Raw genomic sequence first — 119468 nt, 5'->3', positions numbered from 1 at the left:
AATTGACGTTTTTAATTATAATCTTTAAGCTTGTTTTCGACTTAATAGGGATATTACTTATGCTTAGAATAGGCATAATATCGCTATTAGCGATAATTATAGACTTCTTAGCTATTGGATTATAATTTATAAACCAAGCTTTATTAGGCGAATAATGCTCTGAGGCTCTTGAATCTAATACGAATTCATTATTATTCGTAATAGAATAAGCTATGCTAAAGTGATTTAATTTACTATTGGAGCTAGAATTAGTAAAAGCACTCATTAGTGCTTTACTAGAGCTATTCTTGAAGTCTTTATCCTTAGCCGATATAGCCTTATTATTAGGCTTTTTATTAAAGTTCGGCTTTAGTTCGGGGTGCAATTTAAAACAAGTTGAATTTAAGTGCCCTTTTTGCTTATAATGCGAGCAATATTTAGCGTTATTTTTAAACGCTTTATTTGCTTTTAAATCCGCGCTAGTACCTATTCGGGCCTCTTCTGATAATAAATCAGATATAAGCGAATCGATATCTACTTCTTTGAGGTTACTAGATATTTCTTTAAATTTTCTAGAGGCGAAGCTATCAAAAGAGCTAGGTAAACCTTTGAATATAAGGCTAGCTAATACTGGCTTGGGAATTTTACAATTCATCTCTTTAAGATAAATTGCATTAGATTGAATAATACTAGTATATTCATCTATATTTTTACAAGAGCTATAAGTTGTTTCGACTATTTTATATACGTGTCGATTTACTTCTTTTAGCCTTGTATCGCTATAAGTATTATTTATAGCGTTATATAGATCTTTAGCGCTAGTTTTATTTTTAAATCGCTTTTGATTTTCAAGCGATATGATAGATTTTAGCGCTCTTAAAGCCTTTTTATTAGCTTCTTCGAATTCGCTTAATTTATCAAGATATTTTACGGCTAGCTCAGGTGAATAAGGGGACCAAGTAATAGTTCCTTCACTATTCTTAGCTTTAGCGTAATAGAGCTCTTTATTAGGCTTTTCTTTAGAGCCATCAATATAAGGCATATAGCTATTAATCTTTAAATAGAGATTTGCGGGAGTAATCTATTCTTGGTAATTTGATTTACTAATTAATTTATCTCCCTTAAAAGAGCTAGCCATCTTGATTGCGGATTTTTAATAGAAATATATTCTATTAATATATATATTTATATATATATATATATATTCTTTTATTAACTAGCTTGCAAACTAGTCTTATAATAGAGAATAGAACCTTTGGCCTAGTGCAGTAATAAAACTCTTCGCCGGAAGTTATTATTATTACCGAAGTTTTCGCTCAATTAGATTTATAAAAGAGGTTTTCAGTTTTCTTAGAAAACTCGTTTATAAATCAATCAAACTACTAATTTTAGCTCGCCTAGTATTATTGATTTTCGGACTAATCGTTATTCCCTTTCCGAGGATGGCTTCTTAATAGCGATATAGCCGAAAATCAATAAGCTAGTATGAATTAAGATTAGTCTAATAGCCATTCCCTACCGCTAGCCACAATAAGAAGTTCAATACTTATATTGCCGCGTAGGTTTGGGCACCCTGGTATGAGAAACTAGGTAATAGTGCTTAAACCGTAGTTTAGGGCCGCAATTTGCTCTCTTATTACTTTTAGAGGTACTAGCTTATGCTTTCGCTAGTACTTAGTCTCAGGGACTCGGGCCTTAATGATTGGGTACAAATCTTAATTTAGTTAGTAAGGCCCAAAGGAGTATAGCTTACTTTTAAGCAAAATACTAGCTTTTCTCTCGCGAAAAGCTAGAACAAAAAAGGCGGAAGCTTATAGCTTATAAGGCTCGCTTTTATAATCGACCGGAAGGACGTTATTCCGCCCCGAGCTTAGCAGAATCAAAGGTTTTGGCGTAAGGTTGCTTAAGGTTTCGCTAAACAATTTCGTCGAAGGTTCTCGAAGAGTTGGCGAAAAGGTTTTGTGCTAAGCGAGAATTTGATGCCTAAGGTTGAGAGATTTGTGCTAAGCGAGAATTTGATGCCTGAGGTGTCGAAATTGAATTGCTACCATGTGAAATTTGAATGAGGAATTAGGGTAAAGAAAAGACGAGTCCAAATTGCTTTGCTTGCTTGCTTGCTTGAAGTAAATACAGGAGACCTTTCAAGGTCTTATATAGACTATTAGGTAGTTCTAGAGCCTTCTATATGACTCATAGAATACGTAATAGTATTACAAATCAAAATCAAGTAGAATGTTCCTGAAGGTTCTGGTAAGTCACCTGACTTCGCTTAGAAAGTTCTAGAAGTGCTGATTACAAATCAACACCTTAGAATATTCTAGGCAAAGTAATGATTATAAATCAACAATCAACCGAGTGTTTTGCAATTGCAAGTACTTTGACGACCTTACGAAGTTACGAATATATTCCCAATCGCTTGGAAGCAATCCAACAGATTTAAAAACGGTTTTGCTTTATTTTTATTATCGGCTTTATTTTGATTCTTTTTATAGCCGTGTTCTACGGTGTTTTCTAATTCTAATATCTCTTTTTCGATTGATTTACTCGTAAAGATCGGCGTACTTTACGGACCGCAATTAAAAGTAATACAGAACCTCTTTCGGCGGAAATCGGTTTTGCTTCGACGTTTAACTAGCTATTCTTTAAATACTCTTATTATTATTCGCTAACTCTTAAGGTTATCGTTAATATACTCGGATAGTCTTTAATTATTAATACGCAAGCTACACTCGATACAAGTGCGGAAGTTAACGTTATTACTTATAACGCCGCAATTAAATTCGAAGTCTTTATAGCTTACGACTAAGAGATAAGCTTCCGAACAATCACCGGTTTATTATCGCGCTTTATCGGATACGCCGATAATGTGTTTATTAATATCGAAAGTGCTACGATCCGTATCCGATTTTACGTTATAGATTCGCTAAGGTTTCGACTTATACTCGGTTATCTTTTTATACGCAAAGCAAGAATCGGTCTTTGATACTTTTCGGATTATAAAAGTAGCTTTGTTATTATAATAGTTATTAATCTTTTTACAAGCTAAGTTACTTAAGTTAAAATAAGCGATAAAACGAATCAATACGACGAAGCTATCGATCGCTTGAAAGAGCAGAGTATATGTCGGTATCTCCATATCGACCTTAGCTAGCTAGTAGTAGTAGTTAAGGGAGCTCACCCGTGAACCATGGTTCACGGGCCACTTGGCATGCCTCGCTTAGCATGTCAGCAGTCAAAGGACCCTTAACTTAACAAGTAAGCTTATTAGTTAGCTAGTGCACGTGATTTTTTCTAATCATATAAAAGGAATCAGCTCCCTTAAGCATTAAAGAGCAGATAGAATTCAGATACCTTATTAATCGAGTGTTTTGCAATTGCAAGTACTTTGACGACCGTTACGACTTTACGAATATATTCTCAATCGCTTGAAAGCAATCTAACACTGATCAATAGTTGATTTACTATTAAGTGATCAATTATAAAGAAGCTAAGACTTTATAGCGAGGATATCTTTTACTACGATACCTTTCTTTTATAACGGAAGAGCGATTCCGTATTAAGTCGCTTGCTTATATTACCGATCTTTTTTTATTTTTACGAAAAAGTGATTCCGAACCAAGTTACTTTTAAAACAATAAATTCAACGCTATAAGAGCCGCGCTTGCTACATATAGCACTTTAACTAATTTGGATCGACTTACATACAAACAGATAACAATTATAGCCGATCGAGCAACTAGACTTTTAAGTAAAGAGTCTAGCTGACAAAGAGCAATAAAGTATTATACCTTTCGAGTCTCATCACTACTTACGGAACCCTTAGCTATTTAGCTAAAAGGACTATTATACTTAAGACTCTTAAGCTTTTCGGAAAGGCTAGACGACGAAATGTCGAGCATCTTATTTGACTTAAACGAGCTATTATACGCAAGGCCGGACAATAAGATCACGGCTCGAGCGATAGTGAAGGACTTCTTAAACGCGAAGTGTAAAAGGCTAAGGGATTACGACTTGTAAAGCTTATTCCGGCACGCTTTCTTACGCTAAGATTAAACGAGTTTTACGATGACGAGGGATAATATAAGACGAAGCCTTAAGTTTACTACTTTTATTAGCTTCAAAGAACATTTGCTATCTAAAAGCGTATAGTGCTTTCTAAAGCAAAAAGGTTACGCTAATAAGATGGTCAAGCTTTTGAACGACGAGCAGCAGCACTAATAGACTTTCGAAGAAATAAAAAAGCAATAAGCAGCACTTTTAAGCTTCGATTCAAAGTGGACCGCTAAAAACTTTACGGACGACGAAGATAATACGCCTTAACTACCTTTACTACCTTCGAGAAGCTTAAAAGGGAAGGAAAAAGAGACCTTAAGCAAAAAGGAAGAAGGGAAAGAGATTCGAAAGTTACGCGAAGAGTTTGCGAAAGAAAAGAAAGATATAAAGCAAAATATAAAGGTGATAGCAAAGCAAATAGCGGAATTACGGACTTACGCTATACAATTTAACGAAAGGTTACGACGAAGCATTTTAGCGTACTCGACGCTTTCGATTTATTAATCGCTACGCAATACGCCAACTATATAAGAGCTAAAATCACTTTAACGGCCTTTAAACCTCTTTCTTAAAAGCTATACTTAGTTTTTTGAAAAGCCTAGGCTTAATAGCAATAATAACAAAGGTCTTAGGATCATCAGCGGACTAGATAATACTCGAGGCTACAAAAGCTATACGCTAAAAGAGGACCCGCTAAAACCTGAAAGCATTCCGGACAAAATCAGCTCTTATTAAAGATAGCGTGCAGATTTCCGTGCTTAACCTTAGTAACCCGAAGAAGGGATCTAGCACTTTCGGACGTACTAGCAAGCTACTTACATCTCTTAAGAGGCTACGTATTAATAAGAAAGAGACTAAAGGTATAAAAATCGTTAAAAGCAAGCTTAAAAATACGGATATTATTAAGTTAAAGCACTAGCAAGTGACTTAAATAGCTTTAGCGATCTTAACGATGACCGACGAAGAAAGAACGGAAGAAATTAACAAGGAGATCGAGAACACGGATACGAAAAGAGTAAGAACGGGCCTTTTAAACTACTAAAGGGATTTGAAAACGGACCTTTAAAGGACCCCGGATCCGGAAATGAGCCTTTTAAAGACTTTAAAAGAGAACGGACTACCGGCAATTATATCGGTAACCTTTTACCGATCCGACTATTAGCTAAGCACGGCACGCTTGCGTACGGCACTTTAAGCGCTTTTAACGATAATAGAAACGATTTCCTTAAGCTAAGAGCAACGGACCTTCACTTAAAAGCAAAAGAGTTAGCCTTGTTTGCAAGAAGCTTTCTTAAAGAGCTAAAGTATTCGAAATCCGACGATAACTTTAAGACTTAATTAAATATTTTTGCTAATTAAGCAAGTCGATACGGCTTGACCTTAGACGACTACTTAACAGCATTCTCGATTATGCTTACAAAAGAAGCTATAACTTTTTATTACAATCATATGATTAAAGCTAAGCTTCTTACGTTCAAGGCGAACGCTATTATTATAAAAGACCACTTCGAGACTGACTACCGGCGGCAAGTAAAATACGACCGTTAAAAAGAAATTTCGCTAGATTTAATTAAAAAAGAAAATCCAAGGACTTCGCTTAGCGAGTGCTTTGAGAAGCTCGCTAAAGAGCTTAAGAGCATTCAAGGCTTTTTACGACCAAGTTTAAGAGATGATCGAAGTCTTGCTAACAAGCTATATTTAGCTTGTAAAAACGTATTAAAGATTACGATTGCACGTATAAACCTTGCGTTTACTTTTACCGCCGCAATTGCCGACATCCGCTAAACAATTGCATTTGCAACTAAGACCTCCCGACCTCCCGCTAAAGCGAGTAAAGCTTACGCGAGCTTTAGCGAGCTACACGATCACACCTGCTCTTAGCATAACACTTTAAAAGCTGACTCCGATTTGGACGAAGAATACGAATGCTTTATTCAAGACCGCTAATACTTCGAAAGTAAGAAAGCTGCCAAAGCTATTAAAAGTAAAAAAAGGTATTTTGTTTGCAAAAAGCTAGGTTGTTAAAGCACTAACCACACTTTCGATAAGAGGAAGGCATCCGTCGCTAAGTTCCAGAGCTTTAAAGACGCAAAAAGGATAACGAAGAGCAAATTTTTTTAGTACGTAACGTCGATCGAAAGTTTGCTATTTATATTTACGGAAAAATTCGATTAGTTCATCGCAAGCTTATTAAACGAGCCGCTCGAATCGAGCAGCTACGCCAACATATCGGAAGGTTTTATAACTACTTACAGCACTTTTAACGCTGACAAAGTATATAAATAACTAGAGATTTAAACGGCATTCTACGCTTTTACTAGCTAAGTAGAGATTTAAAAGATGCTCGAACAAGATCCGCGTGTGCTCGCGAGCAAAGCAAAAACTTATATAGCTTTTAAATATTCGAAAAACGTATTCATAAGCCTTATGATTAACAACAGAGCAGCTAATTTCTTTACCGCTAGCTTGCTTTAGTTACGAGCACTTTAAAAAAAGTACCTTGAAGTCTAATTAAATACATCTCGAGCAAAGGAGAAGTCCGTTAAGTACGAGATTAGCTTTGCCACCTTTATTAAAGCAATTACCTTAGAAACGCTTTTAAGTTAAGTGGAGTTCTACGTTATAAAAAGCGACGTACTTTTTTTGTTCTTATTAGCTAACATAGATAAACACAAAGTGATCTTAGATAACTTGCGGAACGTACTAGTCTAAAAGAAGAAGGAAATACTAATAATAAAGATATTTAAGCACGTGTAAATGCTATTAAGTAAAAAGCACGCTGCTATTTATTATAGCACCGAAAGCGAGACCGTTTATTGCTACCTTACGAAAGAGCAATTAAGGATCATCCACAAGCGTTTTGGTCACCTTTTAGCAAGTCGATTTGCTATTATTCTTAAAAAGGCCGGGCACGAATTTAAACGGGATTTGCTTTATAACATTTAAAAGTTTTGCTATTACTGCTAAGTCTTTAAACGTTTTTCGAAAAGGTTTAGTATTAGACTCAAAGATAATACTGACTTTAATAACACGGTATACGTCGATGTAATGCACTTTAAGAGCAAGAACGTATTGCACGTCGTTTGCGATTCTATTAACTTTTAAGCCGCTACTTTCTTTAAAAGCATATCCGTACAATATCTACTTAAAAGATTCAATCGATGTTAATATGACGACACGCCAGGTCTCTTAGACGCACCTTACATGCGCCAAGCTACTTCCTTCCTTTTTTCTTTCGTATTCTTCGTATTCTCTTATTCCTCGCTTTTGACCCATAAACTATAGTTTACGAGTCTTTAGCGCTTCTACCTTCGTATATATAGACCTCAGCTACTTTCGACTTTTATACTCGATAATTATTAATTCTAAGTTATTACTTTAAGATTCTCTTAAGCTTTTATATAAACTCCGCGCTCTCGTAAGTTCTTTCAAGTAATCGCTTAAAGTCGTTACATTATCAACAACTACTTTACTCCGCCGAGAACGGCTTTAATAATATTCCTCTTCTTTAGAATTCTTTAGTAGTTAGACGTTAAAACACTTAAACGACTTTAACGGTTACGAAAAAGCTTATTTTAAGTATAACTTGAAAGATAGCACTTACACAATACAGCAACCTTCGCTTCGCGAGCAAAATCCTTCGCACACTTCTTAAAGCTGCTTTAGCAGCTTTTTCTTTTTCTTCTACGGCTTAATCAGCAGTTCCTTTTACTTAAGAAGAAGCTATTAGTGAGCAAGACGATAAAGATGATCTTTCGGCTTTTACTAACTTCGAAGAAGCTTTAGCTTAATATTAAGCTTTCTTTTAGTTTTAACGAAAGGCCGCTAAGCTTAAAAAGCTTTTCGTAAACATAAAAACCCGTAACGAGAAGCTCGATAAAAGCGCTAGCGAATAAAAAACCTTCGCCGAAAAGGTTAAAAAAGAAGCCTGTCGAGCTCGAAAGGAACTGGACCAGCTTTAAGCGGTCTTGCTAACTACGGAACGCTCGTTAAAGCCTTTTTAAGTATCTTTCGAAGATAATTTTAAAAGCAAAAAGCTATACAAGCCTTCGGTCTTTTAAACTATTCTTTCTACTTATAAAACCGCTAACCTTCGCCGCTTTTTCGTCGACGACGATGAACTACTTTCTTTTTATAAGCTAATTAACTTTTGTACTTTAACTAAGTTCAACACTTTTAAAGCTTCTTTTTTAGCTTTTTAAGGTCGCGCTCGTATCAAGCGGATCTTTAACTTTAAACAAAAGCTTTTAAACGGCGTAAGCTACCGAGCACGTCATTAGCAAGCCCGCGTCTTCGACAACTTAAAAGCTTTCGATAAATACTTTTTTATAAAACGCTAGCGCAAGAACTACGTTTTTAATTAAACCGAAAGAATAGCTTACTTGTTCTTAGCTTTTTTAATTATAAATCGTAGCAACTTCGTAACCGCTTCGAAACTCGTTCAAATCGCTTTCGAGTTCTTAAACGACTTCGCTAAAAAGGCTAAAGCGTTAATTGAGTTCGAAAAACTTTATATAAAGTTTAACTAGCAATTTTAAGACTTTTATTTTGTTTTCTCGAAGCTTGCCGCTACCGCCGAAATTAAAGACGAAGACCGATTACGTAATGCTTTGCGTTTTAAGATTATTAAAACGCTGCGCGATCAGCTTTATTTAGAATTTGTTAAAACTACAACTTTTAAAGACTTTTAGACCGCCGTTTAGCAATTAGCTGTTAGCTAATACGCGTTTATAAAGCTTTACGACGCTTTACAAGCTAAGTATAACACTCAATTCGCGAAAAGCTTTTATAATAAAGCTCGTAACGAATCCCGCTCGGCTTAAAAAGCAGCGGTTAAGCAAATCACTTATTACGAGAATCGCTAAAGTAATTTAGCCTTCGTCTTTTTCCTTACTTTTTAGCGCTAAACTTTTAACAGCTTTAGCGCTAATACAAATCGATCTAATCGGTTTAATAAATTCTCTTCTTTCGGAAACGCTTTTAAGTTAGCGATTAAAACTTTTAAATCGTCTCGCAAAGACTCGAATACGCCGAAGCTTTTTCGCTATTATTTAGTCAACGAGATAGAATACGGCGCTAGACTTGAATACGGCTTTTATTCGGATGACTCGGACGATAAGCTTTACTCCGACGCTCTTAAGGATTACTAAGAGTTCCTTTTTGCTGACTCCGACGCTTCCGATAATAAAAGAAACGTCGAAGTTTAAGCAAAGCTTTTTTCTTAAGCTAGCTTCGAGATATGCGATACCTCGACCTTACGAAGCTCTTTGATAATAAAGCTATAATTATACCCGTCACTTTTATTAAGAATAGCCTTTCGTATAAAGTATTTGCTTTGCTCGACTCAAAAGCTAATAGGTATGCGCTGATTGACTTAGCGCTATTTAAATCACTTTCTTTTTTTCTTAAACCTTTGATTCAACTTCTTTCGGCTTTATTCCTTATCAAATTATATAATAAAGCTCGTAAAGCTATTATCTTACATTTTGCACTTTTTAACTTTACGGTTGATAAGCGCGTTTAATCTTTTACTCTTTTTCTTATTATTAACCTTAAAAATCATAACGTAATCTTCGGACGAGCATAGCTAATTAAGTATTAGATTCTTTTTAATTGCGCTCGTTGCAAGCTTTATTAGCTTCGTTTTAACCTTTCGACCGTTATTTACGCTAAACTTATTAAGATTATATACCTTAATCAGCGTAAAGTAAACGCCCGTTATTAACACGACGCTAATAAGCGTGATCGAACTTTAGACCGCTTTTAAAAAGCTTACGACGCTAATTCACTCGTAAACTATAGTTCACGAGCGGATCAAGCAGCAATAATAGTCGTTAAATCACCTCCTTCTCCTTAGAATCGTCCTCCTTCTCCTTAAAATCGTCCTCTTTCTCTTCGGAATCGTCCTCCTTCCGCTTCTTCTTCCAAGATCGTTAAACCCTTTTCTTTTATTTATCTTTTTATAAAGCCGTTATTCTTTCGCTTTACGAAAAACACTTTTTTCAAGGACTACGTTAAATCAATATCTTAAATGAACCGTAAGCTTATGTTAACCGACATCGCTTTTATAAAACTTCTTTTACTTGTTAAACGCTTCCGTTAAACGTTTAAGTATAAAATCAATAGAAACCTTAAAATCAACGGCGTCTTTAAACACGCTTTCTATATGATCGCTCGCTAAAAAGACGTAGAATTGTTTTTTACGTCTTTTTACGAGCTCGATTGCTTAATCTTTAAGCGTTAAACGATTGCTTTTACTTAAGCTGATTATTAAGTAGCGTTGATACGCTTTATTAACGGCTTTATCTTTGCTATCGACTTTGTAGCGGAACTGTTAAAGCTTATTAACGATCTTTTTATCTTTTCCGAATACTTCGATTATATATACGTATTCTTTAAAGCCGCTAACAACGTGCTAGCATCACACAAGCCTTACGACTATAAAATCGAGCTTTTCGAGAAAAAGGAAAAGGCGCTTCGGTATTCATTATTATATAAGATATCGATCTTTAAGCTAAAGCTTATTAAAGCTTACTTTATCGACAATTTTAATAAAGGTTTTATCGAACTTTTAATAGCGTTATTTACAGCTTTAATCTTGTTTGCTAAAAAGCAAGACGGTTCCTTCCGCTTTTATATTGACTTCCGCGCGTTAAACAACTTTATTCGTAAAAATCGATACCTTTTCTTTTTAATCGATGAAACTTTCGCACGTCTTTTAAGAGTTAAAATCTTTACGAAACTCGATATTCGGCAAGCCTTTTACAAAATACGGATAGACTTAGCTTTAAAAAAGCTTATAATATTCAAAACACGCTACGATACTTATAAGTGCAAGGTTCTCTTATTCGGACTAATCAATAGACCCGCTACTTATTAACGCTATATAAATAACCTTTTTTTCGACTTTTTAAACATCTTTTACACGGTATATTTAAACGATATCTTGATCTACTCCTTCGACTTTTTAAAGCACGCTTATTACGTCCGCTAAGTCTTTTAACGACTCGACGACGCTAGCTTTTAAGCTGATATTAAAAAATGCGAATTCAATATTACTAAAGTAAAATACTTAAGCTTTATTATCTTTACCGAAAGCTTAAAGGTAGATCTAAATAAGACGTCGATAATAAAGCATTAAGCGCCTTTTACAACCGTTAAAAGCGTTTAAAGCTTCTTTAAATTTTATAACTTTTACCGCCGATTTATTCGAAACTATAGCGTAATCGCAAAGCTTTTAATACACTTGATTAAAGCTAACGTTCCTTTTTCATTTAATTTTTAATATTAAAAAAGCTTCGACCTTTTAAAGCTCGCTTTAATTATTACGTTAATTTTATAGCATTATAATTAAAACCTCTTTTATATATTAAAGACTAACGCTTTAAACGGCGTAGTCGCTTTAGTTTTCTTTTAAAAGCATAGTTCCGATTAGCTACTAGTCGCTTATTATTTTAAAACTATAGCTTTCGCTAAGCTTAATTACGTCGTTTACGATAAAGAGATGCTGGCTATTATACGTTCTTTTAATAACTTCCGCGCCGAACTCGCCGGTTCTTTTTATTAAGTTCAAGTAATCACCGATTATAAAGCTTTAGAATACTTTATAACTTTCAAGACTTTTAACGCTCGTTAAGCACGTTAAGCAAAGCTCTTTTTCGATTACAACTTTATTATCACGTATAAATTAAGTAAAGACAACTCTTTAGCTAACGCGCTAATACGTCGCATCGAAGAGCTTTTTTCTTAAAACAGCTTTAAGCGTACTTAGCGCTTGCAAACGCTGCTCCGCGCCGATAACGTTGATTTACGACTTTTGATCGAAGAGCTACGTTAATTTACGCTTTCGGAGACCGCCGTTATTATCGAAAAAATCGCGGAGCTTTTATTAATATTTCGAGTTATTAATTAAGTCTTAAAAGCTAATCGGACCGCTTTTAATTTCATAGCACTTCGAATTCAAGCTTTTAAAGCTGACTCTTTACTCGTAAACTACGGTTCACGAGCTAAACTTATTATAAAAAGCGATTTGCTGCTTTATAACGGCCGCTTATTAGTTCTCGACGTTTAAAACTTGCGCTCGTTACTTGTTCGAGAAGTTTATAATTAAGTATTTACGGCACACTTTAGCTTTCGCAAAACTTATAAGCTTTTTATAACATAGTACTATTAGCACGGTATAGCTAGATTCGTCAACTAGTACTGCCGCAACTGCTACGCTTGCAGACGAGCTTTAATGCTTCGCGATAAAAAACCTAGTTTGCTTTAACTTTTCTCGATCCTTTCGCGCTTTTAAAAGCACGTTATTATAGACTTTTATAGCTTTAATAAAAACAAATACGGCTACGATAACGTCTTTATAATAATCGACCGCTTTTTTAAGCAAGCAATCTCGATCCTTTATCATAAGTTTATCGATGCTAAAAGCTTCGCTAAGCTTTATATCTATTATATCTATAAGTATTTTAAAGCTTTTTTAACATTAACTTTTAATAAAGGACTTTAATATTAGTCCGAGTTTTAAAAAGAATTCAATAAGATCTTCGGTATTAAACTGACTTTTAGCACCGCCGTATACTTTAAGACTGACGGTCAAATCGAAATCTACAACTAGTACTTGCAAAAGCGCTTCCGTCTTTTCGTAAGCTATTATTAAAACGATTAAAATGAGTTCTTTTTTATAATAGACTTCGCTTAATTAACGCTCTTTTACGACTTTTTCGGCGGTCTTTCTTTCTTTAAAGTAATTCACGGCTACGCTTTTCGGATTACTTAGAATTAAAGCTTAAAACGACTTAACGATTAAACCTTTTTTCGTAAGCTTAATTAAAACGAAGCTCGCGCTTACGCTAACCGCTACTTCAAAGCTTGGAACCTCGCTAAAGAGCACCTTTAGCGCGCTTAAGACCGTATAGCTAAACAAGCTAATAAATCAAAGCGCTCGATTGACTTCGACGTTAATAATAAAGTTTAATTAAATATGCGCTCGTTCTTTACTTTTCGACCGTTAAAAAAGCTTAATAACCCGACGAACGGACCGTTCGAAGTTATCGATAACGTTTATAGCAGCTTTAAACTTAAGCTTTTCGAGTTAATAAAGGTTCACTTAATCTTTTACTCCGAACGGCTACGAAAAGCACTTAATAACTTTACTTTCGAGCAAATCATTTTTAAACTTGACTCGATTAATATTATTAGCGAACTTAAGTACGAAATAAAGAACATCTTAGCCGTACGCTAAATTAAAAAGCATTTTAAGTACCGCGCTTTTTAGCTCGGCCGCGATATTGACTTTACTTAGTACCTCGCTTCCGACTTTATATACGCTCTTTTTAAAGTACGTGACTTTTATTTAAAATACAAAAAGCTTTTCAGCCTTTTCGCGAAGCTCTTCGAATAAATCAAAGCTTATTCGGACGGTGTTAATGATTACGATCACTTAAGTAATAATAAAGCAATAGATAGACGCTCGAAGACGAGCTTTTTTCGGACGAAAAAGTAATATAACGATACGCTAAGTCTTTTGGACGCACTTTATATGCGCTAAGCTACTTCTTTTTTTTTTTTTTTCGTATTCTTCGTATTTTCTTATTCTCCGCTTTTGACTTATGAATTATAGTTCACGAGTCTTTAGCGCTTTTACCTTCGTATATATAGACCTTAGCTACTTTCGACTTTTATACTCGGTAGTTGTTGATTCTAAGTTATTACTTTAAGATTCTTTTAAGCTCTTATATGAACCTCGCGCTCCCGTGAGTTCTTTTAAGTAATCGCTTAAGGTCGTCATAGTTAAGTCAATACTTACGTCGGACCTCTTATAAACGTCGTGCACGATCCCGGAACAAACTTTAATTCGGCAACGTTTCGAAGCTACTTTAAAAGTATTAGCAGCACTTTAAAGCAGATGCTTATAAAAGCTTATTATAGCGTCGGGCTAATAGAACGCTATTACGTTTTTATGCGACGCGCCTTTAAGATCGTTACAAACGAGCTTTTTAAGGCCTTAAGAAAGGATCGGCTTTAAATAGCTATTAAAGCTATTAACGACATAGCTGGATCTAATAGCTTAGTTCTTATACTCTTCGTTTTTAAGACCTTATCGAGGCTAACGGAGCAAGATCGACTTGCCGCGTCTACTTAAAAGCGTGCTGCTGCTATTAACAAGGCTATAAAAGAAGTACGAAAATGCTACGCCGCTAAGCAAGTTAAAGACGCGCTTAAGAAAAGGAATAAGCTAATTACGAAGCATACTTTAAACCTTTTTATTAGTTCACGGGTACTCGTATAGCGGGAAAACCAAGGGTAAAAGGGCCCTTTTTAGCTGCTTAGCAAGCAAAGGCACACGTGCACGATAGCATGTCCGAGGCTTACGGAATTCAAGTCAACTTTAATAAAACTTTATTACTTTGAAGTTGAAAAGCTGTTAAAAGAGTTGCAAGTACTTAAGATAAAAGCGGAAGAAGAAAAAGATAAAAGCGAAAGCGAAAAAAAGCTGGAACCGCGAAATTCGCTTAAACCTTAATATTCGCTTAATCTAAAAAGCTCGCTAAGATCAGCCTTCAACCTTCAACTTATCAATTCTCAAAGATCAACAATATTAACAGTTTAGATACCTTATTAGAAGTACGATCTTAGTATCTCGACCGTGCTCGACGAAGAGGAAAGCGATTCTTACGTTTTATTTATTAAAGATTCCGAAGTGTTGATTACCGATAAAGAACGCCGAGACCATAAGCTTTCAACTAAGCTGCGCGCCGAAAAGATTATTAAAAGCTTTAAAGCATTATTTTAAGAGTCTAGAGTAAAGGAATTGGCTAGATTGATAGCTTAAAGCATCTTTCAAGTGATTCCGGGCACCGACTTACGAGCTAAAAGCGCTAAGATCTTCGGATCTAGATTTATTAATAAGATTAAAAGCAAAAAAACACTTACGCTATACGAGAAGTCTCGTATAATAGTTTAAGCTTTCTAAGATAAAAGCAAGACGAAGGTATTCACCGAATCACTTACGGTGCAGCGAGCGGGCTAAAGATTCTGTTATGCTTTAGCTTTTTCGCTAATAAAAGACTACGGGTATTAAGTCTGTAATAAGGATATCACGCAAGCTTATACTTAATTAAGCACGAAGCTCATTCGAATAATCGTCGTGCGATTACTTAAAGAGATCACTTATCGATTCCTTTTCGGCACTTTGTTTTTTATAACTAGCCTTTTATACGGCATCTTCGAAGCAAGAACGCATTAGTATAAGCGTTTTTTAAAGCATTTTACGGACAACTTCGAGATAAAGCAATCGAGCTTTGATTTTTGCTTTTTTGTGTCAACTAATAAGGATCAGCTAAAAATAGCTGCTTTATAAACGAACGATGTTCTTATAATTGTCAATCGAGCTATAAAGGCAAAAGAAGAAAAAGAGCTGGTCAAATCTAAGTTGAAGAGCAAAGAGATAAAGACTTTTATATACGCCGAACCGATGATTTTCAATAGATGCAAGCTATCTTTAGATAAAGACGAGTTCGGATTGTTAGTTGAGCAAAAAAGGCAAAGTAAAAGGCTTGCAGTAATTAAGCTCGATTTAGCTATACGAGCTAAAGAGTACTTAAAGCAACGTGCCCGAAGGGCGTATTTGGCTACTATTTGCTACTTAAAAGCGTCTTGTGCTTTATCGATAGCTGCTTAGCATTAAGAACCGAAAGATAAAGACTATAAGGCCTTTAATAAAGTGATCTAATAACTAATCGATCACCCAACTCGAAGGATTTATTACGTGCTTTTAAACTTAAAGACGGCGAAGCTTTTCGTGTTCGTAGACGGAGCGTTTGCTAACAACGCTGACTTTAGCTCTTAAATCGGTTTTGTAGCTATCTTTAATAATAAAGCTTACGTAAGTGAGAACGAGTTCACTTTGACGAGTAATATCTTTTATTAAGTGTTATAAAAGTGCAAAAGAGTAATAAAGGTAATATTAGCCTCCGAGCTATACGTTATGTTTTTAAGTATCGATATAGCTATTGCTATATCGACCACTTTTACTTAAATCACAGCTTAGCTAAGGATCTTTAACTTCCTTGTAGTTGTGTGCATTGACTCTTACTCGCTTTACGAGTGTATAATAAAGCTAGGAACTATTAAAGAAAAGCGCATTATGATCGATATTATAGCTATTCGGAAGTTATATGAAAGGCGGGAGCTTTTTAAGGTACGCTAGATCGGAGGAAAATCCAACCTTGCTGACGCTATGACTAAAGTCGAGGCCAATACCTCTTTGCAAGAGCTAGTTTTAACCAATACTTTAAAGGTGCAAGTAGATAAGTGAGTGGAAAGGCCGCTATAAAAGAAAGAAGGATGAAATTGTTTTTTTTTCTTTTGTTTGATTACCTTCCTTCTTTTTCGGTCGATATAATAGTTGGCAAGGTACTGCTTGCTAAAAAGAGAGTTGCCGGTGTCGGTATCTTTATATCGACTTTAGCTAGCTAGTAGTAGTAGTTAAGGGAGCTCACCCGTGAACCATGGTTCACGGGCCACTTGGCATGCTTCGCTTAGCATATCAGCAGTCAAGGGACCCTCAACTTAACAAGTAAGCCTATTAGTTAGCTAGTGCACGTGATTCCTTTTAATCATATAAAAGGAATCAGCTCCTTTAAGCATTAGAGAGCAGACAGAATTCAAATACTTTATCAACCGAGTGTTTTGCAATTGCAAGTACTTTGACGACCGTTACGACTTTACGAATATATTCTTAATCGCTTAGAAGCAATCCAACAGTATAAGCTTTATTTATTACGATAAGTCTTCGAGTAATAGCGGCAGCGATTCGAAAAACTAATGACCGGCCTCGTTAAAAGCGCTAAAGTCGGTATATTAAAAGCTTTTTGCTTTTCGCTTAGTTTCGAAAGCGAAACGTTGTAATATCGAAGAAGAGACGACTCTATTACTTAAGAATAGTTTATCGATATTTTTGCTTTTACGGAATGCGATCTTTTAACAACTTATTAAATAGATGCCGTTAGCACCGATAATTTTATAACTCGCTGTTACGATTATATCGATTATTAAAATTCGATACTTTATTAGACTCGAAAAGAGATCTTTTCGAACTCGATTAAAATATTCGGCATATATAAGATTAAAAATAAAAAGATCAAGCTAATTAACGAAGCAGACGGCGTAAGAGCAGCACTAAGTAGCAAAGTTGATTAGTACGAGCTATCGAAAGCTAAAGATACGCTATAAGAGCAAATAAAAGAATATAAGCAATACTTCTTTCCGCGTATTACCGATATACCGAAAAGCTTTCGAATCACACTCGAACGTATAGCGAACTTAAATGTCGGTAATATATTACAGCTTAAAGAAAAGGATTTGTTTAAAAAGATAATATTAAGCAAAGAAAAATCAATCGCATTCGCTTAACAAAAGTGCGGTAAGTTTTATAACGACGTATCATTACCGATTAAGCTTAAAACTATTTTATACACGGCTTAGCAAGCTCTTAACTACTCGTGTCCGAAAGCTTTATAGCTTATTGTTATTAAAATGCTTTAAGATAAGCTTGATAAAAGAGTTTTAAAGTATTGCGAAAAACCGTACCGGAATTAATAGTTCTTAATAATTAAAAAGCAGCCGGGCTAATACCGACTTATCAACTCAGCAACTTTACTTAATGCAATTACACGAAAAGACGTTAATCTACTCTTAATTATAAATAAGTTTATTAAAGAGTTTTCTAATTGCTAAATAGCTAGCTTAATCGACTTTTATTCGAGCTATGATTAGCAAACATTTTATTAGTCGAGTAAAGATTTTACCGCTTTCTTTATACCGTTAAGTCTTTTCCGATGCATTATCTTTTTGCAAAGTGCTATAAACTCGATAGCTTAATTCGTTCAAATAGTTAATCTTATTTTAAGTCTTTTGCAACTTAAAGTTTTTATATTATTTGTCGACGATATTAAAGTAAAAGGATTACAAACGGACTATTCCGACGAAAAAGCACTTTTAAGTATACGCCGATTCGTGTTCGAATACATTTAAAACATCGATAAGACTTTAAAACGGATTAAGCGCGCTAATGCTATAATCGAAGAAAAATTATAATTCTGCTAAGATAAGATAAATATAATAAGATTCGTATGCAATTCGAAAGGTCGAGAATTCGTTGCGAATAAAGTTATTAAGATTAATAATTAGAAAACCTTCGAAAACGTTATTAAAGTTAAAAGATTTTTAAGCTTTTGCTTTTACTTTCGCATTTAAGTTAAAAGATTCGCATATATTATTAACCTTTTTTATAACTTTATAAAAAAAGATATAGATTAGTAATAAACCGAAGCGCATTCGAAAGTTATACGAATATTATAAAACGCTTTAACAACGGCTCCGGTTCTAATCAAGATCGATTACGAAGATTAAAATAAAGAAATAATAATAAGAACGGACGCTAGCTTAAAAAGATAAAAAAAATATATCGGCTAACGTAAGACTACTTTTAATAAAATGCAATCGATTCGGTACGAGTCCGGAGCTTAAACGAAAGCAAAACGGAACTACGACGCTATTAAACGAAAATGCCGCGAAGTACTTAAAGTTTTTAAGAAACTTAAGTTATAAATTATTAAAATGCACTTTATCTTCGAGACTAACGTTAAAGTGCTCGTTGCTTAGCTTCGACGAAGAGCTATCGATATACTTTCGGCTTTAATTATACGCTAGCTAGCTTAAATTAATTTTTTCGACTTTAAAGTCCGATATATCTTCGATAAAGATCACACCGCTATCGATATATTATCGAGACGGCTACAGCACTTCGATGATTTAAGCGAAAAAGATAAAAATAAGTTCGATAATAGCTTGTTAGCCGACTTAAAACTTATTAAAGCTCGAAACGGCTCCGAAAAGCTTTCGACGGACTTTTTAATAAATGTTCGCTAATCTATTTTTAAAGACATGTTCTAACGCTCGAAAGAAGCGGAGAATATAAACTTAGACGAGTTTAACGACGACGATTACGAAAGTCTTTTAAACTTAATCGAATACTTTTCGGAATCAATTCGAATAACTACTTTCTTAACGACCTTGCGAAGACTTAAAGACTTAAATAAAGCGGAATGCTGTAAATTCAAAAGGGAAGCTATTAAATACGAAGTGAACGATAAAAAGCTTTAAAGACTTTCGACGAAAGGTTTTCTTTTTCGATTAATAGTCGATAAACTTTCGATTAAAACGGATATTATTACAGCTTATTACGATAAAAGTGATTATAAAAGCCGTAAATTAACTTATTATCGTGTTTCTTAACGCTACTTTTAAAATAAATATTATACGGACGTTAAACGATTCGTTAAGACTTATAAAGAATGTTAATACCGAGCAGCTAATAAGCTCGAAGAGCTACTGCATCTTATTCGATTTAATAACTTAATAAAACGCTAAGCTATCGATATTACTTATTTATTTGTACGCAATAGTAAGAGCTACTTAGTTGTTATTAAGAACGATATAAGTAGATAAGTCGAAGCGAAAGCGATTCGAACTCGAGACTCGCTTTCGATAATTAAGTTTATTTAAAAAAATATTATTTGCCGCTATAAGATTTTCTTTTAGCTAATAATCGACGCAGGTTCGGAGTTTAAGAAAAAAGTAATCGACTTACTTAACAATTAAAGAATCAATTAAGTCGTAGTCTTAACATACTACTTTTAAGCGAATAAAATAATAAAACGCGGTTACGGATTAATTAAAAACGTATTAAGTAAGCTTAAAAGCACCGATTAAATTGCGCAATTGCTAGCCGTTTTATTCGCTAACTGTATTTCGATGCATACTCTTATCGGATTCACTTTTTTTTATATAATATACAGCAAAAAAGCAATGCTTTCGATTAAGATCCGAATTTAATCTTAAGCTACGTTATTTCAAGAGTTAATAATTAATCGTATTAAGCTTATCGAGTTGAAAGCACGCTAGTTTCGGATGCGAAACGAAGACGCTATAAAAGCTATACTTAAGAAGACCCGCTGCCGTTAAAAAGGAAAAAATGCTTTTAATAATAAAAAAAACTTTTAAATTAAACTTTTAAAAGTAAGTGACTTAATCTTTAAGCACGACTCGATACGTAAAGTAGATATGTTTAACGTTAAAAAGCTAGATTTTCGATAGTTTAACTTTTACTAAGTTTCGTCGGTAAATATAAAAGGATATTATAAGTTAAAAGAGCTAAAAGAAAACGAGGCTTTACTAAATAAAACATTTGCTAGCAGTCGATTAAAAAAGTTCTACGTACGATATACTTTTAAAGCGTTATTACTTCGCTTTAAGCTTTAAATAAAAAGATCTTCGGAATAGCTTTTATTAGATAAAGTGGCCGAGTCCGGCTTTTAAATCAAGCGCTTAAATAGATTTGTTATTCGATTACTTGGCTTTACGAAAGAGCAACGGAGCCAATACGCAAGAGTCTTTATGAATAATAATAAAGAGAGTAATTAAGTTATAAAGGTATAACTATACGTAAAAAAAGGACGAGTTTAGATTTGATTTTTGATTTTTTCTTTATTTGAGTTTAGTTTTCTTTGTTTTCCTTTTTCTTATACTCTTTTTATTTCCTTTTTTATATTAAAAAGCTTTACGTTATTACACTTATATGTCTTCGATCTATTATATACGAGCATATTATTGTCACCAACGGTGACCCAAGATAAATTCCAGGGGTTGTGGTGATGATTAGTCATTCAATCACGTGAGACTATTCTATACGGATCTGACAGGATTTCTGAGCAATGCCAAGAGAAATGTCGGCATATAATTCTAGATTTCGGAAAGGGTCGGCCCGAATTAAATATGTCCTACAGCTAAGCCTAATTCAGCTACCGCCATCAATTCTGCCGCAAATAACGCACGTCGCTACCTTACGTAATACGTAAAGCAGTTAAGCTGCTATACGTAATCTACGTAAAGCTGCCACACGTAACTTACGTAAGGCTGCCACACCTAACGTACGTAAGGCTGCCACACGTAACTTACGTAAGGCTGCCACACCTAACGTACGTAAGGCTGCCACACGTAACCTACGTAAAGCTGCCACACGTAACTTACGTAAGGCTGCCACACCTAACCTACGTAAGGCTGCCATACGTAACTTACGTAAGGCTGCCACACGTCACTTACGTAAGGCTGCTACACGTCACTTACGTAAAGCTGTCATACGTAACCTACGTAAGGCTGCCATACCTAACTTACGTAAGGCTGCTACACCTAACGTACGTAAGGCTGCTACACCTAACGTACGTAAAGCTGCTACACGTTACTTACGTAAAGCTGCCACACGTAACCTACGTAAGGCTGCCATACCTAACTTACGTAAGGCTGCTACACGTCACTTACGTAAGGCTGCCACACGTAACCTACGTAAGGCTACTATACTTAACGTACGTAAGGCTGCCACACGTAATCTACGTAAAGCTGCCACACGTAACTTACGTAAGGCTGCCACACGTAACCTACGTAAAGCTACCACACGTAACGCACGTCGCTGCCTTACGTAATACGTAAAGCAGCTAAGCTGCCACCAATCAAAGGACCTCCAACTTGATTATAAAACCTATTAGTTAGCTAATGCAAGTGATTCCTTTTAACCGTATAAAAGAAATCAGCTCCTTTAAGTCTTAAAAAGCAATTAGAATTCAAATACTTTTACAACCGAGTGTTTTGCAATTGCAAGTACTTTGACGACTTTCACGAAATTACGAATATATTCCTTAATCGCTTAGAAGTAATCTAATAATAATAATAGTAATAATAATAATAATAATAATAATAATAATAATAATAATAATAATAATAATAATAATAATAATAATAATAATAATAATAATAATAATAATAATAATAATAATAATAATAATAATAATAATAATAATAATAATAATAATAATAATAATAATAATAATAATAATAATAATAATAATAATAATAATAATAATAATAATAATAATAATAATAATAATAATAATAATAATAATAATAATAATAATAATAATAATAATAATAATAATAATAATAATAATAATAATAATAATAATAATAATAATAATAATAATAATAATAATAATAATAATAATAATAATAATAATAATAATAATAATAATAATGATAATAATAATAATAATAATAATAATATTAATAATAATTAAGTAATTCGCCAAAGGGTCTAGGACTTCCTTAATAAAAAGGGGGGTTTAAGGGGGTCCCCCCCTTATATTAAATTATTAAATATAAGTAATTCGCAAAAGGGTCTGAGGTTTCCTTAATAAAAGGGGGGGTTTAAGGGGGTCTCCCCCTTATATTAAATTATTAAATATAAGCAATTTGCAAAAGAGTCTAAGGTTTCCTTAGTAAAAAGGGGGGTTTAAAGGGGTCCCCCCCTTATATTAAATTATTAAATATGAGTAATTCGCAAAAGGGTCTGAGGTTTTCTTAATAAAAAGAAGGGTTTAAAAGGGTCCTCCTCTTATATTAAATTATTAAAATATAAGTAATTCGTAAAAAGGTCTAAGGTCTCCTTTATAAAAAGAAGTATTTAAAAAGGTTTCTTTTTTATAATAAATTATTAGATAACTTATTTCTTGCGCTAATTACGTTAAGATTTATTCGGTTTTTATTATTATTTATTTTATAATTTACTTAAATATATGAAGATTATTATAAATTGAGTAATTAGCTCGTTGGTGACACTACAAAGAACTTGGTCCTTTGCCCTGGTATATACAAAGCGGACCTTACTCGGAAGCTGATTAAAAAGAGCATACGAAAAATCTATTATATTAATTACTTAATAAGCTGCCGACACGCGATAAAAACCCTTTCGACCTTACAACTTAAAGCTAAATAGAATAGTGCGAGAGCCTTTCGCAGCACCTTAAGCACTGCTCTTACCTTTCGAGGTCTTACCGATATTATTACGACTCGAACCTTTTGAAGAACCACCGGTATTGCCGCGATTAAAAGCTTGACGAGCACTTCAACAAAGCTTCTTTACTTAAAAAGGTGCTAGCGATTTCGAAGATAAAAATGAAAAAGACGAAGACTTTTTAATAATCTATCGTAATTAAATCGAAAGAAAATCATAAAAAGTTCGCAATATACACTTACGCGGCTAAAAAAGTTACTTAGCAAAGTATTGTTTCGATCTACTATAGCTAAGATCTAACGCAACAAGTTTAGCGAAGCTAAATCGGCGGTAATAGCGGCGGCAAGTAAGCGTAACGCTAAGACGAGACTTAAGCTAGCTAAAAGACCTTTAGCATTAACGGCGGCAAAAGAAGCAACGGCGATACGAGCTCGAAAAGAAAAAGAAGTATTATTAATACGAAAGACAAAAGCGCGGCGAGTCTTTATAAAAAGGTTATTTGCAATTATGTTTTTACGAAAAACGTCGTCGGCCGTTTTAATTTTATTATTTATAGCCGTCATCGCATTTATCAAGACTATGCTAGCATTAACGACTTTTGCAAAGAGCTATCGAATCGGAGTTAAAACGAATATAAAACAAAAAGTAAGATAACTTACGAAGATGCAAATTGACTTAATAGCACGGCAACGCTCGCATTTAATAGATTTATCAAAAGAGAAGATGCACCGACTCGCAGCATTATCGATAGTTTTGCTTGCGTAGCTTACGCACCGAAAGCAAATCGAAAACATAATGATAAAGGATAAAGTTAATAGATAATAATGCTAAAAAGAAGATGGAAAGATATAAAGTTGATATAAGAAAAAAGTATTGTTTATAATAAGACTTCGAGTATATACTGCCGCTTTTGTTTTCTTTATTACGTTATCGTTTTAAGCCCCGCGTTATTACCGATTCAATAGTGCGTTATTACTTGACCGCCTAAACCGGCGCACGCTTATCTTAATAATAATACTAACGCTCGAGTTAATATTATTCTAGTAGTTAAATAAAAAAGCTATAAAAAATGTAAGAGAAAGTTAGACTCGGAAGATTATCTTGCATTTTCGTTGCTATTCTTATCTTCTTTATTATATTATATACGCTTCGTACTAACACCGATCCGGCGATGCATTATTAAGTAGTACTTTAAAACCGTATTGCGACTATGCAATTCGGCTATATGCTCGTTTTGCAAACCTAATCTTATTACTTTGATAAAAGGTAACTCGAAAGCGAGTCTGATTCGAAAAGAAGACGTATATAATAGAGTTAAAGTTTTGTATTTGTTTTGTCTATGTATATAATATTGATGCTAAGCACCTTTGTCACGTAAGTGCGCTGTATGCTTTGGCCTTGCTAAGCACGTGGTTAAATCACGTGGTTAAGTCACGTGCAAGCTTTTATATAAACGAGTAGTTGGTTCTTCTTTAAACCAGCACTATATCATTATACAATACAATACACGTACTTACAGCACACATTCGAGTGTCTTTCGATCGTCTTCCTTCTCCCTTTTTATTCACTTACGATTCTACTATAATTATATTCACATATATCTTTTGATTTAACGTTAGGTATATGTCGGAGCTCTTCTCTTCCACAGTATAAGAAGAAAGCGGAGAAAGTTAGACCGGTAGATTTAAAAGTATCGGATAAAAAGATACTTAAAAAGATCAACGATTAATTTAAGCAAGATAAAAAAGCGAAACTTTTTAAGCTTAAAAGACTTTTTTCGAAATACTTTATTAGCAGGTTTTCAAACTTAAAAGTTGGATTAAGATTAACGAAAGAACGATTTAAAGCGCTTACGATTAGCTCTTAAGTCACTTCGAAAGAGAAAGAGCTGCTTTATTAATGCTTTTTAAATCGAAAAGAAGCGATAGCTTAAGATTTTACTTATCTTAGCTAAGTCCGGAAAGAAGTTATGCTATTTTAAAAGATTAAAACGGTACTTTACGAAGCTTAGCAAAAGAAAACGTTTACGGTACCGAAGGCTTTTTAAAAGATGGTTATTTTTATATTAAAAGAACGATTAAAGCAAAAGGTCTTCGAACTATGTTAAAGCTTTTATCGGAACAAGTAGTTTATTATAGCAAAGAAAAAGAAAGGAAAATACAAGTTAATTATTATTATAATTAAAATGAACCGTATTACGGTTAAAGACGCTAATGTTGCTTCGAACGTAGACTAGTTCTCGAACGAATTTGCTAGCTTTACGATAGTTATACTTTTAGATTTCTTTTTTAAATACGATTAATTCTTTTTTAACGTTGAGTCTAAAGATATAATAGCTATTTAAACGCTTATCGGACTGCTTCGGATGACTTAGATATTTATAAAAGTTATTAATTCGATCGCTTAATTCGTTAAAGTTATTTATAAGATCTTTATAAACTGCATTTTTAACGTTTGCTTGCTTTATATAGATAACGTAAAAGTTAAAAGATCGCGATTTTTTTACAATTACGAAGAAGTTTTGCTTAGAATTCGACGATTCGTTTTAAAATATATTTAAAATATCGATAAAGTGCTCGTAAGATTTAAAAGAGCTAAGACGATCGTCGGAACGAAGTCTTAATACTATATGCTCGGCTTTAATATCGTTAGATTTATTACGAATAGCGAAAGACGCTACTTTTAAACCGTTAAAATTAAAAAGATATTAAAATAAATTAAGTGCGAAGATATATCGAAAGCTCGAGCTTTTATTAAGATCGTAATTTATTATAGAATTTAGATTAAAAACTTCTTTACGATTGCTGTTTTAATTTACGCGATTATAAGAAAAAGGGTCGAATTCGAGTGGTTAAAGCTTTAGCAAGAAGCGATAAAGTTGCTTAAAAAAGCTTTGCTTTTTGCTTTCGCTTTTATTAAGATCGATTATAACAAAAAAAGAAAGAAAATCTATTTAACGGTAAACGCTAGTCTTAAGAGATAAGAAGCAGTATTGTAGTAAAAGGATTCCGATAAAAAGCGATATCTTGCTAAGTTCGAAAGTGGTTTTTAGAACTTTACGGAAAGTAAGTACGACGCGATTAAGCGAGAATGCTGCAATGCTTTAAAAGCTATAAAAAAAATGAAGAGCGAATTATACGAAGTTCACTTTATTTTAAAAACCGACGCTAAAGTATTAATTGATTAACTTAACGGATTAGCGAGCGATTTGCTTAAAGCTTTCGTTACGAATTAGATTGCGTAAATAAGATTAATAGACTTTAAAGTCAAGTATATCTTTAAGATTAAAAACATAGCGGCGGACGGTCTTTTTAAAAAAAAAAGGAAGCATCTTTTAAATATTAAAGAAAGAAAGGAAAAAGATATTAACGATTAAGTTATTAACGAGTTAAGCATTATTTTAATATTTTCGATTAAACGACTCGTGAACTATAATTTACAAGCTAAAAAAAGAGTTTTAAAGCACGATTACTCGCTCGACTCCGAGCTTATTGCTTAATTCTTTATTACTTTTAAACGCTTTTTCTCGATTAAGACTTACGATTTTTAAAAGTTTAAGAACAAAGCACTTAATTATTTAATTAAAGATAGTTATTTTTATAAGCGAGCAGACAATTCTTATTCGATTAAGCTAGTTATCGACGGAACTTAAAAACGCTATACTGCTATTTCCGACGCTTATCGAGAATCCGGATATAAAAGAGCCGAGTCAACTTATTATCGCACGTTAAAACTTTTTTTTTAGAATAAATGCTACGAAGACTGTAAGGCTTTCGTTTAAAGCTATGAACCTTATTAGAAACGCAAGGCTAGACGAATAGAAAACCTTTTATACTCGATCTAGCTTATTTAAATATAATTAAAAGTTAGCTTAGACGTATTACGAGTACTTATTATTAACAAAAAGATAACTTGCTTCGTACTAGTTAAAAAAGATCTGTTTAAATAGTTAAAAAAGCGACTACTTCGATCGGCTAACGCCGAATCTATTGCTAAGTTCTTTTAAGAAGATATCGTTTGCCGCTACGGATTATTTAAGAGATTAATTATCGATAAAAGACTCGAAAACAAAGCAGTTGCTAAAGCTTTCGCTATTAAGTACGAAATCAAAAGGGTTTAAATTTCGAGCTATAATTTAAAAGCAAATGGAATGATCGAAAAAAAACATAAAGATATCTTAAATAGCTTATCGAAAGTTATAAACGAAAGATTTAAAGATTAAGTTCGCAAATTTAATAAGATGCTTTTTGCAATTCGGACTTCGATATACGCATTTATTAAAATTACCTTTTTCTTCTTGAACTACGGACGAAAAGCTAAGTTACTTTTAGAATTACGATAGCTAGTTTAAAAGTTATTACTATAGCAAAAGGTTCGATCTCGCGCTAACTTGCTTGCTATAAGGTTTAGACAATTAGAACTCCGGAACGAAGATATCGACGAAATCATTTTAAAAAAAAACGCTATCGACTTGCCGTTAAAGCTACTTAAAAAAGAGTTAAAGTCTTAAAGTCGGAACTTATTAAAGAGAAAGACTTAGTACTGCTTTACGACGTTAAACGCAGCATCGATATGTCCGCGGATATTAAGCTAGATTATAAGTAGCTAAGACTTTATATCGTTTTTAAAGCTTACGATAAAAGATATTATAAGCTTTAAGAAACCGATAGGATTAAGCTTAAAAGCACTTTTGCAGCTAACCGCTTTAAGCGATTCTACCGCTGCGATCAAACCTTTTTTTTTTTAACGACGACGAAGAAGAAGAAAAAGAAGATTCGAGCTCTTCGGACAACTTAAACCTTAATAAATACGAGCTTTTCAACGACGGGAAAAGTGAACTACTTAACTTAAAGGTGATCTTTAAACTTAAATCTATTAACTTTTAAATTATTCTTTTAATACTTTCGAAAGAATAAAAATTAGCTTATAAAATTGTTTCTTAGTCTGTTCTTTTACTTTGTTTTTTTTACTTTCTTATCTTTTCTTTGTTTTATACTTATTCTATAAAAGGACGTGCTTTTAATAATCACTCTTTTTGTTTTGGTAAAGAAGGGTATTTCTTACGTTTGTTCTTTCACTTTTAGACTTGCTTTTTATTATATTCTTTATTCTTTCTTTATTCTTTTTACTTTACTAGCTATTCACTTGTCTTATATAGATTGTTCTTATTATTTGATTGTTTTTCACTTGTTTTAAGCTTACACGGCTATTTCTTATTTTTTATTTAAGATTATTCTTTTGTTTTAAGCGTGCTTAACTACGTGTATTCGAAAGTGAACTGCTATTAAAAAGAATAGGTCTTCTTTATAAATGTATTTATATAAGAAAGCTTTCTTTTCTTTCTTTTTAACATTTTCTTTCTTTATATAATAATAACTACAATAATACTATTATTATCTCTTTTTTATAACTATATAATACTATATTAATACTAACGACTTTAACTATTACTCAGTCAATCATTACTATTATCAGCTTTTATTCCGTTATCTTATGTTTAGCTCGTGAACTATAATTCACGAGTCAAATATGCTTTTTAAGTCAGCCGCCGCTAAAAGAAAAGCTTTTGTCCGTAATGCACTTTCTAGCTTATTAATAAGCGAAAAGCAAGCTGCTTTAGCCCGATAATCGAGTTTCGAATTAAAGTTCGAAAGACGAGTCATTAAGACCTTCGATAAGTTCTTTTAGACTTATCGCTAAATAAGCAATTCTAGTTAACTAGCTATGCTTAAAGTAGCAACTTTCGACTTTAATAACAGATTAAGTAAAAAAGACGACTTGATCTTACAATACGACTAATTTTTACGGGCCGAATGCGTAAAAAAGAATATAAACGCCGAAGACTTTTTTTCGATTTACGATTAGTTTATTACTAAAGTTACCGCTATCTATTCTTTTCGTAATAAGAATGCCGAAAAACATAAACGAATTAAAAGAGCTTTCGACGGCGTTAAAAGCTAATTGCTATATAACGATTACTTTAAGGCTATATGCACTTTAATCCGTAGCGCTCGTTAATTAAGCGTCATTTTAAAGAACTGCACCTTTAACGCTTACGCTATTTAAGTCATCAATTATTATATTATTGCTTACGTCGCTTTTTAAAAGACTATAGCTAATATAGCTCGAGGACGTAAGTTTATTAAGCTTAATGCTACGATAATCAACTTTATTTGCTAGACCGTAAAAGATAAGAATAACATTAAGTAGAAAGATAAGATCGCTATTCTTAACGAAGGACTTTTAAAGAAGCTAAGACTAAAGGTATTATTATATAGCTTATTGATTTTAGCTTTCGATAATATTAAGAGCGAATACGACGAGCTTAAAGAACGTATAAAGTTTGCCGACGAAAATTAAACTTGGAATTTCGTTTTGCAAAAAGAGCTCGGATTCGAAACACTATTCGTAAACTATAGTTTACGAGTAATAAATGACTTAGCAATTAAAGCGGGATCAAATCAACCTTTTGCTTTTAAGACCTTTTTGCTTAGATTACTTATTGCGCGTCTCTCGTTATTATTAGCTTTGTTTTAAAGATCGACGTCATCTTTTGCTAATAAGCTTTTAAACGCTAAACTAATTGCTTCGATTATGTTTACTTTACGCAAGTCTATTAACGCGAGTTCTTTTTTAGCTTTTGCACTTAAAGTGCAACGCGACTTTCTCGAGAATCAATTGCTATTAGCACTACTCGTTAAAGAAAGAGACAGCTTCGAGTACGAACTAGCTAAAGTTATATCGAACCGCTGCTTTAGATTCGTCGAGATTAAAGATTTTATAAGTATAAACGTAGCTTTTATTAACTTTTATTAAGACTTTTATTAATTAGCTTTCGACCGCTTAAACTTAAACGAGAATATCGATAATGCTTCGCAAGTTGCCGCGGAATCGATTAAGAAAGCTATTAACTAGATCCGCAAGCTTTTAAAAAACGAATTTTTTAATAACGCGATCTTACGACTTTTCGACCGTCGCAATTAAGTAAAAATAAATAAAGAAAGAAGCAAAATAATAAACTACTTTTTATTATCCGAGATTTTTAATTTAAGCTTTAACGACGACGATTGCGATTGTATAAAAGTCTTTTAAAAAATAAAAAACGTATTAAAATTTAAAGATAAGTTTAAAAAACTCTTTAACTTAAACGTTTAAACGAAGCTTCGCTTTAATCGCAAAGTCTTACCGTCCGTTATCGAATTGTCAAATAAAGTCTTTTACGAAATCTATACTTTCGAATACGCTAAATACTTTAAGCTAGCTACGAAAGGCTTTATAATAATAGTAATCCGTTTTAATTTATATCGATTCATCGAAGCCTTTTAAATTAACGCTTTTAATAATTTCATGCTTTATTCGAGCAATTAATCGATGTTCGCTATTAAGATTAAAAGCAGTACTTTAGCTAAGAGAATGTCTAGCTTAAGCTCTTTTAAGTTTAAAGTTAAGCCGATGTCTTTTAATAAGCTGAACTAAAGCATTAGCTTGATGGGCACCGCTTAAAAGAACAGCCTTTTTAATATTATAAATGCAAGTAGTTATACGAAAGTTTAGCTTATATTAAGAGCCTTTTTTTTAGACGATAAGCACGGCAACTAAACCTTTTTTATTATTATAAATAAAAAGATCTAGATGTACTTTTACTACTTTCGGATTAGTAACTTAAGAAGAGCTTCGACTAATGCACTTTTTAACATAATGCATTCTTTGACTTAATAAGTCTTCCGAAGCTATTATAAGCTATACCTTGCCGCTTTGCTTAATCGCCGAAATAAGAATTACAAGCTTATCGCTTACCCGGAACTCTTTTAGCTTTTTAAATGTAATAATAATGCTCGAGTGATTGCGATTAAATACGACGCTAATATTAAACGATTCGTAAACCGTGGTTTACGAATAGAAAATAGAGTTTTAAATTATTACTTAATACTTTACGGCGTAAAGAATTAAATCGGAAGCTTAGTTATTTAGCTTAAAAGCTATACTTACGATACTACTTTTAAAAAGACCGTTAAATAAAAAGCTTTTAAACTTAAGTCGAAGACTTTAAATGCTTTTAAGAACATTGCGCTACGTTAACCTTTCGTTATAATTAATGATTTTGCTACTTTTATATCTGTTATTACGAAACAAAGTGTTTTCTTAAATATAAACGCTTTTTAAAAATTTTTTTACGGATAAGTAATCTTCTTTAATAATTATATCGCTTTGCTAAACGATAATACTTTAAAAAATAAAGTCAGCTTTGCAAAGCACGCTTGCACGATCGTTTTAAAACGTATACCGTTAACTTTTCGATAAAGAGTTATTAATAAGTTAAGCTAACTTTTCGCTGTTATAATCTAGCTAGACTACGTTAGTTTCGTATTAAAAGCTTTAATCGAAAAAATAAATTAAAACGAACTTTAAGTAATAAAAGAATTAACCGTTATCTTTGCTATATTTTAAACTTAGTTTTAAGAACACTTTATTAAGCATAAAAAGAAGTTGTTTTCGATATTTAAAAAAAGATTTGCTATTGTTTTAAATGCTAAAGCTAAGACTTACGGAGCTAAGTCTTTTTCTAAAAGTAAAAGCCGCCGAGCTAACGATTTTATAAACGCCGACAAGTTAAAAGATTTTAAAAAAAGCTTGCGACCGATTAAGTTGTCTTTTAACGACTTCGATTCAAGTATAAAGATCACTTTAAAAAGTGCGAAATCTATTCGTAAATTACGATTCACGAGCTAAATCGACGATCTTAAAGCATTATCTTTTTAGCCGGAATCTTTAAACCGCGCATTCGATAAAGCTATAAAAGCTTTAAATGACTTGCTCGAAAACGAAGACGACCTTAATAGCTCTAGACCTTACTTTGATTTCGCTAACCTTCCGTCGGCCAAGTTCACATTTATTAACGATGCTATTAATAAGCGCAAGAACGACACGCGCTTTTTTACTTTTAAAGATGCTGCTGCTAGCACGTTATCGTTTAATGCTAACTTTATTAAAAGAAGAAGACCTTCTTAGCTTAAAGAGAACGAAAGAGTTAAAGACGTAAGCATAAAAAGAGACTATAAAAAAGCTGCCGAAGCGTAGTTTAAATGATTAAATGTTTAGAGTTTAAAGACAAGATACCTTTTTATTATACACTAGATTTTTTTCTTTTTTCTATACCTTTTTTTTTCTTCTTGCTTAATAGTAAGCGAAGGCGCTTACTTATTCTATAAAAGGACGGATGTAAACACTTTGCTTGATAAGGTACTTGCTATAGCCATTAAGGCCACACTAAACGGACCTATTTTCTATAAGAGGGTATACATCTTTTAGCTAAAACAATCAACGAGCTTTCCACCTACCTTTTCTAATACTTTTTTTGTAAGACCATGAGGTCTAGCCTCAGTGTCAGGCTTCTGTATAACACGTCTTTTTGGGTGCTTCTACATCAACAATACTAATAGTCCAGATACCTTACTAGAAGTACGATCTTAGTATCTCGACCGTGCTCGACGAAAAAGAAAGCGATTCTTACGTTTTATTTACTAAAGACGCCGAGGTATTGATTACCGATAAAGAACGCTAAGACTATAAGCTCTTAGCTAAGCTGCGCGCCGAAAGGATCATCAAGAGCTTTAAGGCACTATTTCAAAAGTCTAAAGTAAAAGAATTAGCTAAATTGATAACCTAAAGCATTCTTTAAGTGATCTCGAGCATCGACTTACGCGTTAAGAGCGCTAAGATCTTCGGATCTAAGTTTGTTAATAAAATCAAAAGCAAAAGAACACTTACGCTATACGAAAAGTCTCGTATAATAATCTAAGCTTTTTAAGACAAAAGCAAAACGAAGGTATTCACCGAGTCACTTACAATGCAGCGAGCGGGCTAAAGACTTTGTTATGCTCTAGCTCTTTCGCTAATAAAAGATTACGAGTGTTAAGTCTATAATAAAGATATTACGCAAGCTTACACTTAATTAAGCACGAAGCTTATACGGATAATCGTCGTGCGACTACTTAAAGAGATCATTTATCGATTCTTCTTCGGCACTTTGTTCTTTATAACTAGCTTTTTATACGGCATCCTCGAAGCAAAAACGTATTAGTATAAGCGTTTTTCCGAGCATTTCATAAACAACTTCGGCATAAAGCAATCGAGCTTTGATTCTTGCTTCTTTATATCAACTAATAAAGATCAGCTAAGAATAGCTGCTTTATAAACGGACGATATTCTTATAGTTGTTAATCGAGCTATAAAGGCAAAGGAAGAGAAAGAGCTGGTCAAATTTAAGCTAAAGAACAAAGAAATAAAGATCTTTACACACGCCGAACCGATGATTTTCAATAAATGCAAGCTATCTTTAGATAAGGACGGGTTCAGACTGTCAGTTGGTTAGAAAAGGCAAAGTAAGAGGCTTGCCGTGATCAAGCTCGATTTAGCTATACGAGCTAAAAAGTACTTAGAGCAACGTGCTCGAAAAGCGTATTTAATTACTATTTGCTACTTAAAAGCATCTTATGCTTTATCGATAGCTGCTTAGCATTAAGAACCGAAAGACGAAGATTACAAAGCTTTTAATAAAGTGATCTAGTAGCTGATCGATCACTTAACTCGAAGGATCTATTACGTGCCTTTAGATTTAAGGACGGCGAAGCTTTTTGTGTTCGTAGACAGAGCGTTTGCTAACAACGCTGACCTTAACTCTTAAATCGGTTTCGTAACTATCTTTAGCAATAAAGCTTACGTAAGTAAAAACGAGTTCACTTTAACGAGTAATATCTTTTATTAAGTGTTATAGAAGTGCAAAAATGTAATAAAAGCAGTATTAGCTTTTAAGCTATACGCTATATCTTTAAGTATCGATATAGTTATTGCTATATCGATTACCTTTGCTTAAATCATAGCTTAGCTAAGGATCCTTAATTTCCTCGTAGTTATGTGCACTAACTCTTACTCGCTTTACGAGTGTATAATAAAGCTAAGAACTATTAAAGAAAAGCGCTTTATGATCGATATTATAGCTATTCGAGAGTCATACGAAAGGCGGGAGCTTTTTAAGGTACGCTAGATCGGAGGAAAATCTAACCCTGCTGACGCTATAACTAAAATCGGGGCTAATACCTCTTTGCAAAAGCTAGTTTTGACTAATACCTTGAAGGTGCAGGTAGACGGGTGGGTGGAAAGGCCGCTGTAAGAAAAGGGAGAGTGAGGTTTGGTGGAGTGATTGTTTTTCTTTTGTTTTGATCACCTTCCTTTTTTTTTTTTTCGATCGATATGGTAGTTGGCAAGGCATTACTTGCTAAAGAGAGAGTTGCCGGTGTCGGTATCTCTATATCGACCTTAGCTAGCTAGTAGTAGTAGTAGTAGTAGTTGGGGAAGCTCACCCGTGAACCATGGTTCACGGGCCACTTGGCATGCCTCGCTTAGCATGTTAGCAGTTAAGGGACCCTTAACTTGACAAGTAAACCTATTAGCTAGCTAGTGCACGTGATTCCTTCTAATCGTATAGAAGGAATCAGCCCCCTTGAGCCTTGGGGAGCAGACAGAATTCAGATACCTTATCAACCGAGTGTTTTGCAATTGCAAGTACTTTGACGACCTTACGAAGTTACGAATAGATATTCCCAATCGCTTGGAAGCAATCCAACAACTTCAAATGCTTAAAAGATTCTACTTAACGCACCTAATAACAAAAGGGCCGTCGAAAGCATTGCTACTTTAGCTAAAAGCTTATAATCAAAGACGAGATAATTATAATAACTTCGAAGACGATAAGCTAATAATACAAACTGCGAGGACGCAGTTTTTCGAAAAAGAAAAGTGATGTTACGGTAGTAATAGCGGTCACGCGAAGGTCACGTTGCTACGCGCTTAAAAGTCATACGTTACTTCGTAACCGTAAGCTCTCGTCTTAGCAAGACAGCTTATAAGACCTCTTCTTTTGCACTCGTTCTCTTCTTTTCCTTCTTTATCTTTCTTTCTTATTATAAAGCGTACTCTTAAGTAGCAATACAATCATACTGCCTTCGACAGCCGTAACACTTATCGGCCAAGACCTTATGGAAGGAATAGGAAGGAAAACCCTATGGGGCCCCCGCCCTATGGAGCAGCCTAGTTAAGGGTTCGAAAGAAAACCTTAAGGAAATTATTAAAGAATAATTAAATTGCGTAAAATTTAGAGACAAAATACCCCCCTTCTTTTTATATACTAGATTTTTTTTTTTTTTTTTTTTTTTTTTTTTTTCTTTTCTTCTTTTGCTTAATAATAAGCGGAAGCGCCTATCTATTTTATAAGGAAACGGATATAAACGCCCTGCTTGACATGCTTCTTGCTAAGGCCATTAAGGCTATACTAAGCAGACCTATCTTCTATAAAAGAGCACATATCCTTTAACTAAAATAATCAACGAGCTTTTCCACTTATCTTTTTGCACTTCCTTGTGAGGACCATAAGGTCCAGCCTTGTTGTCAGGCTACTATACAACAGCTCTTTTTTAGTGCTTCTACATTGCCCAAGGACCTCCAACATCTATACCCCCCAGACTACATCCTACTGATCCGTAGACCTCTTGGCAATCACTTGTGGCCTAGGCATCCCCCACTACATGTAACTGCACCTCGCAGCAAGAATCTCCTTCCTCCCTAGACTTAACAATACAACGAATACCCAACTGATATTCGTACCAAGTCTCTGTGTGCACACCCTATGTGGGTATACCAACACTTAACTATAAGTGTAGCGAGGGCTTCCAAGTTCCCAGTAGTTAGACGGATACTAGGTATCCGAGTAAAGTATTCCTGTCGGGCGTGGCATGGTAATCTTGTAAGGTATTATTGTCACGCATGAAAGCGAGGCATGCTCATCCCGTAACCGAGCTGGCACAACCGAGCTGGGTCGGTATTAATATATCGACATGTAAGCTATATATATGATGCACTTACGTAGCAAGGGCGCCTGATAATAGTACTCTACATAAAGAAAAAACAAATACAGAACACGATTTCCATTAATGATTATACTATGGAGCGCCTTCTATGGCGTTCCCGTAAGAAGGTTGCAAAGCTCCATCGAGCCCTATGGAGCAGCTAAGTGCGTAGCTAAGATCGAAGCTTGGCTTTGATTTTCTATTGGTTTCTTGTTACAGCTGATCCATTAATGTCGAATAAGTTATTTTGGTCCAGCAAGAAAGCTGCTGAACAGAGAAAACGCTTGGCAAGCTAAGCCCAAAGCATCCCTACTAATATAGAGAGCCGTTTTCTACATTGAGTTCCCCTTTATTATAATATGATATTTTTACCAAGAGGAAAGATAGAATTGTATATTATCATTCCCTGAATCATTTCGTGCAACGCATGAATCAATTGATCGCTTATTCGAAAGCGTGCTATACTATTTGTGCTTTTGGGTATCGGATATAAAATCAAGTTCATGATCTAAAACAAGTGTAGACGCGATCATGGAAGCAAATGCAATGATTCCGAAATAGAGTGAGTGGTATTACTGGTCGTGGTTTCATGATTGCTTTACGTGGCTCGCTGACATCGCTGTTGTGGAATGGAAACTCTCAGCTAGTATTGTTCGTGTAATTAAACAAGAAAAAAGAAGGAAAGATTTCCTGGCGGAATCTCAGCTGCTGCAAATTTCTGAAGGATCTTGATGGCATTCTTATTTCCCCGCAATGGTTTTCTATTTTTGGAGGACGGTGGCGGTTCGGAACGCCGTGCCTGCCTGCAGGTAACGTACGACAAGTGATGCGGGTAACAGGTCACTTGAGAGATGTGCGTTTTATATTTGGAAATCTTTTGCATTGGAAGCTAGACTTATTTGTGTAACCTCTGTACATATTCTCTTATGCATTTGAATATCCAATCCAGTTTGCAGCCTGTGCTGTAAGCTGTCGTGCCGTCTTATCGAATATAAATATCTCCTGGGCTGCTCCTGGTCACGAATTAAGCGAGCTGACGAGTTTCCAACGGTAAAAATAAACAATCTGTCTATGAGTAATGCCAATGTGGATGTTTATCGTTGAGGAAGGAGCTTGAAGTTTTACTGGCCATAACTTTGATATATAAATAGATCGGGTGGTACCAAAGCACAGAGTGCCATGTTCTGTCCATTCTCACTTGTGGAACAAAAAAATCATGATCTAGATGTTAGTTTTTTGCTCCAGTGATATCCAAATCTTTTGCCGATGTGGCTTGATGGCTTGATCCTTTGGAGAAGAATAATCAGAGGGACTCGGTAGCACAAAGAGGGATGTAGCAATGTAGTGACTATTCTCCGCGAAGCCAACTTCTCTGCCGAGCCTTTGATGTCCATATAAGACCAACGATCGCTCTTCTGTCTCTTTAAAGCACAACAGCATCACTTCTACTTCTTCCTACATCAAACACTTGAACTGACCTCTTTATCAACCTCCATCATGAAGTTCCAAATTGCACTTCTCGCTTTGCTCTCTCTTGTCCACTCGCTCCCATCCGCCGAGCCCGAAGCAGAGGCCGATTTGAAAGCCGCGGGAAAATTCGATATCACCGAGCGTGAAGCCTCACTCGAAAGCTTCTTCGAGAAGCGGGCCTGCGCATATACCTGCACGGGCATGACGGGAGCTTCGGCCGGCAAATACGTAGGCAATCTATCCATATCGTATTAGTTCAAGAGATTGCTAACACGATCTCGTCCAAAATAGTGCGGCTTCTGTAAACAAGTCTTAGCTCCTGCTAATGTCAATAACATCTACCAGTGAGCTTTACGCCGTCACTCTCTACTACTTTCCTTTCGAGAATATCTTGTTGATATACAGACAGGGTCAGCGGTAGTTCGGGTGCTAAGAATTGCTGCGATTACGGTTTAAACAGTGGCTGTAAGAAGCACTATGCTACAACAACCGGAGGGTATGTATCCTATTCTGTTCTGTATGGAACTAGTCTTTGGATACTAATCTTTTGTCTTAGTGCCAATCGAAATTGCAAGAACACTGCTAACGGCTGGTGAGAGTTTACTCTCGATCGCGGAGCAATCGAGGATTGAAAATGGGAATTGAAGGTATTGGAGCGTAAAGCAGGTATTGGGATTTGTTCTCGTTTCGTATGAGCCCCGGGCTTCTTGATAGGCAGTGTATCAATGTTGGAGAACACGGAAATTTTATTGGATATCCTTACTGAAAAACATCCGCGGCTGTGAGGCATATTCTAAGAAAACATGGCATTCGATACTTGCTACGTGCTGTATATCTTATTCTGTCATAACTCTACTTCGCAGCCATTCACTAGCAGCGGCCCTTCCTCCAAAAGCAAGCCTGGAAAATTAAGGGCCGACTCGTCCCCAGAAATGCAGGCCAGAATCGAGTTATATAATCAGGTCTCGGCTGCAATAGCGCTTCCATAAAAATAGATACACGAGTCGTACTTAACTCTTAGCTATAGAATAAGCGTTAGTATAAAGCCGTTCAAGAAGCGAATAAGGTAAATGAAGTCTGGAATGATGTTCAGACCTTGCTTTATAATAATGAGATTGAAACCTGTTCCTCGCTACTTGAGCTCCTGAGTCTGTAAATCTATATCAAGCTGTGAAGCAAGGCTGCCAGAGCTGCACATGATGCGCAGAGCTGCATATGGTGCGATACCCTGTAGCAGTTGAGCGGCTTATCTTCGTCCTATGAAGTTCTTTTTCAACCTGACGTTTTTTGCCTGGATCAACACTGCAGAAACAAGCCTACTCGCGCTGTCTCTCAAAACTATCTTTCCCTCAGAATCAGACTAATATACCTTCATTAGTGTGCCTCTGGCGTCTAATTTCCTTTCAATGTTATTATCCTGCCTTTACTGAATAAGCTTTCGTGACAAATAGGATAGCTCCAGATGTTTATACTCAGCAGATACTTTTACGGGTGTAATGCCAGATTTTTTATAAGAGGCTCTCACGACGATTCTTGGAGAAACATGCACGGTTTCTTGAATCAATGACTGCCTGATATATGCAAATATTTTTTATCCTTCTCAATTTTGCTTGATATCAAATTCCCTGACCACAATTTAAACATATACCACCCTCCAAATAGACCTTTGGCAGTTGCACCCTTATCATTTCTTCTCATTCTCCGCCCTATCCTTTGCCCATTCCTTTCATCATGTTCGCTTTTCGGACTCGGCTCAAGCTCCTCTTCTTTGTGCCTTTCCTTCATTTCGCTTCCCCAGAAGTTTGCACTCTCTTCTAATCGGACTTCACATGCCGCCGAGTGATTCCAGGCAGTTCCCAGTCTAACGTGTCTTTCTCATCTCCCGCCACATTCATTCCCGCCCAGACCTCATTCATGGACTTCTTCCATGGCTTCTCAGCTACAGTCCTTATAAAGGCGCAACCCAAGCAAGCAGCAATTGTCCACCCAATTGCTACCCAGGGAAAAGCCAACCAATAGAGCCGAGCCATGGTACGGGATGACTTACAGCATTAGCTGGCTTTAAATGATTAAATAATAGCGATTCTAAGCTTCAAAAATCAAGGAGCGAGGGAGAGCCAAGCAGCAAGGAAGAGTGGAGGAGCGAGAGGTATTGGTGCTCAAGTACCCCTTCGCAGCTAACAAACAGCAGAAGGTGTTTCGCTGTTTCCACTGCCGCAGAACAATTTTGATCGATGCTACTTTTCGGATCAGACCTGCAACTTTAAATTTTGTTATTGACGGCCAATATACTTCTTCCCACATATTGATTTCGGCATATTAAGGATCAGTGATCGTGGGGCTGCTATGTTTGCTATGGCTGGCAGGTACGGACAGAGATCGTGGCTTCCGTCTGAGCAGTTTGGGGCGTCTTCAACCAGGTCTCGTCTTCAACGATGCTCGCTGGATAACGACATGTAACCAACGTATCAAGCACACTGTCCCACAACTCCGAGAACTTCAAGATGAGTCTGCCATTCGCCGCTCAGACAATGGGTGCAGCCAGCCACCTTATTTCTGTAAATACACCCGCTTCTAACTTGTCTCGACACTGATCCAATAGTATAGCGGCCCTTTGATTTACCATTACGTGTAAGGGCTATATGATCATCTGAAGAAGAACAATCTGATTCGTGATTTCAGAATACAGCCTGTTCTCACTTGGTATGTTATCCATCGGTGTCCCTGAGCATTATGTTTCGAAGAATGCTGACTTTTATCAGGGCAGGGATATCTTCATCAGGTAACGAGCCTCCGGCAATGGATATACTACATAAGACCCACTTTGCATAGGTTCTTCACTGTTATGGCTCCTGGGGGCTTTTACCAGGTGAAGATGTAAGAGTCTTTCAAGCCTGCTTTGCTGGGCCTCTTGCAAGCCTGAGCACTCTCGCTGCGAAACCACAGGCTAACGTGTATATGGGTACAGTTACGTCGAAATGAAGCTGGCCCTGTGGTAAGATATTCCAGTGACTGTCTCGAGGTTTTCTTCTGGGTTACTTAATTCGTGTGCTAGCATGTTTCTGTGAGGCTTAATAGATTATGGTTATGTATTTGTATACTGAACATCATTCAGGCTGGAGATAGCAAGCATTCTCTCCAAGGAGTAAGCTACACTATTGAAAGAAATTATCAACTTGATACGGTGCTAACGGCTTTCAGGAGAAAATCCATTCTTATGTATGACAATCTCTTACTGGAATTACGGCTCATGCTGACATGAGTATTCAAACAGCTTGAAGATAATTCTTCGCGGACTGTAAGCTTTTATTGGCTCCGTCTAAGCTTCGAGGACTAATAGTGAGCCCAGGAAAAGCCTCTTCTACTTGATGTACAGCCCTGGAAAGTGTCTGGGTAGTATACAAGCTAAAGGTGTTGTTAGAGTACGAGAAAGAAGCAATGCAGTTAGGATTGCAGGGGTTTACCTGGGCTACCGCGCGTTCTATATCGGATATGATCTCGTGCTGGTCTCAACAGCGACGTCACGATACCCAGGAATACCAGTCCTGGAAGCTGTTGAGCAGCTTAGAGCCCACCTTGGTCTGTGAGTACTTTCTTCTTTCCCAATGTTCCCAGAATGAAAATTGACTTCCATTATCAGCGTGGCCGCCCTGCGCCTGTGGGCTTAAATTCTTGGAAGGAGTGCGAGGACATGGCGTGCTTTGGGGCATATTAAAAATAGCTATGATAATTGCTGAATAAATATACCGGATCAGACATCGGGGCTGCTATCATACCAAGAGAGGTTCAAGACAGCAGTTAAAAGGAAGTATAATTTGTTTGCATTTAACGTCAAAAGTTTCCAGCACCCTATACGATATTAATCAATCGTTGGCAGGCAAGTTCACGCTCCACGCTTTCGTCTATGGTCCCAAACAGCTTCTCTCTGGCCGCATCATTTCTCACACAAACCATCCTTTCCTGAAAAAAAAAAAAAAAAAAAAAAAAAAAAATGATAATCCCAGCGTCATAAATCGTTGCATTGAATCCTTTCATTTCTGATCATCATTACTTTAAACCAACTCTATAATTACGCGAGCGGGGCTTGGGAAGAAAAGCTCTCTATGCTGCTCCGTCTGTTTAGTTTTGAATGCGTTCTCCCTGCAATAACTCGGTAAACATCAAGTCCGTCGTCGTCCTGGTCAGGATTGCAAGTTGTATACTCTAGATACTTGAGCAGCTTGTAAAGAAGGGCGGCAAGTGCGGCACCCAGGAGAGGCCCGATGTAATATATCCAATGATAGCCTTTGAAGTCTCCAAGAATAAGGTCGGGACCAAAGCCTCGGGCGGGGTTGAGGCACGCTCCCGTGAAATTGATACCTTTTGAAGTTATCAGCAGGAGAGTCGCGAGCGGCGGGATCATAGATGATGTGATGACGAACCTATCAGATGTGCGAGAAGTAATGCAAGACCAATGCCCAGTGGAGCGAGGAACGATCCGCGGTGATTTTCCACGGCCAGCATGAGAATCGTGAATACTAGCTCGGCTGTCAAAATCATCTCGATGAACAGCCCCTGTGACACAGAGACGCCAGCACTTGTGTTGACCTGGGCCTTGAGATCTCCAGGGAAGAGTCCGGATACGAGCCCAGAGGCTACCACCCCGGCAAGCATTTGAGTCGGGACGAGTAGGGCACCTCTGATCCAAGGGACGGCTCCGGCAAAACAAAGGCCGAAAGTCACCTGTGCGATGTCAGCTATTTCCGCTCCGATTCATAGAAGATATCGGTACATACCGCCGGATTGAACATCCCTCCGCTCACTCGGTAAAAGACCCATACATTGACCATGAGACTTATCCCGAAGCTAAAACTGATGTAGGATATTTGCAGCAGACTCGGCGAGGTTGATAGGAGATCGGCTCTTGGTAGCGTATCTGCTTTGTTGTTGGCGGTTTGGACAGCGGTCAAGCTGAAGAAGAGAAATGACAGCGTTCCAATGAACTCTCCCAGCATTGCAATAAGATGGTTCCGGACATTGTCGCTTATCCACCAGAGTCTCCAGTTCTTCGGCCGGTCGGGCACAGTGTCCACTTTGGTCAATATGGGAGCTGGATACTGACCCGGTGTTGGAGGAGGGCGGGGAAAGACGAAATCGGATTTAGAGTGAGTGGTGTAGGACAGCGGAATCGAGATGTTATTCATTTTGAGATTAGTTGAAGGTTTTGTTGGTGCCTTGACAATGTAGATTTGGTCTTCTTTTTAAACAAAAGCCATACAGTTCTCAGAGAAGAATCAAAGCTTATATAGATATGCGATATGCGATATGCGATTGGAAGATGCTACTAGTTCTGCTTCAGTTATGCGAACAGCTGGAGATCTGGTGGTGATCAGCGTATGAACGGCTGTAAATGGTATTCCTTACCTTGTGCACAGGTCAATGACGAAAACATGATACCGGATCAATGATACAAATTTGCTTGGTTTCGGTATCCGGACCGCGTTTGGATTGTGACTTCAGACTTTGTATGATTGTTCTGATGTATGGGACCGTCCTTGTCGGAGTGCCGATTTTGAGTTCATGCCACGGCGGGAGAAGGAAATCAAGCATGAATAGGTACCAGCATTAAGGCATGCTGGGTATGAGCCTCGTTAGTCGAAGATAGGACGGATATATGTCTGTGCTGCTTAACCGCAGATCAGAAACGTGGGTATTTGTTTCGGCAAAAGGGGGTGAGATTAGGCGAGTCCGCAAACAGCGTCGAGTAAACATCCTGGGAGCCAAATTTCTTAGCAAACCCAATTTGGAAAGATTTAATCGAGATTTTGGTGCGCTAAATATCATAAGATAAGAGGCTGAGGGCTCTATTTAAATTGTCTGCTCAGCTGCGATCTCGGGTGCGTCCGCTATGTTGGTGGCTGGATTTGGAAGACAGCTCTTCGCCTGGCTTGATTGCCAACCTCGTTTCCTCCGAACTGAGGTTCGGTGGCTTAAGGTTGCGAAATTTCACATCCACGTGTGAGTTAGCGGGCCTATCATGGGTTTGCGAGCTGTCAAATGCGGCATTGTGCTTATTCTAGTCCCATAAAAAGAAGGCGTTTCGCAACAATTGGCACTGACTTTCCAACGTCTAGGTGCGTTTTGGTTTCAGCCATATCTAGTCCTTAACTTGACTTCAGAAAGATTCCTGCTTGGATGATATAACCGCCAAGGGCCCGCACCGGGATGTGGCCAGCAATAGAAGCTTGGAATGAGTCTCCTTGATAGAAAATGGGACCAGTGTCTGAGACGATTAAAAATGTATTCTAGCGAAACCTTTTTCTTCTGTAACTCGCTTCTGTAATACGGCTATGCCAATAGTTTCTGGCATCTTCGCAGACAGTGATGTGCACATGCTTCAAAAGAACTCAAGATCAGGGCTGAGCTAGGAAAGTGTCTCTGCCTTAATATTATTCAGCAAGCAGATGGGGCTTGGTGAAGGCCTCCTTCAAGTCCTGGGTCAAGCCTGGATCATTCGCCAGTATAAGGCATGTACGCAGAGTACCTATGCTTGATATGTGCGGGTAGTTGGTCAGAAGCATAATGCCAGGACGAATAAGTACTGATGTCGAAAACGGAAGAATCATGACGCAGAAGGTTAGCAGGACTATATAATCAAAGCGCTATAACAAGCCGTCTAGCTATCAGAATTACCAAAGGAACTCACGTCGGAGTATCTAGCTGTAGATACAGAGTGACCCTTCGTATCATGGGGGTTTGAGGGAATGTACGGTTGATGAAGATGTGCTTACGGGTACATGTAGAGCGTGAGCGTTCGATTTGCATCTATTCGTTCAAGAGAGAAGTATGCATGCCAGGCTTACTTGAGTGAAAAATTTAAAAAAATTGAAAAATAGGATTAATATTGAGGGTAGGAGAGCGAGACGTCTTTCTTGCACCATCATTCCAATGTCATCCACGGCACTCCAATCTTTTGTACGCTACGCAAAGCCCAAACTTCGTCCATCCGTGGTATCATAATCCCAACGCCGTATCGCCGCATCCTGCTCCTCTTTTCATCAGTCCCGAACCCACAATGATAACACACCGATTCATCCTCATGAACTATCCCAATCCTAGTGGACTTTCCGGGCTCGTCGAACCGTCGGGTGCTTCGGGGCTGTGAGAGCCTCTGGGGTTCTTGGTGGAAGTATCGGTCCACTCGAACTCTGTATGCAGAATCAGCATGCTGGTACGGATAGTTTGGGTCTGTCACTGCATCTGCATCTGCATCTGGGCTCATCGCATACTCTGTCTGCACATTGGACATTGGCCCTTGGAGGAGTCTTGCTTAATCCACTCGACGATGCAGTGCATATGGAAATTGTGGCCGCATTTGCCTGAGACTGCTCCTCGTCAACCTCTGGAATATATTTTTGTTGAAGCTACACGGATGTGTATCAACATACGCAAGCTGCAGTCATCTCCCGGGTATTTGCACGTCGGACAAGTGCCGTCGAAATGGACTTGGCAGATGCCGCAGACGTCGTCGTCGGGGATGTCCCATCGCCACGTTGCGACGGCATTCCACTTGGTGATCCTGACTTTCATATTTGATCGCTGTCGGCAGAATGGGAGTGGGAGTGGGAGTGGGAGTAGGTGGATTTGTTGGCGTTGGCGCCGGATTGATTTGTGGTGATGTTTTGGATTTGACTTTCAGTCGCGTCCTCGTCTCGAGATCACGTGTTACATACCGATGCTGCTTTGTGCTCTCTTCCTTCCCCTCCCCCTTCTACATACACCTCTACACCACTTCAGCCTCAACGTCAACATCAACCTCAACTTCCACCTCGAACTCTGCACGGTTCTCCTGTATCTACCAGCTCATTCATATTACATGCGCTTCTAAAAACGCGCTCCGTAGCACGCACGCGATGGCGGCAGCTACAGCTACAGCTACAGCTACAGTCAAGAGATCCTTCCCCCTCTCCCTCTTCCCCCGGGCCGCATCTCCTCGCTATCCCACCCAATTCTCCCGCACAACCTACAAGATGTCCTCGTCCAGCTCCCGCTCCCTCTCCTCCTACCTCGTCACGCCCTCCGAGCTCCATGCCGCCCTCAAGAAGAACTCACCCTCCAAGATCTCCACTGCGCCGCGAACTGTCGCTCTCTGCGCGAGTTGGTTCCTCCCTAACGACGGCCGCAAGGGCCTAGATACCTTTCGGGAGAAGCGCATTCCTTCTGCGCGCTTCTTCGACTTGGACAAAGTCATCGACAAACGCTCCCCTTACCCGCACATGCTGCCCTCCAAGTCCGACTTCGCCCAGGCGATGAGCGCACTGGGAATCAAGCGCGATGACACGGTCGTCGTCTACGATACTGCCGAACTGGGCATCTTCTCTGCGCCGAGAGTGGGATGGACTTTGAAGGCATTCGGGCACGACTCTGTGCATGTACTGAACAACTTCAAGCTCTGGGTGGAGGAGGGCCTGCCGACCGAGAGTGGGGAGTTCTGGGACGTCGATACATGCGTGTATCCCATTCCGGAATTTGATGCTAGTAAGCTGGTCGATTTCGAGGAAGTTAAGGAGCTGGCGGAGGACCACAACAAGGAGGGCGCGGAGGGGGTGCAGATTTTGGATGCGAGGTCCGCGGGAAGATGGAGTGGGAAGGATCCCGAGCCCAGGCCTGGATTGGAGTCGGGACATATCCCTGGCAGTATCTCTGTTCCTATTTCTGAACTCTTGGATCCGGTTACGAAGACGATCTTGCCAGGAGAGCAGCTGAGAAAGATATTTGAGGCCAAGGGGATTGATCCGGAGAGACCGATCATCAACAGCTGCGGAACTGGGGTGACGGCTGCAGTCATTGATGCGGCATTGAGTGAGGCTGGGTATGGGGATGAGAGCAAGCGGAGGCTATATGATGGAAGTTGGACGTAAGTTTTCCGGGCTATGCTCTCCTATACGGACGGTATCACTGCATCACTGACACGACGCAGGGAATGGGCACAGCGGGTCAAGCCCTCGGATCATCTGATTGTGAAGGAGCAATAATGGTAGGGCGAGGGTTTTCTTTCGATGCATTTCAGCGTTCTGCGTGTCATGAATGGATACCCCAACACACTTATCTTTTTATCTTCCAAATTAAAACGTCGGGGCGTATGAATAGTATAGCAATGCATATACCGGTCTGTTGCTGGTCTATCACTTCAAGTTCTGGAAGATGGAAAATAGCGAAGCAGTGCAGAGGTACTCGAGGAGGGGATTGATGGCTCTGGTCAATGACTCTACGCTCCTTCGTCCTATCTCAGACTTAACTCGCACCTTCCGAACATTCAATTGGGACTGGTGGTAGAACTTTACACATCTGCGCAGAATTCGCAGACACCAACTATCTATACTTACAACTTCAACCTCAACTCTTCCTTGCTCCTTGGAAAATTGTTTTCCGTTTCGCAGCTCGCCCACCCACTTCTCATACAAACAAGCCAACGATGAGCGAACAATGGTCCGGACCTCATCAGGGCTGGCCGTCGGGAGATATAATCTCTGCCGACAACGCCGATGTTGCAGCGGAACAGCTAGATTCGCTTTCCGTATGGAATACTGCAGAGGGGCCTCTGGTCCCCGGATACTAGAATTGGGATTATGATTGTGGTGAGGTATTCTTAGCAAAAGCGAAGGGTCAACCAGTTCCAAAATAAATTTCCTAAGCCAACGGTGGATGTTAACAGATCGCTATGGAAAGGCTTTGATAAAACCATTGTACCATCTGCACAGATTCCTTTCCATGGGAATAACATACACGTCGCAATATCGCATTAGGGCGTTTTCATATCAACTTGAGAATTTAATTGTAAAGCTAAAGCCATTAGAGTAATTGATAGAGCGAAGATTCAATTTCTTACCTACAATAAACTTTTAATTTCTTATGCTTCTTATCCAGCATTTGATGCATGTAATCCAGTGAAGTTCGATTCTACTGCGTTTTCGAATTTAAAAAATTGGAATAGCTTTGTGTGATAAGTCGAAATAGCTTTGGGTAATAGGTCGGTATTTAAACTAATCGTCGGCTCGCTTAAGTGGGTTTCCTTATATCTTTTCAGTCTTAGTCGGCATAAGCGATTGCGGATCGGAAGCGAATGCGGATTTTTCGAGTATATTGGAGATTCTTTTATATTATAGCAATTACTATTACAACTAAGAAATATTTATATGAATAATTAATCTACGATCATAATCTCTTCCGAAATATCCAAAATCGTATTGTCCGATAAAACATCTGACCATCGATCACTATTTCTTGTGACGACACGCCAGGTCTCCTGGACGTATCCCCACATGCGCCAAGCTACCTCCTTCCTTTTTCCTCTTACCTTGCATCTCCTCGTATTCTTCGTATTCTCTCATTCCCTTCTTTTGACCCATGAACCATGGTTCACGAGTCCTTAGCGCTTCTACCTTCGTATATATAGACCTTAGCTACTTTCGACCTCTACACTCGGTAGTTCTTGATTCTAAGTCATTACTTTGAGATCCTCCTGAGCTCCCATGTGAACCCCGCGCTCCCGTGAGTTCCTTCAGGTAATCGCTTAAGGTCGTCACATTTCTATTAGAATCTGACTCGTCTTTTACCTTACGTAACGAACCGTTTAAACTTTTACTACTATTAAAATTGAAGCTATTTATTAAGAAAAAGAAAAATATCTTCCTTTAAAAAAAGGTCTTTAATATTATTAATTGTAATTATTAAATCATCGTTACCGAGAAAAGGTTTAGGTTGAGGAAGAATTGGTCGAGGAACACTTTTTTTTACGAGGCCACAAAATTTAACGCTGGTTGTTGCAACTATTAAATCTCTTTCGAATCGAGAATTGAAATTAGTATTGCATCGTCGTTTTTAATAATTAAGCTTGCAGCACAGCGTTCTTATATAATCCTTTTACGCTTGCGCTTAGCTTTGCGTGAATCGATTCCTTTACGATACCTAGCATCTCTTTCTTTTCTTTAAAGCTTATCGACGATTCGTTATTATTTTGTAGCAGATTTAAGATTTTTTTTTTTTAGCTTGCTGCTTAAGCTTTTCATCGATTTAAGATGTTAAGCTATCGGTGTAATAAAACCATTTACATGCGTTTTCAGCCTTATTATAAAATGCAATTGAGTTATGCGGTTATAAATTAAAAAGTGATGTTGGAAATTGTTTTGTATATACAAAAACTAATAAAAAAATAAAAAAATACGCATTCGCTTTCGATCCGCAATCGCTTATGCCGACTAAGACTAAAAGGATATAAGGAAGCTTATTTAAGCGAGCCGACGATTATATAAAAAGTGAAACTCAATAAAGATTCTCGCTTAATCGTCGGTTTCCTTAAATTTAATTCGAAAGAATTGACCGACTTGCTACAGCAAGTCGGCACTACCAAGGCGTGACAGTTAAATTTGCTCCTTTTTAATAAATGATAAATCAACTAACTATTATAGTAGGTGGTTCAGGTAGTAAAGGGTAGATTAGCAAGCAATAAAAAGAGTATTTGCTTACTAATTTATGTTCTCAGGGACGGTTTTAAGCTCAGGGACGGCCATGGGACGGCCATAGGACGGTCTTAAAACGCTCGAAGACGGTCCTAAGACGGTTTTTATACGAAAAGACGAGTATTTAAAAAAAACGATTTAATCGAGTAAAATAGTTTTATTTTAGCTACGATTTAAATAATTTAAATCGTTTGTTTTCAAATTCTATTCAATCTTAAGTATAGGCCTAGGGTGATCTACCAGCCATGCCAACATATTAAAATCGTCTCTAAAAGAAATGGTTATCGGACGATCAGCTGACTGTCTAAATGCTCCTGCATTCCCCTTTAAGGTAGTTGTCCTCAGCGTATCTATGCGACATTGCATATTCCATCCTTGCTCCTGATCTTGGAGTTTGAGATATAGTCTTACGGATAGCTGGAAATAAATTTATTTTCAAACGGTTTCGTCGAATATTCATATTTGACTGGATAGCTTGTTGGATATCTGCTCGGGTTTTCTTATACAGAAAGATAGTCTGTGGCTGTGGAGCTTCGTGGTTCCCTTTCTCTAGTACTGTAATGCCGTTGGTGTTCAAAGAGTAATTCTTACGCCTTTCTCTATTGGCTTTTGTGGCCTTTGAAATCAAAACCATGCCTCACGGATCTTCCTTTTCGTTGATGCGCGCAAGAGTACGGAACGGAATTAAACATCCATTGAGAACTGACTTAGATAATTTCTTGTAAGATGTGAAGTAATTATATGAAGAGAAACTTAAGACAAAGAATATTCTGGAATAGACAGCTATTTGCCTTGATGAAATGATGACAGAAACTTAAACAAGGAAGCTTGCAAAAGATTAAGATGAAGTTTTGCTAGCTTTGTCGTACCGTCGTGACACTGTTATATATTCTGAGCTTAAACCCTCCAATCCATCTCCTTCCTCAACAGTCACATTTTCCAAACACAACAAAATGGACGAGCCAGCTCTCGCTAGACCATTTGACGACGATCCGCTCGCGGAGTTCTCAACAGAGGTCAACTGGACTCGTGCTCTGTCCAAACTCCAGAATTTCAGGAAGAGCATAGAGGCGCTTGTCAGGGTCTCGTCGTGGACGCCTCGACAATGCCAAGAAGTCAACGCCATCCTGGCAGTGCTGACACCAATTCCTCCCAAGTCTATGGCTGAGGGTCAGAGCGCGGGCAAAGCGACTGCTATGGAGCACTGGAGTATCCTCGTGGAGATGGTGATCAGTACACTGAAAGCCAGGAAGCACAAAGAGATGGTGACCCAAAAAAGCGACGCTGGGTTGGCAGAGATGAGCAAAGTCCCTGGGACGGCCAATCCATCCATATCCCAGCCGACAGGAGGCTCGCCCGGGCCCAATTCCCAGGACGTCGTCGAGGGGATGCGCGATCTGGTCTTCAGTGACACCCTGCTGGGCGAGCCTGGACTATCTCCAGTGACTGCTGCCATCCTTGACCCCAAGCCAGGCACCAGTCCATCATACGATCTGTTGGAAAATTCCACCAACGTGCTCACTTCCTCTTCAAAGCCTTCTTTCCCTATCACTACGGGTATCTTTCACCCCCCACCAGCGAGTACCTTCCCCTGTGCTCGATCTCGGCGGACTTCGACTGTGCCATCTCCAAGCGCCGAGGACAGTGCTCCGAATGTTGGAGAGAATGCTGTACTTGACAGAGGTGCCGGGAATAATGAGGGGATAGAGGAACAGGGGAATTCTGCTAAGCACGGGGGCCGGGACGACGGTGGAGAAGGGGAGAATGCCGAGCTGAGCTCCAGTGCCGCCTGATCTGAGCCATGGCTGTGCGCATGACCATATGAATCAGTATCAATATGTTGGAGTTTTTATTGGAAAAATTTCGCAGATATTCGTGCGGTCTCTTGAAAGTGCTCCTAAGTCTCTGTATTTTCCCATGTTCTCTCGCAAGATATCTCTCGGTGTCAACCAAAATGCTAGAGTCCACCCTAAGTCATAAAAAGTCTGCAGGAGACACTGGTTTTAAAGAATGTTATTCTGTCAGGATATAACAAAGAAGACTTCATCTTTTGTTAAACTGAGTCAAGATAAATCGTTCCCGATAATGCGGGGTGTGGTCATGCCCTTTTTGTTAAGCGATGTGTGGCTCCTCCACTTCATCTGTATCAAACCTTCCAGAGTGAAGGGGGAGCCATAGTTGGTATAACCAGCGAAAAAAAAACTATTCATATTGATATTATTTCATTATGTACAGGGATCGGCTGATAGGGATTGTTTTCCTGTCTCTGATAAAGTGCTTTCATACATATATTTATACAAGAGCTCGATAACATCATCCCTCCTCCCCTCTTGGAAGTTTGGAAATCGTCTGGTTTTTTAAATCACTCAATACGCTTGAAACTTAGCCTATGAGATTCTTTGGCGCAAGATCTGGTCTACCTTGTTTACCGTTTTTCTTCATATTGTTATCTGCTTAATTTTCTTTTCTACTACGAGCCATGATAAGATTAATGGTAGTGATGGCAAAATTGAACGAGATGAGAGCACGAAATATCTAAATCCTATATGGCAGTGAATTGATATATATACTACATATATATATTGTATAAGGAGATGTAAGGGCTCGGGAATAGAATAGTAGTCCTGGATGAGAGCGGAAAGTGATACATGCCGACATGAACTTTTAGAGTTTGAGTATTAGAGCTGTCGTATTGTTGCATAAGGCTACTGACGATATATAGCATTCAAAAATGCTAGATTCTGCGGTAAATACTTCACAACTGATATGGGCATAGAAGACCGTGGAATCATGCTACATATCGTAATGAAACGTAATGAAGATACGCTCTCATAGCGAACACGTTTATAAAACATGGCACACTTTCACCTTTTGGCTCCCACGTTATTTGACGTTAATGCTTCCGATCTGTAGATAATTAATAGGCTAAATCATGGGGGGGGAAATTACAGCTAGCGTCTTTTTGCCACACTAGCGCACTTTTCCAGCTTCGAATAAGCCTCCTTCCTTTAGAGGAACGGAAACCCATCGACCTCGACTCGACATCAACACCACAAACAAAAATTCCAAAATCTTCCTGCACCTACACAATGCGCCTCACCAACAATTCCGCGTGCTCTGAAGACGCCTCCTCATTCAAAGACTTCTTCGACCTACCAACACCATCCAATGAGCCTCCCCCACCCGTCAGACGAGGTCCTGCGAGGAAGAAGAAGGCTGCCCGCGAGGCCCTGAGCTCCAAGCTGAATGACCCGCCATGCCCAAGTTGTGTCATTGCCGCAAGTAAGACGTCCGAGGAAGTGGTCTGCAGAGGACCGGCGCCGTGCGAGAAATGCAGAAAGGCGAAGAAGACCAAGGAGCAGTGCTTAGCAGCTGCTGTACCTGGTCATTTGTCCATCGATGATGATGAAGAAAAGATGAAAGCTAGGGGCGGGGACGGGAAGGAAGATACTAAGATCGGGGACGGGGAGGAGGATAAGGAGATTGTGGACGGGGACGAGGAAGAGGATACGGAGATTGAGGACGGGAAGAAAAACGAGGACGATGACGAATACGAGGGCGGGGACGAGGATGAGGACGAGGATGAGGAGGAAAGCGGCACCGAGGAGGCGAAGGGAAAGAAGTTAGTGGACGTCAAGGCGAAGGCAAAGAAGTTAATGGACGTCAAGCCGGCGAAAAATCCCTATACTTCTTCGTCGGAAAATGATCTCGCGGATGAGGCGGAGAATGAGAGAGAAGTTGGGTTGGGTGGCAAGAGAGTGTATGACAAGGAGAGGGACGGGAGACGCACGAACAAAAATGGGGGTCTCGATGGTGGCTTTTTTGGGGATTATGGAATCAGATACGATTGATCATACACATGATCGAATCTAAGGGTTCAGCGGGGGTGGAATGGATATTCAGGGGGCAAATGGGTAGAGAATGGGGTTTGCTTACTTCGTTGAGATTAAAAAAGTTAGGATAGTCCGGCCTACCAAATTTGAGCGGACGTCTTGGGAGCAAAAAAATAATGCATGGATTTCGTTTCAAGAAAACTTTAAACAAATGCTGCATTCACCGTATGACTTTGATATAATTTTGGAGAATTCATGGAAGAGTTTTCGAGGAGACCTGGGTAACGGCAATGGAACAAAAATCTTCCGCTCTGAAACTTCAGAAAGGAAAATGAAAAGTTCTCATTCAAAATCAAAAAAGTAGTCGCGCTCGCGGCGGTACTCTTAACGGGGGTAGATCTCTCGTATCCAAGTGGATGAAAGACCTCAGTTCGGAGAACCCGTTAGTGGTGCAGGATTGCGGTCCGGCACCAACCATTACCTCACACAGCTAACTGGGTGGTCCCAATGAATTACTGCGCTGTCTTGTAATGAAGTTTCGTTTTAGTCTATATATTATAGTAAAAAGTATTTGTGTGTGGTGAATCGCTTAGGTGCCGACGAAGTGATGCCGGTGAGGTATCGGCGACTCCCCCGACGGCTTTGCCGACACCATTCTTCAGGGCTCATGGTGTTCCAGTATTCTGAAATTTATATCAAATTGTTCGTATTATATTAATTTGGGAGATCTTAATGTGAATCTGGATATGGATATTCGGGGGTCGGTCTTGGAATAACAGTCCTGGATAAGTTAACCGCAACTTGGTGAAGATGCGACTTATTAGGGCAGATTCCCCCACATCTCTACGGCTCCAGAATATCAATACGGGGTCTTTTTTGGGTGCAGCAAACATACAGACTTGTGGCTTCTGCGATGACTATGTGAAGTTTGCACCGCAAGCTCAAAAATTTATAGTGTTTTTTCGCAATCATATACAGGAGCAGACCTAGCTCAAGAGCGCTTGTCAGCAAAACCCACAAGTTATAAATTTTCCCCTCTATCTAGGCAATCGAGTTTGAAGATAAACCTATAAGAAGCTTCCATATTAGCCCCTCGCCCTTCGTCACCATGATCTACCTGTTCTAAAGAAACCTGAAAATCTCATGATTATCACTTCGCAGTATCAGAACATCGGTATTTGATAGCGCTAGAAGTTGGAGACAATAATCAATTAATAATACGCGTTATCGCTTTAAGAAAAATCGTTCTTTACTTACAGAAGAAAAATATGGCTTGGCTGGGCAGATTAAGCGAGAAAGTAAACAACGTCACCAAGACATCATCTCTTAACTTGAACCCTTTGTAAACACGTCTGAGCAACTTTTACCGTTTTGAAGCTCTATATAAAATATAGAAAATGAATATTTCAAGCAAATTATATCATTGGAGGTTCCCAAGGCGACCGCCTGGATAAATCTCAGCAGTACCTGACAGGATCATGTTGTCCTAATACAATTAGCTAGAGCGCAACAGCCAATAATATTACAAAGCATTATCTTTATAAGCTTCTCTTAGTTTGAAATGCGATAAAGCAAGAGATTAAAACAAAGCCAAATCTTGCTCAGTCGATTGATGGTAGGCACCTCCCACGTACATACAAACACGAGAGGGTCTATCCGGTCACAAGAACTCGTCAGAAAGAAACGGAATAGAGGATCTTTATCCGTAAATCTTTGAACAATGATATATATTGAGGTCTGAAGGAGATGACGAGGATGGCGAGGGAGCAGGAGCAACAAGAGATACAACTTAAGGAGGCGCAAGATAGGGGAAGGCATAAAGAGACTGTTGACCCAACAGCATTAGCAGAAATCTCAGTAACAGTAACAGCCTCGGACTCAGCCTTGGACTCAGCCTCGGCCGTGGACGTGGATTCACAACCAAATCCGGATCTGGAATCACCTCAACAACAATCACAGTCCTGATCCACCGATGCCGTAGGCTCTACATATAATCCACTGCCACACCCCTAACTCAAGGTCCACAAGACGATCATCATTCTTACTACAACACCATGGCCAGCGATCAAGACCAACAAAGCTCTTCCTTCAGCATACTTCCAATACCATTTCTTTGGGATGCCTCATCTAACGGCGACCGACGCAAACACAACGACCCATTCTGCCCGCGCTGCTCCGCTGAGCCGCCAGCGTTCTGTCACGGTGGTCCGCCATGTGAGCGGTGCTCTCGGATGAACCTCTCTGCGCTGCAATGCCGCAGCTGGGACTTTGAGGCTGTGGATCTGGCGGGGCGGGAGGCTAGGGAGATGAAGTGAGTAGCTGCCTTTATCATACTTTTCCCGTTTTCCATTTCCCTTCCGCAGCTTCACAGCTTTCAACTTCCCAGCTTCCCAACTTCAAGACTTCAAAACTTCATTAGATAGGTCGATAATCTACGCTAGGCTAGGCCATGCTACGACACTGACAAAATCCACCCACAGCCCCTCAGCAGACGAAGAATGGCGGCGACGCCCATACGAACAAGCTAAGGAAGAATTGCTCGCGGAGCAAGAGCGCGCAGCTACCCAGCCCAACGCTCAGGAAGCGCTCAATGACTCTTCGGCGAGGATGCCAGGGCGAGATCAGGAGACGGAGGCGTCTAGAAGTAGAAGATCTGCTGGTAGTAGCCCTTCTGCTGCTGCTAGTGGTGAGAGGATGAATGCGGGTGTGTCTGAGCATAGCGGAGGTACTACGGACGTCGACGGTGGAGATTTAGAGGATCGTGAGCTTTTGGCTGAGGACCCGGCTGTGTACTGGGAACGAAGTACGTATTCTCTGGTTTTTTTTTTTTATCTGTTTCTGTTTCCTTTTGACCTTGCTCTTGTCCTCTCTTTTGTTCCTGCCCTCGAGATCTATTCCAAGTCCGTCCTGGCCATGCATGTCTCCCTCCACCTTTCCTCCACGGCTACTTTATCCGGAAAAACATTCGAAAAATTCGGTTCATGCAGAATCATGGAGAGAAACGAGATATAGCCTCCCCTCACATATCCACATCCACATCTACATCCAGCACCTATCCAAATTGCATCTGCTAATTAACGACACACAGTGATATTCCAGGGCTACGGCCGCGATTTTGCCGAGCGCTTCACACGCGAAGGGGAGGAGATGAATGAAGGGTTCCGACGGCTCGCAGAGCGACAGCAAGCAGCGCCAGCGCCGGAGCTTCCGCGAATGGGGAGAAGGATCAGGAGGCAACGCAAGAGCAAGGGTAAGGGTAACAGGTCGGCAAAGTAATTACAAGTGTGTGTGTGTGTGTGCGCGCACGTAAGGAGAGGCTCGTAGAGTCATGGACTAGGAGCCAGGTTGAGGGCTGTGTAGTGTAATAGGCATTGCAAACGGAAGTGGAAGCGGCAATGAAATAAATCTATGTTTGAAAAAGATTGATTGTTGTTGAAATAAATGATTATTTGGTTTGCCCCACTTCCCGTACCATGCCTGGAATGGGATTAAGCAAGCCTCTCGGCTTGACTACTCCCATAGCATATAGCTCTCAGCTCGCTCCTACTAGAATCAACACCTTTAACCCTTGATTCTACTGTATCAATGGTGCATGCATGATAATGCTCCACTCCTTCCTCGCCCTGCTCGTCCCGCTGTCTGTCGGGTTCAGCTTTTGTGTGATGCGATTTCTCGTACCTTTCGTGAGCTGCGGTTCCTCCTTTCTCTCTCGCTGTTCCGGGCTGACTCTCGCCGCCGAGATGGAGATTCATGGCACCTCTCAAGAGGTACGGGGAGAAGGATCTTTTAAGCCAAGAGCCCTTTTTTTTTTTTTTTTTTTTTCTTTGCACAGGACAGAACATAGCATCCATACTGGTTCCGACTGCGCCCTTGCAGCCATCCCAAGACCGCTCTTCAATCTTGAGAGGTTGAAATGCTCTCACACTAGTGGATCGATGCCTCGTCTCCAGCTACGGGTTGAGAGCCTCGCATCCTACTTCAGCCACCTGATCTTCTCTGAGGCCCGATAGCCCCCTCCCTAAGTAGATATCATAAGCTCTCGCTCTTACCACGAGAATGTCGTCTCCTTGTGCGTGTGATTCCCGCTGGTATTTGCGACGGCGCTGGTTAGCTGCACGGCGAGCCAGCGTTCCTCGGAGCTGAGATGCAGGTAGCTGACCAGGTACCGCTTGTTCTCCTCGATGCGGACCTCGTCGTCTGTGATGCCCTCCCCTTCGATGCTTGCGAGCCACGCACACAATCGCGCCACTGTGATGGTATCGTAGCACAGGCCTTCTCTGCGTGCTTCACTCCACAGCAACGCAATCGCTTGCCGTCGCACTTTCCGATCCCGGCACTTGGTGGCGGTGACGAGGAGCGGGAGGATAGTGCCTATGTCCAGCGTGAACCTGCATGAAGAGCTTGGAGACGTTGAACTTGGAGGCGTTGAGCTTGATGAAGATACCGGGGTGCTGAGTAGCGTGCGCGCTTTGGTAACAATCTCTTGGAACAGTTCCGTGTATTCGTCATACAGACTCTCCTCGTGCTCCAGGCTACTCGCTAATAATACCGTTGCGACATTGAAATAGATACTCAGCACATCCACGCTCTCGGCCCTGCACCCCCCGTTCCTGACCTCTTTTGCAAATGCCGCCTGGAAGCTAGCGCGCCACTGGTCGAGCTGCGTGCTGTAGTGGTTGTACTGCTGCACCCACCCCTCTGTCCGCAAGCGCTCTGGGTCCGTTTGGGCATGGGCGACGGATTTACGGTAGAATTGGCCGATACCTTGCATCAGGAAGTCGAAACTCTCGCGGGACTCCTCGACGTTGGAGAAGGAGTCCGAGATGATCACGTCTTCCCAGTCGGACTCGGGCATAGGGAAGGGAGGGGGCACAAAGAGACCTTGGACATCGAGACGAGCGAACATGCGGCCCAGGTCGTCGATGAGACCGTCCTGGATCTCTGATAGTGAGTCTTGTGATAGACGAGAAGACTGGCCGCGACGGGCAGTTCGCCAGTCGGCTAGCAGTCGCGACCCGCCGCGGAGGTGTGTGAGTGCGCCTTCGTAGCAGCCCTGCATGGCCTCGAAGGTCATGAATAGCACACAACTCGTCAAACTGGTCCTCAGGTGGCGCCGGCCATCTGCGAGGATGATCCGGAGGGCTGAGATGGACTTGGAGTACTGGCGCAAGGCGTATTTGTGGTGCTCATCCAGGCAATGCTGGTCGGTCTGCGGGAATCCACTCAGACTCAGTCTGGTTGGCAAACTCGTCACCTCGAGGCTCTCGGCCAGGGCGCCTAAAGCTATGGCTGCATGGCGGATGGGCGCATCTGAATGGCATAGTTGCAGCACCTTTTCGGTCCAGAAGGTCGGATCGAAGGATCCAGCTATCTCAAGTGCCGTCTTGTCGCAGAAGCGGTGGAAATAACGGCGTTCGTCCGCAGTTCCGGGGATGGCCGAAGAGAGAGAGTAGGTTTTCCCTAGCAGTAGGAACGGGCGAGAATGGATTGCAATGGGGGGTTCTTGGACGGGGGTATCAGTCGTTGAGGTTTCGGGGACGTAGCCACCACAGGGGCGGCTGAGGTTCTGGCAGCGGACGCATCCGGGTTTTGCCTCGTCGCATTTGACTCGGCGTTGTCTGTGTTTACATTAGTGGGTGGGGTAACCGAAGATGAAGATATACTTCGGGGGCGGGGGTAATGTATCCATGTATATGCATCAATACATATGTATATATCAAAATCTATATATACATACATATATCATATGTAAATCCAGATACAATCAGTCATAATCATATATCACAAACATACTTGCATGTGGAACAGCCCGTCTTGCTCCGCGGCCCGCTCTTCCTCAGGCCCTGGCTCCGGGAGGAGTGCTCGGGCGAAGGCTGGTCGGCTGCTGCGAACTGGTTGCAGAACTTGTACACATTGGGGTACGGGTGCCTGAAAGACATGTCTCCGAAGTATTCGTGGTGGTGATGGTGGTGGTGATAGAAGTCGTAGTAGTGAGGATGAATCGAATCGAATCGAGTCCGGTCGGGTCGGGTCCGCATCAGAGACTGAGACGAGACGAGACGAAAAGAGACGAGGGAATATTATGAAGTTGTAAATGCGATGCGGTGATAGTTTCTATCAGCATGGAATCCAGCCCTCGTGGTCGTCCCATCTCCTCTCATCCCAGCCCAGCCCAGCCCAGCCCAACTTTGGAACTACTGACCCTGATATATTGCAGGAAAAAAGGGGAGCTGCTCACGTGCACCTGAGTAGTTACTATATTCACACACTCATAGCGTGCCGTTGGACTGAATGGACGGATGTGAGTCGAACATTGAGTGTCTCAAAATGCCCATTTATCTAATGATCGTCAACCCCCCAGTGAAGATGAGTGAAGACTCTCACACTCATGCAGCCTGTCTTCGCTTAAGCGAGGCCCGTGTTGTGATTGGAAGCGCCCGCGAGCATTCTTCCTATTCGAGGCTGGGTCGAATGGCGGGGTTGGTGGGTGTGACTTGAAAGTTGAGTTGGAAAAGAAGGTGGAGGAGGAGGAGGAGGAACAGGAGGAGACGGGCTAACGGGCTAACGGGCTAACGGATGTTGACATTGGACATGAACATGGACAAGGATCTGGACATGGATATGGACATGGACATGTTGGTTGGAATGGTGATGGGATCGGGGTAGATAGCTACCTATACCACCATCCCATACCAATTCTGGCGAACATATCACCAACACGATGTTGGGATCTTCATCTCCATCTCCTCTTCCTTCTTCTCCATCTCCTTCTCCAGGATTTTCCTCATGCATGCAGGCAGCAGACGTCTAAACCCAATAAACCCAATAGAACTTATCGATTCTGATTCTAATTCCCTTCTTGCCAGTAGCCCTTGGGGAGTAATGGATTTGGCTTTCTCTCCGTGCTGCTGTGCCGTGTTGGGATGGAAAGGAGGTGTGTGCTTCGGTCTTCTTGCTCTTTGGAGCGATAGAAATAGAAGAGTGTAGATGAAAGTGGTAACATGATGAGATGAGCTGTTTTTGAGGCCAAGATGTTGGCTGGCTGCCCCGGAGGAGTTTCGTATTGGAGCTTCAGGTTCCTCATCTACCTCCTGGCACTGCACTCACTGCACATCATGGCTGCAGCCAAAAGATCGGCACGGAAAATCTCTCTCCGTGAACTGCCCCACATGTGGTTCAGAAAAGCTCTGACGCTAGCGGCCGCCTCAAGCTCGCCTAATTTCTCAATCCCACACTGCCAAAATTCCCCCTCCCCCAAAGGCCTCTTTTAAAACCTCTGACAACACTTCGACCCAAGTTTTCGCCCCATCCCTTCAACTCAACCCAACTCCCCAACAACCATGGCCGACGCACCACGAGGCGGAGCAGCAGCTCGCGGAGGAGGTTTTGGATCGCGCGGCGGTGACCGTGGCGGCGACCGTGGACGCGGACGCGGACGACGAGGACCCCGTCGCGGTGCCAACAAGAACGAGGAGAAGGAGTGGCAGCCAGTGACCAAGCTGGGCCGATTGGTGAAGGACGGCAAGATCAAGAGCATGGAGGAGATCTACCTGCACAGTCTGCCCATCAAGGAGTACCAGATTGTCGATTTCTTCCTGCCCAAGCTGAAGGACGAGGTCATGAAGGTAAGGAGGGCCAATTTCCTTTCCTAGAAGGCAACTCGCGCGAAGCGCGCAGTGGAGGCGACATGTTAGTCGGGAGAATATCATCTGGACGGGAAATTTGTGGACTGGTTCGGGTTGAAGGCCCGGAGAGTTGAGGGAGAGAGCGCAAATATCAATCAAGATATATACTGACATCCGCCCCCCATCACAGATTAAGCCCGTTCAGAAGCAAACCCGTGCCGGTCAACGAACTCGATTCAAGGCCATCGTCGTCATCGGTGACTCCGAGGGCCACGTCGGTCTCGGTATCAAGACATCCAAGGAAGTCGCTACTGCTATCCGTGCTGCCATCATCATCGCCAAGTTGAGCGTTTTGCCGATTCGCCGTGGATACTGGGGTACCAACCTGGGTCTTCCTCACTCTCTTCCCACCAAGGAGTCTGGAAAGTGTGGTTCCGTATCGGTCAGAGTATGTATCTTTCTATTCGAGCGATGAGAAATCAACGCTAACTGCCGCCTCAGCTCATCCCAGCTCCCCGTGGTACCGGTCTCGTCGCCTCCCCAGCTGTCAAGCGTCTCCTCCAACTCGCCGGTGTTGACGACATCTACACCTCCTCTTCCGGCTCCACCAAGACTCTCGAGAACACCCTCAAGGCCACCTTCGTCGCTGTCGGCAACACATACGGATACCTCACCCCCAACCTGTGGAAGGAGACGAAGCTCATCCGCAGCCCGCTGGATGAGTTTGGAGATGTTCTGCGTGCGGGAAAGCGTTACTAGAGCCAGGACTGAATTCATCAAGGGATATAATCTTTTCGCGCATTCGAGGTGTTCAGTTGCTGAGATGGCTACTATGATGATCAGTAGCTAGGTTTTCTCGGAATAAAAACCCAATTCCTACATTTCATTCTTCTTTCTCTTCGAGGTAGTTGACGTGGGGAAGTATAATGGAGAATAGGGAATTTCCGACAGTCTAACGCGCAAGACGATTTCTCGGGACATGCGACTGGGCTTTTTGCAGTTGCGAAGACGCAGGAAGCAGGTGCTTTCCAGCTCATGGAGAAACGACAAGAAGGGGCGATCTCTAGTATCTGCCGAGGCACTCTTTCCAAAGCTGAAATGAGATTCCAAATCCCTAAATACTTTCCTCCAATTCTCCCCAGTCCTGTCGTGCGTGTTTCTGCTAAATTTTGGGCTTCTCAATTCTGGTACATCAACACTTGCTCATCTTGTTCGCTTCCGTTTTCCATCATTGGAACATTGCACAGACAACCTTACTTTTGATTTTCTGTTTTGGTCGTCTGGTCTTTGGTAACTAATACCAACCATGCAGACAAACCTGCGTCAAAACACCTACGTGGTCCTCATCCTCTCCATGCTCACTGTCGTTACTTGCCAGGAGGAATTCAATCCCAGCCCACAATCCGGTATCGGCACAGGAATCGATGATGAATCTTTGAGCAAGAGGGATGTAATTACGCTTGATATGCCCTGGAAGTAGGTCCCTCTCCCTTCCTCTCTTTCCTTACCCGACTTGATCACAGTAGAAGGGTTATGTCGACAGCGCGGATATTTTGAGATGAAAGATAGCTTATGATGCAATGTAGTCCTCCAAAACCATCAAGCGTAATAAAAGCCGTCAACCCGCCAGCCGGCAGCGTCCTGGATGCGGTCGAAAAAGTCGCTGCGGCATTACTGAATGGCGGATCGGATATTGCTGGTATGGCACAAAGCGCCGCCTCGGGCTTAACCTATACAGTAGTGCCTTTGGCTTCTGGAGCGGCCACCATCTTGCCTTCAGGAGTTACAGATTCCGTGTCTTCGGTTCCGCTAACGTTACAGGAGGTCAGCGGTGGGCTGGATCAGGCGACTGGTGTGGCGGGCAGTGTCGTCAGTGCTGCGACGGGCATTGTGGGGAGTCTGATGGGAACGGGAAGCTCTAGACCGAATATGGGTGCGGGAGTTCCGTCGTCGCAAGGCAATGGGACGGGTGCATTTACATCGGCGCCAGTTGGCGGAAGTTGGAACGCAACGAATGCCTCGAGCGCAACATCAGCACCCTCTTTGTCCTTCAACGTCACATCTGCCCCCAGTCTATCGAATGCTTCGAGCGCAAGAATAACACCTTCTTTGCCGTTCAATGTCACATCTTCTCCCAGCTTTTCGAATGCCTCGAGCGCAAGAACAACACCTTCTTTGCCATTCAACATCACATCGGCCCCCAGCCTGTCGAATGCAGCTTCTTCGACAGCAGCGACATCCTCATGTTCGTCTGCTTCCAGCTGTGCTGTGTGTCCGCCTCCAACCACTGAGACTTGCACTGTGACCGAGACGTGGCATAGTACGCATTATGAAGAGACCGCGACACTGTTTAGTTTTGTGGCTGCTGTTACTGTTACTAGTACCGAGACTGTCAGGTACGTACTCCCATCAGACTTTGGAGAGCTGTATTGCATGCTAATAGATTAAAGCGTATGTCCAGTAACACAGCTCTACCCGGTAGCACCGACCTCATCTCTTTCCTCCCCGCAACCAGCCCTCGTAGCATGCGCAAACGGTGTCTTGGCCCAACGAGCAGAAGACTGTCCTCCGACATCCAGTATAGCCAACGCCACGATCCCGGATTCTTCGATGGTGGGCTTATATGGCGGATCTGCTGATTCTGCTGATTCTGCTTCCTCCAGTCACCCCTGCCCAAATGCAGGATACTCATGCTCTGAGTGTCCAGATGGCGTATTCTGTCCTCCCTCTCACACATCGGCTCAGAGTGCTCCTTGTGGATTTGGCTGGGCATGTGGACATTGTTCACAAGGTTGGTTCTGTGTCCCGAGTCCGACTGCTGGGCCCCCGAGTGATGTTTTGAAATCTGCTGCTCCTGTTCTTGGTGGCTCCTCTGGGTGAGTCGATCATGCAAAACATCAGTGAAGTATACCTAACGAGATGAATATAGACCCGGCTTCACATCAGGCACGTCAGCTGTCCCATTGACCATGGCGAGTTTTACGGCCAGCCGCCCAAGCCTAATTCCTGCCGTCTCTTTACTACCAGAAGTAGGAGCGAGCACCGAGTCGCTCCAGGCTTTTCGAACCTCGTCTGTCGGACCATTGACTCAAGCCACTGCCGCAGCGGACCTCGCAAACAGCATCCTGAACAACGTAATGGGCGAGGTTAACTCTGCTCTTGGAAATTTCAATGGTCTTTCTGAAGCTATCCTCAGTAGCGTCATGGGACGGGTCTCCTCTGCATTCGGAGCTGCAAATTCTGCTCTGGGGGTCGCGACAAGTTCCGCGGCCGGTGGTGGCTTGCTTTCCTCTGCGACGAGTCTTGCTGGAGGCTTGCTATCGAATGGTGCAGCAGCTGGAAGCACTGCTGCTCTTGGCCTCGTCCCATCAGCTACCTCTCGGATTGGAGACATCGCGAGTAATGCACTCCCAACCGAGGCTACAGTCCTGAGTAATCTTGTCACCACTACCATTCCTCAAGTTTCCCCAATAGTCGGCGCTGGTGATAATCTCCTCTCTTCGGCTATTGTTCTTGCTAGTGGCGTTCTCTCGAATGGTGCAGCAGCCGGTGGGGGGCTGATACTTTCTGCTATAACTCTCGTTGGCAACGCTGGCAGCGATATCATCCCTGCCGCCACCGGGGCCATCGGCAACGTCGCAAGTAACGCCATACCCAACAGCTTCCCAGCTCTGACGGCTGCAGCGCTCGCTGGTAGCGTCCAAGGCGCTACTCAGCCCGCAATTCTTGCAAGTGTAGCTGGAAATACGCAGTTAGTAAGTCTTCCGGTACCGGCGCAGGTCGTACCCACCACTACAGCGCCTGTGTTTCCTCTTCCCGCGCTGGGCGGAGTGTTTAGAGAAGTTTCAAGCGGGAAGGCGGTCACGGCTGGGGCTGTGGGTAGTGTGAAGAGAGATGAGCCGAATGTTATTAGTCGTTTGACGACGGTTCTTGATGGGACCAAGACGGTGTTACCGGTTGTCATAACTTTCATCGATGGGAAGCCGACGGTGGTGCCGCTCGTGCGGGCTGGGAGTGAAGCGAGCGAGCCGCTGTTAGGGGTTGAGATGGGGGGTATTGGGGAGAGGGTCAAGGTTGGGGCTGTTGCGGACATCTTTCAGGGGAGTAGTGGCGGTGGAGGAGGGAAGAGGAGACGCAGAGGAAGAGATGTGGAAGGGGAGAAGGAGGTGGAGGTGGAGGTGGAATGATGGGGAGGGGACCAAGCTGAAGTTTTTGCGGTCGGCTTGGGTGGGTGGATCAAGATTTTTGGTAAAGCAAGTCGAGCTTTTTTTGGCTGCAACATCAAATAGGGGGAGTATGGTTGTTGTTCGTATGATATAGTGTATAGATAGTATGGCAGGGTTATCGAGATGGATCAAAGTGTGGTTGATGATTTTTCTTGGGAGGTTTGACGTTTGAGGTTGGAAGTAGCTAGCTAGGCAGACTAGGCAGTACCAGTACTAGTACTAGCAGCTAGGTATGGAATGGATGCATATATTGCTTTACCGTATGTACGCTCGGGTGTCAGAGGAGGCTGTATTGATGGGTGGTTTTTGACTTGTTGGGTTATATCTATTAAGTCTTGTTTGTTTGTATTTTAAGGGGAGGGGGGTGGTTGTATTATGGTGGTGGATTATATATTTGGTAAGATGGGTGGTGGAGGAAGGATAGTGAAGCTTTTTGTTGGTGTATCACAGAAAGGGGGGGGCTCTTCGCATCTGAATGAATGAATACTTTTAGTCGTGTATTAAGCAAGTTGTTTAATTAATTTCTTGGTAGACTGGCTGGAATCTGTAAGTGGGGGAGGGGAAGTCATATACCAAACGCCAAATAAACAGATCACCCATCAAAGGCCATTTCCATGGCGACGACCTAAAAATCTTCCGCCTTAAAGAAGGATACTTGGTCAGCCATGAAGAAGAAAAGCTAACCACTCACCAGAATATTAGGTTGAGCAATCCAATCTTCGAACTCCCAAGAGAGGTCAGGTCAGAACATAGGGTTTAGGGTCTTGATCTGTTGGAGGATGTTGAGCTGAGGTAAAAAGATGGCGGGCGGGTTGGATTAGATTAGTCGGTCGGTGCGCTAGGTATGATGGATAGCTAGCCGGATGATGACAGTGGAGAGAAGTTGATAGTGACTTATTTGCAAGTTGGAAGTTGTAATTGGTTGAGGTTGGAGGTTTGGAGGGATGGAATTGGAATGGGGCTCGTTAATATCGAAATGGATACCGATAGGATAACACAGGTCTTCGCCGGGCTTATGGAGGCTTTTGGATGGTGCGGATGGGGATGCAGTTTTGTGTTTGTGTTGTGCTCTTGGAGAGGAAGAAGAGGAGAGCGAAAGATAAAGGGTGGTTGGTTATATATGAAGGGGGAAAGAGAAACTTTAGAGGTGAAATTGTTTTGGGCTTATTTGTTTAGTTGGTTTTCGTTTTCTACGTTGAATCCTGATAGAGTGAGGGAAGGGATTGTTCGAGCATAATGTCTGGTGAGCGAACCTAGGATCTCGGCGGGTGGGTATAAAAGGTGCATACGTAACCAACATTGTAGTAATAGTGGTACCAGTACATGGTCGTCGAACATTCTGTATACATTGGATAAGACTTGGATGGTTTTGGATTCTCCTTTTCTCGTCGATGTATTGCGGAAGGAAATTGAAAAGAGGCGGTCAGCAAATGGCATGGTCACACCGTTTCTATATATTGCAAGTTGGAAAACAGAAAGTTAAAATAGATAAATGGTACCAAAATTTCATTCAATAATCATGGAGCCGTTGATAGCAAAGTCGACTCCTCTTTCTAGTACTATACTCGATCTACTTCCTACGAATACTGTGTATGACAGGGAGTAGTTTTGATCAGACGGCCAGAGGGAGGATATATCGAGGCAGAAGAGATCAACATTGCGCGACCATGATGACTGAATAGGCGGGCTCTTTTCCAGTTATTCATCTACATCTTTCATGTATTGATCTGGCGCTTTGCTCGGAGTAGTGCTGGGTTATATCTACACCTTTGAGTTCGGGGAGGAGTCCTTTGAGAGACGTTCCGATTCCCTTGAACTTTCCACCACCTGCCTATCTAGGATGATTCTAAGGCGATATTCTTTAAGGGTGAAGAGGGAAGACGCTTGAGCTCCTGGGAAGTATAGTGATGGAACGGAGGGGTTTGAATAAGACGGTTCGCGCGGACTGTGAGTCTTCAGTGGGAGACCCTCGCGCGGAAGATGCTGATAAAAGAATCTAATGGAAGAAGGCCTAGGGTGCATCTCGATTTCTGTAAGGCCTGTTGGAAATGCTGCTATTGCTGTGCGCAAGTTAGTAGACAGTTCAAGCGAGGAAGGGCGTGGGATGAGCGCCAGGCAATGATGGCTGCCAAAAAAAAAGGAAAAAAAAAAGGCGAAAATGAATCATGAAACAGAGAGACGATGGATATCATTCCTGTGGTCGGCAGCATGCAGTGCAATGACAGTGATTCTGACTATTCGCTCCACCGGCTGGTTTTTCTGCACTCTCTAGGTAGCGGTAGAGTTTAAGCTGGATGATACGCCCGCTGATCATTTGAGACTGCGATAATTGAGAGCTATTGTATTATGTGTTGTTAGTGCTCTCTGGGCTTTTTGTTGAGCTTCAAAGGTTGAAATCCATCCTTTTACTTTTACAAGACTGGCTCTATGTGCTCTTAAATACTCGTTGGCAGATATCATGTACTGAGGATTGTAGCATTAGCATTGATTTACTCCATTGCTTCACTACTCTGTACAAGAGGCAAGTGCAGGATCTTTCGGACAGAGCAGTATGCAATTGATAAAGTCAGAAGAAGGATGCTAGACGAGATCAGGAGGCGGAGGCATCAACCAGCGAACGTCTCTCTGCATAAATATTTGCACTAGCATTATATGGCGCTTTTACATTGCGCGTTGAATGTAGGAACATCATCATTGTGGCAGTGGAATTTGCGGCTACTAAGAACTTTTTAGGGAATAAGACCTTCTCTCCATGGCGTGCGAGATCAGAGGACCCATCCAAAGAGGATACGAAAGGGATTGCGTTTAACGAGTTTCTGGACCTCACTTGCCGAGGAATTGCTGCATATGGTAAGTGCGAAATTCAGTGAGGGAAAGCAAGCGAAGCGGCAACAAGAAGCTGGTTGACAGTTCATGCTTCACGTTACATATACTGTTACATATACTGCCTGCCCTCGAAGATAAGCATGTCACATATAATCTGTTTCGGTGAAATACAATAGGACATCTGGCCAGCTACACTACTTAATCAACATGTTTGATCAGCTAGGCGACGATCCCCTGGCGCCAGCCGATAATGTAGACTGAATCACCACGTTAAGTTTGCTGCTCTTCGATCTCTAATCCTATGCGTGTTTTATGCATGGTTTCAAAAAAGCTTGGAGACAGAAAAGAAACGCATATTCGCCATCTCATCGGTATCACTCTTTGATATTCTCCAACTCACCTGCGAGTCTATATGCACACACCTTACGTTGGCCTTCACTTGAATCACTTCTCAAGTTCTCAAGATGTAGCGAGGCGCATAACTATTTAAGCCAACACTGAATGGTTTTGCGTTAATGAAATATTACCCGCAAGAAGACCTCATATAAGTCACAAGCTAGAAAGACGATCCCTGAGTCGATGGGTACCGAAGCAAACGGACAAGTACAATCGCTGTGAGCGTTATAATTGGTACAATTTTTTTTTTTTGGCAATAGATATGATGAGAAGCTCAGAGTTTGCAGAATCGTACTGATGTTTAAAGAGCTCCTAAGAACGTGCGAGGTTCCACACTCGTCACAACGAAGGTGATTCTCGAGCAGAACGATAACATATATGAAATCGACGGCAACACGTTTATTTTGAGGCTCAAACTACCGCGATCTCTCTGCACTGGCACAAGAGAACTCTATGATTAGCCGCTGCCCGTCCGCCGTCCGATAAGACAGCATAACTATCAATTGTGAAAACAAAACAAGGTGCTCCGACTCCTTCAAAAATGCTAAGATATTGGCTTAGAAACCTCTAGATCAGCACGATTCTCAGTGATCATGAAGCATAAGTAGGTAATCAAGCATGTGCTGGAGATCCAGGTTGCAAAGTCTAATCGAATACATACCTAGAAGGCGAGCGTCATGGGACTCCGGCTATATACAAGTCCGAGAAATGCGAATATGCTAATCAAGATAGCGCTAAAGGATTGATGGTAGGTATCGGTAACTTGCTGATAGCACTTCGCAATTTCCTCTTCAAGGGAGTATGTAGGATATCGCAAAACCATCGAAAAAAGGCCGCATGCAAGGGAGCTAGCTCACTCTTCCATGGCCAGATAAGCTATGCCATCTCGCTCGGGATCTTCTGGATCATCGTTTAAAGAGTCTATTGCGGGAGTCTTCTTAAGGAGTACCGTTTTCGAGCCATGCGTTGCATGGGGGTGGTCTCCATGCAAGAGATGACTATAAATTATTGCTTCGGGGTCCGATTCTAGCATCGAAAGAAAACGTGATGCGCTCGCTTATGCCCGCGTCAGGAACCCAAGGGCTGGGATTCAATATCGTATGTGAAGGAAGAAGCAGACATGAATGCAAGAGTCGATGACCCGATCAATTATCTACATGTACACAATACAGGTCTGGCGTAGCTGTCATGGAAAAATAGAAAGAATAAAAACCCCCCCCCCCCGAGAGCATCCTCTGAGCATTCGCTCAAGCCTTAAAACAAAGGACACGTAGCCAATCCCAATTCCCAGCTGCAAAAAAGAACGCCGGCTGTACGGACTGGAAACCCAATCGAAATAGATCCGTCCCAAAAATCGACATTGACAAAAACTTCACTATCAGCTGCGAACCCGGATTGAACGGATGACCTGAGGAGCTGCAATCCTCCGCTCTACCGCTGAGCTATCACAGCGAGATTGCGTGTTCCATGAAAATTTCCCTCCTATTTTCTTTATAAAGGTTATTTTTTTGGTGCTTATCCGGGGAAAGTGCCGGAAAGTGGGCTAGACCTAACCCAGGCGCTGCAACAAACAAACAAGCAAGCAGGCAAGCGCGAAGCAGAAAAAGAACAAGGAATCGGGAAATCAAAATCCATTTCTCTCATAGAGAATAGGACTCGGAATGAGAAGCGAAGACCGCCTACGCCAGCGCTCTAAAACCATGGCCAGATACTAATCTATTTCCTTATCCAACTCTCACTTTCGAAATTCGCAGTGGACAATTGATCGTCACGATGATGTGAGATAGGCGTTTCCTCGGATAGAGTATTTCTGATTATCTTTCGCTTAGTAAGTAGGTACCTCCGTAGAAGAGAAAGAGAGAGATGTACGGAGTAGTTATACTACGTAGATCCCATCCTAGCCTGCGCATTCGCAGTACTTGACAGCTCAATCTCAATCCCCTTCTTGATTCTACTTCCATTCATTCTGGTTCCAAATCCTCTCCTCTCCTCTCCCTTCCAAGACGACATTCATTCACCCGATCCAATCTGATCCATTTCAAAAAGCGCCAATATATATATAGCAGCTAACTTCCGCTCTACTTTTCCTACCGCTAATGTAAGAAGGCTTTTAAACGGGTTGGAAAATTTGCGGATCTGGATATAATCGACCGAAATCTGCAGGGTGCGCTGCTTAATTGAAACCCTGCATTCAAGTTCCCGAAGCACTTAGGTACATACCCCTCCTTACAGCCCCATCCCCATTCCGACTCTCGAGCAGAGTGAAACGAAATAGAATAAAGATTCTTCGTCTCAGCGTCTTTCAGTCACAGCTTTGGAGATGAGGAAGCAGGCAGGCAGGCAGGCATAGGAGGGCTGGAATTGTTTTATTTTTCATTCTATTTTTCCAGAAAGGCTGATGCATGAGAGCTATGGTGGCGAGTACCGCACGTACTCGCAAGAGGTTTATTTAGAAATAAAAGCCAGAGCCAGAGCCATCTAAATCGATGATGCAGCGGGAGGACAGATCACGAAATCTAGTCTACCCATCAACGACTCGATGCCGACTATGCTGTGACCATGATTCAAGGGCTATGGAAAGGAGAGAAAGGAAAGAAAAGGTTGGTGTTTGTTTATCTATCGAAACAGCGCATTGGAGATAGCAGTGCAGGAAAAGGAATAGCATACGGTATATCAGAATCGCGAGATATCGCGCCCGAAGATCCAGTTGATGCACCCTGGAGCCCGTCAGTCAAGGAGTATTTGGGAAGAATAAAGGGAGCGGGGGGAGACGGCGACGACGAGGACGTACAGTAGATTGGAATCAGAATTCTGTTCCTCCAGCTCACCGTTTGGGTCAGGTAGGCGCCTCTCCAGATGATCCACGCCATTCGCCTATACAGACAGACATCAGTCATTGGAACAGAAGAGAGAGGTTCTCGGCCGGGGAATCTCACCCCTTGATGCCCTTGCCATCGTCTGCCTGCATCACCGCCTTCCAGTTCCCCAAGTATGTCATGACGCCCAGGTTTTTGAAGTTGAAGCCCGCACCCTCCGTGAGCGTACCCTGGTTCAGCCGCTTACCCAACCACTTCGCCTCCTGGTTCGCAACCTGCGCCGTAGCCGGTAGCTGGGTCTTCTCCATGGCCGAGACATCACCGATCGCAAAGACGTCCTGCATCGTCGCTTCTGGGACGTTCTGGTCAGTAGGCGCGCTGCTCCGAGACGTAAGCTTGACGCGGAACCGCTCGTCGACCATCAGGTTTCCGGATCGCGGGTGGCGCTTCAGATGCCACTTCTCGGTTCCTGGAGATTCCATTTCCGTCCCGGGGGCCAGAGTTGCGGAGGTGGTCGGGTAGGTGTGCACGTCGTCCAGAGCAGCCTGCACGAATGGGTTCATCATAAGCCCCGTCGACCACACACACATGCCTACCCCAACCTCCCCATCCTCCTTCGTCTTCAGAGTGAAGCAGCCACCGTCATTGTCGGGATTGTCGGAGCCGGGAAGACCGGGTCGCAGGGATTGGATGTGGTGCTCTGTTTTGATCTGGATGCCGTCGCGGCGGAAGAGGTCGATGGCGTACTTGGCGAGGGAGGCGTCGAACATAGGGAGGATCTTGGTAGCCACATCGTAGATGGATATTTTGATATGGGGAATCAATTGCGGGTAGAGCTTCTTAAGGTCTTCGTGGCAGAGGTCGAAGAGCTCAGCGGCAAATTCTACCCCAGTTGCTGGGGCTTATTAGTAGGCAGGATCACGATGGGAGAAGATAGACGTACGGCCTCCTCCAACGACGGCAAAGTTCAGAAGCTGGTCACGGAGCTTCTCCGAAGTTGTTGGACAAGATGCTGCCTCGAAACCTGGGAAGTGTTAACGGCGTCCGTCATGCGCTTGAACGTAACTCACATTCCAGAATCCGCTTTCTGATCTTCCTAGCATCACTAACATCCTTCAAGAAGAATGCGTTCTCTCTCACACCCGCAGTGTTAAAGGTCTGGCTGTAGCAGCCCACGGCAATCACCAACTTGTCGTAATCCAGCTCAAAGACCTTGCCCTTCCTCTTACCCCGGTACGAGATATCAGCCTCAGTGATACTCGACGCCTCAAAGGCCTTCCCAGAAGCATGCAGCGGTCTCCTAGCACTCCGCTCCTCCACGGCAATCTTCTTCTGGCTGAAATCGACATCATCAGCCCAGCCTTGGAAGAACTCCACACCTTTGCCACGAGCACGGACGGACTCGAGCGTATTTCTGAACTCGAGAGTGCCCACGGCGGTGGATGCCAGAAGAGGCGTGAAGACAAAGTAGGATCTGGGTGATACGACGACTGTCTGGAACTTCTTCTTATCTAGCTCTCGCGAGAGGACGAAGCCGGACCATCTACAAAGCATGAGCAGTGAGTTTTATATCGGGGTATTAAACGTACCCTGACCCTAAGATGACGACCCTTTCTCGGTCTGTGAGTTGTAGTCAGTAAGTGCCGAAAAGAATTAGGAATTAGGGAAACGTGCCTCCTTTTGAAGCATCAAGTTCCTGTGTTGAAACACCCCTTCTCAGAAGTCCTGTCAACAACGGAGAGCCTCGGAAAGCTCGGGCAGTTCTCGTTCTCGTTCTCGTACTCGTACCCAGTATCAAGCTCATATTCCTCAGCCGGTGGGAAGAAAGCGGAGATATTGAGATAATCAGAGAATCAGATAGGTACCAAGAGCCGTTTTCGCAGTCTTCTCACTCTTCGCAGTTTTTCTGTATCGCCAGCTGGCTTTCCAATGTGAATATTAAATTTCCTGGGAGATTGGATATAAGGTATATCGATAGCCAGCCGGATCCGATTCCTTCCGGGATCCTTGGCGAGATAGGATAGAAAAGGCCCACAGGTGTTGTGACGATGAATTATCCAATTGATGATAGTCAATGTACAGCTATGGAAGTTGGAAGTATCGTGATGAACCTGTTTGTCGTTTATCCCTGTGAGAGCGTGAGGCACGCTATATTGGCACTGGCCAGGCAGAAAAAAATGCACCTAGTATATCTATTACGTCATTGCGGAGTAAGTATACAATCGTATAGGTACTGTATTGGTATATAAAAATTGCATTGAATATAATAAATAATTGCAAATCAATCGATGTATTTCGCATAAGCTATTCGTTTGGACGTCGGAAGTCAATTATGTTCACTTTCCTATCGGCTATTAGCTACGTACTGCTAGCTTGAAGTTTTCATTCGTTTCCCTTTCTTGTCCTTCTTTTTCATTCACAAGGTCCCCTTTTTCTTCTTTTCTCTATTTCGATTGCACACTCGATTTTTCATATTCGATTATTTACATTTGATTCTCTATATTCGATTCTTTATACTCGATTTTTTATATCCGATCGTTCATATTCGATTGTTTAGATTCGATTTTTGATATTCGATTTTAGGCCAGGATCAGTAGAATCGATATCCAGGTCAATCTCAAAAAAGAAGCTACCGGTCCGGGGCTCGATTCTATAAGTAGAAGTTGGGACCGTTCAATGTATCTAGGGCATTCAAGGCGGGGGAATGAGCTGGCTGTAGCATGCCGAGAGGGGTCCGGGGCATGCCGAAAAAGCTGTGCATATCCGGGGCACATGCTATGCATCTAAGGGTCCGAATCGAATGTAGGGGATCATTCCTGGTATCTAGGGCTTCTTTAGCAGAGCTACCGGTAGATTGGCTGGGCTGGGGACAATGGTCCGGGGCTTCTGTCCGAGTATACTACGCTAGGCTGGGCTGTGCTGAAGTCCAGGATGAATAGTGAATCTAAGGGGATTTCGAACGAGTGAAGTAGGGGGAAACCAAGGCTTTCGAGGTTGCCGAGCAATAATAAGGTCAAATAGATCTGACTGACAAGGGGGGAATTTTAATAATTGTAATTAAAGGTGAGAATTCTCAACGTTAGGGATCAGGAATTCCGTCGGGTCGGGGCGGAGAGACGAGGTGCCGAAGAAGTGAACAGATAACAGGTTGTTACAAGAAGTGGCTGTCAGGGAAAAGAATGATGTTCAGTAGAAGTGTTGTATGGAGGTCTGAACAAGGTAATTTCTGAATGCAGGTGCCGAGCAGGTGCATAATATAAGCTTTTGACAAGACTGCTGAAACGAAGGGAGGTATTCAAGGTAGGTAGGGATGCTCGAATGAGAGAGCGGGGGATCTTCGGTCCGAGGAATCCTCTGGCAACTTTTTGAAGTTCTTGCAACTGCAACTAGCGGTTATAGCTATTGCAATTGCTGTTCTAGTACTATTTGAATGATGGCTGAGTTGGGAGCGTCCGATCGAGATATGTGAGGAAAATCGTGGTAATTCATCGGCGAAGGTTGCAATCCATTGGCGAAGGTTGCAATTGAACTTGACTATTGGCCTCAACTTTTACAAGTTGTTGCAATTGCACTTGAGGTCAATTGATATACCTACCGGTTCCATTGGGGATGTAATAGCCAATTAGGACGGTTAGCTAAGAAGTGGGAGAAAATCGATAGGGAAGCTCTGGCAGCCTGTATAACGAATGTCGATCGATTCTATCTTTGCCTTGAGGTATTCAAAGAGGGAGTAGATCTCAGAGAGGGTCGGCGCTAGCTAAGCTGACAAGGTGATGACCGCGGGGATAGAGTGAGGTGGCCGAGTAAGGGAAACAGGTTTTTGCTTGTGCGAGCGAAAACAAGTGATGTCAGGAGTTCGCCAGAGCTGAGGGAAAGGCGTAGGTAGAGCAAGAGAGATACTGAGCGGCGCCGAGCGGCGCGTACGAGGTAAATTCTCCTTAGCAGTCTTTCAAACTGGATCTTTTTTTGGACTTGGTGATCTTTCTATAGGCAGTCTTCTACCCAAGATCTGAAGTGTGGTAATATCTTGGCAATCTTTCCACATTGCTAAAAGTCGTTCCGAAGCAAGGGCGAGAGGGAGGCCAAGCGAACACAATAGCCAAACCGAGGGTAATACAATTGAAAACGAAAATTGGCAATGGAAGTTTGTTAAAGCAAAACGAGGGAGAACAGGACAGGAGAGCGAAGCGGCCGGCGATTAACAATTGGGCCGAAAACAACGAGAAGAAGGACCAATCAAGTAAGGAGGCTAAGCTGTATAATTCTGACATAAAAAGTGATCACCGAGCTGAATATCGATAGTTTGGTATATTCAGGTACCGATGGCGGAGTCAAAAATAGCCGAAGAGCTATCGAGGGGCCAGGTAAGGAAATTGAACGTTTTGCGAGGTCGTTCAAACTGATATGTCCGTAGGCCGCGGGAGCGACCTAGGTGCGAGGGCCAAGGGGAAAACAAGTTGCCGTAAAACGAAAAGAGTTGGAAGATCATTTTGAAGGCTGAAGGGGCCAAGACACAAAGGGCCACAAGGGGAAAAGATAAAGATTTTATTGGTTTGCCGGTAGCAGGCTCTCGATTGAACGTTCAAGCTGTTCTCTTCTGTCTATTGTAACAGATATGATCTTTTTGCGTTCGTATAGCTGGAATGGTAGGTGGAGTCGTCACAAAATAGGGTTTGATAAGTTTCCGATTGTATAGTTGTTTTCTTGACTACTAGCTGACTTAAGGGGATACTATAAACCTATAAAATTAGACAATTATTTCATAACTGTTGATATAACATGGTTTGCGAGGAAATTAGTGGTCCGAAATGAGGACAAGACATACGAGGCCCATAAGCGAGAAACTAAGCGAGGGCCCTGGAAAGAACTCGATGGATAAGAAACCGACAGGTTTCGCTAGCGCCGAATTCCAATATGGCTGAGTGAAGAGCGGGAATTTAAGAGGGCGAAATTGCCGTAATATTTTACTCGGTTGCTAGAGGTACGTAAATTGGAAACGGGCGAGATTGCTGAATGTCTAGGAAACGTTGCTTGGCGTGCCCAAGAGTCAAAACTGCGTATTGATCTGAATAGGGGGAAAGTGAGGTCCGCCAAGGAGGTGATTTGATCGTGCCGGTGGCAATGTTGTGGTCTCATTGCTGTAGCACGAATTGTAGGGTGTTCCGTATGCTTTTGGAGAGCAGGGAGGCTGGCGGAACAAGCTGATATTGCTTGATGGTTCGTGGTTTTGAAGTTCTCTGGTAAGAAGAAGATGTAGAAAGCCATTCGCAAAGGCTGGCGAGGGTCTACTATCAGAGAGGCTTCGGTTTTTCGAAGGAAAATAGCAAAATAGCTGAATAACGAGGGGGTGCCCCGTCGATGGGATGTCCGGTTCTCCAAGAGGAAGAAAATTTGCAGGAGGCCAATTAAGAAAAACGGAGCTTATGGAGTGTACCTCGTACAACTAGATCTTATGGATACAACGTTTAACACAGTGATCTATGGGTGGATCACCTAGTATAGAGCATCTATAAAGCCTCCACAAAATACCCACTATGATAGCTACAAGTAATTAAGGGGGGAGTACTGGCCTACGAGTAAAGGAACCAAACTAACAGCTGATGGTAGGGCAGGAATAACGAACCTGCCTGTGAGATACATTATAAAAAGGAGATATCCCTTCTTACAGTTATGGCAGACTACATTCATCATTCACTCCTTTTGCAAGCTTGCTCCTTTTCGGCAGCTCGCCCTATCGATGAAAGACTCATAAACTTCTAAACTAATTCGGACATTTATAAGCATGATGCCGCCTTCGAAATCTATCTTCACGATCTTGCTAGCCTTGATCTTTCTCTTCAACAGAGCTCAAGCATTTCTTTTTAGCGACGACAGGGAAGTCATCGGTTATCGAACAGTTGGCGAAGTAAGTTCTACTTGATCTGCATAGCATAAGCTTATATTAATGACGTGAATCATAGGAGGAAGCCGAGCTCATCAATGATGGCAACAAGCCATACAGAGATGAGTTCTACGATGCAGAACGCGCAGGCATCAATCAATTGGGAAATGGCTTTTACATGAGTGAGTTGATCTTTCAGATCGTCTCTTAGTAAGGGATGCGGAGCTGATAATCTGAACAGCGGCCGTACCTGCCGGATGGGCGGGTGATCCAACGGAAAAAAACTGGTATTGCGTTATCGAAGCGGAGAAAGAAAATATTGAAGATGTGGGCAAAGCATGGATCCCGGAGTTCTATCAGAAGATGACCTGGAATGGTCAGTTCGAGGAAGAGAATTTATGGGTCGGAGACGAAGAAGTCATCGTGGATTATATCGAGTCACTCACACCAAACCCCGAAAAGGCGCTGCGCTTCTCGTACATCTCGTATGTCGGTTGGGACTTGCAAATGGTCATCCCAACTCAGGTGTTAAACGACGATGAGTTGGAGTTATGGGCTCAATGCTTTGAATCCAAAGAAGAGCTGCTTGAATACTCGGACAAAACCGTTGATTGGGAGAGTTGGGGTATTCTAGGAGATCCTGGATTGCCGAGCGCCGAGACTTTCGTTCCAATGGTTACGGAGTAGGCAGGTAGTGCTCAAAACATGGCTCGTCAATCATACATTAGAATTAATCACTACCAGTTAGTAAAATAAAGCTGCTACACAGATATCGAGTCGGGAATCCTATCGTAAGTCTTGTCGAGTCTGTATCAAAAACTGACTGACTACTACTTACATACATCTACATTGATTGTGTCCTTGTGCCTCCCGGGAGGTGGAAACGACGGGGCAAGACCTGTTCTATAGAGCGATCGATATAAGCATTGTGGATGAATGATGATCTATGTGTCTGGTGGGCGTGTCTCTGTTTATTTCCGTAGTGGTGGTGCGAGTGGTGCTTGCAGTACAGTCAGTCACCTCTTAGCTGCCAACTAATGCACAACCTTTTATTTTGCACCAGAACTCTTCACGTTTGACAGCTTATACTTTTTACGACCATAAGTTTTGAGAGGTAAATAAAAATTAGAAACCTGTTGATATCAAGAATAAGTTGATGACTATAAGACGATTTTATATGATATTATTATTTGATATAGTTAATCAGAGCAGAAATATAGAAAGTTGGCTTTCGCTAACTCGAGAAGAAGTCTTTGAAAAAAGTTTGAAAAAAGGAGCGACTTCAGCTTCATCCTTTGTATCCAGGTCTATTAACAAGCAGATTCAAGCTTGACGGTTTTAGATACCTATTTCTCCGAAGATATTGTTGATAAACACCGGCTAATGTTGATTTTTTTTTTTAAGTGATAACCCTTAGTTTTGGTGCGAAAAGTGGTTTTATGCATTAGTAGCTACCTAGTACTGTAAACTGCCGAGGCCTGACCGCCCTTGAGAAAAAGATTCCCACCTCCCACCTCCCACCTTGCCACAACACCAGCATCACAATGCCCGGCCCGCCTGCTCCGCCATGGCACCAATCCGCAGATACCTGCGCATCACCAAGTTTTCTGTCCTGGAGGTCCGCATCTACCTAGACAACCCTTCTCTCGCCGAGAGCTGGCTCCTCAACTCGCGCAACCCGATCCTCCCTCGCGTTATCGAAAGCGTTCGACCTCTCGTGCTCCCGAAGCTCCGCGAGGAGAAAGAGCGCAACAAGGCAAAAGGGGGTAAGAAGAGAGGGGTCAAGGATGTAGTCGTAGCAGGTAGGCCGCATGATAGGGGGGCTCGCGGAGAGGATAGATGGATGGATGCTGACGTTAGCAGAGGATTTCGAGGTTTCTATATTCTTGACGGAGACCAGCACCCGGCATTCTCTGCTGTTCAAGCAGAAGAACTTCAAGGAGCCGACGAAGAAAACTATCCGGTCGAACTCGTCGAAGCTAACAGGAAGTACGGGCGATGCGCCTATCGAAGTCGAGGATGGCCCCATGATTGCTCGGGAGGACAATGAAGAGGGGGGCAGTATCAGCCTTCACGATATTCCGGATGCAGATGAAATTGAATCCGACGACGGCCATTTTGTAGACCAAGAACCACGCGGGTCCAAACGGGCCAGAGCTGCGACGGGTTCATCATCTGAGTCCCCTGGCCCAGGCCTGGAACCATTTTCCAAACGTCGGAGGGACGCGTCTGGAGAGGAGGCCGACGACAAGAAGAAGATGGCAATGGACACCACCTACGATGGCTTCTCGATCTACGGCCGCGTCCTCTGTCTGGTCGTCAAAAGAAAGGATAATAGAAGCAAGGCACCGGCGGGGGCGGGCTTGGGAGGCGGACAGGCTACTATGGAGAACTGGATCACGTCTACGCAGATGCCGCCACCGGACGACGATTGAGGCATTTTGATTCCCATCTCGCAGTATCTGGTCTGGCGGACACGGCGGCTCGGTTCGATTTGGATCTGCCGATACACGATCATTACGACATGCGGAGGGTAAAATGGAACGATATCCCACTCATTGACTTGAGATCTGCAACAGAACCCCCACCACGTTTTGGCAGGCAGGCAGGCAGGCAGGCAGGCAGGCAGGCAGGCAGGCAGGCAGGCAGGCAGGCAGGCAGTCATCCCGCGTGTCGCCAACCCTTGCGATGATGAAAGACGGGATGAGCAATCACCATGCGGGCGTTTCCGACGCGTACACTTGCTTCAGGAAGAAAAAGAAGAGGATGGCATGGCTGAATCTGTAGGCGATTGGACGGCTGATTGACCGTGGTCTTCCTTATCGCCGGTCAAACAAGGCTTCTCCACCCGGTCTTTATTCGCAGCAGGACGCACACGACGCTATCCAAATCTCGTTGCCGGTGCCGAAGCCGCACCTGTGCTGGCTTGCAGAGAGCAGCACTCTGCATGCTGGCTACGATGCTTAGTTCGAGTGGTTGGCGAAACGTGGGAAACGGCTGGGCGGCGCGCTGGGTCTCGATCTCACCACCTGCGGAGATCGATCTTTCGAGGTCGATGTCACCTGCCAGGCGGCAGATGTTTCACCCGCTGCCGCGTGCCATCGCTCCGACATCTACTTTTGCTTCTGCATCTTCACTCTTTGATTTTATCTTTCGTTTCGTGTGATACAATGTAAATATCCATCCCACTCAACCTTGGGGGGCGCTCGCCTACCCACACCTCGGAGACCCAGACAAGAAGAAGCAGAAGTGTGATTGATGGATAGAGTCATACGGACCGGATGTAAAGTCTCGGACAGGATGTAAAGTCCGGCGGCCAGCCTGATGCTGATTCAAGGTCTATCGTCCTCCTCTGGCGCGTCTGTTTCGCCGATGTGCGCGACCCTATGACCTACCCCAGGTCGGTCAGAGATGGAGTTTGATTACACGACAGTCACATGGACAGGCTGTAGTAGTATAATAGCCTGATGATAATTCAACGATGCTATATACGGAACCCAGGTCGGTGCCGTTGCCACTACCTTGGTAATCTGCAAGTAATCTAAGTCCGTAGCAATTTATCCATCTCGCTTCGACTCTTGGCTTCACCCTCACCTCACCTCACCTCACCTCACCTCACCTTACCTCACCTCATCTCAGGGCTGGTGTCTCGTCTCTCGTCTCTCTCGTCTACGGTCTGACTCATCTCTGCGTGTACAGAGTATCGTGACTGTACGGAGGATTGTGATCGTGCGGAATACGTACGTACCGGCACGGCCAGGGTTTGGGTACTCTCACCGCCTTGGGGGTTTGGAGGTTGAGGGTTTAGCGGTTTGGGGCATTCCAGATGCGAAGATCCTGGACGGGGAGGAGGTCTCCCGTACTGACTGACGGCGCGACGCACACGATACGTACGCAGCACTGGTACTACTACGTCCACCACTCATGTGACGTACGAGCACGAGGCTCTGCGCGTCCTGGTTTCCTCTCTCGCTGGCTGGTTGATAGCCAGTGTGCGCAAGCTGTAAGTACTACTGTATAAGTAAGCAGCGCGGGTTGAGTGGGGTGGGGTTTTGGTTCAAAGTCAGGCATCTACTACGTATCTACTCGGTGATACTTCGAACTACGCTACTACGTAATGGTCGGTTCTATCTGTAGTGTAGTACTGCTATATTCAGTGTCGTCTTTGATGGAGAGCCGGTTCTGATCTTGTTTGCTGCTGAGAATAGGTACCTATCCGGTCAAGAAGATGAGATGAGTCAATTCGCCTTGGTCAGCACGCACCTGACCGCTCCTCAGACAGACACGACCCGACCCGGCTCGGCCCCACCCATATCGTGAGAACGAATCACCCATCCATGAAATACTAGGTCCTTACTACGACGTAGTAGTACGCAGTAACTACGTAACTACCGGTACACGGCGGCTCCTTCCCCGTGCCGTACCGCACCGTACCGTACCGTACCGCAACTCAGTCGAGTTGAGAGTGGGATTGGGCCGAAAGGTTAAGATCCAAGACGTACTTAGTACGTACGTAGTACCGGTACCTCCTTATCAAGATTGAGATGGAGATGGGAGATGGGAGATCACGTTTCCAACTCTTTTCCTGTTCTTCCGATTACCGTTCTCGACTTCTTCTGCTGTTTTCTAGTCGAGTTACCGTTTTCTATTGGAGGTCAGGGGTGGGGTGAAGGTTAAGGTCAAGGTCAAGGTCAAGGGTGGAGGGCAAGGGTTGGAGGGCAGGGTTGGAATCCGGGTCCAGGGCGGTGAGGGTGAGGGTGAGGGTGAGGGTGAGGGTGACTGTGACTGTGATGGTGAGTGTGACTGTGACTGTGACTGTGACTGTGACTGTGACTGTGTGAGCAGCTCAAACGTGCTCTCTCTGCGGAGACTCATCTTCTCTTCTCCACTCTTCGGTCCTTGTTGTTTACTTGCTATGCAGGGAAATGGGGAATGTGGCAATGGGGAGTGTGGCAATGGGGAATGTGGAAACTTGGAATGTACTACTAGGAACCTGGAATGTGGAATCTTGGAATAGAAGGTGTAGTACGTAAATGTGGATATACTACCGGTACGTACTACCTACGTGGAGGATGTGCAGAGGGGGAGGCAAAGAGAGGATTACCGTACTGGAGTATCTGTTACTACGTAGTTGTTCAGTATGACCCGATGGTATCTCTTTTCGGCGCTACCTACCGCTACCTACGTCGGCGCAAGAGTTCGGCACTTTTCTGCAGAGGAGGAGGAGGAGGAGGAGGAGGAGGAGGAGGAGGAGGAGGATTGAGGAGGAGGATTGAGGCGGCGGGGGGAGTATGCAAGGTAAGCACGGTAAGCAAGGTACGCAAGCTTCAGTACACTCGAGAGAAGAAGAGCCTTCCTTCTACGTATGCATACGTGAATCCTACTACGTACTACGTACTACGTACTACGTAGTATGTACAGCTATCCTTCCATGCCACAACTACGACCAAGTGAGTATCAGATTCACGTCCATATCCATCATTCCTCTCCTCTTCATTATTACACTGCGGTGTATACTGTATATGCGACCAGTATACGCGTGTCAATACTCTACCTGACCCAGACCGTAACTTTCCACCAGAACGACCTTCTGATCGTCGGTTTTGGCTTTGAAGGTTTTTCTTCTTCTTCTTTCGTTCCTCATGCGTCGTCACGGGAGAGGAAAGAAGGGAAAGGAGAAGGGAAGATCGAGAATTTGGTTTCGTTTCAGCGCTGCCTCTCTCGTTTCGCATCGCGTCGTCGCGTTTCAGCTTCCCCGTTTCATCTTCTCGCTCGTATCTCGTCTTCTCTGCCAAGCTTCAGGTTCGGAAAGAAGAAAAGAAGAAGGGAAGGAAGAAGAGGAGACGAAGAAGAACAAGAAGAGGAAGAAAAGGTGATCTTCAGGGTCCTGCCGTCGCGACCCATCCGTCTGCGTCTGCAGGTACTGGGGGCTTAGTTGCGTAGGATCAGATAGAATACGTGCATGCATGCGCTTTTAGTACGTACCTAGTAGTACAGTAGTAGGTACTACTACGTAGTACTTACTGCAATACCGTAGTAGAGTATAATCCCCTGGACCGCTCTTCCGTACCCTCCCCCTCCCGTGCAGACCTGGTTTTTTGAAGAATCCGATTTTTTCCAGTATCCGCCGATGGCTTGAAGCATTTCAAGCGCGTATGGAAAATTATTGTCGAGGCCTCGGCTATAATAAAAAAAAATATTAAAAAATTTAAGCGTGAGACAGCGCCATTTCTGATAGCCGAGGACCCATGCACCAGCATATCAATATGTTCAGGTCTGCAAGAGTGTGTACTCAACATTTATAATATAAAACCTTTGTGAAGGCTGAAAAAAAAAAAAAAAAAAAAAAAAAAAACCGGCTTCCAAATCGTATACCGAAAGAGGATTGGAATCAATGTAAAAACTCCCCCTTCCAGTTATACCGTGCTCCGCTTGCGTACCTACCACCAGCTTTTGTTTTCTAGGTTTTGTAGTCGTACGTAGTACGTAGTACTTCGAAAAGCAGCTGTGGACCAGAACCGAGGTGGATCGATCTGTAAAAGCCGAAGGGTGGCCTCACCTCAAGCGCCTCAAGCGCCTCAGGCCATCCATCCATCCATCAGCCTCTTCACAGGAGAGACACGTGTAGGTAGGCAAGGAAGCCCGATTTAAAAATAGATGGGAAAAGCCTACTACACTAGGTACACTACACTACACTACACTACGCTCCTCAGTCCGAACCGATCGACCGCCTCTCACTAACTCTCCCGCAGGTGAAACAGTTTAAGTAAACCAACCATCTGTGCGGGAAGAAAAAGAAGAAGAAAAAAAAAAAGATACCAAAAAAAAAAAAAGTTCACTGGCGCTTTCTTTTTTTTTTTTTTTTTTTTTTTTTTTCGCGTGCGCCTGCGATACGGTCGGTAGGTTAGCTTTTATTCAGGGGGCCGGGGAAGGGGGGGTGCGTGGGCGGGAGAGAGAAGAGAGAAGAGAGAAGAGAGAAGAGAGAAGAGAGAAGAGAGAAGAGAGAAGAGGTGGAAAAAGAAAATTACTTCATGATGATCTCACATTGCTGTTCCTGATCGTCGTCAAAAAAGGGTTTTTATGGAGATGTGTGTGGTACTACGTAGGTACTGTACCGTACCGCAAAAGTATCTTTCTGAGCTCACCGCCTTTAGTGAGCGCGGCAGCCCCCTTTGGGAATGGAGCACATGCAGACGTTACAGGCGTGATTATCAATCACTCCCTGGGGGGAACGAAACGGGGGGGTTTTATTAAAGGACGGGAGATTTTCGAAAGGGGGGGGGGGGGGGGGGGGGGGGGTCGAGGTGGACTGTAATACAGCCGTTTTATGGGTAGTAGATCGGGTAGATGCTGCTGGCAAAAGTGTAGCGGATGGAGTCGAATTTCAATCGGGAGGTATTTTAACCCCCTTTTTTTTTAAAAAAAAAAAAAAAAAATTTTCTCGCAGTTTTAATATTTCAATTGTCGATGATGGGATCTCGTAGAGCAAGAGCTTTTGGTCTTACTCGCGATGATCGATTATGTATTTTAAATACTATATAAGGCCGCCGATTTTTCACCATCTTACTAGTAAATCGCTTTCCCAATCAAATTCGCTCTCGATCAAGTCAAACATACTCTACGACATCGATTAATATCTTGAAAACGTATCAGCCGACGTTAATCGCGCCTGATATTCCGACGAAGAAACGTCTGGTCGACCGGGCTCTAGCGTTCCCAGCCCATGGAGGAAACGCTTTGAGATTAAGATCCCCGCTTTAATAAGTCTAAATGAGAGAGAAAAGGCTACGCGAGCAGCTCTAACTAGGAAAGGGGTTAGCGAGCCGGGTGCGGCAGAGGTGATAATCTCTTTAAACTCTTCGACCGCGCTACCGATAGATTAACGTGGGTGTTGGGGGCGCTGGTAGCGACCGCTCTCATCTACTCAACGTAGCTTTCTTGCAGCTGCAAAACTGTCGGTAATAAAAAAAATGGTGTCTGGTTTCGGTGTCCTCCTCAGGGTTCAGGGGAGGCGGTTCCTGCTGTACAAGTGGAAGAGATCACGTGGATTGGGTATAGGATGGTATTTACAGGGATGTTGGGGGTGTGAGGTATGCTAGACTAAGCGAGGGCGTGCCCGTGTAAGCGAGGCATGCTCGTCAGTAACTGAGCCTGCCGTTTCCACCAACTACTACTTCGCAGTACATCGAGGATATTGATGTACCGACAGCAGGCCCGCGAGCACGTTGATTAGACCGACGAGTGATACGTAAGACGAAGGATGGTTTACCAACGAGACGTGAGCTCAGCCGAGAGAGCATGGGAAAGTTCATCGTACTCGTCGAGTTGGTGAACGCTAGCTTTCGCGATTCCGCAACTCGTCGAGATTTGACGCATGTTCGGATAGGTGTTTGAAAAAGATACTTGCGAAAGGCTCGGTCGGATACGAAAGTTGTTTCGACAGAAGAGAAGATAGATCGTTCGACGCCGGAAGTCATTCAAAGAGTATTATATTAATCGTCGACCAGATAGATGCCTTTACGATTTCATCGTATAGGGGTTTCAATAGGAACATGGTAAAAGACACGCTGCTGGATTTATACTAAACGTTTTAGAAGCTTGTACTATCGGGCCGATCGGATAGCCAGCTTTATCTCTCAATCTTAATCCGATCGAAACGATTTACGTAGTACTACGTAAATGTTAAAAAGGAAAGGCTATAATTTAAGTAGACACCTTGAAGCTCATCAAAGCTATCCTCGATTCCAGAGAGTTATTCCCAAAGCGTGGGGTCCGATCGAAAAGGATAGAATCGTTGCTTTAATTAGAACTAATGCTGTAAGACAAGCTACTTAAACGTAATCGCGGCGGTACGGTGGTATACAGCTTAGTAAATTAAAAGCTTATAAAGACCGCGAGAGCCTGCCGACCCTCAGGCTATAGCACTTGGGCCTGTACTCTGTTATGTACGGAGGAAAGTTTAAAAGGGAGGGGGGAAGGATCTGATTTGTTTGTTCGCTCGCTTGTTAGCTTTCGCTCAGGGGGAGGCTGATCGCGTCGAAAGTATAATTTCGCAAGGGGCTCCTAAGTACTTACCAGGGCTTCAACCAATCAGAACGTAGTGGTTTCTTCAAGCAAGTAGTAGTAGTAGTAGTAAGTACTACTAGTAGTACGTGGTAGTACTCACTACTTGTTTGTGCAACTAGTAGTAGTATTTAGTCCGTGCGATGGGGCTGGCAGGGTTATGAGCCATGGAGTAACGACCGATCTACGATTTACGGGGCTAATCATACTTTGCACTTTGCACATGTAATACTACGTACTAGTAGTATTTAAGGAGGGGGTGGGGTAGTGGTATTCCGTAAAACGACACCTACGATACGACTGTAACCCCGATTTACGAATTATGATTACCAGATGAACTCCGTAGATTACCTAAGTGGGGGGGGGGGAGGCCTACGATTCTCTACCGTACCTGTGCGAGATGTCACTGGCGAACCCTTGCGCTCTGTTTTTTTTTTTTTTTTGCGGCAAAGCGTAAACCATCGATCGATAAGCGGCGACTCTCGGAAGAGATTTTTCCTTTACCGGCGGCTCCGGATCTGCTGCTTTTTTCTCGATCGCTACCCTAATCGCGATCTGCACTCGACGGGCAGACCGATCGAGAAAGACTAAAAAGGATTCGCGATGGAGAAGGACCGGATAGGAGAGGTGGAAAGGGCTTAATTCGGGAATGGGGTATTGCGCTTTGATTTTCGATAAGAGCGCTTTGCAGACATACCGACTTATCGGCTTTACATAAGGGCTACGAACGCGAGCGTTTAGAGAGGGCTTTACGGTAAGAGAGAAGAATATTTGTAAATACTACGTATAGTGGTACTGATACGGATCGCGGCCGCTGGTAAGGCCGTGGATACGTATTCGATAGTTAATATGAGATAACTCGATGCAAATTCTTTGAAATGCCTCTAAAGGGCTTAGCACAAAGTATTGGCGATACTAGCGGATTGAGAACCTGAGGCTATTCGACAAAGAGAGCTTTCCCTTAACGCAGGTTTTATTTTCGATTAGATAATACCAGTACTTTGTCCCGAAGTACTACCCACAGTACAGGCGTAAGTATTACCCCTCGAGGGTGCCTCAAAATTTTAGTTTCCACTTTAAAACCCCTGGTTATCCTATCCTCGAGGGGTAATACGTACGTAGTAGTAGTACTTAGGCCTGTACCGCGGTATATGATCTTTCTTTAGCACGTCGCCGTACCTTACAGGAGCTCTTAGGGTTTAAGAATTGCGTTTTGGATACCACGCGCCTGACGAAAATCATGATTATTATTAGGGTTACTACGTGGTATATTATACGTATTAGCTGGGTATCCAATCGCCCATGCAAAGGGGTGGGGGATAGTTGCTCCGTATAGTAATACTAAATACTAGACTAGTAGTACTACTACTACGTACGGAAAAGTATACAGTAAGCACGTGGATAGGAAAAGCTTATTCTCTCCTCCGTACGTACGTAGTACTACTACGTATATTTCGGGTTCCTGCCTCGCGAGTTTAAAAAAAAAAAAAAAAAAAAAAAAAAAAAAAAAAAAAAAGCTTGATACTTTGCTGGGATGTGTGTACGTAGAGAGTAAAAGATGGGAAAGGGGTGAGTGAGACATGAGGATGATGTACTACGTACAGTACGAATATCGGCGGCAGTTGAGGAGGCTTGGGCTGAATATCTTTTTGATAATAGGGTGGTATAGAATGATATCAGCGAGCATAGGATGGCTCTTAAAATAGTAAGGGGGAAGTTACTATACTCTAAAGTATATGTATTATGCTCGATCCGGTAGAGAGCTCGTTATAAGCTTTGTTTACTGTTTGAGGTAGAGCAGCTCGATCAGGTAGGAAGCTCTTTAAGCTTTGTTTACCGTACGTAGTACTACTTGTAGTACTACTAGGTAGTAGTAGTATCTTCTGGTTTAAATGAGTGAGTGCATGGCAGGCCGTGCGCAGTGGAGATCCTACTGTACGACGACGACGTTGGATTCTGCTACTAGTAGCTGAGTCACCTTTTTCTCTCGCTTCTCGACCTTGCTGGTCCCACCGCGCAGGGCTTGCTTGCCATGCACTCATTCAAACCCGAGGATAGGTACGGTAGCCGGTAGCGATCACGAGGCAGCGATCACGAGGCAGGCAAGCCTTAATTGCCAATGTTGTAAACCCATTCCGTAAAATTCGCGGCTCGCCCTTCCATCTTCCACGACGAAAGAAAGCTTACCCCAACATCCCGCGTCGGCCAAGGAGTAGCGACCCTCTCAGGCTCACCAGCCTACCCCTAACATCGTCATCGGACATCAGCTGACATGTCTCACACAGGTGATCGCAAAGAAAGTATATCCTCTCGCGTCTCATCTGCGCGCAAGTAGAAGTACGTAGTAAGTACACTTTACTCACTCCGGCAACAGTCTCCGCATCCGCCGCCCGACTGACGTTTCCAGCTCGTACTCCGTATCCTACTGTACCTGCAGTAGTAGAGCCCACCGGCCCGGAAATGCACAACTCCCGCCTATACTTTGTTGTACTAGTTGTACTAAGTAGGCAGTACTGTACAGTAGTAGCTCTGCACTAAGTACCGATGGAAGGAAACCCACTTCTGCAAGGAACATTCTCGGATCCATTCCATCCTCTTCTTTTCCTGCGCATTGACTTATTTTTCTCCTTTTTTTTTCTGTTATGCTTTTTTTTCGTCTCTTTATTTTTTTTTTCCTTTTCGGGTTTCCCCTACCAAAAAAAAAGGCCCGATAGAAGCACAACCCCCTACTCCCTAGAAAGAAAGGAGAAGGAGAAGAGAAGGGAGTAGAGTTTTGCAATGCATGCATGTGCCTGCATTTTCATTTCTCCCGACATACCGGAATACAGTACTTAGCCAGCTTCTGATACCGTATGGAGACGGGGTGTAAGTACAGAGAAGTACTAGTACAAGGTAGGTGTTGTCAGTACAGTCGTGCGGATGGAAATTTTTATTACTACATTCAGTATAGCGTCCTCCCGAGATGCCGGTATAAGGAGTTTCTGATATCGTACGGGGAATACGGAAGTATGTACAAAGTAAATCCAAAGTAAACACAAAGTAAATCCAAATTGCCACAGTGCAGGCCTGAGTGTTACAGGCTGAAGGGAGGTTCTCCCTGCTCTGATAAGCTTTTGCTCCACCAGGCTGTGGACCAGCCCTCCGCGGCGATGGCGTCTAAGCAACGCTGTATTATAGTAGTACGTAGCACAGCACGTAGAACGTAGTACTCATCGATAGTTGGAATATTGAAACCAAAAGAAAAGGCAGAGAAAGCGACGTGAAAACACCCACCGTTTAGAACCCGACTCCATTCAACACACTTTTGCTTTATCCCCGACCTAATAGGACGCTTCTCCGATCTATTGGAGTGTAGTACCTCGACCCTTTCGAGAATCCCATCTCCCCTGGTACACACCCCTGTTTCGTCCGCCCGGGGTGTAGCGATTACGCCTGGACCGTGGTAAATACGAAATACCACTAGTAGTAAATACTACCTACTACTACTACTACTACGTACTGTACAGAGAAAATCAGTGCCTAGCGTAGATGGAATTGACTTCCAGGAACAAGATATACGCAAAGCATATCTACCTACCACATGCAATGCATGTTTGAGTACCGCAGCACCGCCCGCCGCGTCGTACTACTACGCACCGTACGTGGACAGTATGCATATTCCGCAGCCGGTACACGCCTTATGCGTTTTACGCGGTAAAACAGTACAGTACGTACAGTAGCTTCGTGTACACGTAGTAGTACGTGGAGCTGGCTATACTTAGTCCTGAGTACTATCCATGTACGTCGTACTTGTACGAGGACGTACTGTAGCCGTCCGTACCTTGCTTACCTGCGGAGCTTGCGAAGCCACGTTCTACTACGTCCTACTACCTACTGTATGCTACGTACGGGAGGACGGTACCGGTACTCCTACGGAGCTTACTTGTCCAACTACCGGTAGCGCGACCAACGCCATTCTGAAACAACGTCTCGCGCGGCCCGACTCTCTGGTCCGTCCCAACTCTCCTTTCGCGGTTGGCTACCTACAGCACGTAGTAGTACTTCCCTACTAGTACAAAAGAAGTTTTTTTTTTTTTTTTTTTTTTTTTTTTGCGGTCCGTTAGATCCTGGCTGGCAAGGTAGAAGGAGAGAGAGGAAGAGGAAGTGGAAGCGGGAAAGGAAAAAGAAGAAGAGAAAAAAAAAAAAGGGCCGGCAAGCGAGCAAGCGAGCAAGCGAGCAAGCATCATCCTCCTACGTAGTACTACGTACGTACTACGTAGTAGTAGTAGGTACGTAGTACTTGCGATAGGTGACCGTGCGCTAACAGTAAGGCAAGGGAGCAGCAGCAAGCTGTCGGCTAGGCTACGCTGAGTCACACCACATACTGTACGTTGGAGGCGTTCTCTGCCGCTACTGTACTTGGTATCACTCTGATCGCGATGCAGTCGAGGTTGGCGCGATGCAATGCCACACGACGCAGCACGTATTTAAAAGAGGGCAAAACAAGCGGGTAGTAGTGGATAGGTAAGTAGTAGGTAGTAGTAGACTAGCGAGTCTGTGCGGTATCCTTTCTACGTCCCTAGTCGTAGTTCTTTGGACTTTCTGCTCCTGTCGAACTTGCACTTTACCCTTACCCTTCCTTACCTTTAGCTTACCTGCTTATTCTCTATTACTGCGTACTTTACCGCCTATCCAAGCAAGCAGGCAAGCAAATCAAGCTAAGCAAAGCAGAGCAGAGCAGAGCAGAGCAACCTAAAATCCCCTATCCCAAAGAAAAAAAAAGAAAAAAAAAGAAAAAAAAAAAAAAAAAAAAAGAAAAAAGAAAAAAGAAAAAAGAGAGAGACACCAGAACAAGCGGCAAGAGAGGCAAACCTTCTCCGCCATCCATATCTTTCCAGATCGGGAAAAACTCTAATTAGTAATACCACCTAGTCGACCTAGTCTACCTAGTCTACCTCCTCCTCATTCCCCAATTCCTCAATCCCCGATCCTCGATCCCCGATCCCCGATCCCAACTTATCTTTTTTTTTTTTTTTTTTTTTTTTTCTGAAATATTTAAACTTTTTCTACTATTTTACGCGGTAAAAAAAAATTGAAATGAAAATAAAAAAAGAAGGAGAAAAAATAAAAAAAATTGAAAATTCAAAAATAAAAAAAAGGGGGGGCAAGAGATAGAGGAAGGTTCACGTCGAGTTATCCTTTACGGGGAAAGAAGATTAATTGCGGCCGAGCCGCAAGAGGCGACGGCGTGAGGAGTGCATAGGTACATATGATTGATTGATTGATTGGAGGGAAGGGATAGATCGAGGGGGGGAAATAAGAAGGGGAAATAGGAGAGGAAATAAGGAGAGGAAGAAATAAGAAGGGGAAATAAGAGGAAGAAATAAGAGGAAGAAATAAGAAAGGGGAATAAGGGGAGGAAATAAGAGGAAGAAATAAGAAGGGGAAGTAAGGGAAAGGGGGAGAAAAAAAAAAAAAAAAGCGCCGCCCGGCCCGATTGATTTTATTGGTTTGATTTCACTGATTTGGGTGATCCTTTGCAGATTTTTTTTTAGGTGGTTTTCTTTTTCCGAGGGGGATTACCTAGTAGTACCTACCGGTACCTATGGGGGCTGGAAGAGGGAGGTAAAGGAGGTATTACTAGGTAGGTAGGTAGGTAGGTGGTGCACTAACTGTTCGGTCGGGGCTGTGATGAAATACCGGTACCGTAGTGAGAGGGTGAGATTTGTGGAGTTGGGGAGGTGTGGAGTTGTGATTGTGGGGGAGTCAGTTGTAAGGATTTCGAGATGGGGATGGGGATGGGAGAGATAGGAAGGCAAATGGATATGCGGAAGGATTGGAGATGGGTGTGTGTATAGGTAGGTACCGGTAGATGTTATGTATATATGTACCGGTATATGTACCGTAGATTTGTATGTCCCGTTGCCAGAGTAATAATAGTAGTGGTGATAATAATAAAAATGATAATAATAAAAATAATAATAAAAATAATAATAAGAATAAGAATAATAATAACAATAATAAAAACAACAATAATAATAATAATAATAATAATAATAATAAAAACAATAATAATAAAAACAACAATAATAAAAACAGTGATAATAGAAAGAATGATCATCGTAAAAATAAGAATGATAAGAAATATTTATGATTTATTGTTACTGTTATTATCACGTCCCATGCACCGGTGGATGGAGAAAAATCCAACGCTTGGCCTACAACCCACCTGTCTGTCTGCAGTACCGGTAGCAGAGAGCAGAGCAGAGAGCAGAGCAGCGGAAGGAACCTACCCTATAATTAGATCTGACGAGACGAGATGAGAGATCTGACGAGATGAGATCTGACGAGATGAGATGAGATGAGATACCTCCTTCCTACAATACAGTACAGACAGATACCCAGGCCGAGGTGAGACGAGACGCGGTTGAAACGAGACGAGACGAAACGAGGGACGAAAGTGTATGAAACGGCAGACATGGCCTGTATACACAGCCGATACTATATACACGTATGGATGTCGCAACTAGCATTACCATTATCAATTTCGTTCATTTTGTTCATTTTGTTAATTTTACCGCTCTCCTGTTCGAATCCAAGGGCGGGTTACAGATGCAAATACTTTGTAAAACAGGTACCTACGCAGGCGGGCAGGCGGGCAGGCAAGATGCTTCTAGGTATGGAATCTGCCAGAGGAGGCTTCTTTCCAAGGGGGGTTTTTTTTAGACAAAAAAAAAATCATCCAAGTGATTTCCCATTTTCCATCTAGTGGGATTGCGGTGATTTGAGTGGGATAGAGGTGGATGAATGCAATGGAATTGGGTTGTGAGGTAGGAAATATGTATATGATATGAAACATGCTCTCCAAGAAGCTCGTCTGAGGATACGTACGAACAGGTTTTCGATACGGTCGAAAAGCGTGTCCCGTACGGAAAGAGAGAGACATGCACCGCGTGGTTGATCTGATCAGAGATTCTCGGTCAGAGACAGGGCTTGTAGACTGTATGTATCCTGATGTCATGGTATTCAGACTTCAGCTGACGTTTACTATCCTGTATACTGCTGGAGGTACCTTACCGGTACACCAATGGATGGTCGTTTCACGTAGCGAAAGCGAGGCGGAGCCCCTGGATCTGCAGCAATGGGGTACGAGGACAGTGGACGTGGTACGAGTACAATCAGTTCTGATAGGGTGGATCGTGCGATGCTATGCGGTGCTGGTGGTAGTTACGCGAAGGAGGGTTCCCGAGCGATGGAGAGGGTTGAGCAGATGTCAATGTCAACGTCAACGTCCATGTCGGTGTTGGTGTCAAAGCACGATATACTCTACTCTGTAAGCGAGTGAGCGGGTTGGCGTAGGAAAGGGAGCGTACGTAGTAAGTAGTAGTAGTACAGTACTTGGTACGTCCCAACACGGACGGGTCCAAGCCCTACGGACTTGGGAGTATGAACGAGATACTCTGTACAGAAGGTGAGCAATCAAGGAAGGAAGGAGGAATATGATCTACACGTTCGACTCGACGGGTATCCCTTGTCCAGTGGCATTCTATTCTGTTCTGATCAACTCGTACTTAGTCATATTTATCTGATGGTCGTTGGAATTCCGGCGCAGGACCTACTCGGCTGCAGGATGGAGAGAGGAGGTGTCAGCGATCGCGAATCTCGATTCCACCCTCTGCCAAGACTACACTACGGTACGAACACCCTATACAGCCGAGACTGATAATACTATTAGTACCTAGGAGTAGGTACTACCGTACCTACGACTAGGACTAGGTCGGGATCAGGACTGTACTACAGTACTACCGTGCTAATCGTAGTCGTCGTTATAAGTAGTAGTAAGCGATGCCCATTAATAGTCCCGTCTGCGGGATGATGTAACAAGACCGAGCGGGTGGGCGCGGCGGTTTTTTACTGTACAGTATTGAAGGCGAGAATCGACAAGTATAGAAGTAGTACCAGTCGTAGGTATCGTAGCATGATATCTAGTAGTAGGTCCTGCGGGGCCATGCGAACCGTAGGAGCGGACGGGTGTTTAGATTTCAATAGTCCAGATGAAGGATGAATTTAGTAGCAGCTGTGGGTGGATATGTAGGAGGAGGAGGAGGAGGAGGAGTACCGGTAGGAGGAGTAGTGGTAGTGGTAGTGGTAGTGGTAGTGGTAGTGGTAGTGGTAGTGGTAGTGGTAGTGGTAGTGGTAGTAGTCGTCGTAGTCGTAGTCGTAGTCGTAGATGGCGATCTATGCACCGGTAGTACGTACGACTACGACGATGTACGTAGTAGAGCATTACCAGGACTGGCTGGCGGGCCGGTGGTCGGCCGGTATCATCTTACTTCTCAAACCTGTCAGACTGATCTCCGAACCAAAATACACCTCCTTCCTTTCCCAACCAGGGCAGGGCAGATGCTACTGGTAGTAGGTATTGTAGTACTTACTACTGTACGACTACTGCCTACTCTGGACAGTAGAACAAGTCAGAACCAGGCAAGACAAGACAAGACAAGACGAGATGAAGTCAGACAGAACAGGCAGGGCATTACAGTCCACCCATACCTGGTCCCCGTCCCTGCCCTGACTTATCCCACCCCTACCCCTACCCCTACCCCTACCCCTACCCCTACCCCTACCCCTACCCCTACCCCTACCTCCCACCTCCACCCCTGCCCATGCCCCCTTTTTTTTTTCAGCCCGACGTTTTCTGCCAGCCGGGCTGGCTCCTGGCTCCTGGATCATGGATCATGGACCATGAATGGGGTCTCATCTCACCTCCCCGGACCGACTGCTAATAATAGATCCCATGACTTTTCTCCCTTTATGCCCCCTTCCGGTTTAACCTCTGCCACTTTCTTTGCGAATTGCCCGGACGACGCAGGGGCAACCGCAGAGCGCACGCACCGTCCCGCACGCGCGGCAGGGGATCCACGCTATCGGTGTTTCACGATGCGGATTTTTTGGCTCGGGGGTTCGATGGCGTTTTAGTTTAGGCTGGAAATATACTCCGAAAAACTCGGGCCTACATGAAATTAATGGAAAGAGAGAAGAAAAAAATAAAAAATAGATACCTAGAAGGGAGAAAGATGAAGGGCTGAAGAGACAAACAGAGCACCCCTGCTGGCGAGGCAGGGGTCCGTAAGGCGTGCAGGATCATTTCTCTCTCCCCCGGTGATGGGATTTGGGTGGTAGTAGTAGGTGGGTGGGCAGGAGCTGGGCAGGAGCTGGGTAGCAGGTCGGTCTCTGGTCTCTGGTCTCTGGATGGGATACATATAAGGAGAGACCCGGGCCGCTCTCTAGACGGGAAGAGAGAAATAGATCAGACAGTTCCCGAAGAAAGAAACAGAGCAGCGCATCGATCAGCATTTCACACTATCACATCTTTAATCATCCATCTCACTTGTCATCTATCCTTCTGACCGACTGATATAATCTGCCTCCCTCTCGATCGATCCATCAACAACCTCAAGCTCAAGCTCAACTTCAACCTCAACCACCATAACCTCTACCACCACCACCACCACCACCACCCTCACCATGCCTGCCCACCGTCCCTCTCAACTCCCTCCGTGCCCCGGGCCACCACCTTCCCGTCCTCTCCCACCGCTGCCGAAGTAGAGAGCGAGAAGCTGCGCGCGCTCTCTCTCTCTCCCTCGATTCGCGATTGAGCCAACCCGACTCGACGCGAGCGATTCAATCAACCTACCAATCCCTTGGATATCACCCGAGACCACACGATACGACCCGATCCCTCCCCTACCAGCGGGCACATCTCCTCGGCCGCCATCGAGCGGGTCCACTCTCCCGCGTACGGATCATGATCCAGCTGCGGCGCTGACATGCATATCCGACCGGCCGACCGGCCGACCGACCGACAGACCGAGAATGCGATATATCACCCCCACCGTGCGGCCTCGTTCGCGACGCCATCCATCTAACTATCCGTCCATCCAATGCACACCCTCTCGCGACTCGTCGCGCAATTCAACACTCGCGCAATATCCATACGAAACGACTGCAGCGGCGCATCATGATGCCCCATACCGCACCCCTACGAGAGACACGCGTCACCCAATTGAGCCCAGCTCAGCCACATCTGCTCAGCCCAGCCCAGCTCAGATCAACACGCTGATCACTTCGATTTACCCGTTTGCGCGGAATTGAACTGCCCGCGGCACAGCATCGCACAGCGAGTGGTATCGAAGAATCCTTACACACACACACACACACACACACACACACACACACACGCATGCATACATGTTCCCCAGTCCTGACATGGCATGGCATTGGGAATGAATCATGGATTCCCACCACGCGGCTGCCGCGCCGGTTCAAGCTGGTCTTGACCACGGGCACCGCGCAGCCACACTACCATCGTCGTCGTCATCATATCATCAGCCCGAGCGATTTGCGACATCTCGATCGACTGGGGGGATGGATGGATACGACAGGATAGTTATCGGCGACATGTGAAGCCAATCAAGAAGCAGAAGGAGAGGATATGAAGACGGAGATTTGCATCTGATTTTGATATTGACGCCAAAGTTAATCCAGCACCTGTTACAGATAGAAGGATAGACGGATGGAAGGAAACCCATAACTGGAGATGCGATTTTGAGACTTAATGTAATAGACCCACATCCAATACACGCTCATATCCATATCTACCTCCCTCTCAAAGTGCATGCATGTGAGCCTTGAGCTTTGAGCCCGAGCTCGCTTCGTGAAACCTCTTCGTTCAGCTCACCCACCCCCTCCTCTTCGCCAACTTTAGTCAGGGAAGAGCTCCAAAAGTTGTGTTGTGACTGGTGCGTTGTGAGGGTGTGACTCTTCGCTAGGTCCTATGCAGAGAAAGAAGACTAAGAGAAAAGAAGGAAACCAGGTTATCGCTCTCGTCACGCGCGTATGGTGGGGAGAGATGCTTGCTTGCTTGCTTGATTGCTTGATTGAATGATTGATTGATTGCTTGAAAATCATAATAATAAGAATAATAATATAATAATAATAAGAATGATGGTATTAATGATGGTGATATTAATATTGGTGATGATATTAATGATGATAATGAAGATGATATTAATAATAATGATGATAATGATGATGATGATGATAATAATAATAATTCTAATGATGATGATAGTGATGATGATGATGATGATAATATTAGTGATGATAATAATAATAATAATGATGATAATGATAATGATAATAATAATAATAACAATAATGATAATGATAATGATAATAATAACAATAATAATAATGATAATAACAAATAACAAATAATAATAATGATAATGATGCAAATAAATAAATAAATAAATAAATAAATAAATAAATAAATAAATAAATAAATAAATAAATAAATAAATAAATAAATAAATAGATAAATAAATAAATAAATAAATAAATAAATAAATAAATAAATAAATAAAATGATAGATAAATAAATAAATAACTAACTAACTAAGTAGATGTATAGATAGATAGATATATGAATAGATATATATATGAATAGATAGATAGATAGATAGATAGATAGATAGATAGATAAAATAAGAAGCACGCATTCACCAAACCGAGGCAGATACCCCTCCCAAGTGAGGAGATGGGGGGAACAAAAAAGCCCACTCCAAGAGAAGATTTGCACCTCACAGGTTGCACCATCAACGGTCGGCCGACGACTGCAGGATTTGAACCTACGCTCCCGAAGGAAGTAGATTTCAAGTCTACCGCGTTAACCACTCCGCCAAATCGCCGTCTTCTGATGGTGTTGTGTTGTGCTATGTTGCATAGGGGCGAAAACGGGAGAGGGGGTATATGTTGAAGGTGGGGGGTTTCATGAGGGAGGGAAGAGAGGGGTGTGTACCGGTATGTGTGTGTGTGTGATTGGTTGGGATGGAAGGGGGAGGGCAAGAAAAAGAGAATAGTTTGTGGTTGGACAGAGGGAGGACTGCTCCCTCTGCCTTTTGCAGAGGAGGGTTTGGAGGGGAGATGGAAGTTTGGGGAAGGGAGCGAGGGTGTTCGCTGCTATCCACTTTGGGGAACTCATTTGCGGAATGCTTTGCTGTATTGGCTGGTATATAAATAATTGATTGCATCGGTGGGTGGCCGGGTGGAGGAGAGCGGCGAGTCACGTTTGTTAGGATGCGATAATCACGATCACATTCACATTCAGTTGCAAGTTTGGGGATGTCTTTTTTTCTTCTTTTTTTCAAAAAACCAATGTTATCGCTACTCGCCATGTCAAGTCTTTGGCAGTCTAATGCTTTATAGTATTGAATCCCTGGGCGTTGAGGGTTTTCGTGACCAGTGTAAAGCAAATGCAAATGCAGCGACCACGCTGCTCAATCGCACCCGTGACCTCGGGAAAGATTTTCTCGCCAAAGACGCGCGCACGAATTCTGGTCCCGACAACACCAGAACCCCATCGCCATCGCCATCGCCATCGCCATCGCCAACCCCAACCCCAACCCCAACCCCAACCTGCTCTCATCTCGAACACCTCCCACTGATAGATGCGCTCTAGTCATAGTTGTGGCTGAAGTGCTGCTCTGGTGGTGATGTCGTCGCCTTCGTATGACCAGGACGCTCGCCGTGCGGCCGTCGCCCTCCACCCCAACTCCTCACCGGCCTCAAATCCTGCTGACACGTCGCACAAGCCTTGATCTTGCAACCCGGACATTGGAGGAGGTAGCTGTACGTTGCCGAACACTCCTCGCATGCCAGCCGGTCCCAACTCCCATCGCCGTCCACCCGCAACCACCAACCGTCGTGGCTGCAGGTAGCCCTCGGGCGAGCGGCGGATGGCTTCGATGGACTCGGCTCTTCACCATTCTGGGTCGGAGACCTCGCCCTCTCCGCTTGCTTCCTCGCCGCGGCTGCTCGTGTCGCCCACTCAGCTCGAGCCCTCGCCTGCGCCTCGGCCTGCGCCTTGTCCCGATTCCTACGCTCTTCTCGCAGAGCTTCGTCGTGGGCTCTCTGCTTCGCCAGCATCCGCTCTTGCTGCTCCCTCGCGCGTCGGTCACGCATGCGGGATTCGATGAATCGTATCGCACCGTCGTCCATGGCGTTGCCTGCGTCGAAAGCTGCTCTACTACGTGATAGCTGCCTCTCCCAGTCTTTCAGACGATCCTGCTTGACTCCCAGATTCCACAGCTTCATATTCGCGCCGTGGTATCTGTTCAGACGGTCATAGGTCTTTCTCTTCTGCTCTTCCGCGCTCTCAACTCGTTTCTTTCGAAATGCAGACAGTAGCCATGTTGGCCAGCTAGCAATAGCCGCATCTCCTGCTCGGTCTGCCTTTTTCTTTGCTTCATACTCCTTCAGTGCAGTCTTAAGCTTGTTTATATCCCTAGTGAGCTCGGAGATACCATCATCGCATCGCTTCCGCTCCACCTTCCATTTGGCAAGTCGTTGTTCCTTGTTCTTGCGGGTTGCGGCCATTTCTGCCAAGTCCATGGCCTCATCAGATTGTCTCGGGGGCATGGCTGTCGGAGTTTCTGGCTTGGGCGTGGACTTCGATTTTCGACGACTCTGTGCTGGGTTTGGCCTGGTGGCTTTGATCCGATGATAGAGTGAATCGTAGGCCCGTCTCTTATTCTCATCTTTGAGCGTCTCGTACGCCTCTCCTAGCTCCGAGGCCCAGAAACGTTAGCCTGTTGATCCAGAATCTACGCCGAGTCCGTATTACGGACATCTCCCAGTACTTACTAGTTGGAAAGCCGCCGTTGCATTGGACTCTTTGCTTCGGTCGGGATGACACTGAAGTGCTAGGCGCTTGTATGATTTTGTAATCTCCTCCAAGGTCGCAGTTGGCTTCACCTCTAGAATCAAGTAGTAGTCATCGGTGACTGGGGCTGGCGCCATGATTGATTTGTGAATTCTTTTTCAGAAGGTGAATTCTCGTCTTACCGTAACGAAGAGAGAGAGCTTCTTTAAACCCAGATCGGTTCATGCTGATATGACACACCAAGCGCCGGCTTGCACAGCTTCCCGTGCTGGGAATTCTGGTTGCCTCCCGTAATGGGTAGTATTGTCAAATTCTATTGAAGGAAGGCTATTCACCCACACACGCCGAGAGAGAGCTCTAGCTAGTTACAGGGAGAAAAGAAAGCAAAGGCCGCTAGTGGCGTTGCTGCCTTGAGAACGCCGAGTCCCGTGACTATATATGTACAGTATCTCCAGTTCAGTTTCCGGTGATGAAAATAGTGCGTTTATTTACATCCACCCCCTCCTTTTCCCACGTTCGATCTCAAACTGCTCTTTCCGTAGTGCCTGTCTTTTTGAGCTCTAAGCAACGGACCCCTGCTTGTTTGTTATAATTGGGTTTCTGTTTCCCTTCCAGACGATGACCGGGCAGACTTTTTGAGTGTTGAGTGATTTGATGAGTATCAAGTGAAGCTAGTAAGATCAACTGGGTAGTGTCCATGTTGATGGGTTTGAGACTTCAGTGAGGGTATCTTCTGCTGGGCTCTAGGTTGTAATATTGAAGTTTTGAAGGAAGAAGCAGGGAGCAGAGAGCAGAGAGCAGAGAGCAAAGAGCAAAATAGGTATAACCTATTACCCAACCTGATACTCTTTGCACCGCCGGAGAAAAAGGCGATCTCTTTCTTTTCTGTGAATGTCGCTCTCCTGCTTTTCTTGAGAATTCCTCTCTCTCCCTCTCTCTCCGGCCTACTAGCAACATGGAGCTCCCGTGGTCAGTAGTAACGCCCACCGCAGCCGCAGCCGCGATCAACAAGAGCGTCACGCCCCCGGAGGATTGGCGAGCAGAGGTGCGCTTTCGCTCGCGTCTGCGGATGCGAAGGACGGGGAGCTCATTCGTGAGCTGGAGGCGCGGGGGCGAGAGCGGTACGATGACGACAACAAGAAGAAGAAGAAGTGAAGTACGCAAATGAGTAAGAGAGGAGAGGGCAGTGCGCTAGTAGTATTCCACCGAAGAAGGGACTGGTTGTCTGTCATGTGCGGCGGATGGATATGATCCTCGCTTTCCACAACGGACTAGCCCGGCTTCTGAAGGAAGTATCGATACTACTTTTCCTCCTCCGCTTCAGAAACAGGCTGCTGCTTTTTTGGGGGGGGTTTTGCGCCCCGGAAAACTTACGATCAATCTCTTCAGAGATAGAGATAGAAGGCGTGTACCGATCATGAGCAGACTGGTGATAGCAATCACACTCCTCGGCTCTGAAGCCAAGAGCGGCTCTTCATCCTGATGACCTGCGTCGACGTCGCTGGGCTTTGGCGATGTTGACTTGTGCCTGGCGCTGGACCCAGCGTGAGATGATAGAGATATCTGTTCTATCAAGATCTCTGTTGATACCGAGAAGGATTCGGATGGGTCTGCTTCTCTTTGATCCTTTGGCATAATGACATCACCTCGCCTGCTCTTCTTTATTTACGGCGAGAGGCAGCTAGGCTTCCTTGATGATATGTATATATGTATATTGGATACAACAATTTCAAGGGAAGTGAAGTCCAGACCGAAGTCCACCTAATAAAATAGACTTTGGCCTCAAGTGACTCAAGCTTTTCATTTTCATATGAGACTATCACTGGGATCACCGGCATGGGCATCCGAGGACGAAAACTCATAGCTGTAGTTCGAAATAGCCGATCAGATAATCTGTACCAGTACCCCATTCTCATCCAATGTATGCCGTCGTTTGAATAAATCCTATCGTCAATCTCACCAAAGAAAAGCCGGTATCAACTCTTTGTGTAAGCCAGCGCACCGAGGTAGCACGCCATACTCTATACGAGAGCATCTCCATATCGTGCTCGACCCTCGACGTTCGTGCTCAAGCTTTCTCTTGTTTACTTTTCCTTTTCTCCACCATCATCATCGCGATAACGAGATGAAGATATATATCTTTTTTTCTTTCTTAGCTTAGCAGCTGTCGCAGGCTTCACGCCTAAAGACAATCCTTACCGAGCGAGAACTCGAAGCATAACAAAGATAAGCTAAATATCGTCATTATTTGCTCGATGATTAGGATGTGCAGCTCGACTCGCTGAATCACAAGCTTTCGTGGCTGATGTGGATTATAGCGGCTTGGGAAGGAGGGGGAGCTGTAGATTAGAAGAGGTGTATCTCTCCCCGCTCTGAGAACGTGGTGCGTTTGGTATGGAGTGTGGAAAATTGGGTAGCAATTCGAGGCTCGATTTGTGTTCACTTGGGACAAGTGGAGGAGGGTATTGATTACCATTAGACAACATAGAGAATGAGCGAATATAGATGGATATAAAGTACAATTTCTGTTTTTTTTGTATCGCACCTCGTACAGGTAGTAAATAGGTGAGTCTAGCGGCTACTGGCTAGTCTAGACTAGACTATCGGTAGACTACCGCTTTTGCTTCTTTTTTTCGCCCCTACCCCTCGCCGGGTATTGACGCATGCACAAAGGAAAGCTGTATCGTTTTATCGACCTATTCGACCCTCAAGCTCTGCAGTCTAGCTTCGGTAGCGATTACCTGTAAAATGATTAGCCTGATGTACCCCATTCTGCCATTCGACCCATCAATTGGCCCTCGAAGGTGTGGTTTTTTTCGCGAGGGAAACTCACATCTAGGGCCTGCTGCACCTCCAGCACCTTCCTCACCTCCCCAAGCCAATCCCTGCTCAACGTCTTCGCCCACCCCTGCAGCCCGTTCATCTCCCTAGCAGCTCCATCCAAGTCGCCTTCCTCCAAGAACGTCTCCGTTCTTGTCAGGATACTCTCGACGTCATCACCCGTAGCTAGACCCTTCTTCTTGAATAATAGCTTGCTCAACACGTAGCTAGAGGCGTGACTAGCAACACCCGCATCAGTGGGAAGCAGAGATGCCTTGCGAACCTCACTAGCCACCCGGCGGAAACGGTCGATGAGCTGGGCGGAAGATGGGATGCCCTTTTGGTAGGCAATCGGGTTGATGGATGCGATTGCTGCGTTGACAACCGCGTCGTCGGAGGCGATTTCCTTGAGGGCTGCGAGTTCCTTGATGAATGGTCGGGGCACCTGGCTCTTCTCAAGATTTGCGCGGACGGCTTCCACGGCCACGTGGAGGTGTTGTGTCTTCAGGTTCGTGTCGACAACGGAGTTCCAGTCCGTGGTGAGCTTCTCGAGCTCGCCGACGGTCTTAGTGAGGTCGGACAGCTTGCCGAGACGTCCATTGCGTTCCTCCTCCACGCGTTGCTGGAGATCCTGAGTGAACTTTTTCTTCAGCTCGATTGCTTGCTCTAGAAGACTATTGCGTAAGCGCTGCTCGTTGACTTCGTGAGCGGCTTGGACCTCGGCCTTAAGCTTTCGTTCGTAGCTCTCATGAATCTTCTGACGCTCGGTCTGGTACTCCTCTTGCCATTCTGATTGCTGGTGTTGCATCTCAGCCTCGACTCTTCGGATCAGCTCTTTGGCAGCCCGGTCAAAGTCGGCCTTCTCAGCACGGATCTTGGCCTGGGCATCCTTCTCAGCCGCAGCTTTCAATGCATTTATCTTAGCTCCCACCTTAGAGAGCTCTTTCTTGGCTTTACCAATTGTACTGGAGAACTTGCTGTTTGTGTTATCCGCGTTCACAACTGTGATGATATCATTGATGATCTTGACCAGGTCCTGAACAAGCGGCTCATTTGCATCTCTTATATTCAAGGGGTCGATTCTTGTAAGTTCCGGTGGGAACTTGGAAGGTTGGTCAACCTCTGGAGGTGTAAAAGGAACTGCTTCTGGGGATTTGGAAGATGCAGCAGCCTTAACGGGGTGTCCTGGTTTAGCTGGAGATTGCGATTCTGGCGATTTAGCGGCGGGGGCCGGAGCCGGTGGAGCTGCCTCCTTCTTAGAAGTCTCCACAGCCTTCACCTTCTCCTCTAGCTTTGTCTCCACAGGTTGCTGTAGAGCTTCCTTGGGCTTAGATGTATCCGGTTTGGTCGCATCGGCGTGTCTCCCAGCAGCAGGCTTGGTCTCCTCATGAAGCTTCCACGATACCCCACTCTGACTTGGAATCTTAACAGTCTGGCCAGTCTCTCTAGGAAGCGTGTCTCGGCCCGCAATCTTCGGGAAACGCTTGCGGAATTCCCTCTCCTCGAAATATAGCACGGCATCCTCTCCAAAGGGAACAAACTCGGTGAAGAAGTCGTGGAAATTGTCGTTGACTCTGCTGTAGTACACTCCTCCGGCGAAACCAAGGGTTCCCAGCAGGAACACTGAGGTGAAGAACTTCCGGAAGAATTTGCGCTTGGGCTTCGGGGCTGGAGGGGGAAAGGGAGGGGGAGGAGCCTGCGCCGGTAGCGCTGTATCGTTCACCTCCACACCTGGAGGAGCAATCGAGCTTCCAACGGGAGTATCTGATGTAGTCTTGTGGTCATAAAGGGTGGGTGGAACAGGTCCGGGAGGAGGTGGTTCACTGGTTGCGTCGCTGGCAGATCCAGGGAGGACTATGGGTCTGGAGTCGGAGATGCTAGGTTTTGTGATATCGGCATATCCTCTCTTTTCATATATAACATGGTCAGAGCGAATTCAAGCTTCAATTCAGGGTATTCCACCACGGGGAGCTCTCACCACACTTCCCGAGACGACCCGAGTTGTCTGTATCGCGTGCCATTGACGTCCGGCGTTAGCTACACTGGAGTTGTAGCCCAAGGCCGTGGACGACCGAAGAGAAGCGCGCAGCATGACGAGCTGCGTTGAGCGACAGTGAGATGTTGCTGTTGTATAGGTAGTTGGAGTGAAGCTGGTTGGGATATTTTGGGGTTGGGACGAGCTTCCTGCCAAGCCAATGATGCGACTGTAAATCCTCTCGGGAGGGGATCAGCGAGGCTACGAGTGCAAGAAAGCAAATGCCGGTGTACTTGTCGTTAGACGACATCATGGAAAAAATACAAAATACGAGGTTTAGACAATGTCAAAAGTGAAACTTAGGGCGCGTCCATTTCCATAATGCCATTGGATGTATTCTATTGTATATCGTACACCCAAAATGCTGCATAACGATTTAATAAAGACCCTCGCGCCGTGCGGGACAAATCCTGCGCAAACCAACCCTGCAAAGAGAAACTAAGACACATGAAGGTATTAAGGAAGCTCTCGTAAGGGCTCAAAGTGACCGACCGCTTCCATGATACCCGATCACAAGCCGGCAACTTCGTTCGAAGCGGACCATGAAGGTGATCTTGTTGACCGTTTAAAGAAACCCTTGGAAGATGAAAATTTGACCCATACTCCTGGACCGCATGCTTGCCCCTCACAACTCCCACTGCTCTCCTCCCTCTTTCTCTCCTCCTCTAACAAGCACATGGGCCTTGTCCCTGTGTTGATGGGTTCTCTGGTCTCAGCTCCACCCCTCCGCGTCCACCCGATCTCGGATTCCGTGGCCCAGCTTGATCTAACGGCAGCTTCTTTGCGATCGACGTGAATAGTTCTCGAACATTCTCTGATGTCTTGGCGGATGTCTCAAAGAACAGCAGTCCGGCCTCTTTTGCATACGCCTCGGCATCTGCTGTGGTGATCGCCCGCTTGTCGGGTTGGGCAGTAACTAAATCAAGCTTGTTTCCAGCCAGGGCAATGATGATGTTCTCGTTCGCCTGCCTTTGGAGTTCTTTCACCCACTGCTTTGCCTTATCCAGAGAAGACTTTACCACAGCGTGTCAGTATACACCTGTGCCATATGCCAGCAACCTAGCAGTACTTACAGCTTGTGTAATATCGTAGACCACAACCGCACAGTTCGCGTTTCGGTAATACATAGGTGCAAGCGACTTGTATCTCTCCTGCCCAGCCGTATCCCAGATCTCAAACTTGACGGTTGTATTGTCATCGAGCGATATCGTTTGTGTCAGAAAGGCGGCGCCGATTGTGGACTCTCTAAAGTCATCAAATTGATCCTAAGCATCGTTAGGTATGGCCCGCAAGCGTGCGACATGGCGAGCTTACCTTGACGAACCGGAGCACGAGGGAACTCTACTAAGACGTTAGTATCGACATCAACACCGAGTACCCAGCAGATATTTAGACTTAGACGCACCTTTCCGACCGCAGACTCTCCTGTGATGATGGTTAGTAAGGGTGTCTAATCTGATCTGATCTGATCTTGCAAAGACGGATTACCCACCCAGTAACACCAGCTTGAACTGCGCAAAGCGGTTGTTGTTACCACCACGGGTGCCTGTTGGGCCTCGAGCAGCCATGTTGAGGTCAGCTGACGGGTTCGGGATAGAGAGGGACGTCTTTCGTTCGAGGTTCGGAGTTGTAAGTCGAGGACGTTTGAAGTTGTGAGTGCGGAGACTTTCAAGGTTGGTTGGATTTGATACGGCAGAGAGAGCTCGGTTTGATGTGTGACGATGTTTCGACTCGACTGGAGTGAGAGCAGAGCAGGGTCAGGTCGCCGCAATCGTAATCAGTGGTGGTAGCTGCCCCACGTGACTCCCAGCGGCTAAGCCCACCTCTGATATTGATACGATACGGCTCCCTACAGTGTTGTTTATTGTTGGAAGATGGTATTTATAAATTTAGGATCAGATATAAGCAAGCATACTCATATCTCTATATCCTAGTATCTTCTGAGCAGTATCTCCAGTTTACGGAGCATAGCTTGATGCAGGCGGAATATAAAATACGCGGGCATATCAGTATTGAGATACGATTTGCAACAATCGTCAGCCTTTTTGACACCGGTGGCATAACGAATGAATGTTTTATCTCACTTACAGTTATCTATCGTATCCAAATCAAATTTGTGAACTTCTGTATTTCTGAACATGCATTTATACCTATCCTTAACTAGATCCTTGTCCTGCTATGGTGGCCAGTGTGCAGCTATCATATCTCCCAGGTTCCGCTAAACTCCCCCCCACCACATCGCCTTGTCTAGTCTGCGAGGCTTCACGTTCGAGCTGAAGACAGCTATAGAGGAAGCTTTATTAGCACTCAATCCGAATCCCAACATTCAACGCAAATCCACGAACCAGATCGACTTTAACTTCGACTTTAGCTCTCGCATGCAACGTCCTTGTAGCTGCTAAAATATTCTCGCAGACAAAGCAGGGCGGGCAATCAAATGATGGCTACCTTACCCTTCCGGGACATCAACGTACATGCCTCCGCCTCGCATTACGCCTTTACCTCACCCTCTACCCCTTCCGCGCCATCGTTGGTAGTCGACCGTCCGACAGGAGATCTACGTCTGAATGATGGGGGGCTCCTCGGAGGGAAACGTGTTTCGAGTATTGCTGGTATCCTAGGGACGATCAAGTTGCGACTGGGTACGATGCTATACACATTCTACAAGGCTGGCAGGAGACTAGGACTGACTGCTCTTCAGACAAGTATATTATTGTGATTACAAAGGCGCAACCCATGGGCAGAGTGAAAGGACATATGATCTACAAAGTCGTTGCCACGGAATTCCTCCCTTTGCGTGAGCGACCGCTCCATGATCCAGAGGAGGATAACTACCTGGGCCTACTGAAGACATTCATCAAGTCCAGCCCTATGTACTTCTCCTACTCCTTTGATATCACAAACACCTTCCAGCGACAGTCCCAAATAGACCATTCTGCCCCTCTCTGGAAACGAGCCGATGATCGTTTCTTCTGGAACAAGTTTATCCAATCTGATTTGATCGACTTCCGCTCCTCGGGGACTCGCAACCAAACTGGCCAGCAGCCTGGTGTTGATGCATATATACTTCCCGTCATGTTCGGCATGCTTGAGATTGCTTCCACAAGCGTCAAGTCAACTCCCTTGACAATGGTCCTGATTACTCGGCGGTCACGTCACCGCGCAGGCACAAGATACTTCTCGAGGGGAATCGATGAACAGGGCCATGTGTCGAATTTCAACGAGACGGAGCAGATCATCATCTTGAATGATAGTATGAGCGGCCTTGGCGGTTTTGCTGGCGGTAACGGTATGCAGAATGGCAAGGTTGGGGGCACAGGAGGAAAGGAAGTGCAGATCATGTCCTACGTCCAGACCAGAGGAAGCGTTCCAGTGTACTGGGCTGAGGTCAATACTTTGCACTACACCCCCAAGCTCCAGATCCGAGGTGTGGAGACGGCAGTCAAGTCTGCTAGGTTACATTTCGAGGAACAGATCCGCCTGTATGGTGACAACTACTTAGTCAACCTGGTCAATCAAAAGGGACGAGAGATGCGAGTCAAGGAGGCATATGAGCAGATGGTCAAGCTCCTTGTTTCCTCGCCAGCCGAACGAACTCAGCAAGACGAGCTTTCTGATGAGAAGTTCCATGTTGTTGAACCATCTGGCCGACGATCAGAGATGGACCGGCTGCACTACGTCTACTTTGATTTTCACAATGAAACAAAGGGCCTGCAATGGCACCGAGCACAGATTCTTCTGGATCGCCTCCACGAATCGCTAGAAAAGCAGCAATACTTCCGTGGTGTTGACATGCCAGCTGATCTAGAAGGTCGTCTCGAAGTCCGAAATCACCAAACCAGCGTCGTGCGTACCAACTGCATGGATTGCCTTGATCGTACCAACGTCGTCCAAAGCATGCTGGCTCGTTACACTCTCAACCGCCAACTCACAGATCTGGGCGTCCTCTCCCGCGGCGACACCTTCACCTCCGATCCCGAGTTCGAGATTCTTTTCCGAAAGCTTTGGGCAGACAACGCCGACATTGTATCGAGATCGTACTCAGGAACCGGTGCTCTGAAGACTGATTTCACTCGTACCGGACAGAGAACTAAAGCCGGTGCTCTCCAAGACCTCCGAAATTCCATCACGAGATACATCAAAAACAACTTTAGTGATGGTCCCAAGCAAGATGCTTTCGATCTCTTCCTAGGCAACTACCTTCCTAACTCCTCCTCCACACCCGTTTTTGCCGATCAACGACCACTTCTTATTCAATCGATTCCTTACATCCTGGCTTTCGCCATCTTTTTTGTTTGCGTCGGTACCTTTTCACCCCGTCTCCCTGACGCTGCTGTTCTGCCTGTCCGGATCTTCGTCGTGTTCTGGTTCGTAGTTGCAGGATGGTGTTTGAACTTCATCTACAGCCACGGGATGCTTTACGTAAGTCGCTCTGCCGCCAGCCAGCCCAAGATAAGAAGCTAATAATTTTTAGGTAAACTGGCCCAAGCTCAACCCTAGACCATGGGCAACAGAAGGCTACAACGAAGCTATCACCAACGCACGCAAGGACAAACTCATCGGGGCTCTCGTCGCTAGACACGAGCGAGGACTAAGCACGGCGCGCTTCACAAACGCAGAGGAGGGCAAAAAGAGGATTGAATGATTTCTGTCTCGTCTCGCATTTGGTCTCTCACGATACTATCGAAGCGAGGTTAGATTGTGCGCATATATCTCGTAAGACTTCGCGTCATGTATGATAGTTGTCGAGTATGCCGTGTCAAGAAGTCAGTGTACCACCACTACGTGTTTTCTCCTTCGTCTTGTGATTATCGTTGGTCGAGTTCGGGAAGCGAGCATGTGCTTGGTTGCTGACCAGGCAACATGGAATTATTCAGGTAATCGAACACGTAGGTTGGTAGAGTTTTTCTTCCGTGGCTGCTGTTATGTAGATGTTTGCTGAGGACGGAGCAGACTGGCGATATTGAATAATGGATATCTACTTATTGCAGTCAAGAGCTTCCTCGGTGTACTCGCTTTATACGTACTTATTCTTTGCTGCTAGAGGGGAACTTGGCTTCGGGATTTTCGGTTAGGTTAGGTTAATTGGAGTTAAAAGGGCTCAGGCGGGCTTGCAAGCTGGGTTTGAGATTAAGATCAGTAAGTAAAGGTTGTTTGAAGTAGTTTCTTTATTTTTTTGATGCTCCCTCAGCTCACCAGGCAAGCGTTTGGAGAGAAAATGAACAGCTATAGCAGCCCAGGTGAGATTGTCTGATTCCTTTATTCTATTCCGACTTTGGGCGACCGTTTCTCTAATGTTGATGAAGGTCCAACTTGGGACTTTCGTCTCAAGCCACAACTGTCTGCTTCTGGAGGACAGATAATGTCGACTTGACCTATATATCACTATGAGAGGGTGGGGAGTTGATAGCGGTACTTCCATGGCCAACCTGATCTTGGAACATAGTAAATTCTGTAGTGTCGGACTCATCCACTTCTACTCCCATGTCTGTATACAGACCTAAACTACCGAAAAATGAAGGACCCAAAATGCAGTGGTGTAGAACCATCTATTCCAGACTTCAAAACGCGAATACACCAAAGAAATCTCAACTCCGAATTCAAAACATCAAGCGAAGATCTCTCACCCTCCTGCTTAAGCGTGAACTCACTCAATTCATTCAGGCAAGCCCTCTCACCCGCTCCCAGCGCCGCTAAACATGACGCTCTTCTCAAAGATCCCTCTCCAGCGTAGACCTGGCGTCAGGTTGCCGGTAATATTCGTCGGTCTCCTGACATTTGCATTCATGAGCACGGGGAGCGCCCGGCTGAGGAGAGCCTCGAAGGCCTGCGTTGCGAAGCCCACGGCTTTCTTCGCGTTCGCAGACACGCGTCGTTGTTCTGCAGCTCCTCCCAGACTTCGTTGCAGATTTTCCCGTGCCGCAGAGAGCAGCTGTAGTGTGTAGCTGGGTCGACTCCGAAGCGTCACGCATCCCGGCTTGGTGAAAGCCTAAGCGAGTCAACAAGATCAAGTGCTCCCGGGTACGCATCAGGCGGTGTTGCGAAAAGTCTGGTTTCATTACAGATTATACCAGAGAGCCAAGCCAGAACCAAACCAGAACGCAAGCTCGAGGATCTGTAGTTATTCCCTTCTCCAACAACGGCACGGTGAACGCCGCAGTTCTCTAAGTGAACTGTCCAACACCTGGACCAAAGTGTTCACCCTTATCGAGTGTAAAGCGAGTGCAAGGTTTACCCTCACATCCTTGCCTACTCACCGTGTTACCCCACCACACAATCTCCCTGTCAGACAACTGGAGGGCGAAGAAAATGATGACAGCCGCAATGGCAATGGCGGATGACCAAGACGCCGAGAGGATGTAGTTGTACTAGAAAGTGTGAGAAGGAAATCTTGCGGTAGATCCGTCAAGTTGAAAACATACCTTGGACCAGAAACCCAGATATCTCTTCTTCAGCCATACCATAGAGAACCAGCCCAGCGGGACAGCCGGCCAGACGTTGGATAGGTTGTACGGGGCGTAAGCGAGTGATCCGTACATCATTACAACGGGGTGGACCTGTCTCAACCACTCCTGCCTAGGAAACTTCTTCTGGGCATAGTACACGATCACCGGAAGCACCAGGCCGATGGGGAACCCCATAAGTAGAGCACAGTACTGTCCGTTTTTGCCAAACATCTTCTGGGGTCCGAGAGTACCCCATAGGATTGATGCAGTGAAAAATTTGTTGGGGCCTGGGCAGGTGAAACGGTTCTTCTGGTCAGGCTCACAGACGTCTGGGATCTCACTGATTTGGAAGTTGAGAACTCCGATGCAAATGAATGTCGATATGAAAGTCGCAACCACTATGGCGAGACTTAGGGTCAGTACCGTCATTATGGATAAGGGTGAGGAGTCTTGATATGCTCTATAAGACTCTAAGGTAATCTAAGCCTTTGGACAGGGCGGGAGAACACGTACTTTGGGCGCAGAAAGTGTGACGAGGGGGGATCTTGACGTAGTGAGCTAGCTTCAGGTCGTTGGAGAACCGGATTGCGTGGGCACATGTGACGTATCCGTAGGACTTGAAGACTAATAGTTGAAGTCAGCACACAGTCCTGGGGACATCCGGGGGTTTTGAGGAGGTCTGTGGGTGCTACCATCACCTACAATTCATTGCGAGGGCGTTTCCAGCCACTATCGAACCACCGATGAATTCAGCCAAGACGTTGAGTGTCACTTCTATTCCAGTCATGGCGGCGACGATGCCCAGAGGAACAACGAAAAGTAAACAAAGCCCAATACCAAAAAACACAACACCCACAGTAGTGTAGGTATGATATCCTACGATCCCTGCGATTGAGAGGGAGATGGCGAACAGCAGACAACATAGGTACCACAACTCCGATACTATAGCTGGTTAGCAATCAAGAATGTCGACACCATCGAGGCGAAAAACCAACCTTCTGGATACGCAGACATGAGTTTGTTGTGGATATCCTCGTATTGATCTTTGTTTTCCTTCCTGTCCTTCCTGAAGCTGTTGAACAAGTTGCGGAATCCCATCTTGATTTCAAATCGATGGTACAAAGCGCAGTACGAGATGGCCGACGAATAGACTGCGAAGTAGAACAGATAAACCATGAGGTTGGAGGCGCCAAGATAAGCCGGAGAATAGGCTTGGTACTTGACGGGGTCGAAGATACCTTTCGCATCAATAGTCTTCGAGACGTTGTATCGTTTTCCCGTGTTATCCCAGACTCTGTTAGTATTGATTGGAATATAACTGGTGTACCATTTATTTGTAAAGTAGACGTAGATGCTGTAAAACACTAGACTATCAGTGATCATTTTGTCGACAGCGATGGAAAGTGAGGCAGCGATGGAAAGTGAGGCATGAAATTTATTTGGATGATAGGCTTCACGTACATGGCGGAGCCAGACATGATCTGGCCTGCAAATTTGTTGAGGGTGTTGAAAAATGGTACCATGAATGGATCTTGGTTATCGAAGAGAAGAGGGTTCCAGTCGAAGGACGGCCAGGGGTTAAAACCCAGTCCATTGTTACTGCCGGTGATGGCGTTCAAGGTCTTGTGAGTTGGGGCAATCCCTGGCAAAAGCAAATTAGTACCGCAGCTCTTCAGGACTTCCACCTAATCTCATGATATCTACTTACATGAGATCCAGTTGAAAACACTCAGTGCTTTGAAGAGGTAACTTGATGATCCGCAGTCAGTAATTGCACAAACTTGGGGCGCGCCAAGGAATAGCCGAGGCTCGCTTACTTTGGGAACCAAAACCAAACGAACATCGCCAGGAAAGACAACACGAAGAATTTCATACGAGATATAGTCAACATTCTTCTGAACGGACTTGGAACTGCTTCGTTCTTTTCTCTGTGAAACGCGGAGTTTAACGCAATAGTGACGAGAGATGAGGGCCACACGCAGCTATTTGGAAGGTAAGCGGATGTTCCTGTAGTGAAAGGGCTGCGGCTCATACTAAGATGGATAGACAAGAAATCTTCTGCAGGCACCAGCAATAGAATAGCCCAAGAAATTCGTTCCGAAGGTGATCAAGATCTGGTATCCAAAGCCTCTAGCGTAGGATTGGTTGAAGAACTGAGGGAGAACTTGAGTCCAGATTATGAGTTCCGTGTAGGGAGTCTGCCAACTAACGTTCGCCATGATTGTGATTAACATATGCTCCTTCCTGGTGAATTTCCCAGGGTTTAAGCTGTGTCGGATACCAAAGAGCGTGAAACCGACGTCAGGAAGCCAAGCCTCAGCCGCCTTGCCGAGAGGATAAGACACCAATTGGGCGACATTTGAAGTCACACTGATGCTTGGTTGCCGAATACTAAACATTTGGTTGGTGGTAGCAAGGATGATAACGAATGTGAGGCCGATGACCCAAACACGGATCGTGGACGAAAGCATATTCGGATCATCAGTGTTGTCAACAACCGCACGGACCTCTGCATAGGGGCTGTTGTTGGTGATCAGAGCCGCCTCGGTCTTCATTTCTTGGATGATTTCCATATGTTTCTCAGGGTTGTTGAGGATATCATCGTTGCCAAGAAATTCTCTAATTTTCTCAATTATGGCCAGCGGGAAATTGGGATCATTCCCGTGCATCTTAAGGACATTGACCATGATCTGTGATGGAGATTCAGCTCAGAATAGCTTCAAAACAGTGATTATGTAGCATACGGCGCGGGTTTTTTCAAGATCCAACTCCTTGGCAGCTGCCTGGGCTTGAAAAAAGTCATCCTCGGTAACACTGAGCTTGCTATGATGTTATTAGTAACAAGTTCTTACGAATTGCAAGCGGATCATAATTTGATAACCTACTGCTCAAATCGCTCTGTTGGTATGTCATCGGCTTGAACTACAGACTGGAATAGTGCATTAGTCCACGCGAACTTCGAGAGATTTGCAATCGATAAACTTACAATTGATGGTTTCTTCTTACTGTAGCTGGACTCAGGACTATGCTCGGCAACTGGAGCAACCTGCGTTGTTTCAAACGACGTGCCCATCTTAACGGCGACTTCTCGGACAGTGAAAATTGACTTAAGGAGTAAGTTCTGGATAGCAGGGAGGCACAGCCTCTCTTATGTATGCATTTCTCGCTACCATTGACCACTTTCTTATCGTATATCTTCTTATTAGTACACATCCATATTCAAGCTTCGATACCGACATCGGCCACCTTGACTAGAGCGAGCGAATTTAGTGGAGTTCTGCAGTATTAGACACTGAGATCCTACGCTAACGTGTCACCTCCACAAAGTGGCAGGCGCGGGCCGGTCGGCTGTTAACCTTTATCTATGTTCAAAGTACAGAAAGTCGATACGCTTTCCCTCTAGAGCTCGTTCTATCAGGGCCCGAAAGCTGGGACTTTAAATCCCAATATTACGTGCTCCACAGGCAAATGCAATGCGAACTTCTCAAATTAAATCTGTAAAACCGAAAGAATTTGTATGCAGAAGTGATTTAAACTGGCTAGCCGACCTTGTTAAACTATCAGCCCCGAGCGCTACGTGGTTTAGTTTCTATAGCAATGCTCTGCTTATCACCTCGCCGACATCAATTTCCTTTCGAAAGCAGCTCGCTCTCGTTTTCAGGTCAGAAGTCTTAGGATCTTGGCTGCATTTTAGCGATGCAGGCGGGGCGGACCGATGATCAGATAAAATGGCTGATCAGATAACTCAAATCTGAAAGGATGAAGCGAGCCGCCGATTAAGCAGGAAGCAAGAAAACAAGAGTTTTAGGAATGCGGAGACCCTCGGTACAGCTACTAGCGTTCCTTAGGGATCTTCAAAAGTAGCTAGTAGCGTTCCTTAGGGATCGTCCCAAGTGAGCGGTGCACCATGTAGTTAATTCGCTCTACGTCAATTTGTTGGCTCCTACGGCTACGGACTCACGTAGACCCACGCTGACCTACCTACATTGACTTACGGCAGCCAGGAGAAGAATAGTCTATTTGAAGCCGAAAATTGGTAACTGTCAGAGCCTCGGATTAAGACAATACTTACCCTGGTAGGTCAGTTGCTGGAGCGTCCGGCATTGAGGTAAATCGGTGCAAGATATCGTCCCAACTCCCTTTCTTGGAAGAGGTGGTAGCTTAGCGGTGCTCCTCGCGAATGAGAAGCTCTAGAGGATCCTGTTAAGCTTTTTTGTTGCATTCAAGCCCTACTAACGAAAATAGTCTTTTCATACAGTAAACTCAAAGTCCTGATGCTTACTCGTGCGACCAGTAACAGTACTGTAAGTAGCAGTAGTATGTTCCCATGTCGCAGATCATCCCAAAAATAGAGTCAGATCTAGGCGTAGCCAGCCATACTCTGTACAGAGCGTTGCAACCCCTTTCCCCAGTTTAACTAGATCGACACATGGTGACGTAGTAGGACTTACTGGCCGCACGAGTATTGGAGACAGCCAACGGTGACCAAGACTTTCGAAAATTCTAAGCTTTTGTAAGTCTTCGCGCCAAGAATACCGTTACAAATGGTAAACCCATTGCAAATGGTAAAATCATTACAAATGGTTTTCTCTTGCCCTCTCGGCACGAACATCGTGACAGATACCAATGGTACCGTAGTTGATGGCGGCCACTTTCACCCTCAGGCGGTTACTGCGGCCGAAAGGCCAAAGAAGAATCCAAGAGGGAAATTTCGACTCGCAATGCTTATGCCACGAGCTACTATTGCTAATTCGGCCAACGATAAAAGAAAACACAGCTGAAATCGGGATGAAAGAAATCTTTCTCACTTTTAGCTGAGTGATAACATTATTCATATATTCTACGTGGCTTACTCGTGTATCGTCTATCAGCAAGCAAAGGCGGACCAGTCGGAGTGACTAGCTGATTAGTAGATCTACCTAAGTAACGATGAGCTTAGCTTTATTGCACGTCGCAGCTAGCCCTATAACCTTATAAGCAACTGTTTCTGTCAAATCACCTTCCGTAAAGGTTAAGGTTGATCAGGTCAGTGGACACCGGGCTGATACCGATTTGACACCGGAAAAAAAATTTCATCCGATTACACCGAGTATACACCGTGTATACGAAGTTTGTTATAACCTTAAAATAAACATATTCCGTTTATTACGGAGTAAACGGATCGAGGCCGCCCGTAGGGCCACACCTATCCGAACGTATTCGACAGTTACCGAGAGACAACTTGGGGCAAATTATTTGAAATGCTTTTATGGGGCTTATAAGGAGTTTGCGATATCGCGGGATTGAAGACCCAGCGCTATCTGAAAGAGAGCTTTTCCTCAACGTGGTTTTTATTCTCGATTGGATGGTACTTTGTATATAATTCCTCTACCTAGCTTTCCTCCGGTGTGTTTCCAGTCCTAGCCCAGTCTGTTCTAATGAAAATAGGTTCCCCGAAGGACTCCTACCTAAAACGTACAATCGGCTCCATGGAATCGAAATCACCTGACTGACGTCGTGTGTATAACTTTGAAATTACTGCCAGGGAGCTTCATTCCACAAGGGTGACCCAGGAAGTGGAAGAACAAATTTGGCTCTTGGGATGCGTAATTAGCGAAGAGGCAATTCGGGCTCGCGGTGGCTATCCTACCCTGTTAAATTATAAGAAAGTATGGGATGTGGATACCGAACTGCGAAGTCTCGAGGCCTCCGTGCGAAGTAGAATTTGGGCCCGGCAGGACTTTATACAAACATTCCCAGCCGCGTCTGTAGACTCGTACCCTATAAGCGACGAAGTCCTGCACCTGGCCGGAAACGACATGTTGCTCTCTGAAGTTGGCCGAAGATCAAGCCCCGACAGGATCTGGGACCAATGCCAGGAAATAATTGCCACTACCAGTACCAAAGTGCTCAAAGGTCTGAGAGAGTATGTACAGGCACAGGCGATCAGCATCGGCTGGCAGCAAGACGACCCTGAGGGCTAGGAGGAGCGAAAGCTTATCGAAGAAGACCGTTGACGAGTCCACGAAACTTTCGTTGATCTGGGGTTTCCCCTGGAAATCTTCCAAACTCCGAGTTTTCAATCCCAAAAAGTACTGATGGCCAAAGTCTTCGACTTCTTTCGTTCAATTGATAGGGATAATACTTTGACATCTTTATTACGGCGGTTTCAGCTCTAAGGAACGCGGATGTTTGCACTTGCACTACCCACGGTGGATTGGATACGCAAAGGGTTTAATCGTATGCATTCTTACCAGATACTGAGGTTGACGCTTGCTAATCTCCATATCAGCCAAAACACGAGTTCAGTAGTCCAGATGTAGATTGGAATAGTCTCCTCACCGCGACATGCACGTTATACTTGACTGTTGTTACGCAAGCTTAATTATACCTCCCAGGTCCGATGACAAGCCTGTCAAGCAGAAGAGTCCAATTAGGGAGTATCTTGTCGCCTGGGGCCCGGAATAACAGACGCCATATTACAGAGACTCTTTCACGCATTACTTTGTACGGACATTCAAGGAGCTTGCAGATAAAATGCCTCGATTCTGGGTTGAAGATATTTACGAGTATATGTTACCGAAACTTTCTTCATGCTTGTAATTCAATGCATGCTATTGAGGGCCAAGGTAGCGTCCTATTCCAGGGTAATCTATTAGGATCGAGGCGCATACTACATGACAGTCTCCTCCTCACAGGAGGCAAGCCATCGAATGCTAGCAAGGAAGAGACATTGCAGCCACGATCCGAGCCTTTCACAATACTAGACCCCGACGCCCGCTCACCTTCAGCTTCTCTCCCTCGTCCTAGTTCCTCGGTAGCTACGAAGCGGAGATCTGTGATCCGTCGGATAGTTAGAGGAAGAACTGGATCAGGAGCTTCATACCCCTGTTCTCCTTTGGAGAGGAATGAATCCTAGCTACTTACTCTCTTCCCAGAAGCCCTTGACGATTCCATCAATGCAGCCGTCTCGAGCGTTCGCTGGGACCCGAGTCATTCCCCTCAGTTTGGAGCTCTGGTTCATGCTTGGGAAGAACAGCGCTACGCAGAATCCATCACTGTCCAGGGCTCTCCGTATCCAGTCACGAGAAATATTTACGAAGCTTTACTTTACCTTCGATTCAAAACCGGCAATCGTGTGTTGTGGATCGATGCCATTTGTATCAACATGCAGGACCTGGAAGAACGTCGTCAACAAATTCTCATGATTAGAGAATCCTCTTGCTTATACAGCAAAGTATTGATATGGGTAGGACCGGAAATGATGCGTAGTTCGGAAGCTTTGCAGGAATTTTCACACTTCGAGTCCTCTTTCAGATGCGATCCCCATGTCGGATACTCTATAGACATCCAGGCTCGCCCGAGTCTACTTCAACGGCCTTTTTTGGGGGAAGAGTATGGGCATGGCAGGAGATGCATATGGCTAATGATTTGTCGTTCGCTGTCGCGGGTCATGATTAATGTCGGAGTACACCAGCCATGCAGCGGACAGGAATGGAAGGAACGACGGATAGGAATGGAAGGGACGATAAGGGTAATGGTGGACTTGGCACGTGAGGGTGGCACGTGCGCCCGCGGTCCCCTTAAGGGACCGCCACTACCAGTATAGCAATACCAGACATCAACAACACAACCAATACCCAAACTGATAGTACTATCAAACACCTGTGTACCAACACTGATCAATAGTTGAATAAACCACAGATTCGCAAGGTCCAGAAGAGATAAGATTAAGTCTAAGGAGTTTTCACTAACTTCGCTTTTCATCTTGTGCTAACGATACCTACCACCGGTTTTCGGCTAAGAATCGAGAATCGAACAACCCTTTTATAAGAATCGATTGCGTCTATCACGCGCGAGAAAGATCTAAAAAGCGGACAACTCCTTGCGAGCACGATTCTTACCTTTTTCAGAGAACTGTTTTCTTGGCTGACAAGCTAGCAGATCTACTACACCTTCTCACCTTCAATTACTACGAATTCCCTCCCTCATACACGAATTCGCTGCCAATATGTCCGTCCATTCGACCACACCGAACGTATCAGCTAGACCTGTACTACCAGGACTAAAGTGCTAGATCAACCCTTTCACTTAAGGATATGACTTTGACCCTACTGACCCCGCCCAAGTTATAGACCCCCCTACAATCAATAGCTACATCGCCATGTGTTTAGAAAGCTACAAAGACACGTACAATAGCAAGCAAGGAGAGTCCTTTTTTGAGATCTTCTTACAAGATTTTAATAGATAGACGACTGAGATATAGCAACACGCTCACCGATCGATCTGCCGCCAGCTCCGAAAACACTTCGTGATAAGTAGAGTGTAAGTCAAACCAGCTAAAGGTATCTCTTAAGCATCAATCTTCCACGCTTTAGGCCAAGAAAACGAGCTAGAGCCATAGACTTCTGTCTATAAGGATGCTAAGAACAAGATCATCGCGGAACAAGAGGTCAAAGAGGCTAAGAAAATGGCACTTAAGCAGAAGCAGCACGCTAAGGATAAAGCAATAACGGTACTTACTATTACACCGGCGGCGCCTGCGACTACACTTACACTTGTAATCGAGCTCACAACTGACCTTGCAATCGAACCTATAATCGAGCAAAAGGGACTAGCTACAGGTACCAACCGCACACCATTGGGTGACCCTTCTAACACTCGAGGCCCCGCTGCCTTGCCAACCACACGTCTTTTCCCGACTTCGGTACCAACCCTTAGTAAGGAGATCAATGCTGAATACCAGATCCTCTTACCACTTAACACAACCGTTCCCTTTTACGTCAGATTACTTAAACCACCTCGAGCAGGAACTAGCGACTACGTCAAACAGATTGGTGACCTTTCGAAGGTATACTAAGACATAGAGAAGAAATATAAGGGCGCTGAATACGAAGTCTTTACCGATAAGCTTAAGATTTTCTATGAAAACTGCACACGCCTAGGCATCCCTTAAGGCGATGAAGTGGGCTACGCAATAGCTTTCTCTTTAATGCTTAAGGACGACGCAC

General features: G+C 43.7%; 19 protein-coding genes across 19 annotated transcripts; 11 read left to right on the top strand and 8 right to left on the bottom strand.

Moving 5' to 3' along the window:
- Positions 1 to 37335: 37335 nt before the first annotated feature.
- L3040_005411 (uncharacterized protein) lies at positions 37336 to 37904 on the top strand (the record flags this gene model as incomplete). Its single annotated transcript, XM_007292597.2, has 4 exons — positions 37336 to 37536; positions 37600 to 37652; positions 37718 to 37804; positions 37865 to 37904. 4 exons carry the CDS (start codon positions 37336 to 37338, stop codon positions 37902 to 37904), a joined length of 381 nt encoding a protein of 126 aa, XP_007292659.1.
- Positions 37905 to 39812: 1908 nt separating this feature from the next.
- L3040_005410 (uncharacterized protein) lies at positions 39813 to 40976 on the top strand (the record flags this gene model as incomplete). Its single annotated transcript, XM_007292596.1, has 11 exons — positions 39813 to 39866; positions 39916 to 39939; positions 39991 to 40011; positions 40071 to 40090; positions 40141 to 40185; positions 40277 to 40303; positions 40424 to 40453; positions 40510 to 40527; positions 40583 to 40606; positions 40658 to 40891; positions 40949 to 40976. The coding sequence occupies 11 exons, from the start codon at positions 39813 to 39815 to the stop codon at positions 40974 to 40976; spliced, it is 525 nt and encodes a 174-aa protein (XP_007292658.1).
- A 401-nt stretch (positions 40977 to 41377) lies between these two features.
- Positions 41378 to 42491, bottom strand: L3040_005409 (uncharacterized protein; the record flags this gene model as incomplete). Its single annotated transcript, XM_007292595.1, has 3 exons — positions 41378 to 41667; positions 41730 to 42030; positions 42084 to 42491. 3 exons carry the CDS (start codon positions 42489 to 42491, stop codon positions 41378 to 41380), a joined length of 999 nt encoding a protein of 332 aa, XP_007292657.1.
- A 1810-nt stretch (positions 42492 to 44301) lies between these two features.
- L3040_005408 (uncharacterized protein) lies at positions 44302 to 44877 on the bottom strand (the record flags this gene model as incomplete). The annotated part of the gene is made up of 4 exons (XM_007292594.2): positions 44302 to 44330; positions 44430 to 44495; positions 44577 to 44672; positions 44736 to 44877. 4 exons carry the CDS (start codon positions 44875 to 44877, stop codon positions 44302 to 44304), a joined length of 333 nt encoding a protein of 110 aa, XP_007292656.2.
- Positions 44878 to 45317: 440 nt separating this feature from the next.
- On the top strand, positions 45318 to 46322 carry L3040_005407 (uncharacterized protein; the record flags this gene model as incomplete). Its single annotated transcript, XM_007292593.2, has 2 exons — positions 45318 to 46204; positions 46268 to 46322. 2 exons carry the CDS (start codon positions 45318 to 45320, stop codon positions 46320 to 46322), a joined length of 942 nt encoding a protein of 313 aa, XP_007292655.2.
- Positions 46323 to 49759: 3437 nt separating this feature from the next.
- On the top strand, positions 49760 to 50599 carry L3040_005406 (uncharacterized protein; the record flags this gene model as incomplete). The annotated part of the gene is made up of 1 exon (XM_007292592.1): positions 49760 to 50599. The coding sequence occupies one exon, from the start codon at positions 49760 to 49762 to the stop codon at positions 50597 to 50599; it is 840 nt and encodes a 279-aa protein (XP_007292654.1).
- Positions 50600 to 51895: 1296 nt separating this feature from the next.
- On the top strand, positions 51896 to 52657 carry L3040_005405 (uncharacterized protein; the record flags this gene model as incomplete). Its single annotated transcript, XM_007292591.1, has 1 exon — positions 51896 to 52657. The coding sequence occupies one exon, from the start codon at positions 51896 to 51898 to the stop codon at positions 52655 to 52657; it is 762 nt and encodes a 253-aa protein (XP_007292653.1).
- A 2036-nt stretch (positions 52658 to 54693) lies between these two features.
- On the top strand, positions 54694 to 55915 carry L3040_005404 (uncharacterized protein; the record flags this gene model as incomplete). Its single annotated transcript, XM_066157362.1, has 3 exons — positions 54694 to 54950; positions 55003 to 55442; positions 55728 to 55915. 3 exons carry the CDS (start codon positions 54694 to 54696, stop codon positions 55913 to 55915), a joined length of 885 nt encoding a protein of 294 aa, XP_066011665.1.
- A 769-nt stretch (positions 55916 to 56684) lies between these two features.
- L3040_005403 (uncharacterized protein) lies at positions 56685 to 58578 on the bottom strand (the record flags this gene model as incomplete). The annotated part of the gene is made up of 2 exons (XM_007292589.1): positions 56685 to 58257; positions 58433 to 58578. The coding sequence occupies 2 exons, from the start codon at positions 58576 to 58578 to the stop codon at positions 56685 to 56687; spliced, it is 1719 nt and encodes a 572-aa protein (XP_007292651.1).
- Positions 58579 to 59979: 1401 nt separating this feature from the next.
- On the top strand, positions 59980 to 61023 carry L3040_005402 (40S ribosomal protein uS5; the record flags this gene model as incomplete). The annotated part of the gene is made up of 3 exons (XM_007292588.1): positions 59980 to 60264; positions 60455 to 60712; positions 60766 to 61023. The coding sequence occupies 3 exons, from the start codon at positions 59980 to 59982 to the stop codon at positions 61021 to 61023; spliced, it is 801 nt and encodes a 266-aa protein (XP_007292650.1).
- Positions 61024 to 61570: 547 nt separating this feature from the next.
- Positions 61571 to 64451, top strand: L3040_005401 (uncharacterized protein; the record flags this gene model as incomplete). Its single annotated transcript, XM_007292587.1, has 4 exons — positions 61571 to 61740; positions 61851 to 62660; positions 62715 to 63140; positions 63194 to 64451. The coding sequence occupies 4 exons, from the start codon at positions 61571 to 61573 to the stop codon at positions 64449 to 64451; spliced, it is 2664 nt and encodes an 887-aa protein (XP_007292649.1).
- Positions 64452 to 70385: 5934 nt separating this feature from the next.
- L3040_005400 (uncharacterized protein) lies at positions 70386 to 72332 on the bottom strand (the record flags this gene model as incomplete). The annotated part of the gene is made up of 7 exons (XM_066157361.1): positions 70386 to 70429; positions 70504 to 70586; positions 70649 to 71423; positions 71472 to 71552; positions 71599 to 72071; positions 72118 to 72148; positions 72203 to 72332. The coding sequence occupies 7 exons, from the start codon at positions 72330 to 72332 to the stop codon at positions 70386 to 70388; spliced, it is 1617 nt and encodes a 538-aa protein (XP_066011664.1).
- A 3981-nt stretch (positions 72333 to 76313) lies between these two features.
- On the top strand, positions 76314 to 77096 carry L3040_005399 (uncharacterized protein; the record flags this gene model as incomplete). The annotated part of the gene is made up of 3 exons (XM_007292585.1): positions 76314 to 76433; positions 76489 to 76591; positions 76651 to 77096. 3 exons carry the CDS (start codon positions 76314 to 76316, stop codon positions 77094 to 77096), a joined length of 669 nt encoding a protein of 222 aa, XP_007292647.1.
- An 880-nt stretch (positions 77097 to 77976) lies between these two features.
- L3040_005398 (uncharacterized protein) lies at positions 77977 to 78844 on the top strand (the record flags this gene model as incomplete). Its single annotated transcript, XM_007292584.1, has 2 exons — positions 77977 to 78211; positions 78273 to 78844. The coding sequence occupies 2 exons, from the start codon at positions 77977 to 77979 to the stop codon at positions 78842 to 78844; spliced, it is 807 nt and encodes a 268-aa protein (XP_007292646.1).
- A 19126-nt stretch (positions 78845 to 97970) lies between these two features.
- Positions 97971 to 99314, bottom strand: L3040_005397 (uncharacterized protein; the record flags this gene model as incomplete). Its single annotated transcript, XM_007292582.1, has 2 exons — positions 97971 to 99080; positions 99159 to 99314. The coding sequence occupies 2 exons, from the start codon at positions 99312 to 99314 to the stop codon at positions 97971 to 97973; spliced, it is 1266 nt and encodes a 421-aa protein (XP_007292644.1).
- Positions 99315 to 101873: 2559 nt separating this feature from the next.
- L3040_005396 (uncharacterized protein) lies at positions 101874 to 104089 on the bottom strand (the record flags this gene model as incomplete). Its single annotated transcript, XM_066157360.1, has 4 exons — positions 101874 to 101918; positions 102011 to 102877; positions 102929 to 103903; positions 103976 to 104089. 4 exons carry the CDS (start codon positions 104087 to 104089, stop codon positions 101874 to 101876), a joined length of 2001 nt encoding a protein of 666 aa, XP_066011663.1.
- Positions 104090 to 104697: 608 nt separating this feature from the next.
- Positions 104698 to 105600, bottom strand: L3040_005395 (uncharacterized protein; the record flags this gene model as incomplete). The annotated part of the gene is made up of 5 exons (XM_007292579.1): positions 104698 to 105045; positions 105106 to 105297; positions 105347 to 105373; positions 105438 to 105457; positions 105525 to 105600. 5 exons carry the CDS (start codon positions 105598 to 105600, stop codon positions 104698 to 104700), a joined length of 663 nt encoding a protein of 220 aa, XP_007292641.1.
- Positions 105601 to 106472: 872 nt separating this feature from the next.
- On the top strand, positions 106473 to 108677 carry L3040_005394 (uncharacterized protein; the record flags this gene model as incomplete). Its single annotated transcript, XM_007292578.2, has 3 exons — positions 106473 to 106674; positions 106734 to 108454; positions 108507 to 108677. 3 exons carry the CDS (start codon positions 106473 to 106475, stop codon positions 108675 to 108677), a joined length of 2094 nt encoding a protein of 697 aa, XP_007292640.2.
- Positions 108678 to 109706: 1029 nt separating this feature from the next.
- Positions 109707 to 113551, bottom strand: L3040_005393 (uncharacterized protein; the record flags this gene model as incomplete). Its single annotated transcript, XM_007292577.1, has 13 exons — positions 109707 to 110021; positions 110290 to 110400; positions 110455 to 110876; positions 110992 to 111102; positions 111181 to 111420; positions 111474 to 111832; positions 111940 to 112120; positions 112187 to 112227; positions 112296 to 112460; positions 112513 to 113168; positions 113223 to 113301; positions 113364 to 113407; positions 113465 to 113551. 13 exons carry the CDS (start codon positions 113549 to 113551, stop codon positions 109707 to 109709), a joined length of 2811 nt encoding a protein of 936 aa, XP_007292639.1.
- Between the last annotated feature and the right edge of the window lie 5917 nt (positions 113552 to 119468).

The sequence above is a fragment of the Drepanopeziza brunnea genome (genome assembly GCF_022702325.1).
Source record: "Drepanopeziza brunnea f. sp. 'multigermtubi' strain 214-2 chromosome Unknown ctg8, whole genome shotgun sequence".
Taxonomy (NCBI): Eukaryota; Fungi; Ascomycota; class Leotiomycetes; order Helotiales; family Drepanopezizaceae; genus Drepanopeziza; species Drepanopeziza brunnea.
This window is presented reverse-complemented; position numbering and strand designations above follow the sequence as displayed.